The sequence below is a fragment of the Protopterus annectens genome, chromosome 17.part0 (assembly GCF_019279795.1).
Source record: "Protopterus annectens isolate FY-2018-M chromosome 17.part0, PAN1.0, whole genome shotgun sequence".
In the NCBI taxonomy this organism is placed as follows: domain Eukaryota; kingdom Metazoa; phylum Chordata; order Ceratodontiformes; family Protopteridae; genus Protopterus; species Protopterus annectens.
This window is the reverse complement of record NC_056751.1, coordinates 405140538-405284716: the sequence shown is the minus strand read 5'-3', so window position 1 is coordinate 405284716 and position 144179 is coordinate 405140538.

The following is a 144179-nucleotide window of genomic DNA, read 5'->3' as shown; positions in this document are numbered from 1 at the left end:
GCTTATGCTTTCTACTTATGTCTGTATTTTTTTTTTTTTTTATTAACTTTGTATTTGGTGCACATGATAAATAAAAAATTGCTAATGGAAAAAAAAAGTCTTGCATGAATGTTCTCTGTTACAAAGATGACTAAATAATATGGTCTCAGACATCTGGTTCATCACTCATACATCTCTAACAGGTACAATTTTCTATAGAAAGGATTTTCTGAATCTACTTGGGGTGTAAAAACGTTTATGTAGACAGCAATGAAAACATTCTGAACTTTCTTAGTTTAGTGGTGTATCTAGATGCCAAGCAAAGTATTCCCATTTACTGCATTCTAATGTTATATTTAATTTATTTTCCTAGTTTCATATCAGTTTCTCTGACTGTGGTTTCCTCTGGCCCTGGAAAAGTTTGTGTACGTTACTGCTTAACGTTTTGGTTGAACCTTCTTATGTTCTAGACCTAGTAAAAAACTAAGCTAATTATGATGAACCCCTTCTTCTATAAGCAGTAATTTATTTTTTTTAGCTTGGAATTTCATGTGTGATAGTCTTTCCATTTCTTTTAAATCAAGTCTATCACACATGAAATTCCAAGCTGGTTTACATTTCCAGACTCCTAATTTGTTTCCCAAAATAATAAATATATCTTGCTTTTCCCATTCTGTTGCCAAACTATGATAACCATTTGTTAAAATCTCACATTTGAAGTGTTATTTTAGTTTTTTCTCCCAGTTTACCCATCCTCAGCTTACCTGTATGCTGTGTGCTTAACGTAGTCTAGAAGTTCAGATTTGGATTCCTAGAAATTGTCTTTCATTGTACTAGAAGTAATTCCTTTTATCTGTTTTTATATTCTAGATGTTGTCTTAATGATATTTGTATACGTTTGGCATTGCTAGCTCCCCCAACTCAAATGGTATCAAGAGGTTTTCCTATGCTGCCCCAAAACTTTTCTCTTCTTGTAAAAAAAAAAAAAAAAAACTCCTGAATTCTTCTGTTTAGGACTTGCCAAATCATAAAGTTCTGCGAATCTAGAGCAGCTTAGTGCATGTGTGTAACTAATACACAGAGACCTTTTTATTGCCTATATAATTTAAGTTCATAGTCATTAAATTCCACCTTTTTAAACTATTGCATTTTTTACCACCTTCCAAGAAATTCTGACAGATTCTGTCAGTATGCTAGTCATCCAAATTTTAGCTATTTAAGTCTAACATGCCTCCCAAAAATACAGATACTCCACCAGGTTAAGTGATGGCTGACAATTTAATGTCATAACCTTTGTTTTGGTTTTGTTTAGATTATATCCCAATAGGCACAGTGGAATATTTTTTTAGTCTGTGACATCTGTGGATAAATCCCCTTCTGGATATTCATTGTACAGAGATCACCATCTGCAAAAAGAGCAGTCTTAAATAATTATTGCCCCACTGTAGCCTACCATCTGAGAAGCTCTAATTTGAGCAGTCTTCCATTCACTATACAGTGCAAAAAAAAAAAAAAAAAAACAGGAGAAAATTGACAACCCTGATGGGTTCCCCATCCCTTTATAAACTTGTCAGAAAGTTCTTCTTTTGATGTTTGCTGTGTTCCCTTATATATGGTGAAGATCGCTGACACTAGCTTATCAGGAAAAGCACATTTCCTCAAAACTTGTTTAAGATATGCCAATCCTCTGTGTTGAAGGCCTACTCTGCATCCATGCACAGAATTACAAGCTTTCTTGCCTTCTCACTAACATCTTCCTGTAACAAAGTAGTTTCATTAATATTATTGAGTGTTTCTCCCCCTGTCAATCCACAATGATCAAGGTCTATAAAATTTGGTAAAGCTTTAGTCAGCCTAGCTGCCAGAATTCCCAGAAATAGCTATTTTAAAATTATCTTTATTAAATCACATTTTCCATAATGGTATAGATACATATATATTAATAGAAAAAACATGCTATAGTGACATTTTTATTATTTTCAGGCAGTGTACACATCTTTTTATTTTAACAATTATCATTCACTCCAGAATGACATATATTTCTCAATTTCCTACTCTTAAATTTCACTGTGCCTCTTGAACATTATTCCACATGTATTGGTTCCAGAAATTTCATTTATTTCTATGTAATTTGCTCCTTCCACTTTCTAAAGATCCCGCATACAGTTCTTTTCTCTAATTTACAATATTGAGTATTTGAATTACAGTTGGTTTTCTTTTTGATTTTCATTTTCTAGTAATTGTTTTTTTGCAGCCAATAACATTAAACCCTCTAGGGATTTAATATGTGCAGGCAATTCAGATCTTGTATCCCATCACAGAAGAATCATTTTCCTTAGTTACAACCATTTGTTCTCACATTTCTGACAAAGTATTCACTCTGTAGGAATTTTTTTTAAATCTGCAAACTCATTAGACTCCTAAAAATCATGTTCTATTTACCTCTATCTTTCCTATCACACTCTCAGCATTTGCTATCTACCTGTGAAGAATTCTCTGAAGTCTGCTTGAGGTATACAAATACCTGTATATACCTATACAAACACTTCTAATCAAAAATGTCAGAATTTCTGGACTTTGCATATGTGGGAGCCATACAGATATCCAGTGGGGTGGTTCAAAGCTTAATAATGCATGCTGTCCCAAGACAACCTCACAAGACTCCAAGACTAGAGAAGGGTGGGTAGATCATGGTGGATCAGACAAGGAAGGAGTGGTACCCATCTCAGAGTGAGAGAAAATCCTTTCTGCAACATTGAATGCTGATGTCGAGGCCAGATGTCTGGCAAGAGGCACCTTCAGATCCGAAAAACCAAACAATGCCCCTGTACCAGTTGTCAGCCTGGTTGAATCTAATATCAAGACTGGAGCTGAGTTATCTAAAGTGGAAGCACTGAAGGGCAGGAATGACCTGAAAATTTCCACATTGAACCAGACCCAGTCCACTGCCTTGACACTGCGTCTCTGTTAAGGACTCAGCTCTGAGAAGATCGGAGTTGAGTACATCAAGTTAGGAGTTGGAACCAACTGTGGCCAGGTTGTTGGCACCAACAAGGAGGTAGTATGTGCAAGTGCCAGAATCAAAGGTACTGGCACCAACAAGTGGGCCAGTGGAGGAACAAATACAATGGGAACCAAGGAGACAGGTTCCTCAACTCTCTCATTGGAAGTGAAGGGAATGATCCTCACGTCCATCTAGGTCTTTAGAAATGTTCTCATGAGCCTGCCTAAGTCTTTTTCCTTAATGCTCGTGGTAGACCTTGATGACCTCAAAAAAGCCAAGGAGAAAGGCTTACTGGATCTAGGTAACAGTAAGAGGACCTCCTTGGTTCAAAGTGGAGAAGCCTGGACCCTGCAGGGAGATAGCTCTAGAGATAGCTCAGGTTTCGGTGTGATGGCCATGATGGGTGAGTGGCCACTAATAAGAAAGAGCTTAACACTTCTGTGCAAGAGAGGTCAGATCTGCGGTAAGCACTGACAAGGAGGGAGATCAGAGCCAGGGTGGCACTGACTCTGACTCTTTAGATGAAGCTGGAAGAGTCAAAGGCTTTGGGGTCTTCAGGTCTGGCTGGATCTCTAATGGTGACAGAGAATGTCTTCTTCTTACATTTTCAGCTTCTGTTTTTCCTCATGCTTTTCATTTTCTTTTCTGTCTCTCTCTTTTATCTCTGTATTTTTCCATCATTCTCTAAACAGTTTTGTAGGGGGGATACAAGAGTAGGAGCATCTGCTGCTGAAGCAGCAAGGGGTATTCCCTTTAGAGACAATTTTGCCTGGTAATCCACTATGGCCTACAACTCAAAGGCTGAACAAGCTTGGCAATTCAGATTAAGATGGTCAGTGGAGAGGAAATAAACACACTTATTGTGGGTGTATTTGGGGGGGGGGGTATGCTTACACATTATCCAAAACCTGTGGTCTTGTCCATGGGTAAAAAATTCACACTAAACACATTGACAATATTAGTTCAAGAAAATTCTTTGAGGAAAAAACATAAAAAGGGATGGCATAAAGATGTAGACTCTCTTTTACAGTGCAATAAAAAAGTATTTGCCCCCTTCCTGATTTCTTATTTTTTTTGCATGTTTGTCATACTTAAATGTTTCAGATCATCAAACAAATATAAATATTAGACAAAGATAACCCAAGTAAACACAAAATGTAGTTTTTAAGTGATGATTTTATTTATTAAGGGAAAAAAAATATCCAAACCTACATGGCCCTATGTGAAAAAGTAATTGCCCCCTAAACCTAATAATTGGTTGTGTCACCCTTAGCAGCAACAACTACAGTCAAGCATTTGCGATAACTGGCAATGAGTCTTTCACATCGCTGTTGAGGAATTGTAGCCCACTCTTCTGTGCAGAATTGTTTTAATTCAGCCATATTGGAGGGTTTATGAGCATGAATCACCTTTTTAAGGTTATGTCACAGCATCTCAATTGGATTCAAGTCTGGACTTTGACTAGGCCACTCCAAAACCTTTTTTTTTTTTAAGCCATTCAGAGGTGGACATGCTGGTGTGTTTTGGATCATTGTCCTGCTGCAGAACCCAAGTGCGTTTCGGCTTGAGGTCACAAACTGATGGCTGGACATTCTCCTTCAGGATTTTTTGGTAGAGAGCAGAATTCATGGTTCTATCAATCATAGCAAGTTGTCCAGGTCCAGAAGCAGCAAAGCAGCCCCAAAGCATCACACTACCACCGCCATGTTTGACTTTTGGCATAATGTTCTTTTTCTGAAATGCTGTGTTACTTTTATGCCAGATGTAACGGGACTCAGAGCTCCCAAAAAGTTCAACTTTTGTTTCGTCAGTCCACAGAATATTTTCCAAAAAGTCTTGGGGATCATCAAGATATTTTTTGGCAAAAGTGAGACAAGCCTTTATGTTCTTTTTGGTCAGCAGTGATTTTCACCTTGGAACTCTCCCATGCATGCCATTTTTGCCCAGTCTCTTTCTTATGGTTGAGTCATGAACACTGACGTTAACTGAGGCAAGTGAGCCCTGCAGTTCTTTAGATGTTGTTCTGGGTTCTTTTGTGACCTCTTGGATGAGTTGTTGCTGCTTTCTTGGGGTACGTTTTGTAGACCGGCCACTCCTGGGAAGGTTCACCACTGTTCCATGTTTTCTCCATTTGGAGATAATGGTTCTCACCATGGTTCGCTGGAGTCCCAAAGCTTTAGAAATGGCTTTGTAACCTTTTCCAGACTGATAGATGTCAATTACTTTGTTTCGCATCTGTTCCAGAATTTCTTTAGATCGCGACATGATGTCTTCCTTTTTGGGATCTTTTTGCCTGCTTCACTTTGTCTGACAGGTTCTATTTAAGTAATATCTTGATTCAACAGGTCTAGCAGTAATCAGGCCTGGGTGTGGCTAGTGAAATTCAACTCAGCTTTCCCAAAAATGTGATTAACCACAGTTACTTCATGATTTAACGGGGGGGGGGGGGGTCAATTACTTTTTCACATGGTGCCGTTTAGGTTTGAATACTTTTTTTTTTCCTTAGTAAATAAAATCATCACTTAAAAACTGCATTTTGTGTTTATTTGGGTTATCTTTGTCTAATATTTACATTTGTTTGATGATCTGAAACATTTAAGTGTGACAAACATGCAAAAAAATTAAGAAATCAGGAAGGGGGCAAATACTTTTTCATTGCACTGTTAAGTAAAACATTACCCAAAATGAGAGCATAGTGATAGAAGAAAATAGGCCCAAGGAAAGCCCTTCAGAAAGCAGAAAATAGTCAGGAAGTAAGGAACTCAAAAGAGAGGTAACACTGCCTACTAGTGGGTACACATAACAGTACTGTTAAAGCTTGAAAGGAGAGGGAGAGGAACAATGCTATAGACAGCAACAATTTTTGAAAATCACATCTTAATTGGACCTTCATTGGAGGGCATCTAACTCTGGAAGGGACAAGTGAGATCTAAGGAGTCTTAGGCAGATAAGGCATTATGGATAGGAGGTGGAGCTTCAGTTCTTGATACCCCAAAGGTTGTGGTGGATGGAAAAGACATCATTGGATACTTACTTTTAAAAACATTTTTTACAAAAGTAAAAAGTCACACTTCAGAATACAAAGTGACTAAAAGTCAAGCGGCAGTCAATAAAAATGCTTTTTCCTAGCTTAAATTATATTTCACAGAAAATGTTTAGATCTGATATTGTTAATCTTCATTCATTCCTTACTGATGGGTGTCGGTTCCTTCCTCGGAACTGAGTTGGCCTTATAATAAGCTCGTGCCAGCCAAAAATCTCTCGAGCTAAGCTTTTACCCATAGTGTCCCTCTCCCTGCTCCTCAGATCTCATTTGCCGCATAGATATCAAGACGTGTCAAGGCAGCTCTCAGCTAAGTACTTTAAAAAGTTGTTATTCTAAAACTTTTTTTTTCAGATTTTTTTCCTTTGTGAAATTTGTAAAGGGTTCAGTTTTCGTACCCTAAACAAGAGAAAAAACAAACTAATTTTAAAAGGCCTTCTAAAAACTCCTTTTTCAGAGGCTATTTCTGGGTTGGAGGGCTCACACCCTCCTGAGAAACACCATAAGAAAAGAAGTTACTTAGTCCATTTTTTACCTCATTCTGGTGACAAAAAAATCTACGGAACCAAAACTGAAAATACCTAAAATGGCATCAATGATTTCGGCTTTCAGGCCTCAACTGCCCTGTACTGTGCCGACCTCAGTAACGACACCAGAATCATCTACCTCGGTGCCGTCTTTAGTTACACTACCTCCGGCACCAGCCACGGTACCAATAATGCCCACTGCACTAACTAAGGCTTCAACTAGTGCTACAGCCCCATCCTATTCGGCACCAACAATAGTACATCCAACACCAGTCACTTCCCGCCCCTCCCTATACATCTTACTGGTCCTGAGACCACAGTGCCGATAGGAGAAACTGTAGCTCGGACCTGATATTCCCCTACAGCAGATCCATTCTTTGGGCAGCAATACAGCCCTTTTTTGGAATGGCCCAATTCTCTGTCGGAGATACCTACTCAGTCCTCCAGGAGCCTCTCCAAATTGGACCTGGTGCGACTTGTAGATCAGGTGCTGACGGCCAGAGGGATTTCAACACCTTCCAGGACTCCCCTCCCAATTGGAGTTGGGAGTTTTTCTCCATGGACTCTTGCAAAGTCTCCTCCTTTGGCCTCCTTGCGGGTATCAAAGCAACTGGTACTGCCTCCTGTTCTGATTCCCACTACTTTGGTTCCACTGGTGGACCTCACCATGGATCAGGAGCTGACCCTTTGATCATCGACTCACTCGCAGCCGAGGTATGCCAGGGATCGTGACTGGGATGCCGGCACCTTGACCCCTAGTATGGTGCCGATTTTTTCTATGGCACCGTCTGCCACAGTTCTGGGACTCTTGGCAGTACTAAGTTCTTTGGGGCTCCTTCCTTGGGAATGGTGTGACCTCGGTTCCGAGGTTGTCCTTCTCAGTTCCAGGCTCCCACCCCTCTTTACGCGGGCTAGCTTTCCAAGCAATGGAGAGGGCCCTTGCCCATGTAGGCAAACCATCAGCATCAAAATACCAGATATGTCCTCCCTCTGAACTGCAGCTGACTCAGGCCACCACATCGGGACTTCGAGCACAAGAACCTCAAGATACCCTAACGCAGAGTGCCCTCTCTTCAGAGTCCTCATCAGAAGAGGAAGCATGTGGACTCCCCTGAAGAGTCCATCGCCGAAGATATGGACCACAATGAAGGGGAGGGGTCCCCACGGTCATCCCTTGAGGATGTCTTCTTTGTAGACATACTGTAAATTTTAAAGCAGCGGGGAGACTGGAAGCTCACCAACCCTTCCTCTGAGGAGTCTGTATTCTTCCAGGCTTTTTGTGCTCAGCTCTGTACTTCTTCGATGACCCCGCCTGCAGATGAACTTGTCCAACTCGTTGTGCAGCGCACATGGAAGAGTCCTGATATGGTTGAACCAATCCCGTGGAGACCAGACGAAATTTTGTCCCCGCCTGAAGAAAGTACACACTGGTCCAAAGGCCTACCAGTAGATGCTATGGTGTTGGCGGCCACTAGGAAAAAGCTTGCCGAGGAGAGTCAAACTGTCCACCCCTCAAACAGGAAGTCTTGGGCGGCAGACAGGTTAGAGAAGCGAGTGTTTACCTCATTGACCTTTGCCATTCAGTCCTTGAATTACTTGGCAGACTTTACTAGGCTTCAGAGTGACTTAATTTTGGAACTCTCCACAATCTTAACAGGAGCAGTCTCTGATGAGGTACATGACAAAGTTGCCTCACAGCTTGCGACCCTGGAATCTATATCCAACTTGTCCATGTGGTTAATCTCTCATGCTACCAAAAGGGCGGCTACAGCTGCAGGTTCAGGCATTGTTGTCATGAGACATCATGCCTGGATGACTTTGCGGACCCTTTCAAGTCTTCCTTTCTTAATGCTCCAGTGGAAGCTTCTTCCCTTTTTGGCCCAAAACTGACAGACGTTAGCCAGGTGTGAAAAGGATGGCAAGACCCTGTCTTCTGTAGGCATAGATTTTTCCACCTCCCAATGATCCTACTGTAGGAATCAGAGGAGTGGAAAGATGTGGCACAAGAAATCCTAGGGTCCTTTCCGTGACACACATGGCAAGTTTACTCCTCAGGCAGAGGGGGAAACTCATTGGGGAGATGCCCGTACAGAGGCAGAGTAGGTCCACATAATCTGGGGTCCAGAGATTCTTTCTCTGGACAGCCCTACCAGCGCTCCTGAAGAGCAGCCTGATTGCTTTCTTCTGGAAGCAGTTGGGGGGAACGTTTTTCTCTGCAGCACCCTGCCTGGCAAACAATAACCACAGATTCTTGGGTGCAGAATATCATAGCCAGAGGTTATTGCATACCTTTCAGCATTTACCCAAAGCCATCAAGACAAATTCCTGACATTCCACCCAGTCAAAGGGAAGCAGCAGCAGCTCAAGAGATAAGAAAGCTGTCTCAAAAAAGAGTCAGCCAAGCAGTCCCACCAGACCAAATAGGATCCAGAGTTTACTCAAGGTTTTTTTTACTGCCAGAAAAGACAGGGGACTGGAGACCAGTTTTGGATCTCAGCATTTTGAACAAATTTGTCAACCAAACAAAATTCCAGATGGTCAGGGTTCAGTCTATCCTATCATTCCTGGAGAAAGATGATTGTATGTGCTCAGTAGATCTTCAGGATGCGTATTATCACATCAAAATGGACAAATGCTCAAGAAGATTTCTTCGCTTCTGGCTGGGATCCAATCATTGCCAATTCCCGGCACTGCCCTTTGGGCTCTCTACAGTCCCCAGAGTGTTCACCAGATGCATGGCAGTGGTAACAGCTCACTTGAGACTGCAAAGATTCTGAGTGTTTCTATACTTAGATGATTGGCTCCTTACTTCCCCCACCAAGCATCTACTCTTTACAGCCTTAAACTACACTCTAAAACTAGCAAAATACCTTGGAATCTCTATAAACAGGGAGAAAGGCAAGTTGACTCCTTCTCAAATGTTGGAATTTATAGGAGCAACGTTCGATACCCAATCTTGCCTAGTCTCCCTGCCAGATCACAGATTAGAAAGACTGAGGTCCCATCTCCGGGTGATATTCTTTCAGGACAAGGCCCCAGCTCAGGCTGTCCTTCAACTTTTAGGATCAATGGCAGCATCAGTTACAACAGTTCCCCTAGCAAGACTACATAGAAGACTTCTTCAATGACTCCTGCTAACACAGTGGTCCCCCTCGCACCATCCTATGTCCTTTCAGATCCGCATAACAAAGCGATGCAAACAAGATTTAACTTGGTGGATGAAGCCAGAAAAAGACCTATGGAGTCACCCTTTCTCCCCATCTCAGCACAAACCCACAGTTGCCACAGATGCTTCCCTGATAGGGTGGAGGGGCATTTACAAGGAAAGACAGTCCAAGGCACTTGGTCAACCATGGAGGCCAACCTACGTATCAGTGTTCTAGAACTGAGGGCAGTGCTTCTAGCATTGCAGGCATTCCAATCTGCCCTCCTGTCAGGGATGATTGCTATCCAGTCCAACAACATGTCAGTGGTCTGGTACATCTACAAACAAGGGGGAACCAAGTCCTACCCGTTGCATCGAGAGGCCATGAGAATTTGGCAGTGGGCGTAGTTTCTAACCGCTTTCTGATAGCAATGCACATTCCCAGTAATTCCAACATGATTGTAGACTAACTAAGCAGATGTATCCTTCTGCCTTACGAGTGGTCCCTCAACTCAACCGTAGAGGTGAAGATCTTCAGCCACTGGGGCCAGCCTTGCTGCGACCTATTCATTCTCCAGCAAATCACAAGTGCAGCAACTACTTTGCCCTAATTTACCCACAGGGGTAGTCCCCGAGGGACGCTCTGATACACAATTGGCCCATGGGACTTCTGTATGCTTTCTGTCCCCTTCCCCTGATCCCACAATTTCTAAAGAAGGCCCTTCGGTTGAGAATCAGAGTAATCCTCATTGCATCCTACTGGCCCTGACATGTTTGGTTTCCCTTTCTTTGGCCTCACCTAGTACACCAACCATGGATTCTGGATTCATCTCCGGAATTAATCCCGCACCCGCAGGGGTTGATACATCCAAACATATCCAGACTCAAGCTGACAGCTTGGTTTCTCCACTTTCAGTAATTGCCAGGCAGAATAACTTTACCTCCCCAGTTTGTAACATTCTTCTGGTTCACACAAACCATCCACCGGGAAAATCTATCTTAGCAAGTGGAGAAGATTCCTTATTTGGTCCCGACAGAAAGAACTAGACCTCTGCTCAGCCCCTGTTAGTGCAGTATTGAATTATTTGTAAAGCCTTCTTCATTCAGGAGCATCAGCTTCCATCATTTGAGTACATTTGGCTGCTATCTCAAAATTCCACAGTAGATTCCAAGACTCATTATTAATTTCCCGTCGTCTCTGTAAAATCTTCTAGAAAGGGCTCTCGCACATCAGACCACTGTTCAAAGAACCGATCGAACCTTGGAGTTTAACACTAGTACTGCAATCCCTGACAAGATCACCTTTCGAACCTGCTGCCACTTGCGATATAAAGTTCTTATCCTGGAAATCCCTATTTTTAGTAGCCATTACCTCAGCAAGATGCATATCCAAGCTTCAGGCCTTGTGCATAAGACGCCCTTACATGGTCTTTCATAAGGATAGAGTATCACTCAGGACTAACCCTTCCTTTCTGCCCAAAGTTATTTCGGAATTGACTATTAATCAGACAATTGACCTACCAATCTTTTTTCCAAACTTTTCAAATAAAGGTGAATACTGCCTTCATTTACTGGATGTGCATAGACAATTAAGATTGTACCTAGACAGAACTAAAACAGTATGTAAATCTGACCAGTTATTTATTTCCTATTCAGGGCCAAAATTGGGAAACTCTGTTTCTAAAGTAACTTTATCTAAGTGGTTGAGAAATTGTATATGCTTTGTCTACCAACATAATAAAATTTGTCTACCGAGCAAGGTCAAAGCACACTCAACCAGATCAGTGGCGACTTCTGTTGCTTTTCATTCAAGGGCTTTAATGGATGATATCTGTGCAGCTGCAACATGGGCTAGCCCTCATACTTTTATCACTCATTACAAATTGGATTTGGTCTCCAGGGAGAACATCCTTTGGTTCAATGGTACTCAGGAACATCCTTCCATAGGGCCTCCCAGGACATAAAGTAGCTAGGGACTCTGTCCCATTGGTAAGGAATTAATGAAGATTAACAACATCAGATAAAGAAGTTATGTTCTTACCATAACATTCCATCTGTGTTGTTCATATTCATTCATTACGTCCCACCCTCCTTCCCCCTCCAAGGGGCTCCCAGAGGTTCAGATTTGGTTCAAATCCCATATTAGGGAACCTACTCAGAAAAAGCCTCTGCTTTCTTTATCACGGGCAAACTCAATCTGAGGTAACAGGAAGAGGGGCACTATGGGTAAAAACTTAGCTTGAGAGTTTTTTGGCTGGCTCGAGTTTATTATAAGGCCGACTCGGTTCTGAGGACGGAACTGACACCCATCAATAATGAATGAATGAAGATGAACAACACAGATGGAATGTTATGGTAAGAACATAACTTCTTTTTTTTTGTAACAAAAAATAAACTGTGAAAATTTTATTTCCCAAAGGGAGCTTATCTGCCCAGCAATGTAAGACTGTTGCGTGACTACTGCTCCTCAAAAGCCTGTAAGAGGAATGCCTCTTCATTGGCAGGAAAGCTCTGATGGACTTGGAACCCAAATCACTGGTTTTCTTCAGCTGTCCTTGAGCCGATAATGAAGGATTTGTTCTCAAAGATACTATATCTTTTTGAAAAATGAGAAAAGGCTGACCCACCATAAAAGCTTGTAGCACATATACTCTTCTTGCAGGGGTCAGAGGAATAAGTAACACTCTTTTCCAAGTTGAGAACCTCAAAGCAGCCAAATGAGATGGTGCAAATGGAAAAAGTTTTAATTTTTTTCAAAACAAAATTAAGATCCCATTGAGGAGTTAGCTGTTTTATATATGGATGGATATGCAAAACCATTTTCAGAAACTGACTCACTTGAGACTGTTTTGAAGGGGGGGGGGGTCTGTGGACAGGCAAGCAGAAATGGCTGAAAAATGAAACTTGACGGAAGACTAAGAAAGTTAGAAGATAGTAACTCACACAAATATTGTTGAACCAGAGGCAACTTGGCTTTGAAGAGGCACTGGTTGTAACCCATGTATGCTTTTCTAGAATCAGATTTCTTTGCACTCAATACCTGTTGCACATTCTCTGAAAACATGTGCTTAAAAGGTGTAAAAAATAATAAAGCACAAAATCCATCTTGCAGGAACAGACTGCACTTTAATATGAGCGCTCTCGTCGGCGTAAAACCATCTGACTTCTTCACTGAAGAAGTCAGATGGTTTTACGCCGACGAAAGCGCTTATATTAAAGTGTAGTCTGTTCCTGCGAGCTAGTCTTTATGCTTTATTATTTTTTACAAGTTTTATTCGTGTTTTGTGCTTCTAAGTCCATGTGCTTAAAACGTGTTAAAAGTATATCACCCAGGCAGTCAACTGAAAAAATTTCAGGTTGGGGTGTACAACCCGTGTCAGTTGTGAATAAGTCCAGTCTGTGAGCAAGCCTGTGGTAGCTGCTATTGTCCATTTTCAAAGGAAGGGAGAATCAGTGCTGCCTGGGCCAAAATGTTACTTATCTCAATTATCTTTGAGAAGTTTTTCTGAATCTTTAGAATGATTCTGGATATTAGTAGGAGGGTAGAGAGGTATACAAGAACATCCTTATCTAAAGGAATGAAAAAGCTGTGGTCTTCCATACCAGATTGCAAGGTATCATGGAGCAGAGTATCTTTAGTTGTCTGTTGTGACTTTTGACAAATGGATCTATTTGAGGAGCTCCCCCATTTGGATCTATTCCTGGAAGATCCCCTAGTTCAGTTTCCATTTATGAAAGACTCTCCTGGTCCTGCTCAGCTTATCTATCTGCAGTAGTGTTTTGCTCTGATGAATCCTGAAGGGTAAGATTTTACTTAGTTGCTACCTTCCAGGCTACTATGGGTAGTCTGCCGAGAGGGTAGGATCTGGTAGTCCTCTTCTGTTTATGTATTTCATCACTGTGTTGTTGTCTGGGATCAGTTGTAGAGGCTCTGGAGACCAAAAATGACTTAGAGACTTGAGCATGTTTATTACTACTGACAGCTCTTTGACATTTATTTGTCCTGGACTCTCTTGTTTGTTCCACAGACCCTGAACTTTCACCAACATGAATACAGCGCTCAAAGCAAAGTCTGAGGCATCTGTTGTTACAGACTGAGTAGGAGCTGGAAGTGAGAAGGTTGGACCAGGGATGAAGATAGCTGGTCCCTCTACCACTGTAACTCCATTTTTTACAACTCTCAGAACAGGAATCTGAAAAAGCTATGGAGTGCTAATGCAAGGGCCAGACTGAGTTGAGAAACCATTGTATTTTCCTCATGTGAAGTCTGGTGAGAGGAGTCATGAGAGTCATAGATGCCATGAAACCTAGAATCCTGAGAAATTGCCTGGCTGAAGTTAGTTACTTCACACAGAAAAACATCAAGACCTGTTCTATGTAGAGGTATACTTTATCGTAAGGCAGAAAAGCCCTCGTGGATGTATCCAGAAGAGAAAGAATGAGAGAAGATTTCTGAATTTTCACCAAAATCCCAAATTGTGAAGGAGATCTCTTACCTAGACAAGAAATTCCTGACATTTTCAATAAAATAACCACAGCACTGAACACAAATTACACTCAAAAAACAAAAACTGCAGATTCCCATACACTTACAAAATGAAATTTATTTTATAAGCACTTTCATCTTCAAAATTATACTGGACTTCCTTGGATACATGTGATCTCCAGTTACAAATGTTTATATACTAAAAACATTGCTAATATCTAGTGGATAATGGTGTAAAAGACAGCTTACAATAAAAACAACTAGCAACACATAAAAATCTAATATTGCTATTTAGGACACTGTAGAAAAAATACAATATCAAACTTAGACATTTTGTACATTAATAAACTGTTAATGGAAACTCTATCATTAATACCGGTGTGGGGGGGGGGGACTACTTGCATTTAACATAATCTGCTAATACAATTCTTGTCTTTTGAGGTATGTTTCCCAATCACCACCCCTCTCAAAGGGGGCAACCTTTAACACTATTTGGAACACATTTTTTTTTAAATTTGCACAACTGTTGTAATGTTTAACTAGAATATTATTGGTGTCCCTTTTCCTAATTGCATAGTAATAAAATCTCTCCTATTATAAATAACCTTTCTACATATGTTTTCTTTTGGTATTGTATTTAAATTCCTGATACCATGTATGTAACTAAATTTTTTCACTAGTTTCTTTAAACTGTACCACTGCAATTACTGTTTTTTGATGTGGAGCTTTTCTCCCCGGGCTTCTGCTGAAAATGGACATATATCCAGTTGGACTAGCCCCGTCAACAAATGTAAAATAAAATAAAATAAAATGTTGGTAAATCCTTTGTCTTAGTGCATTTACTATCTTCTCAATATCAAGTGCTGAATAGGTGGAGCATTGGGCCAGGTGCACCACACTTAGGGTATTACAATTACATTTTCCTTTAGGGTAAATGGTATGAATCTACATTGCCTGGAAACAAGACCTGTCAATGTCCAACCCATACTTTAATACTGGTTTATATCAACTTTTTCTTTCTTTGACAACATCAGCCACCAGTCCTTCTATGAAGCTCTGTGGGTAATCCCTCTCACTAAACATGTCAGTTAAAGTCCTAACGTCATAATCAAATATGTTAGCTGTAGATACTGGGATAACCTTCTAAACTGTGTTTTGATCACATTTTCCTTCTGCCAAATGGGATCATTGCTGTTAAAAAGGAATAATCTGTTAGAGTATGTTGATTTTCTAAAAATGGTGGACATAAAACATCCTTGTTCAAAATTCTTCAAAACTGTTGTGTGTAAAAAATCAATGGTTTCCCTATTGTACCGACCTTTGAATGTTAAAAATGAGGTAGCTGTGTTTAAATACTCTAATAATTCAGCAGGTTCAGTGGTGTTGCCAGACAAAATAGTAAAAACATCATCCAAAAAACATAAATAGGTCTTAATACTGGTACTGTATGTGGAGGGAAATACAAAATTCTTCTCCCATCACCACAAAATAATGTTAGCAAATACAGGGCCTGCCAATGCCTCCATGGCTATACCCCTTATCTGCTTGAAATATTCTGCTTCAAAATATATGAAATTGTTACTCAAAACCAAGTCCATAGCTTCAACAACCATATTGATATTTGTGTGGTTAATTTCAAGCCACTAATTAGAGCGTCCATAATCAATGTAACTCTGATTGTGGGGGATGACCAAGAAGGTCTTTAACATCCACAGTCAAAAATGTTACTTCGTTGTTGAAAGGGACCTGGTGCAATGTATCTAAAAAATGCCAAGTGTCTTTCAAAACATTTTTTGTCATCAGAAAAATATGTCAGGACATGATCTACAGATTTCACTAGGGGTTCAATTTTTGACCCTTGTGCTGCTACTATAGGATGGTGCGGTGAATTGGCAACTGATTTATGCACTTTTAGTATGCTGAATATGTTTGGAATTGCTGGCTTCACCACTCTAAGGTACTCAAAAATGGTGGGGGTCTATACCAGAATTGGTAACAAGATCCTCTAACCAATAATCAATCTGCCTGTATGCCCACTTCATCTCATTCATGCTAACATTAAGAAAAAAAAATCTCTGTCATGCAGGAATTGTAACATTTTTGTGACTATAGATGAAAATCCATCTCCACTTTCCCCCCACTCTTGTGTGGTTTCATAATCCTGATTGACTGGTCAGAAGAATGTTCCTTGACCAATTTCAATTCATCTTTCAATAGAGTAAGATAACCTGACTGTCCATACAAAGCTCGCATCTCATTCTCACAAGCGGCTTTGAAGGATGCCAAAACTGGAATCAGTGGTGGTGTAAAAGTACTAGATCTATAAAATTTCTGCTTAAATTCACCCCTGTGACCACAGTCATTAAAAAAGGGGCAAATTTAACTTATGTACAAACAGTTTCAGTTCAAGAATGCCATCCACCATGTCAAATTTCCTTGCAGGAACAAAAGTAAACCCCTGTCTATCATCTTGACCTTTTGTTGTCCCCATATAGAATCTTTATATACTTGAGGCCAATCCCATCAAAAAAAAAACCCTGGATTAATAAACTCCATGTAGGAATAGTGTTATTCCTACACGGAGTGAATAGTGTCTGTGTCCACATCTCTCTCTTGACAGCACACCTTGCATATTAATGAAGGTGCGCTACTGAGGGGGAGCCGTATACATGGATACTGAATCAGTGTGCTAAATGTGTTTTACAGTGCTCGCAAATCTGTAACATGCACCCTGCACTTGCAAAGTGGTGTACGGCACTTTACAATAAAGCAAGTGTCCTCAGACACTTAAATGAATAAATGTGATGTGAATGTCATGTAGGAGGTGTGTTACAGTATCCGTAACACATCCCCTGCACTCTCAAAGAGCCGTATGGCACTTTACAATAAAGCAAGTGTCCTCGGTATCCATAACACACGCCCCTGCACTCTCAAAGTGCCGTTCGGCACTTTACAATAAAGCAAGTGTCCTCGGACCCTTAAATGGATAAATGTAAAGTGAATGTCATGTAGGGGGTGTTTTACAGTGTCTGTAACACACCCCCTGCATTGTAAAAGTGCTGTATGGCACTAAATAAATGAAGAAAGTGTTCAAGGACACTTAAGTAGTACTGTGAACTGTAATGTCATGTAGGGGCTGTGTTACAGAATCTGTAACACACCCCCTGCATTGGAAAAGTGTTGTACGGCACTAAAAGAAGAAATAAAGTGTCCTCGGACACTTATTTAATGATTGTTAGTGTAAAGTTTAATTTCTAATAAATGATTATTTTTTTTTATTTCATTTTCTTTTAAGTTTAAGATTAGCTGAGTGGGTTTGTGTGGCTTGGTGCTTTGCTCATCACTGCTTAAACTTATGAAGAAGCTATATAGAAATGTATAGGTGAAATCTTCACAGCCAGGTTAGCTGAGTGTTTAGAGTCACGTCTTCATGAGCAGTAGGTGCATGGTTTGAATACCAAGACAGGTCATTCAGCTTTTACATGGGAAGAATGAAAAAAACTCAAGACCAGTGAAACAAACACCAAACCTTGAAAAAAAACTGGTGCCTCAAAAAGAACAAGCCAAGAAATTTCTTGGCTTGTTCTTTTTGAAGCACCAGTGTTTTTTTTCAAAGTTTTACATGGGAAGGCATTTTTATATTAATTTTTATTTTATTTATTGATGTAGTTAGTGATATTTTTTAACCAGGGTAGTGTAGTTGGTCCAAAATCCCAGTGTCAGTGAAGATATGATGTGAAAAGCACCATTTAAACACTAGTCCAATACAGTACAGTCACACCACAAGATAATGTAATGAAAGCACATAGGGGGAGGTCATGTAAAGTAAAATATATACACGTAATAATAATGTATCAATAATGAGTAATTAATAGCCAATTCCTATTTTTTTAAATGAAAAATCTTGTTTGCCCTTAGTTCAGTTTTGCTAAGCCAAGCTAAGTAATGATTAAAATGAACCTGTCTGAGCAATACTTAGCAGTGCTTAGCTCCACTCAGCTGGTTTGAGCATTGCTATGAAGTCCCATTCTAAGCAGTATTCAGCTCAACTAAGTGGATTTGCACACTGCTAAGCACTGCTCAACTCAGCTTAGTGGGTTTTCACACTGCTGAGCTTTGCTCTGCATTTTTAAAAATGGTCCAGTGACAGCAAAGGGTGGGAATATGGCCTTATTTAAGCTGGACAGGCGGGAATACAGGCAGAACCTGTTAGAGTTTGATCTCTGTAGGAACTATGGCAGGTGCAAGAGAGGCAGCATGCTTTTGGGTGCAGTGCTGGGGCATGTTGGAGTCCAGGGTCATGGCTGGGCTCCATGTAAAGAACCATGATGACAGACTGCTGCAGGACCAGTACCAGCACTCAGAATATATGTCTGAGGCCTGGGACCGTCTTGCATGTGAGCTGACCAATGCCACTGGCATCCCCCGCACTGGTGAGCAGGTCCATCATCATTATGACAACCTGAAACAGAGGAAGGGGATGCTCTTGGCCCAGTGGATCCAAGATGCTTGGCCCCAGAATGCCCCAGAAGTTTGTAAGTATATAAAGTGTTGCTTTATCAGATTGTAGCATGAATATCTGATAGACAGGTATGCATAACGGGTGTGTATTCCCTCCACAGCTGTAGATGAGAGGACTCATAATGTTGAGGCCCATGCAGGATGACTGGTGAGGCTGTGCCAACAGTGTGGTGAGTACAGATATAACTTGCAATATATATAGTCCAGTAAATAAAAAAGTGTAATTGTTTACTGTCATTAGGTATAGTGTGTGTTCTGAGTGTACTGAATAATGTGTTGTTAGACCAACACTGATATAAGTGACTAATGCCAGGTACTATGTAATACAGATGAAGGCTGCAAACAAGCCCCTACTGATGAAAAAAGCTAGTATTGTAGTAATACTGTTTAGGAATGAATGTGATAATAAAGTATACTGTGCTTGCTACTATGAAAGTAATAACTGACATACATTCATCATGTACAGGATATGCAGTACAACTGAATTTAGAATTTTGAATGTAATAAACCACTGTGTCATGTCACCCTTAATAAAGCTTATTCCCACAAACTGTTGTGTTTAATCTGGTCTGTTGTTGAAGAAATACACTTGTCCAGGTGCTACACAGCAAATTTGGCTATGAGAGCATGATTTCACTGAGGTTTGTCTGCTAAGCAGCTGTTATGCCAAACTGTAGTTGTGGAGCTGTAAAACAAGATACAATGAAAATTGATATATGTTCTGCACTAAGATCTAAACCTTGAATAGTAATGTGTAATGTATTATAGTGTGTTCCCTGCAGCTTTGTCTTGTGTTAACCTTTGCATTTCAGCTACATGTATTCCTGAATGTAGGTATGCTGATGCAGGCAAGTATGAGACTGTAATATGTGGAGACTGCAAATATATGATGTGCAAATGTATATGGGTCGGATATGCAACCAAGCAGCCTGCTATGGTCAGTACATATCACACATAGTCACATTTACTAGGGGTTAATTGTGTACACCTGCATTTGAAGTATTAATACACAGTTCACTAACTATCATGCATGACACTATGACACTCCACTTTCCACTTATATGAAAAGGTCAAACTTTGTGACCAAGTGAGTTTTAAGCACAAATCAGTCAAGCAGCACACAGCAGTGCCAAAGTAGCTCAGTGTGATAAGAAATAGATATGTTGTTCATTTTTGCATACATAGACCATGGTTTGAATCCAGGGACTGGTATGAATATGTGTTTATTGTAACACATAAGTAATCCTGAGTATGTGTAGAAACAGTCAGGTAGTGTTAACAGATATTTTCTCCACAGGGCTCACAGGTAAAGAAATGTTTGTATTAGCTGTATGAAGGGTATACTAATAAACTGTGTGCAAATATTCCAGTGTCCAACCCCATGCCTACAAATGACAGCAGGATAGCTATATACACCATGCACTCTTCACGATACATGTCTCTCAAGTGTCAAGCTGTCATGGCTAGTTATCACTGTTACCAATAACCTTACACACAAATATAAATTCAGTAGACATATGCCATTAGTACATTCACACATCAGTGCAGGGTACACCTTGTTAGACATATATGTAACCCTGATATGTACGAGTCCCGTCTAGTCATGTACCTAGAGTTGTCACAGCTTGGCCCATAGCATTCTAGGTTGACAGATTAATAAGTATGTACATGCTGCAGTAGCTATAGGCCTCAGGTAGATGTAAAGTGAGGGCAGACCTGTAGAGTATTGAGCAGTACTGTTGTGAAAAATATAGCCTATACAGTTGGTAATGGACTGTTTTTTTCTCTCCCACCCCTTATCTATATCAATAATTATTATTCCTGTACTACGGGTATGTTGTTCTGAAAGGGTTCATATTACGTTATCGAAAGATAACGTAATTGAACGGCCAAAACATCGAAACGGCCGCATTTCGAAACTTTTATTGTTGGGGACTGCACCCCCCACACCCTCTCGTTAAATATATATTCCAACTCCGAGATCATACTACAGTGAGGAAAGGGCAAATATCCCAATCTTCACTATACTGCAATCTCACAATTCAAACTTCAAAATGCAGCCGTTTCAATGTTTTGGCCATTCTATTACATTATTTTTCAATAACGTAATAGGAGCCCATACTGAACACCTAATGTTGGGACTTGTGTTCTATTATTGTTCATATATTTAAATGGTTGCATACTAACATATCTTGCTGAAATTCCATTGTTGGTGGACTGTTGCCGTAACTATTATTGGTATGCTATTACAGTAATGACTGTTATGCCATTTATGCTTGTGTTCTGTTTGCGATACCATTTTTCCAGTTCTGTTGTTCTGGGTTAATTAGAACACCCATGCATGCTATTATAACTAATGTTGAAATGTTTTGTTCATGACTAACCAATACAGTTTGAAAAACCTCAACACCGTAGCACGTTTGGGTAGGCAGATCCCAGTAGCTCCACTGTCCCGCCTGATCTGGCCGCGGCAACGGGTCCCAGCACATCTGGGACCCAACCTCGAGCTGCCTCCTCCACTGGTCCTGCACCACCCTTGGGTGGAACAGCCTCAGGGGATGGGCCCCCCCCCCGGATGTGGGTGCGGAGAGGACTCTGTCACCTGACACCAGTTCAGAGGTATAATGCACAGGGTTATCCAGCAGAACTTGAATGACCACCTGCGCCAGACTGAGGGCAGACTGGCTCACCTCGAGGGGCAGACTGGCCCCATTGTCCATCCCCCAGCACAGCCACCTTTGAGGCTGTGAAGAGGCAGTGGTGACTGCCCATGGGTGGGACCTCAGTCCCACTGTTTCCATCTAGGGGCACATGGCCCTCTGATTCCCAGCCACCCCATCCAAGGTTTTTATCCCCTCATGTGTCATACACCGCCCATGTCTGCTGTCTTATCTGTCTGCAAAAGCAACCTCTCCTACCCAACTTACCTCCCCAAACTTACCTATAACCCTTCCCCAACATCCCACTCTCACCTTAAAAAAAAACAAAAAGGGGCATCTCTCCCCAAACAACAAATCTCGTTCCATACATAGCTTTCCATTTCACCTCACGTACAATGACATTAATCAGTTTACCCATGAATCAGTCAACAAATGTATGTCGCTCACACCCCTCCATGTGGGGTGTGAGGCTCTAAATTCCAAATTGTCCACATCATTCACAGCTGTTGCTGCACAAGAAATGGGGAGCTATGATCCTTTCCTACACCAGTCCTGCACATCCCTAGCTGCCTTTCATAATGTTTTTCCCTCTGCTTGTCCCCCATTTCACCACTTTCCTATCATCCCATTTTTCTTCTTTTTTTTTTTTTTTAGAATTAGCACGGATTTAAGTGGGTGTAAGCACCGCTAAGGGAACCTAAGAATTTCTTGGCATCACTTAGCATCATGCAAAACCACCCAAACTTGCTTAAAACTGCTTTAATCACTCTATCTCGATCAGCCACTGTTCTGTCCAGATACAAAATAACCAGCCCTGGCATGTCTCAAACCCAGCCACCTGTGCACTAGAGTCAGAGCAATGCACCACTACACAAAATCAGCTGTGAGAATTAGTAATGCTTTTGTAAATATATCATGAATTACAGTCATTTAACATTAGGGGAAAAAAAGACGTCCATGCCAAGTCTCAAACCCAGGATGCTGAGCACAACATACCACTAAGCCAAATCAGCTGTGAGGAATTAGTACTGCTGTTGTAAATATATCATGCAGTGCAGTCATGTAATATTAGGAAACAAAAACAAAGCTGCCAAGTATTGAACCCAGGACCTTCTGAACTACAGTCAGAGCAACACACTACTATATCAAATCAACTCTGGGGAATTACTGATGCTTTTGTAAATATATCATGCACTACAGTGATGTAGTGATGCACTGTGTACATATTGCATGTGGTACGGAGATAATATGCCAGGGACATAACTCACAACCCCTTACAGCATTTATTACAGCATTTAATCTTAGAATGCCTTCATGAATGGTGGGATAAACCACCCAAAATAGGGACTGTTCTCACATATTGTCTTACAAACATAGACAAGTGATAGGGTAACAGATTTTGCATCAGCATGATGTTTCAGATGGGTATGACATCTGTAGATGAAATGTCTGTCACTACGGCGACTGTCACATATTTGCCAGTGATTTGTCATAATACGTCATTGTTATGAGACACGGACCACATATATGTTGCAAACATCTGGACATTCTGGATACATCTGTACAGATGACTGGTATGGCCTGTAGAGTTTGACATGGTGAATCTAAGGTGGATGACATCAACAGGCTCTTTAAAGTAATGTCATCGTGAAGGGGTCAACAGGCCTTAAAATGGTATATCCAATGCACACAACAGCCACAGGGGATATGCTTAACACACAAACACACACACACACACACACACACACACACACACACACATACACATTCAGTAGTATAGTTGTCTGTATTGAGATTCAAACCCCTACCTACCTAGTTGTATGTACTGTAGTGCTGTTTACTTATTGCATGTGCTATGGAGCTTATATGCCTAGACAGTGTCCAACAGTGGCTTTAAGGTAGATGACATGAACAGGCCCTGTAAAGTAATGCAACGGGGGTGGTTATCAGGGTGAAACAGGCCTCAAAATGGAACACACACACACACACACAAACACAGGGGATATGGTTCACACACACACACACAATCACAGTTGCCAGTTTTGAGATCACAACCCCTACCTATCTAGTTTTCTGTACTATAGTGTTATGTAGTTATCTCATGCACCACAGAGCTTATATGGCTGAAGCATGTCCAGAGGTACTTCTAAGGTGACTGACATCAGCAGGCCTTGTAAAGTAGGACAATAGGAAGTTTACTGGGTGGGAAAGGCCTCAAAATACTTTAACCTACAAACACAGCTGTCAGTACTGAGATTAGAACCCTACCTATCTAGTTATGTGTTCTATAGTACTACATACTTATCGCATGAGCCACAGAGCTTATAGGGCTGAAAAGTGTTCAAAGGTACTTCTAAGGTGAATGACATCAGCAGGCCTTGTACAGTAGGGCAATAGGAAGTGTACTGGGTGTAGAAGGCCTCAAAGTACTTTAACTTATAAACACACGTGCGTGAGCACACACACACACACACACACACACACACACACACACACACACACACACACACACACACACACACACACACACACACACACACACACACACTTGCCAGTGCTGAGATTAGAACCCCTACCTATCTAGTTATACGTACTATAGTGCTATGTACTTATCGCATGCACCACGGAGCTTATAGGGCTGAAGAGTGTCAAAAGGTATTTCTAAGGTGACTGACATTAACAGGCCTTGTAAAGTAGGGCAATGGGAGGTTTACTGGGTGAAAACAACTCAAAATGCTTTAACCTAGACACACACACACACACACACACACACACACACACACACACACACACACACATACACACACACACACACACACACACACACACACACACACACACACACACACACACACACACACACACCAAGTGATGTGAGATTACAACTAGTACCTCACTACTATTACACAATGGAGCTCACCGTCATACTGGCACATGTCAGTGGTTACAATTGGTATGCAAATATCTGCATCAGGACATCACTCTATGCCTTTCAGGTTGTCTGTCTCTCTATGCCTCTCTCTCTCTCTCTCTGTCTCTCTCTCTCTTTTTCTCTCTCTCTGTCTGTCTCTCTCTCCCTGTCCCTGCCTGTCTATCATTGATATATTTGTGTATATATATATATATATATATATATATATATATATATACACACACACACACACACACACACACACACACACACACACACACACACACACACATCTGTCACACTCAACAGATACAGATATATCACATATGTGCCTCCTCCAGATAGCGGCGGGTAATCTTGTCTGATAGGGGTGGGAAGAGCCATTAAGGTGTAAATAGCTGTCTGTATGCAAAGACATATCTGGACAACAGAGTTGTATAGTCAGATGTGGGTTTAGACATGGGCTGTAATTCATTAAGTGTTGGAGCATGCCCAGTATGACCTTCAATAGTAAGAGTTTGACTCCATTCCAGAGCTAGCTGTACTCCTGTCCAGAATTTTGTGTGCTACAACTGATTGGCTGATGAACCTGTGTAAACAGTCCAGCACCTCATTGATATACTGTGTGAGGAATGTCCTGGCTGTATGCTATCCTTATTAATTGAGTCATATCCTGGTGTCGGTACAGAGTGCATTGGACTGAGCTGAGTTTTCCATAATATGTGTGGTATATTCTACATATCACTGTGATTTCCTGGTATGTGAGTGGCAGATCAGTATAGAGTAATGTGAGGAAGCACTTACAGACATTTGTTTACTGACCCCATGCATTGCAGGGAAGTACTGTATGTTACAGCAGAAATTGTTCTACTGTGCACATTCTATGTTTGTCTGGCCAGTGGTTCCCCTTCACCTTATATGTGTCTGTTTGTCCTTCTGTAGTCCAGTCACAGGCTTTGTCCACAGTTGCTGCTGTTATGTATTTGTAGTTATGGTGTGAGTGGGGTAGAAGTTGTAACATCACACACAGGGTTACAGCCTTCACACCTCTGACTGTACCTGTTTAGCAGGCTGTCCATCATTGTGCCCTATAAGTCTGCTGTTGTCCTTAGACAGTTTGTGTTGCACTGTTATGATAAGGCTACTGGTTGGCCATAGCTCTCAAACTCTTACAGACAGGCATCTGGACAGACCCATATATAACAGTCAGACACAGGCCCAGACATGGGGGCAGTCTCTTAATATTGCTCTTCCAAATGTACACAGTTGATAGAACAGTTTTTTATTAGCTTGCATATACTTATTGGTATGGCATCTGCATCTCAACTGTTTGTCATTGCTGTTTTCACATCAGCCTTTCTTGGTTTGCCAATACTTTGGCAGGCAAATGCAATGTTATGACAAGCAGAACAGATACATGAGGTATACGTGTGGATATTCTGTGACACCCTGTCATTCTAGGGGTATGGATGTTGCCCACTGATTTATTGTCAGTACTGACACAGTGACGTGGCAGCCGTTATATCCTGGCACTCAACTGACTTGTCACAACCTGCTGTTGTACTAGGCACTGGTAAATTACTCAGACATGTGTACTGTTCATATGTGTGGCCCCCTGTCCCTCCATTGCCCAGCTTTCCTGCAGTAACAAATATTGAGTTCTGGCCAGTGTGTACAACTCCTACCATTGGTGTAGCTGACATGCAAAATAGTTGCCTCGCCCAGTCTTGAACCATGATCCCTGACAACAACAGTACTATACTTAGAACACTAAGCCACAACAGCCACCAGTAAGTGCTGTCTACTTGCTGACACTAGTAACCACAAACATACATAGCACATTGACCCCTGCATATTGTAGAAATGGAACAAGTTATGAAGTTGATTGTGACAACCCTGGGAATATGTGGCCTGCTACTATCACCTTACAGACATAAATGTTACTGCAGTTCTATGTGAACATAGATGTGTTGAGGGGAGGGGGCATACCTTTCAACTGTACAGATTGATTGCCTTTTCTCAGCTATTTCCTTTTATTTTTTTTCAATTTCCTCTACTTCTAAGCCCTGCAGCACTCCACTCAAACCCATGGAGCTAGTGTATACACTGATGAGCAGAAAGGGTCATCCCTGTACACGAGCATGCTCAGCATTTCTTTAACCAGCTAAGCACAGCTTAGCAGCCTCAGACACACACACCCCTGCTTAGCTGTGCTTAGTTGAGTGCAAACAGGAGCCACTGAGTGCCAGTGTGCTTACACAAACCATGACACACACCCTTTTCATGTCAGCGGCCTCTTCTGCCTACACTACCACATTGTAGCCCTTACACGGTTAGGTACCTGTGAACATGGTGGCCCATTTTTCTATTCAATAAACTTAGTTCATTTACATACACCAAATCGTGTATACCCTAGTAACTGCACTACACCAGAGCCTATGTTCTTAACAACCACTATAACCTGTCATTGTATGACTGCCTACTAGCCAGTATAGTGGGAAAATTCAGTATACCTTTATATTTCATATTGTACTATTTTAACTTTTATTTTACTATCTATTATGTTTGTGTGTTGCTGTGTATCACTTAAACATGTCATATGTGTTAAAAAACATTTGATTTTTCATTAATTGCATCACTTTTAAATGTCATTGGCCATAGTTTTGGCCATTGGCATGCCTACTGCACTTAATACATGCTTTTATTTGAGTTGTCACAGCCCCGTTTTTATTTTTACTTTCCGGTACACGGTTAGTAACCACATACATTTTTCCTGCAGACACGGCTCCTACATGGATGCCTGTCTGCTTCCTGGATTGCAAATTTGCCTCATTTGCATGGTTTTCACCAGCAAATGAGGTGATTTGCATTATGCTATTTCCTCCATGCTGGAACAGTGCTGGAAGGCTTGTGCACACCCCCACCCTTGTTTCCTGGATCACTCAACCTCCTGACTTCGTGTTCGGTCCACGTCACTATTCCTACATGGAAAATCCCTCTGTGTAGGGCTTATTGAATTACTCCCAAAGTAAATGCTCTTATAAAGGTATTTCTTACTGCACCCTGTTGGGAAAATTGTATAAACATAGCCCCATCAGGATTCTTTTTACTAAAATACTGTCTCTGAAATGTAAATTGTCCAACTTGAGCCTCCTGTACTTAGACATAAGTTTCTCAAACTCATTCATTTTCACTTTTAAAGCAATGTTCTTATCTGGGACTACAGTGCGTGGCTGACCAGGCAGGTGCAGTGGTTGCTTAACCCATTAATTAAAAGTAAAATTAACTGCAGTAATAATGTTGTTACGCGGTACCTTTGGTCTGGCTCCTTCCAATGTAAAGCTATCATTTGTTGAATTTAGAATGACACCAGGCTCCCCATTCACATCATCCAGGTGCCTAGACATTCGTAGTGAAGTGTTATGACCTGTAGAAAATGCTCCCTATTGTGAGTAAACACCCTTAACTCCTTGCATAACTCTTACCTTTGTTCATTAGAACGTACCGATTGCATGTCCAAAATACAATCCAGTTTGTTGGAAAGTTGTGGTATCAGGTTAATCAAAGCCGTTGAGTTGAAAGGAGAACCACTTCCACTTGCTACTTCATCAGGAACTGTTAATCCTGAGGCTCCAGTGTGTTCACACAATTCCTGTGACATTGTGTTGCACAGCGAATGGGCCATGGGACACAAATCAATAAAACAACCATGACACTGAACTGCAGACACAAATTACACTCAAAAAACAAACACTGTTGATGCCCATACACTTACAACATGACATTTATTGTACACTGCCTTTTAAACCTTCATCCACTGGATGGCAGCATTGTTTTTAGTATATAAACATTTTAAATGGAGATCACGTGCATCTGAGGAAGCCCAGTATAATTTAAAGGACTTAAGTGCTTATACAATAAATTTCATGTTGTAAGTGTATGGGCATCTACAGTTTTTGTTTTTTAGTGTAATTCCTGACATTTTGAAAAATACTTTGAAAATATAAGGGAATCATCTAAATATAAGTATGGAAAATGTATATTCCTTTGCAACCTGCAATGAACTATTACAGGTGAAAAACACTTTGTAAAAACACTTGGTACTAGAGAAAAGCCATAAGATAGTGCAGAGAACTGAAAATGTAAGCTAACTAGCTAGCTACAGAAACTCGTAAACAATGTCTGAAATCTGTGAGAACTGGTAGGTATTGATAAGTGTCTTTTAGATCCAATGTTACCAGAAAACTGAGACGAGGTATGAGAAGTAACAGGGGTTGCAGGAATAGCATTTGTTTTGAACTTTGGTACTCTGGCATAAAGGTTGAGACATTAAAAATCTAGAACTGGTCTCCAAGTTCTTTCTTTCTTTACCATGAGAAATTGTCTTCAATAAAATCCTTTTCCTTTTTGATCTGTGGGCACTGGGTCTGTAGCTCCTTGGGGTAGCATATGCTGGATGACTAGTGGAGACAGGAAAGTCTGGTTTGGGGGCTGTGGATGAATCCTCTGATATGGTGGAAGGGACTCCTGTTCCAACCTGTATCCTCTCTGAATGAGTCTCAGAACTAATTTATCTGTGACTATGTAATGCTACAAAGGAAATGCAGAGCTAGACTTTGAGGAATATTTAAAGGATTGCCATGGTGGGTATTTCTATTAGGGGTGGATAGTCGATCTGACTTTTTGACTGTCCTTGGTTCTGAAAGTTTCCTTCCTTCTTTTTAGAGCATTTTTGTCATTTGTTTTTAAAAGTCTGTTTTTGTCTAATGCGTTGAAACTGTTTATTTTTTTTCCTGTAAAAAGAACATTGAATTGGGGGAAAACTCTTAACAAACTTCCAAAAGAAGGGTTGAAAAATCTGTGCACCCCCTGAATTAATTTCCCTATTTTATCAAAACTTTTCAGGATCTCAGCAGTAGGTGGCCCAAGTAATACCTATTTGTCAAAGGAAGAATTTAGGATCTCAGCTTTGATATCTTTAGGCAAATTTTGTAAATGTAATCATGCAAATCCTTACATGACTGAACCAGCAGCAGCTTGATACAGCATCAACGGAGTCATAAGAAGACTGAAATGTTGGCCACCAAAGAAAGAGAAGCAATTAAACAATTATGAGTTTTATTCTCTAAAAAAGAAAATTAGCAGTTAATTTCTTCATATTCTCAAAAGAACCCAGTAAAAACTTTAACATGTGGCTAGGGAGTTTTAGAATTCTGAAGGTTAAGGTAGCAGAAGAATAAGCACTCTTCCCAAATCTATCAATGGCTTTCCCATCCATATGAGAAGGTATAGGATTACAATTCAGAAAATGTTGGGCAGATGATGGCTTTGTTAACAAAGTCAGTGCAGGGTAAGATTTGCAATATGAAAATAGATTTATAAGACTTAGGAACCTTATTTAACCTGTATTTTTAGGGGTTTTGAGGTTGAGTGTCAAACTTATTTCAGGCTATTAAGAAAACCTATGCTGGTTTCAACAGGTGAAAGAGCTACAGGCTGTTGAAATTCATTTGATATAAATCTTAATAATTTTGCTGATTAAGTGAAATTTGACTATGTCCCCACCGAAATAGTTATTCTATTTTAGAAATGGTTTTAGAAAAAGATTTCTTGGGGGGGGGGGATTCATCAGACTAATCTGCCTGAGGAGAATAAACACATTGGGATCCCCTCCCAGTCCAGTTGTTCTAACTGGAATCAAAGCCAGAGGGAATTATTTTTTATTAGTGTCTCAGTGCAGAATCAGAGTTAAAGGAATTAAGGGCTTGGAACAAACTCTCTTAGCAAAGCCTAATAAGTTCTCCTTGTCCAAAATCATAGAGACAAGGAAAGCCGAGCCTTTAACTTTGTTTCTTTTTTCTAGGAAACTTCCTAGAAATAGGCTGACTTAAAGCAGGAGCACGTGCCAAGAATCAGACATCCTAGCCCGGCTATTGGTAAGGTATCCACTGCTCCTTCTTCTGAGACAGACAATAATGGTTCCCTCATGCCTACAGAGGATGCGCCTGACCCCTAGTCCTTAATTGATTCTCAAGGAGCTACACCAGAAGGATCCATGGAAATATATGTGTGGTTTGAGGAACTAGATATGGCCACAGCAGAGTCAATCATCAGTGGCTGAGGCAGAGATGAAGCCTGCTGAACAGATGAAGGCTCTCTGGAATTTTAATTTTTTTTTGTGGGGGGTGAAGAGAAAAACTGAAGAGTACATAGCCGGCTCCATGGTTTAGCCAATAAAAGAGCCTGAATTGCAGTTATAGAGCCTGGGCGAGTTGGTAAACAACATGACAGAAACAAACACAGTTTTAAGAAAAATTACAAGTGACACCCCCCCCCAAAAAAAAGCACTTGCCCCAGCCCATATCACAACTGACTAAAATTACTTTACAAATATGATTTTTTTAGCAATTTTCCTCAGAAAAAAATATTAAGGAAGGAAACTGAGTTTTCTGATAAACTTGTCCTTAAACTAAGAATCTTTATTAAAATAAAGAATTTCTTTCAAAAATATATATTTGCTTTTCTTAAAACCAACATTTTTGTGGAATGTTTTCCTCAGAAGGGTATTTAGCTATCCAACCTTTAGAAAGCAATATTTGGGGAAGTAATAATGGAAATAGAAAAGTTGCTAGCAAGCCAAGTTATCGAATAGGTCCCACCAGGCCAGATAGAATTTGGGGTCTAGTCAAAATTCTTTTTGGTGCCAAATAAAACAGAGGACCTCAGGCCCATATTGGGCCTAAGCAAGTTTAATTTATTTGTCAAGCAGACCAAATTCTAGATGGTAACTGTGCTTTCCATTTTGCCTGTACTGAGGAAGGATGATTAGATGTGCTTCGTGGGCCTCAAAGATACCTACTATCACATAAAAGTAAAGAGCTTCTCCATAAGTTTCCTGTGTTTCAGGCTTGGAGCCAGTCATTTCCAGTTTTAGGAAATGACATTTGGTCTCACCATAGCTCCCTGAGTGTTCACCAAATGCATGGCAGTTTTAGCAGCCTGATTCATATTGCAGGGTTTTTGAGTATTCCCATACCTGGACGACTGACTTCTCACAGCAACTTTAGGACCATCATTGAGGCAGGCAAGGGACTCTAATTCAGTTGTGCTTGTCCTTGGGCATCAGAGTCAACCTTGAGAAATCCAAGTTGGGACCTGTGCAGAGTCTAGAGTTTGCTGAATGCCATCAAGACACCACCAAGCAAATTGAAAAGCTACCTCCCACAAAGTTGTCATCTTTACAAATATAAACCGATCAAGTTTTGTTGCAACCCAGGCCAACTGCTCGTCCCATCTTACAGATTCTCAGTTTTATGACTGCTGCCATTTGCCTTGTTCCTCTAGCCAGATACTTCAAGAGAGTTCTACAATGGACACTGTTCAGTGGTCCATTTACTCCCATCAGATAAACTTTCCAAGCATGTATGTCATCACCTTCCCTCAAGTCTCTTTACATTGTCCCTTTTTTCTTCCCATGCTCATATACACAGTGACCACAGACTCTTCCCTCCTAGGGTTGAGAGGGCACTACAAAGGGGAAGAATGTCCTAGGCACAAGGTCCCAATCTATGACCCAATTAGACACTCCATGTTTTAGAGATAAGGGCAGTTCTGCTAGTGTTGCAGACTTTTCAGGAGTGCCCAAAGGTGTGCTGATGATTCAGTCTGACAATACTGTGATGGTGTGGTGCTTCAACAAACAGGGGGGGATCCCCGATTATACTCCCATGTCAAGAAGCTATGAATGTTAGGTAGTGGGTGATATCAAAGTAACCTCTTGATGCAGAATATGCTATGGAGGACATAAACAAATTTGTCCAAAAAAAGTGAGATATCAAACAGAAGGGGATTCTGCTTCTTATACATCTGATAATAAAGCTAATAGAGAAACTATGCCAGTGAATTCCTTTCCAATGTTCCAAAGAAAAATGTTTGAGAGAGAGAGAGAGAAAAGCACAGGAGTTGACTAGAAGAACCAGAAGTACATACATTGGAAATGAACCAGAGACTAGAGTTGGAAGATATATATTAACAGGAGGAAATCCAGCAACTCAGAAATTAATGAATAAATGAGGGATTACAAAGCATCAGTCATATTTGTGAAATATGGCCGAACAAGAATACCTGAAAATATGGGACTTTTTTGATTTCGTTAAACTTGTAGGACTCCACAGCATATGGCTTACTTCATGTAATTAATGTTTGGAAGAACTTTGAGTGGGGGAGGAGGAAGGAAAGAGGTAAATGTAAGTAAAACAAATTTTCTTCTTAACAGGTAGGGAATAAAATTGTATTATTATAATGGCAACACTTTCTGTATTATCTTTGAACGTGAACATTCTCACAGCTATACACATAAAAGAAAGAGTAGTGAACTATATTAAGATATGCAGAGTGCAAATAGCTATGCTACAAGATTCACATTTGGAAATAACTGAGCATGTGAATTTGATAAAGGATTTCAGGGTGATTATTCAACAGAATACCTGGGACAAGGGAAAAGGGGAGTACTCATATTAATTGCTAGAGGAGCTCCAATAATGATAGAAGAGGAAAAAAAGATAAGGGTAGATTTGTAGTAGTATGGAGTTACCGGCAAGGGAGGATGATTACACGGGCATGCATTTATATTCCACCTAAAACTGCTACATTGGGGTTTAAGAAAATTCTGGGACGAATAATCAGCTTTCAGCTGAGAATATTACTTAGAAGTTAGGACTGGAATTTGGTTTGCAGCAGTGAGGATGTATCAGGGAGGGGGGCCTAGAAGGGTAAAATAACAAAAGAGGGTAGATTTTTGAAGAAAGTTATGAAAATATTTGGTATGGAAGATGTGAACTCAATAGTAGGAGCTTGGAAAGAATTTATATATTATTCCCCAAGATACAAGACTGGGTTAGACTAGACAGAAATTAAATTTCACAGGAACATGCATTTAATTGAAAGTTTTGATACACATTCAATAACAATTTCAGATCATGTGCCAGTAATGACTAAAATAAAAACGCAGGGTGATGAAATAAAAATGAGACGCTGGTGCTTCCCCACCTATCTGTTAAACACAGAGGAGTTGAAAGAATGGGAAGTGAATATTATTCTGGAGTTATTAGGGAAGATAGAAATTTCTTCAGAAAATAGAGGTAGGCACTAAGATAAAATGAAAGTGGGCAGTTAAAAATAGGGTAGAAATTAAAAAAAAGAGGTATGTTTAAGAAGTAACAAGAATTATTTAGAGGGACAAACAAAGGTTAAAGTATTGCAGAATAGGGTGAAATATCACAGAACAAGAAGAAGTGCAACTGCAGAGTACTAAAGGGAAAATAAGGGACTACCTGGATAATATACATGTGTTTAGAAGCTTGCTGTTAAGCAGCTGTTTTTTTTTTTTTTATTTTTTTTTTTTTTTTTTTTTTTTTTTTGGTAGTAACTCCAGAGCACAAAAAACTTAGCACAACAGTTCAGGCAAAAGAAAGTAGAAAGGGTTGTTGCCAAGCTTAGGGAGCCTATAACAAGGAAAATAAGGAGAGATCCTCTAGAGCTATTAGAAATATTTCGGAAATGTTATGAAAATCTGTGTAAAGCAGAGAAGTATGTAAACCAAGAAAAATACAAATGGAAATGTTAATGGAAGAATTAAATATGCCAAGGTTAGAGGTAGATGAGCTCAATTATTAACAGGATAGGAGGAGGTGAGATAAAAATGGTGATGTATAATCAATCTAAGAGAAATTCTCTAGGAATAGATGGTATTCCTGTGGAAGTTTGGAAGCTAGGAGGGAAGAAAGTGATAAAGATCTGGAAGGTTTCATTAAACAGTATTTTAAAAGGATGAGAAGCACCAAACTCCTGGAAGAAAGCTGAGGTGGATGTAATACCTAAAGTTGGAGAATACCCATCAGATTCAGCTTCCTATTGGTCCATTTTGATTCCAAACCATGATGATTAAGTATTTGTCTGTAATGGCTAAAAGAATGGGAAAGGGGTTGCCAAAACTGATAGACATGGATCAGTATGGTTTTGTGGAGGGGAGGCAATCATTTGACAACATTAATAGAACAGTGGTGATCCAGAGGGAAGCAGAATGTAAGAAAATACCACTGTTGTTGGTAGTCTTGATGTAGAGAAAGCATTTAACAGAGTAAGCAGTGATTTTATGAGTAGGACAATGGAAGCAGTGTCTTTCCCTGACACAATAATAAGGTTATTTAGAAGGATATATGAGGGACTGGAGGCAAAAATTAAAGTGTGTGGGGGTTCTTCTGTGGTAAGTTCTGTTTGAACAGCGGAACCAGGCAGGGGTGTCCTCTTTCTTCTTTAGTAGTTTTGTTATATTTATGAACCTTTGGCAAAGAAAATAAGGGACTCAGAAATTCAAGGATACATTTTGTTTGGTAATCAAGAAAAGTTGGCTTTATTTGCAAGTGATATTATTTTGTACCTGAGAAAACCAGAAAGTGACATTTCTGTGTTGTGAAACATTCTGAGACATTTTCAAGTTTTTTTCAGTGCAGAAACTTAATGAAGATGAAGCAAAGGCAATAGCTGTAAACTATGTACCCACAATTGAATTGGTTTCAGCAATACCCATATTTCATGAGGACTTGATAAAATGAAGTACTTAAGAGTATGTGTTAAAAATGATTATGCTATGGCAGCGAAGGATATGTGAGAAGAGACTAAAGAAAAGATAATACAAAAAAAACTGCAACCTCTGCTATATAGATATGGACAGCAAGATACAAACAGTGAAAATAGTTTTAGTCCCTTTAGTTTTATGAATGGGTCAGGCATATTTTTATCAAGTAGAAGAGAAGTTGTGGGTAGCAATAAAAAAAGCACTGAAGGATGTTATCTGGGAGAAGAGGGCAAGAGTCAAGAGGGATAATTGATCCTTCCAATAAAACTAGGTGGTTTGGGATTACCTGATTTGAAGGGTTTTTTTCAGAGCTACATGGTTACGACCCCTATACATAGCACAGGCAGAAATCTATAATTCAGAGCAGAAAGGAATGATGATGAAATGAGGGAAGCTCAAGAAATAAGGAGAGACTGGGATTTTGGATGCAAATTCTTAAGGAGAATAACAATAACCATACAGAATATTGTATTTGTACAGTAGCAGAAAGTATTCTAAGAACTAAGTCAATACAGGAATGGAGAAAAGAGATTCTGCCAATAGGGATGATTGCAATTAGGGGGTACAGAGAATAGGTAAGAGGGTCTGGAATTTTGTGGAGAAAGCTGGCAGAAGACTCAACGTACTGGGAGCAAATTATTAGAGAGGAAGAGGGGATAAAATTGAAGAAGAAGCCAATAAAACAGTTCAACTGCAGGCTAGAGATTGCCTTCCCTATCAAGGATTGATATCAGAGTATAGGCAAAGAGAAAGGAATAGGGGGATCCTAAGTGAGAGACGAGCACTGGTAGATCTTTTAGTAGAACCTAGAACAGAACCAGCTGTTAAAAGTGGATAATTAGTAGGGTATATAAAATATCGCTTGATAATTATACGAATCAATCAGAGGAGATTAGAAAGGCTTGAGAAGAGAGACTGGACGAGCAGTCCACAAAGAAACAATGGGGGGATATATGTATGGCTTCCAAGTATGCAACAAGGTCTAAAAGATACAGCATTTTTTGCCTGCCTGAAAGTGTTTGCATAAGTACTTTTATACTGCAAGCAGACTCCAAATATTTTTTTCCTCAGATAGAATGCAAATGTTGGAGGTGTGATGGGGAAGAAAGAGGTAATTGGGAACATATTTTTGGGACTATAATGAATTGGCAGACTCTATGCACTATTAGATGTTATGTGATCCTATCTCGCCTACATTCTGACTGATGGGTTCGGAGCCGATCCCTCGGCTCCGACTCGGCACGCTTATGCCAAAGAGCGAAGTCTCTTATTGGCTGAGCTTACTATATCCCAGGATGCACCACTACCAGTCCCCCAGATCTCGTTTGCCGCTAACTAGCGAAGACGTGGTCTCGAGCTGGCTGAGCTGAGTAGTATTTTACTTACTTTTTTCTGTCAGAAATTTGCTGTTCCTATCATAAAAAGCTGTTTTAACGGCTACTCTGTGCTTTGTGTAGTGATTGGAGTTTTTTTTGTGAAAACTTGTAGTGTGATTGGGCGTTGGTTCTGATTTCAGGCCTCCTTCATCTGTAGGGCCTTTCCCGGTCAGTCAACCCCTCTCAAACCTTTGGGGTTTAAGATCCCCTTGAGTTTATTGTTGTTACCGGAGGCAGAGGACGGGGAAATTTTTCTGGGAGACGCCGTCCCAGAGGCGGCAGAGGGCCCCGCAATTCTGGAGACCGCGAGTCCTTTCGTGGCTCTTCAGCCTCCCACACCTCATGAGGGATTGCCCGGCTGTGCTGCTCCGGAGCCAGTCGGGTGCCGTTTTGCCAAGCACCTAAAAGCCTGGGAGTCAATCACTCAGGACAGATGGGTGCTTCGGATCATTGCCGGAGGTTACACCATCCCATTCACATGCTCACCCCACCGTCCAAAAATCCCGGACCCACCACCCAGTAAAGGGGAAATTGCAGCCGCAGAAGCTTTAAAGCTGCTAGAAAAAGGAGTCATCCAACCGGTCCCCACAGACCAGATCGGATCCGGAAATTACTCGAGGTTCTTTTTAGTGCCAAAAAAGACAGGGGACCTGAGACCAATATTGGATCTCAGCAGACTAAACCAATCCGTCACGAAATCCAAATTCCGAATGGTCACGTTACAATCCATTCTCCCATTGTTGGAGAAGGATGTTTGGATGTGCTCCATAGACCTCAAGGACGCCTATTATCACGTACTGATACATCAGGCGTCCAGGAGGTATCTGCGCTTCAGCCTGGGAGACAGTCATTTCCAATTTTGTGCACTGCCCTTTGGTCTCACCACAGCCCCCAGGGTGTTCACCAAGTGTTTGGCAGTAGTGACTGCTCACCTGAGGAGTCTTGGATTCCAAGTGTTTCCCTATCTGGACGACTGGCTCCTGACTGCCACCACCAGGCATCTACTAATGGACAACCTCAAAGCCACCATCTCCCTGGGTGCTACCCTGGGAATTACATTCAATTGGTCAAAGTCTGTCTTGCTGCCCTCTCAGCGCATAAGGTTCATAGGAGCAGAGATAGACTCAAGATTGATGCGCGTTTTTCTTCCTACCGAAAGGATCCAAACTTTACAAGGCCAGGTTCAAGCCCTGATTTCAAGATCCAAAGCCCCAGCCAGGATGGTCCTACAAGTTTTAGGTTCGATGTCTGCCACGGTTCTTCTAGTTCCTCTGGCAAGATTGCACATGAGGATTCTTCAGTGGCTATTGTCAACTCAATGGTCCTTTCAGGACCTTCCCCTCAATCATCCCATTATGGTTACAGAAACATGCAAACGGGACCTTCGCTGGTGGCTTCAGACATCCAATCTAAATCAAGGAAGTCCTTTTGTTATTCCCTCTCCAGTGGTCACCCTGACGACAGATGCCTCCCAGACAGGGTGGGGGGGGCATTGTCTGGGCAGGTTAGTTCAGGGCTCCTGGCTTCCAGGCGAAACTCTTCTCCACATCAATGTATTGGAGATGAGGGCTGTACTTCTGTCCCTACAGGCCTTACACAGGTTTCTCCCTCAGGGCATAATCGCCATCCACACAGACAACATGTCGGTGGTCTGGTATCTAAACAAACAAGGAGGGACCAGATCTTACCCCTTTGCAGAGAGGCCATGAGGGTGTGGGAATGGGCTGTAGCTACCAGCCGTTTCTTGGTAGCGACCCACATTCCGGGGAAATCAAATATATTGGCAGACAGATTAAGCAGAACAATTCTCTCTCCTCACGAGTGGTCCCTAAACAAAACAGTAGCAGCTCAGGTTTTCAGGAGATGGGGGACGCCGTGCTGCGACCTATTTGCAACACCACTAAACACGAAGTGCAAAAGGTTCTTCTCCTTGACTCCACATCAAGGAGAAGCAGCTATGGATGCTCTAGCACAACCTTGGCCAACAGGGCTACTTTATGCCTTTCCTCCGATTCCACTTCTCTCTAAAGTCATTCAAAAAGCTTCTCAATTGGGGTCCACAATGATACTGATTGCTCCATACTGGCCTCGTCAGGTATGGTTTCCCTACCTGAAGAAACATGCGGTGGACGATCCTTGGACTTTAGACCTAACGCCGGATCTGTTAATTCATCAGTCGGGACGACAGCACCAGTCCCTTCACTCCTTGAAGTTGACAGCTTGGCTCCTCCACTTCCGACTTTAGTCAGAAGTCACACTTTAGACCCGGAAGTTATTCACATTTTATCTTCAGCCCACAAACCCACCACTAAGAAATTGTACCTCAGTAAGTGGAAGAGGTTTGCTATCTGGGCTCAACTCAGGGGCTTAGACCCTATCACTGCTCCAATCCCAGAGGTTTTGAAATTCTTAACATCCCTGTTTAATCAAGGATCTTCTGTCTCTACTATTAAAGTCCAACTAGCGGCTATCTCTAAATTCCACGAATCCATGGATCCTCCATTGATGAGCAGCAGACTATGCAAAACTTTCATTAAAGGTGCGGGCCTGTTAAGACCCCCAGTTTTTCATCCTGCGCCTCCGTGGGATCTTGATTTGGTGCTTCGTGCATTAACATCTTCCCCTTTTGAACCGGCTGCTACATGTGAGTTAAAATTTCTGTCTTGGAAAACTGCCTTCTTAGTTGCAATTACTTCTGCAAGAAGAGTTTCAGAGCTTCAAGCCCTGTCTATTAAACCACTGTACTTGATTTTCCACAAGGATAGAGTATCACTTAGGCCTAATCCATCCTTTGTCCCAAAGGTCTGTTCTAATCTCTGTCTCCAACAATCTCTAGAGCTACCAGTTTTCTTCCCAAAATTCTCCAATGAAGCAGAATACACTCTCCATAAATTGGATGTTCACAGGCAATTGCGCTTCTATTTGGACAGGACTCAGCAATTTCGTAAGTCAGACCAGCTGTTTGTGTCCTTCTCAGACAATAAATTGGGTAAAACCATCACAAAAGCTACTATCTCCAAATGGATTAGAGATTGTATAACTCAGGCTTATTCTTCTTGAATAAGCAGCTTACAACATCTATCAAAGCTCACTCTACCAGAGCTATGGCGACTTCTATAGCTTTTCATTCCAAGCTCGCTATATCGGAGATTTGTGCTATGCTACTTGGTCCAATCCGCACACTTTCATTTCCCACTATAAATTGGATGTGGCATCTAAAGGGCGAGCATCATTTGGTTCCACGGTACTCAGGAGTGTTTTCCAGTGAGCCACCCAGGATTCAGGTGCTAGGGACGCTGTCCCATCAGTCAGAATGTAGGCGAGATAGGATCACATAACATCTTTTAGTTATGTACTCACCATAACTTCAGATGTTTGGGATCCATCTCGCCTACATTCCTAATACCCACCCTCCTTCCCCCTGCCTTGGAGATCAGAAGAGATTGAACGGTTTTGACTTCTACTGTTTTATCTTGTTTCATCTGACGATGTTATATAAGCAGTGCGTGCATGTGTGCATGTATGCGGACAAACTAGATCTGGGGGACTGGTAGTGGTGCATCCTGGGATATAGTAAGCTCAGCCAATAAGAGACTTCGCTCTTTGGCATAAGCGTGCCGAGTCGGAGCCGAGGGATCGGCTCCGAACCCATCAGTCAGAATGTAGGCGAGATGGATCCCAAACATCTGAAGTTATGGTGAGTACATAACTAAAAGTTCTCTGCACTTCCCTTTGGCTTATCTACTGCGCCCAGGATATTCAAAAAGTACTTGGCTCCAGCAGGCAGAGAAATATTCAAATTTACCCATATTTGGATGATTGCCTGATTTAGGTGGACAGTCTGGAATTGCTACTTCAGCACCTGGCATTTGTAAATAGACTTCTAACTTCTCTGGGATACACCATCAACAAAAAGAAATCACAACTGGTGCCCAACCAAAAGATTGTATTCCTGGGAGCAAGCTTGAACACAACTTCCCAGATGGCATTCCTCACTCCAGAAAAACAGGCTTATTTCACAAACTACTTCAATCTAATGGCCACCAACACCCAGCTATCTGCAAGAAAAATACTGTAAGCCCTACGGTCCATGGCCTCATGCATTCTACTAATTCCATATCCAAGACTGTATATGAGGAAACTTCAATGGTACTTAAAAAGACTCTGGTATGAACATTCTCAGGACCTGGAAACACTGATTCCTATCATTCCTTGTCTAAGAGCAGAGTTTCTTTGGTGGGCAGAGGCATGCAACCACAACAAGGGACTTCCTTTCACTCAACCGCTCGCCGCCCAAACCCTGACAACAGATGCATCAGACTATTCGTGGGGGGTTCATATGGCAGGCAAATGCATTCAAGGCAATTGGAGCCCAGAACAAATTCCCCTGCATATCAATCAAAAAGAAATGTTAGCTGTACAGAATGCTTTGACAGCCTTCAAATACCTTATCCTTCCAGGACAACTCCTGATAAAGACAGATAACACCACAGTTACGTGGTACATAAATAAGCAGGGGGGCACTAATTCCTACCCTCTCTGCAGGTTAGCCATGGCCCTGTGGAACACAGCCCTGAGCAACCAAGTGCACCTGCAAGCTCATTTCCTGCCAGGCAAACAGAATTCACTCGCAGACGACTTAAGCAAAAATCTACTGGACCCACATGAGTGGAAGCTGGAACCCAATTCATTCAAACTTCTAATCCACAGGTGGGGGACTTCAGAGGTGGACCTCTTTGCCTCCCCCCAAAACCATCAATTGAACAAATTTTGCACCAGAAATCCCCACAGCCAAGTGTGGAAAGTGAATGCCCTATCCTTTCAATGGGAAAACCTCTAAATGTATGCCTTTCCCCCTCTGCCCCTCCTCTCAAAAGTACTACTCAAGATCAAACAGGACAGACCAAGGACAATCCTTATTGCACCAGACTGGCCACATCAGCACTGGCACCCACTCCTACACAGTCTGAGAGCAGTGCCACCCTGGCACCTACATCAGACCCCCTCCCTGCTGTCCTAGCAGAAGAGACAGATTTTGCACCCACAGCTGCAAACCCTGAACCTTGCAGCCTGGCTTATACCCTGCATACACCACCAGCAACCCTCAGCAAACAGGTGCTGGACATCATCCTTGAGGCCAGAAGGCCTAGTACTAAGAAATCCTATTCAGAAAAGTGGAAAAGATATTGTTCTTGGAGCCAGTCTCAAGGAAGGGACACAGCTGTGCCCACCTTACCTCAAATCCTAGATTACCTAGCAGAGCTACTCCACAAAGGCCTATCCTTCTCATCAATAAAAAATCATGCCTCTGCCATCTCAGCTCACTACAATATTGAGCCACCTCTATTTTCTCACCCACTCATCAAACAGTTCCTGAGAGGAGCTAGCAATTTAAGGCCCCTGAGGAGAGCTTCCACCCCTGCCTGGGACCTTAACTTTGTACTAGAGAAGTTCATGCTTCCCCTTTTTGAGCCTGCTGCTACAGCAGAGTTAAAATTCCTCTCTTGGAAAACAGCCTAACTTCTAGCCATCACTTCAGCAAGAAGAGTGTCTAAGTTACCGGCACTAATGGTTGTGGAACCCTTCATTATTTTCCATCCAAACAGGGTTTCCCTCAGGACTAACCCATCATTTATGCCCAAGTTGGTGTCCAGTGTGGCTTTAAACCAATCCACTTACCAACCTTTTTCCCTAATCCTCAGAATAAATGGGAAAGGATCCTGTACTCCTTGGATGTGCACAGACAGCTCAGGTTCTACCTTGACAGAACTAAACCTTTCAGAAAATCTGACCAACTGCTAGTCAGCTTCACTGCAGGGACAGATTGCAAGGCCATTTCAAAGCAAAACATTTCCAAATGGATAGCACACTGCATCCATTTCTGCTACAAACACCATGGAAAACCTACCCCACAGGGGATCAGAACTCATTCCACTAGGGCTACCTCAACCTCTACAGCATTCCTCAGGGGAGTCCCTCCCAGGGACATCCTGGAAGCTGCACACACCTACACCAAGCATTACCACTTACCTATATTTTCAAAATCCAGAGCTGGATTTGCCACAGCAGTCTTACAAGGCCTGCTAGCCAGCCCCAATACTTCTTGACTGCCTCCACCCTTCCTCAGCTTTGGGAATCAACCCAAGTGTGATGACTGCAACAGTGAAGCATGAAGAACATAGTACAGTTGTGTACACTTACCATAAATTTAGATGCTCGAGTGTATTCACTGTTGCAGTCCTGGTTACCCTCCCTCCAGCCCCCTGACTTTTCTAGTCTTTCCACCTATCCTTTTTTTGGCCATATCTTATGGCAATGGTATTTACTTTTTACTGGAGGTGTTCCACACCATGTAATTGCTTCCTATTTTGGGGGCTCCTGACATCTGGGGCAAGAAAACTGATGTAATGGCATCGGCTGCATGTTTTATACCCCTGATGACCTGACGTCATGGAAGAGGCGATAGCATCCGATGCAGGAGTCCCAAGACTCTGGTATTCTGGCCGACTGAGGGCTACCTGCAGGCAGATAACCCAAGTGTGATGACTGCAACAGTGAATACACTCAAACATCTACATTTATGGAAAGTGTACACAACTGTACTTTATTCTTCTGCCTCAGTTATTTGTAGAATTCTTAATTGCAAATCTTACATATTAAAGTTTATGCTTAGGTTCATAGGTTGGTACTAGGCTATCGGCCCTAGGGCCTATACAAGCCTAGCCATAACAATTCCCTGGCTATTTCTTCCCACACTGTTTATTTCCCTGGACCCCTGTCTAGCAGGATGACTCCGGGGTGAATTTCCTTTTTCCCATCCAATCGTCAAGGCACTTTGCTTGACATGTATGGGAGGTTTATTCCAGAGTCTGGGGAGTCTCTGGGTCAGGAACCTATCCCTCCAGCATGTTTTGTTTATTGTGATGACAAGGTTTAGATCCCTGGAGTGGGTGGCTCTGAGGGATTGGGATTTCTTTAAGTGTAGCATGTCCAACAGCTCTGGGTTTGACATGGCCTTGTATGTTAAGCAGAGATCGCCTCTGAGTAGACGATATGCGACAGAGTATAGCTGGTGTTTTTTAAGGCGGTCAGCGTAGGACATCTGCTTTAGGCCTGTGATTCTTCTAGTGCTTACTTTTTGGAGGATATTAAGGGCATTATAGGTTCTTTTTCCTCTTCTGAGGAAAAATCAACTTTATGCAGTCATATTGCTTCTATGTCTCAAGCCACTTGACACTCTTTAAAGTGTACTTATGTTCAGCTGATGTCACTTCCACAGTTACTGCTACTGGAACTGTTATGTACCTGAGGATGGTAAAGCTGAAATTTTGAATTTTCCTTTGAGTAGAGAAATTGTTTTTGGACCATCTGCTGTGGAGGACCCAAACAGGTACTTATTATTTTTTATTTAACGTTTGATCTGATGTTGTCAATTTTCATTTTATCCTTGACATATGGTTTTGGTTCCGACATCGGAACCGACTCAGCCGTTACTACAGCTCGTGCCAACCAAAAACTCTTGAGTTTCACCTCTTCCCATAATGCCTGTCTCCCTGTTATCTCAGATCTCGTTTGCCGCTTTTACAGAGAGCTGTATTCACTAGAGCTGTTGAGCTTTGTTCAATTTTATTAGGTAAATTTCATTATTTTTTTTTCAAGTTTTTCTAGTTTCTCTAGTTTTTTCACTGTTTATTCCCTTTCTCTGTTCCTTTATCCTCTATCTACTGTTTGCTGTTCCCTTTCCGTATACTCCAGTGTATAGCTCTGCTGTCATCGTTCATAGCCTCTTTTTTGTACACTTTGGTGTACTTCTTAAACTATCATTGCTGATAGTTTTCTTTCCCTGTCTTTGTCCTATGCAAAAAAATATATAAGAATCAATCTTTGGCCAGTTTTTGTTGTGTGAGAGTGCTTTCTATCTCCCTTTGAGTGAGTGATTTTCGTGAGAGTGAGCGAGTGTGTGTGTGCCTTTTAGCCATTTTTTTTCTATCATGGCTGAGAATTCTAAGGCTTCTTCTGGCTTTAAAAAATGCCAGAAATGCGGCCATAAGATACCTTTATCCGACTTTATTTATTTCCAGTTTGATGACCGGGGAAGTCCACTGGGCTCAAAGAGCCCGTTTTCAGTGGAGGCCCAGGGAGAAAAGCTCCAATAATACATAGTACAAGCTCCATAATATGAAGTACAATACATAGTGGAAACAGAAACAAACTAAGCAAAATTTACATACAAAATAGCAAAAACTAAACAAAAGTTAAACAGCAGCTTGGAGAAGGATGTAAAGCATATTTACATGTTTAGTGGTTGAGAACAGTAGTACAAGGTTAAATTAATACAGAGGCTTAAATCATCTGAGAATGATATAGAAGTAACATTAGCATGGATGAGTTCTTTATGCATTAATATTAGCATGAGTTAAATTAATACAGAGGTTTAATTCCTCTGAGAGTGGTATAGAGGTAGCATTAGCATGAAGGCAGTACATAGTGTGTAAGGAAGAACAAACTTTGTGTGTAATAAAGTATTTATGTGTTAAGCAGGTTAGGTAGGTGGAGTGCAATTGCATTTCCATTTTTGAGAGAGGTAAGAAAGCAGCTGGGTTTTGAAGTGTTCAGAGTTCTCAGAAATTCTTAGAGATGGAGGGAGAGAATTCCATTTTTGGCGACGGAAAAGGATAGGAGAAGCTAACCAGCGGGATGGTTTGGTTTATAAACAGAGATTAGATTTTGGTGGGTAGATCTTAGAGTTCTGTTTGTGATGTACAATGTTAAGATGTTTGTTAGTGCTGGGCATACAGTTGGTTTGAAAATAAGCTTGTGAGTGATGATGAGTTGGAGGTAGTCAAGGTAGTTTGGGAGTTCTAGCCATTGCAGCTGGTGGAGAGGTTTACAGTGGTGAGTGGAGTATTTGGAAGTGGTGGCGAACTTTGAGATTTTATTGTAACAGGATTCTAGTTTAGAAGAGATGGAGGAAGATAGGTTGGTTAGTAGGGGAGCACCATACATTAGTGAAGGTAGTAAGAAGGTAGTGGCGAGGGTCTGTCTTGTTGAGGGGGAGAGGAGGTGGGAGTTTCTGTACAGCATGCCAAGTTTCTGATGGGTTTTCTTTATATTTAGCTGAATATATGTATCGAATTTTAGGTGTTCGTCAATAGTAACTCCAAGAAGTTTAGCAAAAGGAACAACTTCTATAGTGGAGTTGGTAAGGCTTGTAATCTTGAAAGAGGTTGTGTCTAGGTGGATAGATTTTGAGGGAGAGAATAGAAGGATCTTTGATTTGTTGGCATTTAAAGAGAAGTGATTTTGGAGCATCCAGTTCTCAGAAGTTAAGAAGGCAGTTTGAGTTTTTGTTTGGAGCTCAGGGAGATTTGATGCAGAGCAAACTAAAGTTGAGTCATCTGCATATTGTACTATCTTAGTGTTAGGAATGGCTGCATGGAAATTATTAATGAAGATATTGAAGAGCATAGGGCTAAGAATGGATCCCTGGGATACCCTGGTTGGGGTGGGAAGGAAGGCTGAGGTGCCAGTCTTCCATTTTACTGCCTGAGATCTGTCAGAGAGGTAGCTGCTGAACCAGGTAATGGTATTTTGTGAGAGGTTAAGATTGGAAAGGTGGTGAAGAAGGTGGGTATGGGAGACTGTGTTAAAAGCCTTGGAGAGGTCAAGGGGGACTATGGATACAAGTTCAACGGAGTCACAGGCATGGTTTATGATGTCTAGAAAAGAGAGAAGATCTGTTATTGTGCTATGGCCAGGACAGAACCCATGTTGTGTTGGGGTGAGGAGTTGGTTATGTGTAATGAATGGCACGAGCTGGAGGTGGATGCATTTCTCAAGAATTTTTGAAATAGGGGAGAGAATCGCTATGGGTCAGAAGTTGGAGATGTTATTATTTTTGCCTCCTTTATGGAGGGGTAGGATAAAGGCTGCATGCCACAGTTTGGGGACATATGATTCTTGTATTGATCTGTTGATGAGTATGCTAATGGGGATGACAATGCTGTCTGTTGCAATTCTTAAATAGAGTGAGGGGATATTGTCCGGGGCATTGGAGCAAGGCTTAAGCTTAGAGAGAAGTTTCTTTATATATGAGGTGGGGATGGGTTTGAGGTGGAATATGGGAGGTGAGTTTGGGGTGGAAGGTTGAGCAGAGGGTTTGATTTGGGGGGAGGTGTTGTTGTCTGGGAATGTTTTAGTGAGGTCTGCTATAGAGTTAGTAAAGAAGGAGTTGAACAGAGTAGCTATTTCTGGGTCAGATTTACTAGTGTCAGGGCAAGGGTTGTTTTTGGTGCCTGGGTTGAGAAGTGAGTTGATGGATTTCCAGAATTGTTTGGGGTTAGAGGAGTGGTTAGACTGGAATTTGATATAGTATGCTTTTTTGTCTTGTATGATACATTTTTTGGCTATGTTGTGGAGTTGTTTATGTTTAAGAAGGGTGTCAGGGTGCCAATTATGATGGTAGAGTTTCCAGGTCTTGTCCCTTTGTTGCTTGAGTGTTGTGGTATCTTTACTAAGCCAAGGGGTGGAATTGGTTTTTATATGTTTTATTCTTGGAGGGGCTTGGGAGTTAAGAGTGTCTAAGAAGGTTGAGTTGAAGAATTCCAGAGCACTGTCCAGAGGTAGAGTTTTTAGAGTGTCCCAATTTATCAGTTTGAGAGAACTGGAAAAAGTTGTAGGGTTAAATTTGTTGAGATTCTGAGTATGGATATATTGGTGTAGATGAGGAGAGGAGGGGGGTTGCTCTATGGATGAAGGCTGGTAAGTGATCACTGATAGAGTCTGGTAAGGTGCCAGTGTAGGAGATTTTGTTTGGGTGGGAGACAAGGATCCAGTCAGGTATGGAGCCTGGGGGGGGGGGGTATTTTTATTAAGTCTGGTTATAGCATTTGTGAGTTGAGCGAAATTAAACAGATTGATTGAAATGGTGGGGTTATTGGCAGTAATTTTGTTCCAGTCAATGTTCACATCTCCTAGGATGTATGTCTCAAGCTTGATATTATATGAGGCCCATAGAAGAATTTCCTCAAGTGTGTTAATGTTGTTTCCAGGTGGCTATAGAGGGCTATAATACAAATGCTTTTCTGGTTATTTAGTTTGAGATTTCCTATCACTGGTTCAGCATTGTTGAACTGTGGAATAGGATTTTGGTAGGGAGTGATGGAGAGTAGGCTAGAGTAGATAAAGGCTACTCCTCCACCCTTCTTTTTTAGGCGGTCTTGTCTAAGTGCTCGAAACTCAGGGGGTAGTATTTCAGAGTCTGAAATGTTGGGTTTTAGCCATGTCTCAGAGACAGCTGCTATGTCAGGAGACTTGCATCTCCTATGTGTTTATTGTTTGGGTCCTGTACATTTACAGGAGGACTGCAGTATTTGTCATGGCTTTAGCCATAGAGCACTTGTTGGAAGAAGAAACAAATTGATTTTGAAAGGCTTGATCCCATCTGCCTTTGCAGAGGCCATACCTGATGTAGACTAAAGTAAGATGGATATTTCTTTGCCTTCTTTTTCTTTGGAGAGGGGTAAAGAGTTTTTTGGTCCTAACTTCTAAGAAACATAAATCCAAAAATTTCCTCGGAAACAAAGGATTCAGGCTTGGAGACTTTGGTACTGGAAAAATTGCCGGCACCGACCAACACCCCAGTGACAAAACCCTTGACGCTGAAAGCGTTGGCACACAAAAATTTACCTTCTGCTTCTTCATCAGCACTGGTGCCCACCTTGGATATTGGACAACAGGAAGTTTTATCCAGGGTTAGCTACTTTCCATCTATCGACCCCTTTGTGGGTGAGTTAACAGAAGTATTTATTCAAAGGCCAAAATCTCCCTGTATGTCGTCAGTCTGTTCCACCAAAAGCCTTGGAGAACTTCATGTGGAGAGACTGGTGAATAAAATATTGTGAGCGAGAGGTTTTACAGGTTTCCCTTTGGCTCCAACCCTGATAGGTCCAGGACCTAAACGTTCATTCACTCCTTTAACCACTCCTCCTCTGAGGCTTCAGAGTTTACAGCTCTGAGTCACCCGGCACTGACTGTAGTTCAAGAGAACTATTCAGTTGTTTCAGAACCAAGGACCTCTAGGGGGCTGTATTTGTCCTATCAGCTGCGAGGGGCAGGAGTCAACTCCAGTTTTTTCAGAGCCATCCCTGCACCTTGGAGCATCAGCATGGTTCAGTTCAGCTCCTGCTTCTGTCTCAGGAGTGGTTTCTTTGGTGTGGGAGTGACCCAGTTCTGAGGCAGTCTATCTCAGTTCTAGGCTCCTTCCCCTATTCAGGGTGGCCAGCCTTAGAGGCAGTGGAGAGAGCCTTGTCTCTTACAGGACTCAGTTGGCCCCTTCCTCCTTAGAGCAGAAACCCTCCTCATGCCTAGTTATTTGATCTGTCTCTCCACTGGCCAATGAGTACAGAAACCTCAGGGTTCTCAGATACAGGTTCTGTCATCTTTTGATACCTCCCCAGATTATCCCCTTGAGGAGGTTCCTCAGAAGAAGAAGAAGTGCAAGAGGAAGCACGTAGATTCCCCACAGGAATCGATTATGGAAGACACTGATTTTGATGAAGGAAAAGGGTCCCCAAGGTCTCCCCCTAAAAATGTCTCCTTTGGAGGCATCATAGAAATTAAAAAAAAAGGGGTGACTGGAAGTCCCAAACCCCTTCCTTGGAGGAATCAGTTTATCTGCAAGCTTTTGTACCTCTTGGGTGACTCTGCCCACTGATGAACTCATCCAGTTGCTTTCTCAGTGGGTGTGGAAGGTTCCAGACACTATTAAACCCATCCCCAAGAGACCAGACAAACTTTTATCTACACCAGAGGATAAGCAATTCTGGGCTAAAGGTAGATGCCATGGTCATAGCGGCCACCATGAAAAAGGAACTCGCTGAGGAGAGTTCCTCTATCCATCCATTCAGCAGAGAGTCTCGGGTAATGGATAGATTTTGGAAGTGAGTTTACACTACATCAATCTTCATCTTAAGGTCTGGCACATTTCATGACACTTCAAAGCGATATGATCAAGGAGTTGTCAGATACCCTGGCTAGAGCTGTTACTGAGGGAATCCAAGAGAAGGTTCCTTCCCAGATGGCCATCCTGTACTCTGTGTCAAACTCGTCCATGAGGCTCATTGCAAATGCTGCTATGGGACCTCTAGAGAGGTGGGTTCATGGGTAACCATAAGGAGACACATCTGGATGCACCTGTGTGACTTTGCAGAACCATTTAAGTCCTCATTCATCAATGCACCCTTTGATGGATCATCTTTGTTTGGCCCAAAAGTAAGAGAGACTTTATCCAGGTGTGAGAAGGATGGTAAGACCCTTTCTACTATGGGCGTATGTTTTCCATCCCCTAAAGATCCTTTTCTAGGAATCAGAGGAGTGGTGGAAAGATGTGGTTCAAAAAATCCCAAGGGCCTTTCCAGGACACATGTGGAGGCAGTTCCCTCAGAGGCAGAGGAGGGAACTACAATGGAAGATACCACCCACATGGCAGAGGTGGTCTGCAGAACCAGGGCTTCAGGATATCCTTCCCGAGTAAACCCTTTTAGCGTTCCTGAAAGGAGGCCTGATTGTCTTCCTCTGGACGCAGTCAGGGGATGCTTATCCTTGCACCAAAATGCCTGGCTGAATATAAAAACAGATTCTTGGGTGCAACACATCATATCCAGAGGTTATATCATAACCTTTTCTCATCTTCCAACCGTATGCAAAAAAATCCTCAATGTTCCACCCAGTCAGAGGGAACCAGCAGTTCTAGAAATTCAAAAACTGCTAGACAAAAGAGTCATCCAAGGAGTCCCACCAGACCAGAGAGGATCCAGAATATACTCAAGATTATTTTTAGTGCCAAAAAAGGCAGGGAACTTGAGACCAATTCTGGATCTCAATGTGTTGGAAAAATCAGTTTGACAAACAAAATTCTGGATGGTTACGGTACAGTCCATTCTTCAGTTTTTAGGAAAGAACAACTGGATGTGCTCAATAGATCTTCAGGATGCGTATTACCATATAAAAATTGACAAGCTCTCCAGAAAGTTCCTTTGCTTCCAGCTGGGAGCCAGTCTTTTCCAATTCAGGGTACTACCATTTGGTCTCACCACAGCCTCCAGAGTGCTCACTACATGTATGGCAGCAGTAGCAGCTCACTTGAGACTGCAAGGATTCTGGGTGTTTCCATACTTGGATGACTGGCTCATTAATGCTTCGACCAGGCATCAGCTAATAGAACCAAGAAATTATGTTCTCCAGACCTGTGCATACTTAGGAATAACTATCAACCAAGAAAAATCACAACTGTCTCCAACCCAGAGTTTGGAGTTTATAGGGGCATTGCAGAACATGACAACAACCATAGCATCCCTTTCCCCCAGTAAAACTTAAAAAACTTATCACTCAAGTGAAAAAAATTATAAACAGGAAGAAAGTTTCCGCTTGTCTAGTTTTACAGGCCCTAGGTTCCGTGGCAGTGACAATTACTCTAGTTACCCTAGGCAGATGTCACATGAGAATTCTACAATGGCTGTTGGCTTCTCGATGGTCTATACTATATCAGCCCATGATGGACCAGATTCTGATCACCAATCATTGCAGAAAGGATCTAGTTTGGTGTAATCACTCCAAAGAAATTTTCCTGTGTCGTCCCTTCATCCTTCCAGAGCCCAAGTACACAGTGACCACAGATGCCTCCCAGATGGGGTGGAGTGCATTTTCTGGGCATGAATGTCCAAGCATTTGGTCCCCTACAGAGGTAAACTTGCATGTCAGTGTTCTGGAGCTAAAAGCAGTACTTTTAGTGTTGCAAGCCTTTCAGACTGCTCTTCCTCTGGGAACAGTTGTGATTCAAACAGACAATATGTCAGTGGTTTGGTACATCAACAAACAGGGAGGGACCAAATCTTATCCCCTTTGTTGAGAAGCACTTAGAGTGTGGCAATGGGCAATCTCTTACAATTGCTTTCTGATAGCAATGCACATTCCAGGAAGTTCCATTATGATAGCAGACAAGCTGAGCAGATGTATTCACCAGCCTCACAAGTGGTCTGTTAATCCAAAAGTGATGAAAGAGATTTTCCGTCATTGCGGCCAGCCTTGCTGTGACCTGTTTGCTTCTCCTCTAAACAACAAGTGTAGAAACTACTTTGCCGTGATTCTTCCTGCAGGAAAGTTACCAAGGGACACACTTTTCCACACTTGGCCCACTGGTCTCCTGTATGCTCCCCCCCCCCAATACCTCCAATACCTCTAATCCCGAAATTCTTGCAGAAAGCACTCATGTTAAAGATCAAAGTAATCCTCATTGCTCCATTTTGGTCTCAACAGATATGGCTCCCCTTTCTTTGGCCTTATCTGATTCCACCTCCTTGGATTCTGGACCCAGCTCCAGACCTTCTGTTCCATTCAGATGGACTAGTTCACTCAGATATTCTGAACCTCAAGCTGACAGCATGGTTCCTCCAGTTCCACTAGTGGCCAGCCATCTTAACCTTTCTTTCCCAGTACACCAAATTCTCTCATAGACCTTCCACACGGAAACTGTATAACAGCAAATGGAAAAGATTTACCATTTGGGCATGTGAAAGGGATATTGATCCCTTTTCTGCCTCTGTTGATATTATTTTAGTTATTGGCTTCTCTTTTCAATGCAGGAGCTTCTCCTTCTACAATCAGAATACAGCTAGCAGCAATTTCAAATGTCCATGATGGTTTGGAAGAACGTTCCTTGGTTTCTCATAGACTGCATAAAGCATTTATAAAAGTGACACTTTTGCTGAAACCTCCTTTCAAAGATCCTACCCCACCTTGGGACCTAAACCTAGTGCTGCAAACTATTGTACATTCTCCCTTCGAACCATCTGCAGACTGATCTGAAATTTTTGTCATGGAAAGCATTATTTTTGGTGGCAGTAACCTCTGCTAGAAAGATTTCAGAAATTCAGGTTTTATCATTTAAACCACCTTAACTGATCTTTCATAAAGACAGAGTCTCCTTACGAACAAATCCCACCTTTCTACCTAAAGTAGTGTCAGAGCCTAATATCAGTCAGCCGATTAATTTGCCGGCATTTTTTCCCAATTTTTCAAACAGAGGCGAATACTGTCTGCATATGCTAAATGTTCAGACAATTGCACTTTTATGTTCACAGGGCAAAAGGCATGAGGAAATCTGACCAACTATTTATTTCCTTTTCAAGTGCTAGGTTTGGTAAATCACTCAGCAAGGTAACCTTAACCAGATGGCTCAAGGATTGTATTTCCTTTATCTAAGACAAAAGAAAAATTGCCTTACCTAGGCCTGTAAAAACACATTCCACAAGATCTGTCACTACTTCAGCAGTTTTCCAATCTAGAGCTTCAATGGATGATATCTGTGCAGCAGCTACTTGGGCTTTTTCCCATACCTTTATTAGTCATTACAAATTTGATTAGGTCTCTAGGGGAAGAACATCCTTTGGTTCAATGGTGCTCATGAATATCCTTCCATGAGTCCTCCCAAGGTCTAAAATACCTGGGGACTCTGCCCCATATGTCAAGGATAAAATGAAAATTGACAACATCAAATAAAAAAGTTATCCACCCACCATAATGTTCCATCTGTGTTGTCCATTTTCATTTATCCTTGACTCCCCTCCCTTCATCCCCGGCCTTTGAAGATTCTTTGGTGGAACAGATAATACACTTATCTCTTATGGCATTCTTTAAGGCTTAGCAGATATGGCTTCCATTAAGGCTTCTTTATCTATTATATATATATATATATATATATATATATATATATATATATATATATATATATATATAAAATCTGCAAGCTCGATCTGAGGTAATTGGGAGACAGACATTATGTGTAGAAGTGAAGCTCTGAAGCTCGAGAGTTTTTGGTTGGCACTAGCTGTAGTAATGGCTGAGTTGATTCCAATGTTGGAACCGAACCCATATGTCAAAGATAAATGAAAATGGACAACACAGATGGAGTGTTATGGTGAGTACATAACTTCTTTTATACTGGGAAAGTCCACCTGCGACAGAGCCCATTTTCAACAGAGGCCCAAGGAGAAATGCTCCAAATGCATGTCTTTGGAATGTGGGAGGAAACTGGAGCACCCAGAGGAAATCCACACAAATGCAAGGAGGACATGCAGACTCCACACAGAAGACACCCAAACTGACAATCAAACAGGAGAACATCTTGCTGTGAGGTGACAATGCTAACCACTGCACTGCCCAATGATGAGAAAGGGAAGCTGGGTCAGTTCTCAGATTCCTCAGTCTTCCTTCCCCAAATTTATCAAGGGTTTTACAGCTACCTGTACAGATTTTTATAAGGTAAAATAAGCAGACAGAGCAAGTTGCTAACAATCAGACAAAAAAAAAATGGCAAGGTGCTCCAAAAAAGAAAGTAGGTACTTCCCAGAGACAAGGACAATTTAACAAGTCTAAATAACTATTTTCAGAATACCCCTCTTTCTACTCTGGCAAGCCTTTAAATCTTCCATAAAGCCTGACTCTTCATTTCTCTCTTTGGCACCAGATAGTCTCAGAAAAATAGGTTCTGAGAGTGATTCATTAAGAATACAAATAGCAGTGGTAATCTTCCTTCCTTTTCAGAGGCTCCTCATCCATAAGATCAAACTTCTTTTTTCCCTCCTATCATTTAGCATTTGCTATCTCAGGGGTGAACAAAAGCGGTCCCTGCTACTTGGAAAGATAAAGATTCTAATTTAAGAATCTTTCTGGTATTAAAAAAAGAAGCTACGTGGAGACCAGTTTTAGATCTTTCTTTTCTAAACCAGTCTGCAAAAGTTCTAGAGTTCAAAATGTTATCCCTTCATGACCTGTTACTCTTACCCCCCCCTTAAATTTCTTTAGTGACCCTAGGTTTAAAGGATGCTTATAATCAGATTCCTGTAGCACCAGATTTCACACATTATTTAAGGTGTTCTGTGTCTGGATTACACTTTCAGTTCTCTGCATTACTCTTTGGGTATCCATTGGCCCAAGGGTATTAACAAAGTATTTATTTCCATTGATAGTCTACTTCAAGTTATTCACAATTTTTTCTTAATTAGATAACTTGTTTATCTTTTCAGAGTAATTTTCAAAGTGCCAGGAATCTCTTACTTGGACAATAGATCTCTTTCCAAGGTTAGAGTTTCAGGGGAACATGCAAAAGTCTTAATTGGCTCCTTCCCACATGATTGCTTTTCTGGGGTGTCTCCTGGATTCTTCAGTTCAAACAGCTTCCCTTCCACAAGAAAAAGTAGAGCCAGTTTTTCCACTCAGACCAAGGCTTCACTAAAGACATTTCTCAGGATACTACATTTTAAGACATATATGGTTTTTATGATTCCTCTAACCAGACTCCATATGAGATAGATTTAATGATGCCTAAAATCATTATGATTCCAGCATCACCATCCATTAACATGCCAGATTTGTGTGTTGGGATTTGTAAAAAGGAAACTTCTTTGGTAGAGAGACCGGTTTTATCTGAATCCAGGGATCCCATTTTCTCTTCCAGCTCCAACACAGTCTATAACCACAGAAGGCTCAGACTTGGTTTGGGGAGCAGTATGTGTAGGAATAAAAGTGCAGGGTCTGTAGAACAAAAAGGACAGATGAAAATACATACATGTAAAAGAGATCTTGGCAGTAATAAATGTTGCCAAATTCTCTTAATCATATGCGGTCCCAAGGACCATTACATGTTGTTTCATTCAATACCATAGTAATGTGGTATATAAGCAAAAGGGAAGGGTGGGGGTAATCACATCTTATCCTCTGTGCAGACTAACTGTGGTAGCCTGGGATATAGCTTTTCAGCACAGTCTCACTCCATAGACATCTTACTTCCTGTAAGAGCAAAATTTTGTGGCAGACAAGACAATCTCGGAATTTATCCAGCGGTGGGAAAAATCTCAGATAGATCTACTTTCCTCCATGCCCAACCATTAACTGGCAAAATTCTGCCCAAGGACTCCATGTAAGAAGACCTGGAAAACAGATACATTTTAATTTCCTAAGACAGGAATATTCCTGTATATTTTTCCACCCTTTCCATTGATATAAACGGTTATTCTGAAGATTCAGAAGATCTCTCCAAAGATCACTGTGATGACTACCTTCTGGCCTAGGCAACAGTGAAAGTTCTTCATTTGATTACTTCTGCAGTAGTCCTAACTATATGGGTTGCATCCTTTAAAGTATACAACAGGTGGCCAGATTAGAACTTTCGAGGCACATTCCATGCACCCCAATTGAGCTAACTACATCTGATATTCAGAGAATAGTTCTTAAGTTGCAGGTTTCTTTTGATCTATATTCCATCATTAATTAAGATTGTACCATCTGCTTCTCCTTCTGTCCTGCCTTCTACATACTACAAAAACTGGTAAAAGAGATTGTCCTAGATTCCACTGAAAAATCTGCGGGACCAGTGCTAGTCCCTTTCACTGAACAATTTAGAGAAGAATTCAGGCTTACATTTGACACCTCTCCTCAGTTGAGGCTGTATTCTTTTGCACCTCAACGTTTCTCCTCTCAGTATAACTTCTGATTGTGGGGCCTCTTTGTGGTGTTCTGTGCTCCCACTTCAGGGCATACATTTTAATGATACCATAACTACAACAACAGTTGTCTTATGTCATATATTTTCTTCACCAAAGGGAAGACTTTCACAAACATTAAACGTTTCATAGCTGTAGATAGGCTTCTTCATTTATTTAAAACATTCAAGGACTTAAGGAATAAGAATATGAAGTGATGTCCTTCTGTTCTTATGTTGCAGTATTCATAACAGTAGGAGTTACTGCCTACAGCGCAACTGTCCAGCCAGTATACCAAAGTCTTTTTCACAGGAGGGTACGTGTGATGTCCCTTACCAGGGTCATAAACCGACGTTGGGTATAAAAGTGACATCTGCACATACCCTCATCAGAATTTTTCTACTGCAGTGAACGTCGGACTCCTGTTTGCCAGTTCCAAAAGCATTTTTTCAGACGACCGAATACGATTCCGTTCAAGACCAGATGACCACTTCTTTGACTGATACAGATAAGTGCCCTTTTGTTTTTTTTCCTTACTTTGATTACAGTTTAGACTTACATGTCCGCTAGAAAGTGGAAGTGTGCTTGTGAGAGACAAATTCCTCACTAGGACATGCACGAGAAGTGCATATTTTGCTTAGGGGAGGCCCATGACCATATGTCCTGCCCTATTTGCAAATTTTTCATCCCCAAAATTCTCTGAAGCCACTTGGCAGCACTGAAGTTGTATTTAGAGAACCAAAGGCTACGTCGCTAAGCACTTGGTATGGAAGGAGGGGTAGGCCCATCCGACGAGCCACCAAGGAGGAAGGCCAAGAAAATCAGGCCGGAATCCCACACTGCGCCTCAGGCATCCGAGTAAGTTCTAGAGGAGCTTGAAAGCCAAGAATCAGCTCAGATGATGATTACCAAAGCAGGCCCGGGAATCTTAATGGAAGCTGGGATGCTGGAAACCGCGTGCAAGTCCGCTGAGGCAATTCGGCCATCAGAGACTGATGGTGGAGGGGAACCATGACTCACTCAGTCAGAATGCCCTGCTTCTTTTCTTCCTACTAAGCAGACGTCCACTTCTATGCTTTCTCTACTGCAACTCCCTTGAAGTGGAAACAAAAAAACCAAACACCCTGAACCTCAACTGGTGCCTGGATGGGAAGTGTTCTCACAAAATCTGTTTAAGGCTTTTCAGGCCTTGCAGATACAACAGCTCCCCTGTACACTCCCACCTCAGCCGCCCGTACAGGTATCTAAGGAAGATTACTCCTCTTCTGAGGAATCTTTCTCTTATGAAACCCAGATAGACTCCCCTAAAGATTTAATTACCCCAGAGGAGGAGGATTCTATTTCTCCTGAATCCCCAGGAGAAGAATTTACCTTTGGGGACACTGTCTCCCTCATGAGGGAACATTTTAAGTGTCAGGCTTCAGAGATATCTGAGTCCAAAAAAAGGTATTTTGACCTCTTACAAATGGAGTAAACATCTCCTTCTGCTGTCCCTCCCTTACTTCCTGCTTATCAGGATGCTTTTTTGGCTGCTTCTCAGTCTCCTGACTCACAACCTCCAGCATGTAAACCACCAGACTGTTTCTATAAGGTCCCCCAGGACACCCAGTTTCTCTTTAGAAGTCCACCAGCAGATCCAGCTGTTATAGATGTCTCTGCAGACAAAACTTCTAGGCAACTACCTTCTGCTGCCCTTTAACCAACAGATAAAGACAGCAAATTTATGGAAAGACCGGGGAAAAAGGTTTATACCTCCTCTACTTTAGCCATAAGGACCTTGAACTACCAGACACACATGGCTAGGTATGTTTTAGATACCATTTCCAAAGCCTCTACCCCTCTGTCTGAGGTACAGGACTCCCTATAAAAGCCAAGTTAATTCCCTACTTTCCACAGCATCCCAAGTGACTAGGCACTCCATTAAGTGCAGTTACGATGCTGTCGAAACCTCATCTAAATCAGCTGCTTCAGTATTGGTATTAAGGAGATATTCCTGGGTAAGGCTTCAACCTCTCCCTATGGATGTTCAGACCAAATTACTGGATGCACCCTTGGACAATAAGGCCCTCTTTGGACAGGCTTCTGCTGAACTCCTTAATTCCCTTCAAGAAAAGGGGAAAGAATTACAGAATTTCAAACATCTTCTGGTATCCCCTATTCCTAGATACCACAGGAATTACCCACAGAAGCCTTCCTTTGTTAGAAGGCAGTCCTTTCACTCATCCCCTCCATCTAAGGGATGTAGACAGCCCAGAAAAAGTTCTACTCCCAGGTTTCCCACCAGCTCCTCCACTACATCCTTTCAGAGTTATTCTGACCAATCCGGACCACCTCCACTGTGACTCACCCCAGTTGCATCCAGAAACACCCTTATCTCTTCGCCTCACCCTCTCCCTACCCTCCTGGTGGAGAATAACAGCAAAACAATGGGTCCTCTCCATTATTCAGAGAGGATATTTCATGACCTGGAGGATGCTCCCACCTTTTCAAGGTATCCCTCAATCACCAAGAAACCAAATCCACCTATTCCTAACCATCATTCAACAACTCCTAACTCCTTACGCAGGGTACCATAGAACAGGTGCCTACCCCACAAAGAAACACAGGCTTTTACACCAGAATGTTTCTTGTACCGAGAAAAGACAGCCCTTGGGAGGCCAGTCCTAGACCTATCCTTCTTTAACCTCTTCCTCCACGTTCCCAGCTTTAAAATGATCACCTTACCCCTTCTCTTACCACTAATTCCCCCCAGGCATTCATGGTAGCCTTGGACCTAAAGGATGCCTATCTCCACATTCCTATCCATCCAAATTACAGGAAATTCCTCAGATTTGCAATAGGCTCCTGTCATTTTCAATTCTCTGCCTTGCCCTTTGGTCCCACCATTACTCGTCAATTGTTTATAAAGTGCCTAGCCCCCTTCATTGCTCACTGCAGGACCCAGGGTATAGAGATATACCTGTACCCAGATGATCTGCTCATCCTCCATCAAGATTACCAAGTCCTACTACTTTACCTACAACAGGTGTCTTCCACCCTAACTCAATTAGAGTTCACCCTAAATCTACAAAAATCACACCTGACCCCCTCACAAGATTTGGTTTTCTTGAGATGCAGGATCAAAACAGACAGTATGAAAGCCTTCATTCCAGACCAAAGGACCAAGAACCTTTGCATGTACTTGAGTCAGATCCTTACCCACTCCTCCTTGATGACAAGGGAATTCCTGAGAATGCTAGGCCACATGGCATCCCTCATTCCCATGTTACCTCTGGCAAGACTCCACATGCGCAAAATCCAGTGGGTCTTGTAAAACCTATGGAGCCAACACTCCCAATCCATGGACTCACCTCTTCCACTGTTCCTGTGCTTAAAAAAAAGGAAATTCAGTGGTGGATCTCAGCACTGCAACTCACCCTAGGAACCCATCTTCAACTTCCAGCCCCACAACAACAGATCTCCACAGATGTGTCAGACCTGGGTGGGGTGCAGTGCACTTAACAAACCAACAACAATTCTCAGTTCAAGGCAAATGGTCCACTCAAAGGCAAAAGGATCACATCAACATCAAGGAAATGAGGGCATTGCTATTAGCCCTTCTAACATTCAAACCCACTGTCCTGCCAGGAACCCTGAAAGTAATCACAGACAATATGACTGTCCTGTGGTATGTCAACAAGCAAGTGGGGACCAGGTCCTACCCCCTATGCAGCCTGGCCATCCAGATTTAGAACTTAGCAGCTTCCCTCCAGGTCCATCTGGTGGCAAGGTATATCCCCTCAACAGAGAATGTTATGGCAGACAAACTCAGCAGAACTGTGGCTCCCTCTCACAAATGGCTGCTTCAGACAGGGGTATTCCACAAGCAGATCTCTTTGCCTCCCCCCAGAACAAGCAGATGCACAAGATATCCACATCCACAAGCTTGGAAAGTGGGCGCATTCTCCTTTTCTTGGGAGGGAATGTACCTTTACGCCTTCTCTCCTTTCACACTAATTCAGAAAGTCCTCCTGAAAATTCAGAAGGACAAACCCAAAATCCTACTGGTGACCCCCATTTTGGCCAAGATAACATTGGTTCCCCCTCCTACACTTACTAGCCAAGGGGAATCAGCACAGGTTACCCCACTGATTAGACCTGCTCACACAGGACAAGGGATCCCTACTCCACCCACAGGTGAACAACTGAAATTGACCTTATGGGTGATAGGATTCTAATCCCTTACAGACACGTATATTCAGAGGATGTACACAATGTTCTGCAGGAGGCCAGAAAACCTGGTACTAGGAGAAATTATGTATTAAAGTGGAACAGATTCTCCAAGTGGTGTCAAAGGAATAATCAAGACCCTCTTACTACTTTGATACCAGTGGTCCTATCCTATTTGTGTGAGCTACTCCACTCAGGACTAACTTATTCTTCAGTCAAAGTCCACTTGTCTGCCATTTCTTCCTGTCTGCCCATTACAACCCCTCTGGCATCCAGACTGGAAGCCAAGCTTTTTCTGAAAGGAGTTCTCCACATCAGACCCCCCAGGAGACTCATTCCCCCTCCTTGGGACTTAAATTTTGTTCTAGAAAAACTAACCTTACCTCCTTTTGAACCAGCTCACTCAGTTTCCCTGAAGCTCTGCACCCTGAAAACAGTTCTGCTAGTGGCCCTTACCTCTACCAGGAGGGTCTCAGAGATACAAGCCCTTATGGCCACCTCTTCTTACCTTGTTTTCCACAAGGACAGAGTGGCTCTCAGGACCAACCCTTCCTTCATGCCCAAGGTAGTAAATGAACTTTCATTTTCTACCCTCATCCACAAAACTCCTCAGAGAGGACTCTACATTCCCTAGATGTACACAGACAACTCAGATATTACTTTGACAAAACAAAGTCTATTAGGAAATCTGACCAATTATTCATTTCCTTCCATCCAAGAGCCCTAGGGAAGGCTGTCTCAAAACAGACCATTTCCTCATGGATCTCCAAATCCATTTCTTTGTGTGGGAAGTCCATGCAAGGCCATGTTAAACCTCACTCTACAAGGGCAGCTGCCTCCTGTACTGCCATTTTCAAAGGCATGGACTTCACTTCCATTTTAGAAGCAGCCACTTGGACCTCAGTACACACCTTCACCAAGCATTACAAGCTGGATAAGGCCTCTTGTGCAAGAGCAGGCTTTGCCGGGTCTATCCTCCAGGGCTTGGTTGATCAAGGAAACCTTTCCTCCACCCAGGTTCATACTTAAAGTTCTGGTACTCTCCCTATTGTTATGAATACTGCAACATGAGAATAGAAGGACATAGAATAGTTGTGTAAGAACTTACCATAACCTTAGATGCCCTTCTCTTCCATGTTGCAGTATTCAGTCGTACCCACCTACCCCTGTTTCTTCCTAACCAGAACTCCGTGGCCTACCTGTGGGGACATAGTCATTATTGTCCCCAGTCTCAACTCTCCTCTACACAACCAACCTACTGCCCTGGGCCTGGCCTACATGTAAGTCTAAGGGCCTCCCACTAGGACCCTCCTTTGCAATCCACAGGAGCACTACTGTATGCAGCAAAACAATTCCGATGAGGGTACATGCAGACGTCACTTTTATACCCAACGTCGGTTTATGGCCCTGGTAAGGGATGTCACACATACCCTTCTGTGAAAAAGACTTTGGTATACTGGCCGGACGGTGGAGCTGCAGGCAGCAACTCCCTACTGTGATGAATACTGCAACATGGAAGAGAAGGACATCTAAGGTAATGGTAAGTTCTTAAACAACTATTCTTTCTTACTGCACCATCAGCCCATACATCAACCAAGCTGCTGTAGAAATTTGATAAGGATAACACTTTCCCTTACTTTACAATCTTATCCTTCTATTTTGGCAGTTCTGACAACTTCCATACATCCAGGTACTTTGACTTTTTTTTCCAGAGAAGGGAGATTGATGAACTGGTGTAGCAAGAGAATTTATACCTCCAGTACCTTGGCACTGATAGCTTATAATTATTTAGCTCATATGTTATCCATTCAAAGTTATGTTTTAATCAGAAAACTGAAGGTAAATAAAAAAATAGATGCTAAAGAGAAGATGGTTTGAAAATTTTATTTTAAAAACGCTGTTTCAGTAGATGTTCAGTCTTATGATGTACTTAGTGCTGTTTCTAGAGGTGTCATGACTGATACAGCTATGCATATAAATGGCTTGCTGACTTCTGAAAAGCTGTTAGAAGACATAAAAGCTCTAATCCTTGACACTCCAGTTGCAGGAAACTTTCTGTTTAGCCTTTCTACATTAAGTCTTTGGAGGGAAAATAAAGGCGCAACACCAACAATTCTTTCCAGCTGTCCAGTAACCTGCTTTTCTAAAAACCTCATGTCAAAACATTGTAAATTTTCACACTCAAAGGTTGAATAAAGTGGTTAAGATTTTTATTAGCCTGTCAAATGCTTGTATTAACATATTTGTTTTAAGTAACCAAAAAATCTTCAGAAACTGAAGATAATATGAATATTTTGTGCAGGACTGATTATTGTTTTACAATAGTCTTGCAAAATGGATAAAAGGAGTTGTATTTAATGTTCTAGTTATTTGGACGCACTGCCACTTTCTTTAACCCTTAGTATAGTATCCTGAAGTTTTTTAAACCAGAACTTGTAAGAGATTTGGGATTCATGGCTAGGCTTAAAAAGGCCCTTGTGGTTGGTAGCCTAGTAAACACTTATGAACTTATGAACCAGGAAACAATGTGGCTCTTATCAGCTTTTTTTCCAAAATTCTCTGTTGAAAACACTCTTCATATTATTTGCAGTATCATAAACAATATTATCTACAAAAATGTAAAATACCTAAGCTTTTTCTAGACACTGATTTTATATTGTGGATTTTTGAAAGAAAATGGTATTTGACAAAATGACTAGTATTACAATTAAACAAAGGCATTTGATAGTGTCAATTTTCATTCATTCCTCAATTGTTGGGTTTGGATCCAATCCTTGGATCCGACTTGGCCACTACAATAGCTCTTGGCCACCAAAAAGGTCTTGGGCTCCTCCCTTACCCATAATGCACCAACCCTTAACATACCTCAGATGTCATTTGCTGCTTTCACAAATCAAACACGGTCACCTTCAGCTCTTGAGCAAATCTTCTGATAAGATATTTTTTCTGTATTTTAACTTTTTCAATAATTAAAAAAAAAAAAAAAAAAAAATATATATATATATATATATATATATATATATATATATATATATATAAATAAAATATACTCCCTTTTCTTGCACTAGGTGTAATCTTGTTACCATCGTTAGTAATTATTCTTACCCTTTTTCAAATTTCTACACAGTTTTGTATATTTTAAGTACCATTGTTGTTAGGTACTTCTTTCCCTTTTATTTTCCCTCACTATCTTTAAGAAAAAAAAGTGATTTTCTTCTCTTTTTTCTATAAATCTAGATATTTCAGGATGTCAACAAAAGTCCCTTTGGGGTTTAAGATATATCACAGGTGTGGGCATATGTTGCTGTTATCAGATGCGCATACTTTATGCATTTATTGTTTGGGCCCAGATCATCTTAAAGATGACTGCCAGATATGTCAAAAATTTAATCCATAGGCTATTGCTGATTGAAAGAATAAGCTGATATTAAAAGGGTTATTCCCTACATCATTTTCTGAAGCTAGTGCTGGAGCTTAACCCTCCAAATCCAAGACTAAGGAGACTTTTACAAAATCTCCTAAACCATCAAGTTTGTCAACTCCTTCCTTGGAGCCACCTAAGAAAATCACAAATCGGATCTGATGATTTCTTCCACACTTTCAGTGCTAGATCTGACACCTTCTTCTTCGTATCAGAGTGCTTTGGATCCAATACCCTTACCTAGGACTAGGTACTCTTCTACTGTTGATCCAGTACCTTCCAGAGTTCCATATCGTTTCTTGGAATTTCGACCTTCAAAGCCACCATCCTTAGCTTTATCTCGATCTTTCAGAAGTCTAACCAAAGCTGATATGGACAGAATGATGAGAAGATCTCTCTCAGTGCAGATTCATATGGGAGATCTTTCGACTCCTATCTCTTGTGGTCAGGAAGCTGGTCCTTTTACTACTCCACCATTAACAGCTCCTTCTCTAATCCAACTGATCATTTCGGAGCCCCTATCTTTGGGTCTGAAGCTGTCTCTGAGTGAGCCGGCTTCGATGTTGTTGGAGCTAGATGATTCTCAAAGCCAAAGTGCCCCTGTCAGATCCGAGGTGTTGGAGTTAACTCTGAAGGTTTTGGAGCCATCTCTGCCCCTTGGAGCCTCAGCATTGGCCAGCTCGGCTCTCACTTCCAGCTTGGGTAGATTGCCTTTGGGGCAGAGGGAAGCAATGGGCCAAAAACCTAGCTTCTTGGCTCCATTGTCTTCCTTCTCCCCAAACTGTTCTGCCTTTGAAGTAGTGAAAAGAGTGTCCTGTGCTCTGGCAGAATGGACAGATTCCCACTGGTTCTCAGATGTCTCAGCACCTTGAACCACATCATTCTGCACAGCTGGGACAGCCAGCTCAAAGTCTCCAGGTCACCCAGCAGGGGTTTATAATCTCTTCCGATACTTTACTGGAACATCCCACCAAGGAAGTCCCTAGGAAGTGGAAGAGGAGGAACTTGGACTCTCTTCAGGAGTTAGTTACTGAAGATATTGATTTTGATGAAGGTGAAAGGTCCCCAAGATCACCTCCAGAAGATGTTTCATTTGGAGACATCCTTGAGATCTGTAGGGGGGTGAGACTTGATCTGTAGGTGGGTGTGGAAGGAACCTGACTTAGTTGAACCAATACCCAAGAGACCAGATCTGATTCTGGCTCCACCTGTAGGTAGGAAGTTCTGGAGTAAGAAGGCACCTGTAGATGATATGGTTGTGGCAGCAGCCACCAAGAAGGAACTTGCTGAGCAAAGTTTCTTTATCCATCCCCCTAAGAGGGAGTCTAGGGAGTTGGACAGATTTGAGAAGTGTGTGTATGCTTCAGCAACCTTTGCCCTTAGGTCACTGAACTACTTGGCACACTTTACGAGACTACAGAGGGACTTGAACAAGGAGCTTTCAAAATCCCTTTCAAGGGCCACTACTGCCGAGGCTCAATCTTCTGTAGCTTTGTAGTTGGCTACCCTTCAATCTATTTCAAATTCGTCCATGAAGCTTATCTTGCATGCGGCTGAAGGTGCCTCAATGGCTGTGGGTTTAGGCATTTCCATCACAAGACATGCTTGGATGTGCTTGAGTGATTTTGCGGAGCCCTTCAGGTCATCATTCATCAATGCACCCTTTGCCGGCAGTTCATTGTTTGGCCCAAAAGTGAAGGACACATTCTCCAGGTGTGAAAAAAGATGGAAAGACCCTTTTTGCAGTGGGCATACATTTTTCAACCTCTCAAAGGTCCTTTTCTAGGAATCAATGAGGTGGTTGGAAAGTGTGGTTCAAGAAGTCCCAGGGTCCTTTCCAATATCCACATGGAGATAGTTCCCCCAGGGTCAGAGGAGAATTGAGATGGACGACGATGCCAACATGGCAGAGGAGGCCAGCAGAACTAAGGGTCCAGAGATTCTTTTTCTGATCGACCATATCAGTGCTTCTGAAAGGAGGCTTGATTGTTACTCTGTGGAGGCGATCGGGGGTCAATTATCCTTGCACCAGAGAGCCTGGCTAGATATAACAGAAGTTACTTGGGTGCAGAGAATCATTTCCAGAGGTTATATAATTCCCTTTTCCCTCCCACCTCATTCTGCATGCAAATTTCCCTGTGTTCCACCCAGTTAGAGGAAAGCAGCAGCACTAGAAATACTAAAGCTGCTAGAAAAAAAGAGTCATCCAACAGGTCCCGCCAGACCAGATAGAATCCAGAACTTACTTGAGATTCCTTTTAGTGCCAAAGAAAATGGGACTGGAGACCAGTTTTAGATGTCAGTGACTTGAACAAGTTAATTCAACACACAAAGTTTTGGATCGTCACAGTTCAGTCCATTCTGCCCTTTTTGGGCAAGGATGACTGGATATGCTTGATAGACCTTCAGGATGTGTACTATCACATAAAAATGAACAGACAATCCAGAAGATATTTATGCTTCCAGCTGGGAGACATTCACAATCAATTCAGAGCACTGCCCTTTGGCCTCACCACAGCCCCCAGGGTGCTCACCAAATGAATGGCAGTGGTAGCAGCTCACTTGAGACTGCAGGGATTCCAAGTATTTCCATACTTAGACGACTGGCTCATTACCTCCCCGATCAAGCATCTTCTAAGAGCAAGAGATCAGGTAATACAGACTTGTTCTCATCTGGGGATAACCATAAATTACAAGTCTCAGTTACAACTGACTCAAACATTGGAATTCATGACAGCGGTGTTCAACACGGTATCAGTGACAGTTTCTCTTTCTCTTTCAAGAGTACAGACTCTCAGATTCCAGATCAGTAAAATAATTTGTAGCACCAAAATTTCAGCTCGGATGATTTTGGGGTCATTATCAGTAGCAATACTTTTAGTTCCTCTAGCAAGATTTCATATGAGAATTCTTCAATGGATGCTAGCACTGCAGTGGTTGATTCTTTATCAGTGCATGTCACATACATAAGAATTACTGAGGCATGCAAGAGATACCTTTTGTGGTGGATTTAATTAGATCTGTTTTTTTCAAGGCTGCCCTTTCATCCTCCCTCAGCCCAAGGCTATAGTGACCAAGGACACTTCCCAGATTGGGTGGGGGGAACATCCTGGGGAAAACAGTCCAAGGCAGTTGTTCCCCAGAAGAGGCAAACATGGATATCAGTGTCTTGGAAATGAGAGCAGTGCTCTTACCTTGCAGGCATTCCAATACTCTCTCCCTTTTGGGACAGTTGCGATCCAGACAGAAAACACGTCAGTAGCTTGGTACATCAACTAACTAGGGGGAACCAGGTCTTATCCCTTGTGTTGAGAAGCCCTCAGAGTGTGGCAGTGGGCAATTTCTTCCAGCTGCTTTTTGATAGCAGCCCACATTCCAGAGAAGACCAACATGATAGCAGAAAAACTGAGCAGGTCCATTCTACTACCTCACGAGTGGTCTCTCAACAAGAGAGTGACAGATATGATTTTTCATTAATGGGGCCAACCTTTCTGTGATCTTTTTGCATATCTCCTAAACAACAAGTGCAGCAGTTTCTTTGCCCTGATCCCCCCACCAGAGGAATCACCAAGGGACACTCTACTTTACGGTTGGCACTGGGTCTTCTCTTTGCCTACCCAACTCCCTTATTCCCAAATTCCTACAAAAAGCTGCCCAGTTGAAGGGCAAAGTCATCCTCACTGCACCTTACTGGCCTCAACAGATTTGATTCCCCTTCCTTTGGCCTCACCTGCTTTACCCACCTTGGATTCTGTATCTGATTCCAGACCTCCTGTCTCACTCAGCAAACATGATTCATCCAGATGTCTCAAATCCCAAGCTAACAGCATAGTTTCTCCAATTCTTTTGATAGCCAGACAACTGATGCTGTCTTCCCCTGTCCTTCACATATTTTATCTTCCCATAAGGCTTCTACAAGAAATGTTTACAGAAGTAAATGGAAAAAGGTTTATTTTTTGGGCACAGCAGAAACACATTGACCCCTACTCATTCCCTGTACAAAGTGTACTTGAACTTTTGGCAACAATTTTTAATGAAGGAGCTAGCTTCTCCACAGTTAGAGTTCAGTTAGCAGCAATCTCTAATGTTCATACTGGATTTGAGAATTCTTCTTTTTTTGGCTTCATTTAAGCGTTGTAAAGCCTTTTTGAGAGGTACCCTCCTGCTGAGACCTCCATTTGAAGATCCTACTCCACAGTGGGATTTACGTTTGGTACTGCAAGCCTTAATTCATTCTACCTTTGAACCAGCAGATAAATATGATCTTAAATTCCTGACTTGCAAAACTATCTGTCTGTTGGCTATTACCTCTGCTAGAAGAATTTCAGAACTTCAAGCATTGTCCTCTAAACCTCCCTACTTGATCAGCACTTCTTTCCTTCCTAAGGTGGTGTCAGAATCCAATATCAACCAGTCCGTTAATTTGCCAGTTTTCTTTCCTAAATTTGCAAACAAAGGTGAATATATGTTGCATGTATTATATGTTCACAGACAATTATGTTTTTACTTGCATAGAACTAAAGAAATTAGGAAGACAGATTAGTTACTTGCGTCCTTCACAGATTCCAAATTGGGCAAGTCAGTTGCAATGGTAACTTTAGCCAGGTGGCTGATGGATTGCATATAATTTGTCTACAGCAATTTGGGTCTAACATTACCAAAACCTGTAAAAGCCCATTCAGCTAGGTCCATGACAACTTTTTCAGTGTTTCCATCTATGGCTTTCATGGACCAAATATGTGCAGCTACAACCTGGGCCAGTCCTCATACCTTTATCACTCATTACAAACTGGATCTGGTCTCGAGGGGAAGAGCAGCCTTTGGCTCAACTATGTTCAGGAATATCCTTCCTTGGAGTCCACCTGAGATTTTAGGTAGCTGGGGACTCTGTCCCAACAGTTGAAAAACGAGTGAAAATTGACAACATCAGATAAGGAAGTTATATACTTACCATAACGTTCCATCTGTGTTCTCCATTCTCATTCTTCCTCAACTTCCCACCCACCACCCCCCAACATTTTTCACAGTGGATTTCTGGAAGAATGAGAGATTATAAGGACACCACTGTCCTTCATGTTGAGCTCCAGATATGGCTTATTCTGTTAGTACTTTTATAGTAGTTCTTTCTACTTTATGTAAAACAGCAAACAAGAGCTGAGGTATATTAGGGGTTGGTGCATTATGGGTAAGGGAGGAGCTTGAGAGCTTTTTGGTGGCCACGAGCTATAGTAATGGCTGAGTCAGTTCTGAGGATCAGATCCAAACCCAACAGTTGAGGAAGAATGAAAATGGACAACACAGATGGAACATTATGGTAAGTACATAACTTCTTTTTTATATTGTCGTAAGCATTCATAATAGACATGAAGTATTGGTCATCTGTTTTAGTGTGGTCTAATTACTTGTGAAAAAATTAGGTAGGAAGATGTTGTTTTCTGATTTTGCACACTCGATATAATATTTTCATGATATAGCGTCATAGCTAAGTACTAGGCTAGTTGCCATTGCAGGTCATTTTAAACCTAACCAGTTTCCCTTTTTGTACTCAGAATGACCTATCCCATTTAGTTATAGATTGGCCTTACCCATCCCAGGGTGGATAATTATATATTATCTCTAATGAGAATAGCTGGGATCATACCATAAATAATTTGAGGGGACCCATGCATAGAATATAGCATTTGAAAGCTCCCTCTGTCCATTACTTGTACTGCAGGCAGTCCTGGGATAAATTTTCTGTTTCCCACTCACAGATCTAAATTGCACTTGAATATGGACATGGATGAACTTTGTTTTATGTGGATGGGGAGTCTCTTCGAGGGCAGCGGTATCCACTACAATATATACCTGTCCCTCTAAACTGTTCTTTGATATTGCAAAAGAGGTTTATATCACTAGACAGGGTATTTCTGATGCCATTTGACTTGCTGTTGTGTATTAAATCCATCAGTAATGGATCGAAGGATGCCTTGTATACCAGACACAGGTCATATCTTAGCAGTCTGTAGCATATAGAGTCTAGTGACAGGGCTTTGAGTCAGTCCATTTAGGACATGTTGTTTAGACCATGTATCCTTTTAGTAAGATGTCTCTGTGGGTGTTCCAGTTGTTGCATGTGTCTGGACAAATACATGCCAAAGGAGGCATTATATTCAATGATCAGCCTAATGAGGGCTGGGTAAAGGGGGACAATGATATCCCAAGATCTAGACACAATCCCTTTGTTTATAAGCTGTGCAGTATAGAAGGACTTTCTTATAACAGTAGGCACATGTTGGTCAAAAGTTAGGTCACTGTCCATTAAGTTCCCAAATCCCGATAAAGTTAGGTCACTGTCCACATAAGTTCACAAATCCCAAACAAGTGGGTCAACTGTTAGGGGCGTATTGTCAATGTGGTAGTTCCCTGGGGTAGATGACTTTCCAAAGGCTACAGTAATGCATTTTTTGTCATTTAGTTTCAGTCCATGATTTTTGCACCTGTTAGATGGCTAAGTCATTTCAGGATTCAGTGACTGCTCCTAGCTTGCAGTCACCTGCAAACTTAGTCAGCTTTAGCCTTTTGGTATTTCAGAAATGTAGATGCCAAACAGGAAAGATCCCAGCACTGTTTTGATTTCCTGCATACCCTACAACTCTCTTTTTGCGCGGTTTTGCGCACTGAGCAGCGTCGGGCAGCGCCGCCTAAACAGGTTTAAACTATTCCAGGCTCCACAAAGTCTGCTCTTCACTTTTTCCCGTAGAACTGTTCAAACTCTCAAAGTAATCACTCCATTCTCTTTCTAAAGCCCTGCACTTGCTCAGCTCTTATAAGGAAACACTAACTAACTAAAGCACTACACCCTCCTTGACTTCTCATAAGTATTAGACTCCCGATTGGTCCTTCCTGATCAAGTGAAAAATCAGTTCCCTTTCCTAATCATCTGATCAGTAAAAAAACAGTTCCCTATACGAATCTGGTATGTCCAAGGGTCAGTTTCAATGCTACTCTCCAGTCCAGCTGGTGAATCTGGGAATTTTGAGGCAATGTTACAATTGCCTTATGTACACAGACAACCCTCTCCTCTTTTCAACAAACTCAGATACATGTGAGAGATGCAGTTACACAGCCAAACTGGAGGCAGAGCTCTCTCAACCCAAGACTGGCACAGTTAGTCAGGAGGAAAGGTTAACCACCCACACCACAAATCCAGTCTCACACAGACCTATTGCATCTGCATACCCAACACATAAACACACAAAAACATACTCGGAGGCTCTAAATAAAAATCTGCCTAAACAGCAAAGACCTCCTAAGCAGATATCCAAGCAACAGCCACCCCCTCAACAATACCCATGAATCACATATCTCACAAAATCAGTGTGCCACACAACCACAGCCCTTAAGGCCAAACAACACACCAAATACACTTGTTATAGGGGACTCTATTGTCCGGCACACTGACGTCCCGCTCACCTGACTGAACAAGGAGAAGGTCACTGTAAGCTGCCTGTCAGGTGCCAGGATCCGCCACATAACGCAAGCACTCAGGTCACTCCAAAGCAAGTACAAGTATGACTCCGTCATTGTCCATGCTGGAGTGAATGACCTGAGACGTACCTCCCTGGACTACATGAAAAGAGACATAGAGGAGCTCTCTGACCATGTAGCCCAGGCTGGTATGACCCTGACCTTGAGTAGCATCTTGCCCTCACCAAGAATGATGCCACAGTATAAAGACAAAATGATCAGTTTCAACAATTGGCTAAAGTATTGGTGTCATTCAAAGGGGATCCAGTGTCTGTCGGCCTGGGATGACATGCTCAACAAGCCACGTTGCTTCGCTAGGGACGGCTTGCACCTGTCACCCTTGGGCTTTCCTATACTGGCCAAGACTCTTGACACCCCCATAGTGCCTTTTTTAGGCAAGGCTCAAAGGACAAACCCACCTCCATAGACAACCCAAGGATAAAAAAACTAAAGGTAATGCTACTCAATGCCAGAAGTCTAAACCTCAAGATGCACGCACTCGAGGCTCTCCTCAATATGGAGAAAATGGATGTCTGTGCAGTAACAGAAACCTGGTTCAAGGCTCCTGAGAGCACCCCAGCACTACCAGGTTATAACTCATACCATGCGTTTCGGCCCCAAAACTCGGACTGAAGCACAAAAGGAGGTGGAGTATCTATATTCATCAAAGATACCTACACCTCCAGGTTAGTGGCACTGCACGAAGCATCAGAAACCATCCATGTGCAACTAACAGTGGGCAAAACTGCCTTTCAGTTTGTAGCCTGCTACAGAACACCCTCCCTATTACAGGAACCCCACTTGGCATTCGTGAGAACACTGGAGAATATGAAGGTCTCTCCAAACACTATGTTATTGGGTGACTTCAACTACCCAAACATTGACTGGGAAAACTACTCAAGCCCAAACACCCTCACCCAACGGTTCCTTGAATTTATAAACTCTAACGCAATGGAACTAACTGGTCACCACTCCCACAAGAGGGAAAAACATATTGGACCTGGTCATCACCAACATGGGGACTCTATGTTCCACACCAGAGGTAAACCCCTCATTGGTAAGATCAGACCATAAACAAATTTCCCTGGACATCCATATTCCGTCCCCACCCCCAGCCAAGGAAATCACTGTAAAGAATTTCTCAAAAGCCAACTTTGCACTTCTCAAGACTGAGGCAGAATCCTTCAAAGCCCCTGGGCCAGAGGATAATACAGCCCAATCCGCAGAATCCTTTACAAATGCATTCTATGAGCACCTGCAGGAATGCATGGATCGTGCTATCCCAAATAAAACCAAAACTCACTCCTCCAAAAACAGGAGACCGGTCTGGTGGACTCCGGCCATAAATAAGCTATACAACAGAAGGAGGAAGCTACTACATGACAGAGCAAAATCCCAAAAAGGGAAGGCATCTCTGATCAGTATTAGCAAGAAACTTTAATCCCTCATAAAATCATCAAAGGCCAGTTTCGAAAGAAAAATTGCCCTAGACACTAAAGATAATCACAAGGCCTTCTTTAGTTATGTCAGGAACATGGGCGGAAACTCCCAGATATGCTCTGAATTGTTGCATAACGGTACAAAATATACCGAACCTACAGACATAGCCAACATCCTGGCAGACAGATTCAGCGCAAACCCCCCCCACAAAGGAGCAAATGCCTATTCCAACTGAATGTAACCTCCCTGACATCACAGATGCACAGGTGAAAGCTGCCCTCTCCAAAGCAAAAAAACACAGCATCTATGGGACCGGACGGTGTCGCAGGCTGTGTCTTACACGAGCTCCAAGAAGAACTGAACCCTCACATTAAGTCACTGTTCAAACTTAGCCTTACTACAGGATATGTACCCAAAGAATGGCGTACAGCTACAGTGGACCCACTCCACAAAGGTGGTGCCACAACGGACCCCGGAAACTATCGCCCCATAAGCCTGACTAGTCTGGTCTGTAAAGCTATGGAGCGTATTATCATGGAACTCATAAACAAAGACATTGGGAGCCTCCAGACACTGGACCCTACCCAATTTGGCTTTGTTAAGGGCAGATCTTGCCTCTTAAACCTAGTTGATTTCTTTGAAACAGTTACCAAAGCCATAGATGAGGCCAAGGTAGTCCACACAGCCTACCTGGACCTCGCAAAAGCCTTCGACACAATACCCCACTCGGGTATCATAAATAAGCTTACCAGCTTAAATATCAACCCCTATATCACAAGATGGGTTGCAAACTGGCTCAGAGATAGAACCCACATGGTCAGAATCGCAGATGCCATGTCCGAATCCAAACCAGTTACAAGTGGCGTCCCACAGGGCTCAGTTCTGGGACCTCTCTTGTTCGGTATATACTTCTCTGAGGTTCAGGCTAACACAGGGGATTATGGCTGACAAAGTTCGCAGATGACTGCAAACTGGGGGCCATAATCGAATCTCCAGCTGACACAAGCATCCTCCAAAAGGGTCTCACAGAGATGGATGCTTGGTGCCAGAGCCACGGCCTCAAGCTAAATGCTAAAAAGTGCATAGTCATCCCCTTTGGGAAAAACAAGGTGCCCACAAATTACCACATAGGTGGTAATCCATTAAGTACGGAAGAAGTAATTAGAGATTTGGGGACCAATGTAGATAGTAATCTCTCCTTTGATAATCACGTTGCCAAAGTGGTTAGAAAGACCTTCTATATAGCCCACCTTATCATGAAAGGGCTCACATCTAGATTAAGAGAGGTCATTGTGCCTCTCTACTTGTCACTCATCAGGCCCATAATTTAATACAATGCCCCTTTTGGTATGTACCTTACCCGACACCTGCAGCAACTGGAGAGACCCCAAAAGTACCTCACCAAGAGGATCATGGCTACAAACAGATGCCCTATGCAGCTCGACTAAAGAAACTCCAGCTCTACTCAGTTGCTTACCGCTTACTCAGAGGAGATCTGTGCCTGACGTACAAAGCCATGTCAAACCCAGAATTAATGGACATGCTCCACCTCAAAAAATCCAAGTCCCTTAGATCTACACGCCCCAGGGACCTAAACCTCAGCACAAAAATAAATAGGACATGCTGGAGGGACAGATTCATTTCCCAGAGGCTCCCCTCACTCTGGAATAGAATCCCAATTCATGTTAGATATAGCCCCTCGCTGACCCTCTTCAAGCGAAATTTGGACGCGTGGATGGGAAATCGCAAATTCACCCCTGGGATCTCCCCAGTGTCCCTGCTAGACAGAGGCACAGTAAACTAATCTTAAAAGGGTACCTTCTGTGACCTACTTTACAGAGGCACAGTAGGCTAATCTAATAGGGAGGCAGAAGCCAAATACACTCTGGCTAGGCTTATAAATGCCCTAGGGCAGATAGCCTAGTATCTACCTATGAACCTAATCTGTGAGCCAGTTGGCAATCCAGTAGGTGACATAGGGGTTTATTCCAAGTTTATTTAGCTTTTCTGTTATGGCTGAGTGGGTAATTATGTCAAAAGCTTTGGCCAGATCGAGGTATGTGGTGTGTACCTTTTGCGTTTATCCATCATTTTGGTGACATTTTCAAAAAAATCCATCAGGTTGAGAAAGCATGACCTGCTTTTGACAAATACAAACTGAGACAGGTCCAGTGTTTGAAGGTTCCCACTGTTCTGATAGATTAGTTCCATGATGAGTCTTTCCATGGCTTTGCATATGAGGCTGGTCAGACTCATGGGTCTGTAGTTGCCTGGGTCTGTGGATGATCCTCCCTGATGCAGTGGAATGACTGTTGCTGTTCTCCATTCACTTAGTACAAAACCTGTATGGAGGTTGAGAGTGAACAGTGTTGTTATTTTTTATTTTTAGTTTCTATTTTCTGTTTTTTTTTATTTATTTTTTTTTTTATTTTTGTTGTAGCTTTATTTTTAAAAACAGTATTGCATACAATATTCATAATGTTCAAAACTATGTTTCATAGATGGCAACAACCAATAATAACATCACGTATCTTAATGTGTAAAAGATGGCATCATTTTTCTTCTCTTTTTTCCTGTTGCAGGTCGTACAGTTTTTATAATATTAATACAAATATGAAATATTGCTAATACTGATCACAGCTTTACCAAACTTTTATAATGTCTGCACATTACCCACTATGCTTTAATGTCATTTTTAATAACACCAGCTGCTTGCATTCACTGCTCCAACATGACAGTATCACACTCCATTTTTGCTGGTCATTTATCTGTGCATGTTTAGCCAGTCATGTGAGCCTGTAGATGTTACCTTGCTCCTTTAGTTTTTAGATATGTATTTGTACTAGATCTTCAGACATTAGACTTTGAAAACCCTGACCAGTACTCTTATCTAGGGAGAAAAGGGAAGTGTCCTGTTAAGACAAGTATACTCTTTCAGCATACGCAGGAATTCTTTTTCTCTCTCAAAAATCTTTATTTTCTTTTAATGCAAAGCAAAACATCTGATAGATAAACATATTGATTCATATATTAATGGTATACATTGCATGTTCATAGAACACAAACATAAACTATTTACAAAATGTACAAAAGTGCCATTCGATCCTCTTTTAAATTTAACACAATACGCTTACATTGTTATAGAATCTTGCCAAGGTTTGGCTAAATGTGGGGTTAGATATGTAGCCCTATATTCTGTTTGGAGTGTCAGTGTGTCTTCTGAGTTTGACTAGGCTAGGATTATGTTGAAGACCTGTTCCCAGATTTCTAACTTCCTATAATTTTTAATTCTTACGTCAATTATCAGTTTATGAGCTAACAAATGTTTGATGGCCATCTTTTTGAATTCTTCCCGTGTGATAGTCAGGTGATCCAGCCATTTGCATATGCAGAAATTCTACTTTCCTAGCAACTATGATACTCTAGGAAGCAACAAGTTCAACCTGATTGAAATAGCTAAAAGAGTATGGCTGACTTAGTGACTGTAAGTTGCCCTTCAGTGTCTTGTAATGTTTTATTATATTTTATAATATTTTTAACAGTGATCATTTGAACATCTACTGTTATGGTAAGTTTATTTACACAACTGTACTGTTTTTCTTGTGCTCATTATTCACACTGCCTCCATAGCATATAGCTTCTGTGCCTGCCCAAGCCTAAATTGTCAGCTTTCCAGAGCTCAGAATTTCCTCCTCTGACTCCCTGTGGTAGGGATTGGCTAAGCCCTTCCCATCAGTGAAAGCCTAACCCCTGTCATAGGAAGTCAGTTGTTCAGTTTTTTAGTGCCATCTGTAGGAATCACAGTTGAATCTCCTCAGCAGCCTAGGTTGGTGGATTACAACTTCCAAACTCAGATAAGATCCTTTTGGGAACTTCCCTTACTTTTTATTATTATCTATCTTTGATTTCTTTCTGGTTTTTTTTAATATTTTGTCTGTTAACTTTTTATTTTAATACTTGCTATTTGCTCTGGGAAGTCTAACTTACTACTGTGTTGCTTGTCTGATAGGAAAATGTTGCATTTTTTTCACGTTTTTCTTTCTTTATATGATAGTACTAGTGATTTAACACTGCTATAGCCATTTTATCATTAAATTATGATTTTTCTGTGAATTACTTTATTTGCATTTTCTGTAGAGATTTTTTTTTTTCATTTCTGATAAGGGAATTTCTATGTAAATGTTTACTTATGCTGTTTCTAGTTGATTTAAGGACATTGATTTTTGGCACTATTTGGACAAGTGAATTTTACTTGCTACTGTGATTGTGCTGTTCATTACTACACTGTGCAGGTTATAGAACAAGGCTTATATTTGAAACTGTTTCTTCTATATTTCATGCATTTTAGCCCTATTTCCTTTGTGGGGGCATAGTTTATATTTTTTATTATTGTTGCCCTTAGTCAGCCCTTAATAGTGTCAGTGTATTCTGGTTGGTGTTTTTCCCTGACGTGATGGATCCTGATATGGCTGCCCCATCAAATCCATTTGCACCAAAAAAAATAAAAAGTCTAAGATTATGGTTTGTGAATCTGTTATTGTTGTCTTAAGCCTGCTCGTAGATCACTTACCTTTTTCCCCATCACCCTCTGGTGTGAATCCTCAGTCCTGCATGGTTCAGGGGTCAGAGACATCCTCTGGGGCTGTTCCCATTCCTGGTTCACATAAGGGAGAACCAAACCCTTTAGGTGCCAGAGATGTATGGGGTAAGAGACCCCTTGACAGATGTAAAACTCTGTCCCCAGATATTTTACCCACTAGTGTAGTTCACAGTAAAAAGAAACAAAAACTTCATCACACTGCAAACAATCAGGTTATTACCATTTATAGGGCTGATGTGGTTTCTTAGCTAAGAGTGTTTTACATTCATCTAATCTTGGAGACTGTGTGCCTATTCTGAATGACTATGGGGGCTACCTTCTCTGGATATGACTATGACTGAAGATTTTGATGAGAACTATCAAGCAGACAGTTGTTAACACTCAGAGAGGATACTCTCAGCAGTGGACAGAAAATCCTCCTACCTCCAGGGGAATCCCCCACTTCAGCCACCCCAGATGCATCTGTTCTTTCCAGTATTCCTTCACATGTTGCAAACAGGGGTATAGTTCCTGCACAACAAAAAGGAAAATAGTTTTACTGCAGAATTCTCTTAGTCCCCACAAAAGGAGGTAGCATGAAGACCAGTGTTAGATTTGTCTTACCGAAATATGTTTCTTAATGTATTCAAATTCAAAATGCTTTCCCAGCAGACTGTCCTAACCCTTCTTCCGGACTACTGTTTCATGGTGACTTTAGAGCTGAAAGATGCTTATTTTTACATTTCAGTTATTCCTGACTTCAGGAAATATCTGAGATTTTCTGTGTCTGGCTCACATCAGTTTTTTTGCATTACCCTTTGGACTATCTATTGTGCTTGGGTATTTATGAAGTGCCTGGCTCCATTGGTTGCTTACTCCAGGACCCTGGGCATCCACATTTTCCTTTATTTATATAGGTTCATAGGTATGTACTAGGCTATCGGCCCAAGGGCCTAAGCAAGCCTAGCCAACAAGGTTCCCTGGCTTATGCCACCCAAGAAAGTTAATTTCCTGTGCCCCTGTCGAGCAGAGCCACAGAAGTGATCCCTGGGGTGTATTTCCTATTTCCCATCCACTCATCAAGAATTTTCTTGAAGAGTGCTAATGAGGAACTTTGCTCGACATAGATGGGTAGCTTGTTCCAGAGTATAGGAAGTCTCTGGGACAGGAATCTATCCCTCCAGCATGTCCTGTTTATTGTGGTGACAAGGTTTAGGTCCCTAGAGCATGTAGCTCAGAGGAATTGGGATTTCTTTAGGTGTAGCACGTCGAACAGCTCTGGGTTTAACATAGCTTTATATGTTAGGCAGAGATCTCCTCGGAGTAGGCGATATGCTACAGAGTAAAGCTGGAATTTTTTGAGACGGTCAGTGTAGGGCATCTAAGGCCAGTAATCCTCTTTGTGAGGTATTTCTGTGGCCTTTCCAACTGCTGCAGATGTCTTCTGAGGTACATTCCAAAGGGGGCATTGACCTCTATAATGGGTCTAATGAGTGCCGAGTAGAGAGCAACAATGACATCTTTTTTCCTGAATGAGAACCCTTTTGTGATGAGGTGTGCCACATAGAAGGATTTCCTGACTACTGTGGCGATGTGATTATCAAAGGAGAGACTACTTTCCACCTGGGCCCCAAGGTCTCTTATCACACACTCTGCATTAAGTAGACTGCCGTTTATGTGGTAGCTCATGGGCACAGATTTCTTACCAAAGGGAATGACAGTGCACTTTTTGGCATTGAGCTTGAGGCCATGTCTCTGACACCAGGCATCTGTCTCAGTGAGGCCCTTCTGTAGGATGTCCACATCATTTGGGGACTCGACTATGGCTCCTAGTTTGCAGTCATCTGCTAATATGACTTGCTGATTTGTGAAGAATCTTTTTTCCAGGTGTTTAGAATAATTATAAAAGATCTTGACCATTCTGTCTCACCAGGGCTTCAAGTTAAGCCTACATAAATCCTATTTCATACTCTCTCGAAGAACTGTCTTCCTGCACAGTATGATAAACAGAGAAAAAAGAATGGATTTTCTATCTGAAGACAAAGTCTTAACTTATCAGAATATTTTCAGGGATTTCTCCCTTCAAGAAGCTGACTCCTCAAGACAGTTTGTCAAATTTCTAGGCCTCTTGGCATCACTGATCTTCATAATACCATTGGCCAGACTCCACATGAGAAAGATTCAATTGTACTTAAAAAAAAAGTTGTTCCCAGCACCTGCATCCCTTAGAGTTCCAGGTACCAGTGCTGGAATTTGTGACATGAGAGTTACAGTGTTGGAGGGATCATATGTTTCTCAATCCAGGCCTTCCCTTCTCCCTCTAGACCCCACTTCAATCAGTCCAGATGGAGTCGCCAGATTTTGCATGGGAGCAGTATCCAGGAAAGTTCAAATGCAAGGCAAATGGGGTCCTTCAGCACTTAAGTGTTAAAGAAATGCTAGCAGTGATTTCGGCTTTAAATGTGCTTCTCCCCTTATGGTCTCCAGGTCCCTTTTTAGTTGCAACAGACAACACCACAGTCATGTGATACCTGAACAAACAAGGGGTACAAGGTCCTGCCCTCTTCTGGTTGGCAGTGATGGCCTGGAAGCTAGCCTTACAGTATTTTCTGATGCTTCAGGCCTCATACATCCTGTCAGAGCAAAACATAGTGGCAGACAGATTAAACAGATCCAGAAGGACCTTCATGAGTGGAACCCCAGGACAGAGGTATTCCAGGATTTTGTCCAGTTATGGGGAACACCTGAAATAGATCTAGTCACCACCTTTCAAAACAGACAGTTGAATAACTTCTGTTCAAGACATCCTTGAAGCCATGATTGGAGGACAGATGCATTCTCATTCCATTAGACGTAAATGTTCCTTTATGCATTTCCACCCTTTCCACAGATAACAAAGGAAATTCTGAAGATTCAAAAAGAATTGCTGAAGATCATTCCACTGACCGTCTTTTGGCCCAGGCAGAATTGATTCTCCCTTTTAATGGAATTGGCCAAGGGCAATTACCATAAACTTCCACAAACTCTGGATCTACTCAAAGTGTCAGGAGATACTAGTGCATTCCAAGTTAGGGCAATTACAACTGACAGCCTTGATGATTCTACCTTGATACCTTTTAGGCACTTGTTCCATGAGGATGTACAGCAGATATTAAGGAGACAAGAAAACCTGCAACTAGAAAATCTTATGCTTACAAGTGGAAGAGGCTTTCTAGGTGTTGCCTAACCGATAACGGAGCACCAAGTATGGTGCGTACCCTTTGGTTTTGAATTATTTTTGAGAGCATTTTATGCATCTATCAAGGTACATGTAGTCATCTCACTTGTCTGCCCATAGATCCCCCTCGTTTGTCTCTTTTTGTGGTCATCAAACAGTCTATGAAAGAACTATTGCACTTGAGACCCCCTTGAAAGCAAAGTTCTCCTTCTTGGAATCTCAACTCTGTTCTTGAAAAATTTGATCTTATCTCCTTTTGAATCTGCCTTTCTGGCTGATTTAAAGTTCATCACTTGGAAAACTGTTTTGCTTACTGTAAGGCAAGTCTCTGAGCTGCAAGCTGTCACTGTGGAGCAACCTTTTTTGAGTTTCCACAAGGTCATGGTTGTCTTATGCACAAATTCATCATTTGTGCCAAAAGTTGTTTTTGAATGTTGTAGTAGATATAAAGTTTGTTAAAGCAGATTTTAATTTGTCTGATGAAGTGACAGTTGGTTGTGAAAGCGCTTACTTCTGCATTTGTTTTTACATATTAAAAGTCTTTGGTTGTGTAAGTTTGGTGCAGTTTATTTTTTATTTTTTTATTTTTTATTTTGTTTCTGAATTTACCCTGAATGAAGCCATCACTCTCTCAGTTTTCTGTCCAGAACCTAAGAAAGTGGGAGTGAAGATTATGCTTACCTTGGATGTGCTTAGGCAGTGAGGTACTACCTTGACAGAACTAAGCTCTTCAGGAAGGCTGAACAGCTGTATCTGATGCTGTCCTTTTCATTCTTCCTCATGACTGGGTTATGGATCTGACCCTCAGATCTAACATGGCCACATTTTTACAGACATAGGTTCCAACCTTGAGTTCCTCTCACTACCCACAATGCTGCACACTGTACTCAACCTCTTCAAATCTCATTTGCCACCATCACTGATAGACGTGGTTCTCCAGTCTTGAGTCTTCAGTAGTGTTTTTTTCTTGGTGTGACAGCTAAGTAAAGTTTATTAAGTCTGTCTTTTCTTTATTCTCCTTTTTTCCTTCTTACCTCCCCTCCCACTAATTTTTTCAGGTCTTAGGGCTTTATTTTCTTGTGGTGTCTTAGCTGCTGTGCCTTCTGCTGTCTTCTTAGTCTGAGTCGAACATCTCCGTTTAACTTCCTTTCTGTGAATTAAAAAAAAAAAGTAAAAAATAGTATAAATAGTTAAATAGTATATCAGAGTTTTCTCTTTCTTGGTTTTTCCTTGGTTCTTCTTCTTATTATTATTTCTGACAGGCCTGCTGGGTTTAAGCACTGTTTGGAATGTGGGCACAAAATCCCACATTCTGACAGACATAGTAAATGTGTTTCTTGTTTAGGTGCTGAGCAATTGTGGTCTGTCTGTGACATATGTGAGAGCTTTAACCGCAAGGCCATAGGTGACCACAGAAACAAGCTGATTCTTCGAGGGCTGTTGCCTTCTTCTTCCTTTTCTTCACCAGGGGCTCAAACCCACTCAAAGTCCACTCATGTCTCTTCTGATCCTACCAAGCACCTTCATAGGACTTTGAGGGCTGCTTCGGAGCTGCCTACAAAATTATCCAAACCTTCAGATCCAAAGTTGTTGGACCTGAGGCCTACTTTGGCTCCTGTGGATCCAGAATATCATCTTTCAGAGCCAGCAGGAAGTACAGTGACAGTTACTTCTCCCAAACCTTCTGCTTCTTCTTCGGATCCTAGTTCCTTGGATCTGAGAGTCTAGAGCCAAACTCCTAATGTGTCCATTAGGTCAATATCCCTGACCTTACTGCCAAAAATTCTGCAAACTCCCACCAGACGTTCAAGACCAGAGTCAGTGTGGCTTGCTCCAGATCCTCCAGGAGCCTTTCTGAGATAGATATGGACAGGTTGATGCAGGGGTTCCTCAGAGCCCAGATTCAGATGGGGGTTTTACCTACTGCATCCAATCTCAGATCTGTGAGTGCTGCAGTGTCCCCAACCAGATCTCCTTTTGTGATCCAACCTCCCATTTCAGAGCCCCAGGATTGCGGACACCAGAGAGAGTTGGCCTCAGATCTGAGGAAATTGTTTTCCTTGACCCCGATGATTACCCTGACTGGCTCTGCTCTGAGATCCTTGGATCAGAGTGGGTCTCAGATCCCTGGTGTCAGCTTTGGATCCGGGGATAGGGGTTCAGCTCCATCCTTATCAGAATTGTGTATTCTCCTTGGGACCTCAGCTCTTGACAGTTCGGGTCCAATTCTCCCTGGAGACTTCGGATCTGTGGGTGTCCCTCCTCTTTCCTCCTCAGCTGCTGCAGCTCCAGGGGGGTTGGAGAGGGTGGGTCCAGGTCCGTCCGCCTTCCAGGTTGTGGAAAGGGTCTTTTCATCTCACAGAGACAAGACCTCTCAGATCTACAATCCTTCCTGTTGTCCCTCACTGGATCTGACTTCTGAGCCTGTAATACCTGTCCAGGGTCAGCCTGCCTTGACAAGCCTCTAAGACATTCCCCTATTGGGAGCCCCCTCATCTTCAAATACCTTCCCTGATCATCCAATAGAGGAGGTTCTTCAAAAGAAAACATGCAAAATGAGGCACATAGACTCCCCTCTGGAGTCTGTCACTGAGGACACAGACTTTGATGAGGGAGAGGGATCCCCAAGATCACCACAAGAAGATGTCTCCTTTGCAGATATACTAGAAATTCTTTGACAAACAGGTGGTTGGTCAGCCCAAAATCCCTCTTCTGAAGAGTCTGTGTTTTTGGAAGTTTTCGAGACAGGCCCATCTACATCTTGGGTGACCCCCCCCCCAAGTGGATGACCTTAAAGATTTAGTCTTCCACTGGGCCCGGAAGGAGCCGGACATAATTTAACTAATACCAAAACGTCCAGACAATTTTCTCTCTCTTTCCAAGGGCCGCCTTCGCTGGATCAAGGGCATACCTGTAGATGCTATGGTTGTGGCAGCAGCTACCAAAAAAGAGCTAGACGAACAGAGGTCAACTGTCCATCCTCCATACAGGGAGTCCAGAGCATTGGACAGATTTGGTAAGTGCTTATACACCTCAGCTACTTTCTTGCTGAGAGTGTTAAATTATTTGGCTCATTTTATTAGATTGCAGAGAGATCTGGTTAAGGAACTGTCTGACTCTCTAGCAAAGACCATGTCGGTGGAGGACTTAAAGAAAGTATCTCTCTAGTTGGCTACTCTCTTTTCATTGTCTAACTCCTGTATAAGGCTCATCTCCCACTCAGCGGAGGGTTCCTCACGGGCATTCAGCTCAGGCAATGCTATCAGGGAACATGCCTTGATGAGGCATTGGGACTTTGCAGAACCTTTCAAGGTGTCCTTTGTCAATACTCCCTTTGCTAGCTCATCTTTGTTTGGGCCTTCAGTCAAGATACTCTGACCCACAGCGAGAAGGAAGGAAAGACCCTATTCTGCCATAGGGATCAAGTTTTCTACCCTCAACGGACTTTCTCAAGAAACCAATGAGGAGGTAAGAAAACCTGGTTCAGAAAATCCTAAGGGTCTTTTCAAGAGCAACATGGGGATTCTTCCTCCAGGGGCATAGGAGGAGGTTTCAGTGGGAGATGCTGCCCCAGAGGCAGAGGGGGGGGCTGCAGAATGAGGGCTTCAGGGAACCCTTCTCTGATTAACCCTACCAGCGCACCTGAAGCGCTGCCCAACTGCTCTACTTTGGAGGCAGTCTGGCATCGATTTTTGCTACACCCAAACACCTGGACCAAAATAACTACAAATACATGGGTGTTAAGCATAATCTCCAGAGGTTACTATATTCCCTTTTCCCTTTCACCTCCAGAGAAATGGAGGAGACTCCCCAATGTTTCACCCAGTCAGAGGGAGCACTCAGTATGAGAAATCCAAAAACTTCTGCAAAAGAGTCATCCAGAAGGTCCTGACCGGACAAAGAGGATTCAGAACTTACTCCTGCTTCTATTTAGAGCCAAAGAAAAGCGGGGACCTGAGAGCAATCCTGGATTTAAGCAATTTAAATCAGTACTTGAAAAAGTCAAAGTTCCGGATGGTCACTGTCCTATCCATACTACTGCTGCTGCGGAAGGATGATTGGATGTGCTCAATAGACTTGAAGGATATATACTACCACATCAAGATGGACAGGCATTCCACAAGTCATCTGCGCTTTTGGCTGGGAGACATTCACTTCCAATTCAGAGTGCTGCCCTTTGGACTCACCACAGCCCCAGGGTGTTTATCAAATGTATGGCAGTAGTCGCAGCTCACCTGAGACTGCAAGGATTCCGAGTGTCTCTGTACTTAGACGACTGACTTCTAACTGCCCTAACCAAGCAGCAACTTATACAGGCAAGAGATTATTTGTTTCAGATTTCCAACTCCTCGGCATCATTATAAATCTCTTCTATCTCCAGTTCAAAAGCTGGAATTTATTGGGGTTCTCCAGGATACAACTATTCAAGTAGCATCTTTGTCCCCATTGCATTCAAATGCTGAGAGACTAAGTTTAGACTATTGTAGATCTATTGTCACCACCAGTGAGGTGAATTCTTCAAGCTCTTGGTTCTATGGCAGATGCCATCATTCTTGTTTTGTTGGACTTAGTTTTATGTGAGTTCTCCAGTGGACACTGGCTATTCAGTGGTCTGTTCTTTACCAGCCTTTATCTGTTCCTGTCAAATTGACACCAATTTGCAAGAAGCACTACTATGGTGGATTCTATCAAATGATCTGCTCCTCGGCAGACCATTTATACTTCCCTCCCCCACAGCCACTATGACCACAGACACTTCCCAACTGGCGGGAGGATGACATTTCAAGGGGAAGATGGTCCAATACACATGGACTTCAATAGAGACCAGATTGCATATCAGTGTTCTGGAGATGAGAGTGGTCCTCATAATGTTGCAAGCCTTTCAGAAAGTTCTCCATTTAGGAACTATTGCAATTCACACAGACAACATGTCAGGAGTCTGGTATGTCAACAGACAAGGAGGAACCCAATCATATCCTCTTTGAAGATAGGCCATGAGGGTCTGGAAATGGGTGATATCTTCAGACCAATTTCTGATTGCAACTCATGTACCGGGGAAGTCCAAAGTTTTGGCAGACAAACTCAGCAGGTCCATTTTGACCCCACACATGAGTGGTCCCTCAATCCATCAGTAGCAAATCTGATTTTCAGCTGATGGGGCTATCCAACCTGTGATCTTTTTGTGCCCCCTTAGAACAATAAGTGCAGCAGGTACTTCACTCTTATCACGATTGGCCATCAGTGCCGGCTGGTGACTTCAGATCAAAGGGAGGCTGCAGGAGACAGCTGAATGGGTGGGGCCAATAGGAAGGGGTGGGGCCAACTAGAAAGGGGCAGAGCTATGCTCAAAACCACAAAAACCGGGACTTTAATTAAATACGCTGCTCTGGATGCCAACCCGTCATCATGAGAGTCCAATTAAGACAAAACGATGTGGAGAAGAAAAAAAATATTTCACTGCATTGGCTACATGACAGCATACTTAATATCTAGATGGAAACAAAAAGGTTGCGAGGCATGAAAAAATAAGTTACTTTTTAAATACATTACTGGAATGCCAGTCAAAATCAAGTATAAAAAAACAAGCAGCACTCAGCTCAAACCACGTATCCTTGCACTGCAGTTCTAATTATAATTTATATTCAGAAATCAGCTTTATAAAAGTACCAAGTAACATGCTGAAAGTAGTAATCTCTGTGATACTCCCACTTGGGAAAATGTTTCTTATCCAAAAAAGACCTGCTGCCTGAACTATCTACTTGTTTCATGGGGAAAACATGATCAAAGTAAAAAATGAACAGCAAACAAGAAAAAAGTTCAAGATACATTGCTTAAAGGATTACTGCACAGGTTATTGACCACACATAATAGATTAGCATTCTGTTTAGTTTATGGTAAAGCCTGAAAAGATGACTTCTTCAAGTCTCCAACAAATGCATTGAGCTTCTGAAAATGCTGTAATCCTGTCCTTTATTACAAATACTGTCATATGCATTTCAGTACCTAAGGCTTATACGTTATCTAGTTACATAAATATTCTCTGCATGGTAACAACAAAAAGGCTTTCAATGCTGATAATTCCTTAACAGTATGCTTATTAAAGCTTACTTGCATCATACAATCTCAGACAAGCTTACCTGATGGTCATTAAAGCATTGCTACTTAAACACAGAGCAACAGGCACTGCAACAACATGCATTTTCTGAATAATAAGAAGCATAAATCAACAGTATAAAAAATATGACAGAAAACCAGAACATTCTGCAAAAATCAAGGGCAGATGAAAAGCCACTGTACTACTTGTGTCTACTTTGGATGGGGGATACTCTGCACACTTACACTGCATAACTGCTCCTTGCTTTTCTTGGACACATTCAGAGTCACTACATGGGGCAGTGGGGTACAAGTATGTCACAATTTGAAATGTCTCTGGCCAACAGTGATGGCCCTGACACATTTGTCATAACTGTCAACCTCAGAGCAATAAATCTGGACAAAGCCATAAGTAGAAGTGGGACAAAGGCCCCAAAATAAGGAAAATTTTAAATATTCCTCTTATAAACTTAGAAAGATGATAGAATAGTAGGTCTTGCATTAGTATGAATTTTCAGAAGGGCATGAAATCTGAAACTCAAATGTCTGTCATTATTTTCTAACTTCAGTCTTTAATTATTTGCCACTAATTTGCCAGAAAACCACAATTTTGTGAGAAACGGACCAAAAATGTAATGCAAAAATATAAAATAGCAACACAATACAGCTGGGAACCAATATTTACACACACACCACACACACACACACACACACACACACACACACACAGAGAGAGAAAGATCTGGACATCACCAATTTAGAACTTTGCTTTGCCATCTTAACACTCAAGAGAGTTTTAATCTATTAATTTCTATAATAATGTAAGCAAGCCACCAAGTACAACTAAGAATTATATTATTGCAACAAAGCCAACAATACAAAAATCTTATTTTACAACTCTTTTTTATCCCCTTTACCTTCACTAACCTGCTATTTACTAAGTACAACTAATAATTATTGCAACAAAGCCAACAATAAAAAAATTATTCTACAACTTTTTTGTATCCCCCTTCACCTTCACTAACCTGCTATTTACCAGTTACAACAACTAAAAATTAATAAAGCCAACAATTAAAAAAATCTTATTCTACAAATTACTTTTTTTGTATCCCTTCACCTTCACTAACCTGATATTTACCAAGTACAACTACTAAGAATTAATAAAGCCAACAAAAAAAAATCTTATTCTACAAGTTGCAACTTTTTTATACCCCCCCCCTTCACCTTCACTAACCTGCTATTTGCCAAATACTTTACAACAATGAAGAGTTAATAAATCCAAAAAAAAATCTTATTCTACAAGTTACATGTTACATCCCCCTTCACTAACCTACTATTTCAGTTGCTTTCCTCCTTCTGTTCTTTGAAGTGCTGGCCTCTTCTTCTACACCAGCCAGGTCAAGGTGCACTGCTCTGCTGCCTGTGTCCACTGTCCTCAGAGACTCCTCACTCCTCCTATTAAATGAACTCCAGGCCTCCAATAAAACAAAAGTATACTGCTGCTGTTTCTCAGCTCACTCTCTTTTTCCCAGCATGCAAAGCACTGGAAGAGAGCGAGAGCCGAGAACCAATCAGTACCCATCCAGCCAGCCCCATCACTTACGTGACTGTGGACGTGGCAGTCCGAGCCTCTTCTACTCACTGCAGTTAAAAAATGGATAGAATTGTGGGCATGTGTATAGTAAACCTTCATTTATTAATCTGGACTGGTTTAACTGCAGTCCAGATTGAGAGAGACTATTTATTTTTAAAAACCCTGAACTTGCTGAGCACGGATGCGCAGTTCAAGTTCCGGGACTTAGTGAGTCAGTTGGACTAGCATGCATCTAAGGTAGCCTGTAGCCAAGCCAGTGAAGCCACTAAGCCCGTCAGTATTTTTTTTAAATAAATATATATTTTTATTGTTTTTCTTTACTTTTAGCTGGAGGGGCTGCTGTCCTGCAGTCCAATAGCATGAGCGGCCACTGTTGGCCATCCAGTCTCCTTTATGCTTATCCCCCATTACCTCTGATCCCAAAGTTTCTACAGAAAGCAAAATGGTTGAAGACTTCAGTAATCCTCATTGCCCCCTACTGGCCTCATCAGATATGGTTCCCCTTCCTCTGGTCTCACCTAAAATATCCTCCATGGATTCTGGAACAAAGACAGGATCTCCTTTTCACCCATTAGAATGCCTACATCAGAATCTAGCCACCCTCAAACTGACCACTTGGTTTCTCCAATTCCAGTGATTATTAAAATGTCCAAGCACTCTTCTCCTCTTCATGATATAGTTTTGGCTTCTCAGAAAGCTTCAACTAAGAAGGTATACAAAAGCAAATGGAAAAGGTTTGACATTTGGACCTCTAAAGAGAATATTGACCCTTTGTCAGCTTCAATTTCAACCATCCTTCTTTATCTTACTTCCCTTTTCAAGGAAGGGGCTAGTTGTTCCATAATCAGGCTTCAGCTGGCAGCCATATCCAATTTTCATGCTGAAGATTCTTCTGGACCCCTGCCCATGTCTTGATTATGCAAAGCATTTATGAAGGGAGTTTTCCTCCTTAGAACTCCGATTAAAGACCTGTCTCCCCTTTGGGATCTCACCATTATACTCAATGGTTTAACTCAAAAGCCTTCTGAACCAGCTAGTGACTGTGGCATGAAGTACCTTTCTTGGAAAACTGTCTTTTTGGTGGCTATTACATCAGATAAAAGAATCTCAGAGATTCAGGCCTTTTCTTCCAAGCCACTATATATCATTTTTCAGAAAGATAGGGTTTCTCTTTGTACTAATCCTTCCTTCATTTCCAAAGTAGCTATGAAATTTAACATTAATCAACTGATACAACTGCCAGTCTTCTTTCCGAATTTTGCCAACAAAGGCGAGTACTTGCTACATCTTCTTGATGTTCACAGGCAGTTACATTTTTATATTCACAGAACAAAACAATGTAGAAAATCAGATCAGTTCTTTGTGTCCTTTTTCCCTAACCATCTAGGCCTCGCAGCATTCAAAGTTACACTAGCTAAATCGATTACAGACTACATATCTTTCATTTATTCCAACTGTGGCCTGAAATTGTATTGTTCCTCAAAAGAGATGTTAGATCTGTGGCTGCTTCAACTGCTTTTTCCTGCAGAGCTTTCATTGACAATATTTTTGCAGCAGCCGCTTCGTCAAAATCTCATACATTTGTGAACATTACAAATTGGACATTGTTTCCTGAAGCATAGTTTCCATTGGTTCGACGGTGCTCCGGCATATCCTTCCTTGAGGCCACCTGAGAATTATGTAGCTGGGGACACTGACCCAGTCGTGAGGAAGAATGAAAAGGATATCAGATTTAGAAGCTATGTCCTTACCATAACTTGGTATCTGTATTGTCCATTCATTCTTCCTCAGTTTCCCTCCCACCCATCCCCTAACCTAGGGTTTCCTAGAGGATCTATGGAGGTTTTTTTTTTTTTTTTAAATAGGGACACTGCATTCCTTTGTTTGAGCTTCTGATTTCCCTTTTATTTCCTTATCTTTTATTCGGCGTCTTTAGCAAATAAGGAAAATGTCATCAGCAAACTCGATCTGAGGAGGCTGAGTACAGTGTGGAGCATTGTGGGTAGTGGGAGGAGCTTGAGGCTGGAACCTAAGTCTGTAAAAATACGGCCAATTCAGATCCGAGGGTTGGATCTGTAACTCAGTTGTGAGGAAGAATGAATGGACAACACAGATACCAAGTTATGGTAACTACGTAACTTCTAATTATTTCCTATTTTGGGGCTAAGAATGGTCAGTCTGCCTCTAAGCAAACACATGCTTATTGGTTGTCCTCTGCTATTATTTTTTTTTAATCCCAACATTGTAAATCTATTCCATGTAAGAGGTTAAGGTATATTCCACCAGATCCTTATCCTCTTTGGTGGCATATTGGAAAGGAGTGGACTCTAGAAGCATTCTAGTAGAAAGTGTAGGCTACCTATTATGGAGTAGACCCCATTATAGGCTCTCCAGTCCTGGTGGAGTGTCTTGTTCTTCATGGGACCAACAAGAAAAAAACAAAAGGAAAAAACTGTTTGTTTAAAGTAACCCACTGTTGTTTTCCTAGGTATTTTGCAGGCAGACAGCTAATCAGAGTAGACTATACATATTCTCAAAATCAACCAGTAAAAACATGAAGCAATTCTGCTTTGAGCTTTAAGTTGTCTGGTTTATTCAAAGTAATAAGCACTTTCATTTAAAAGACGTCATCAGAAACAATTGTAAATTTTTTAACTTAAGGATCAAACAACATTTTTTATTTAAATACCATTTATTGAACCAGTTGGTTTTAAATGTCCTATAAAAGGACATATACCTATGCACTATACTGAGAATGACGATAGTACTATGCTTGCAAAACGGTTACTGCTAGTTCTCAGTCTGCTTGAGAGTATTTCAGTGGTGTGATAACACTGAATATTTAACTGTTAGAAGTATATAGTCTTGTGAAATGTATTGTAGTAGAAGGAAAATAATTACTAGGAATACTGGATTTAGGGAGCATGATTACAGTTGTGAACTCGCAATGTATTTGCAAACATACAAATTTTAAAAAGTATATGTACATGGAGGCAGGAGAGGACATCCTGTGACATAAGCAGAAATGCGGGCAAAGTGTTAAACCCTATAACACTAGTGTTTAATTTGTCTCATGATATAATCATTAGTCAGTATTATCACCAGTATAAAAGTCCATGGAATTTATGGGAGAAATGGTTGTCAAATATACTTCCCCACTTGCATAGCCCCAACAAAGAGCAAATTTCATGACAAGAAGGACAAGATAAATCTCCTACTAACGTTTGCCAAAAGACTTTTTTTAAAATACTGAAGGAGAACAGTATAGGAAATGACAGAGTCTAAACTTTTCCAAAGAACTCTAGCAGTTAAAATGATAAAAGTAGCCAGTGTAGAGACTGACAGAGAGAGGTCCGTAGTTAAGAATGCATTAAGGAAAATAGGAATAGAAAGTAGGTAAGAGACAGGGATTTATATTATGTCCTCGAAAAGACAGTTCAGTAAACGGCATTTACATTGAAAATGCCGGTCAGCAAACTCGCTCTTCCCCCACTAATTATATATATCAATTCTGAGATTACACTACAGTGAGGAAAGGGCAAATTTACCGATCTTCACTGTACCGTGATCTCACTATGAACAGTTCACTGACTGGCATTTACGAACTGCCTTTTCGAGGACATATTATAGACCCAAGAGACAGATGGGTCACATAGTGACAGAAAAAGAAAAAGAAGAATCTGAACAGAGTCCTAAACATCTCTCCACTATCCCAAAATCAGAAAGCCTTCCAGGAAAAATGAAGCTAAACTCTAAGGGAAAAGCAAGTAAAATCATCTCTGAAGGAAAGAAAGAAATACAGCCAGTACCCCTGGTCAAAGAAAAATATTTTCATTAATTGCCTCTCATAGGGAAGTGCCTACATGCCTGCACCTATATTTGTAGAAGTGGCCACCATTGTCACTTTACTTAATACTGATGAGAATACTAACTTAGCTGACCTACAGATAAGTCATGTTCATTTCACAAAAGCTCAGTGAGAGAATGATATCCTGAGTAGAACTTGAGAGAAAAATATCCACAAAGAACTGGGCAGTCTGTATAAAAATAAACCATTTCTAACACAGCCGGCTAGGAAAACAGTTGCTCAAATTCACCTCCTTTCCACCCTATTCTATGCCTCACCCATTCTCACCAACTTATCCAAAACCAAAATTGCCAAACTCAACACCTCTTACAATCAAATTGCAAAATTTCCTGCTGGTGTCCCCTACCGTGCCTACCACTGCCATTCCCTAAAACAACTTGACTGGCTTGAATTCCCTAATCTCCTAAACTATCATCAACTTTCTTTTGCCCACAATTTCCTACTATTCCCAGACAAAACTCCAGCACTGATCAGTCTACTGGAACTACAAGCTAAAAATAGACAACTTCACTCTAGCAACAAAAAACTAATCAAGGTCACCAAGACCAACAACACAACAGTAGACTTCCTATTCCCTAACTACATATGCAAATTTTAGAACTCCCTACCTACTGCTATTACCTCAGCAGTCTCAAAGGTTACATTTAAAAGACTACTGAAAGAACACCTAAAACACACATGGATATGCACATGTTCCCCACCAGGCTGACCTTCCCATCTTCCCCCTTCCTCCTGCCCCACAGACTTCAGCTCCATCATCAAAGAATGCAGCTTTCCTAGCTTCCTCCCAGTTCCAACTCTAATTCTACCCCTTGGTTTAATACCCATATATCACTGCTAGGACACTCTGTTATCTATCCACTAAACTTTAATTTGCTCTCTACACTTCTACTCTTGCTGCATACTTAAGTTACTACACTTTCCTGCTTTTCAGACTTAACCTGCTATCCAACTACCGAACTCTGTCTCTTTTCCTGCTACTATACTCCCTACTTGGTTAACATGCTTGCAATTCTACTTATAAAGCAATAATGCTACCCCTACCCACAATGTTCACCATTATGTAATGCCTCAACCTAAAACTGTCAAAGAAAATCAGTCTATGTAAATATGTTAAATCGTTAGCTTCAATGCTATGTTACTAGTCTATGTTAAGTTTGGTACTATGTTAATTTGAACTAAGCTTGAATACTATGTTACTTGTCAGTGCTATGTCTGGTACTGTCTATGTAAATGTGAATGCTTCGGTATACACCTTATAATTTTCTTAAATTTAACTGTGGTGCTTTTCTCCCCGGGCCTCTGCTGAAAATGGACATGCATCCAGTCGGACTTTCCTGGTCAACAAATGTAAAATAAAATAAATAAATGGGTATCTAAAAGAAAAGAACAGGATGACTATGTACCCCAACTCTGAGCTAAGAAATTAACTGCTATATAGAGTAAAGACACAGATAATAAGCCAATTATGAATTTCAAAAAAGTTTTGAACACCTGTAATGAACTTAGGACAGGCCAGTTTTGGGTGATCATTTAGTAAAGAACAAAACAAAGGTTAAAGTTTTGACTTGATTCTATTGGCCTAATATTGTGAAGGGCATGGAGAACCTTTGTGTGGCCTGTCATGAGTAGCAAAAGATAGAACAGAACCCAGGATTTTAGAGTTATGTCATACCTTTACCTACTGTAGTGGTCCCTTTTGAATGCATAGCAGTGGGCATTGAGGGTCCATGTTTGAAAATGAATGATGGTCATCAGTATATCTTGGCAATTATTGATTATGCAACACAATTTCCTGAGGCAGTATCCATGTGAAGAGTCATTGCAAAGTCCACAGCAAAAGAACATAGTAATGCTGTTCTCTAGGTTTGGAAGTCCCCAAGAAATTCTTACTGGTAAATGCATCTCATTCATTATCAGCATGATGTGCTTTGCCAGTGTTTTAAAGTGAAACAGCTAAGGATATCTGTATGTCACTCTCAAACAGATTGGCTAGTTGAGCCTTTAACAGAACTTTAAAATCTATGTAACAGAAGAGTATAGAGATAGATGGGAAAAACTGGGGCCAGTTGCTGCAATGTCATCTCTTTACTTCAGTCTTGGAGAGACAGTAAACTTTAAGCTACACTGAATACCATAGTCCCAACATTAAGCAGTTAGTGAAAAAGTATGAAAGAAACATAATCCTTGGGTTATAAAAGAATCCTAGAGTGACTGGAATGGTCCCATTGTGTTGGTGTTCTGATGGGTCTATAAGGTTTTGCAGTGATTCTGGGAAACTAAACAGCATATCTAAATTTGATTCATATCCTATGCCTTGAGTGAAAGAACTGATTGAGAAAATGTGCAAATGCTGGATTTTTGTACATTTCAGACTTACATAAAGACTATTGGTAAATTCCACTATCCCCCGATACTAAGGGAAATGGTATTTTCCACACCTTATGGTCTCTTCACTTTTAAAGTGTTACCTTTCGGTTTACATAGAGCACCTGCAACATTCCAAATACTGATGGACAAAATCCTTAGACCACACACACACACACACACACACACACACACACACACACACACACACACACACACACACACTCACTGGTTCTCCCAGTCTTCACAGAATATTACAATATCATCCAGGTAGGCTACTAGTGGCAGAGGTGCAGCATGTAGTGTATAGGGGTTGGGAGGGTGGCCTAATAGTTAAGGTGTTTGCCTTACAAACACAAGGTGCAGGGTTTGAGTCTCACAAGGGATAATTGGCTAGGCTTAAAGTGGTTTGCAAGGGCAGTTAGCCTAGTAGTAATCTATAAACCTATGAACCACACAGACCAAAGATGCAGTAGCCTACCTGGATCATCCATCCACAACTCTTTTCTCCCATTTTTGCACATGGGGTTGGGGTGTCACTTCAACAGTGACAATTATTTAGAGCCAAGGTTTACACTGCCAGATGGCTAGCACTGTTATAGTAGTTCTTCCACACCACATACTCGCACGCACACTCACACCTATGGCCAATTTAGAGTTTCCAGTCCACCTACTGCATGTCTTTGGATTGTGGGAGAAAACCACGTGAACACAGAGAGGACATGCAGACTTAGCACAGAAGACACCCCAGCCGAGAATCGAATCGGGGAACCTCTTGCTCTGAGGCAACAACACTATATGCTGCACTTCTGCCACTAGTAGCCTACCTGGATGATATTGTAATATTCTATGAAGACTGGGAGAACCATTGCCCAAAATTTAATTTGTTTTAAACTCACTGCATAAGACTGGATAAATCACTAATCCATCTGAGTGTAAATCAAGGATGGCAGATATCCTTGCTGTATGGCATATGTAATAGAGCAAGGGCTTGTGAAACCACAAGTTGACAGAGTGGAAGCAATGCAAAATTGGCCCTTGCCAACCACTAAAAAACAAGTGAAAGCTTTTAATTATTTATTTTTTGCTTGAATAGCTGTTATTGAAATTTGTTCCTGATTTTGGCAGTATTGCTTATCCAGTGACTGGCCTGACTAAAGGTAATGCTCCATTGAAGGTGAAGTAGACAAATGCAGTATAATAAGCTTTTAGACAGACGAAAGAGTGGGGTCTTTATTATGAAGGCGAAAGCTCTAAAGAGTGAATACAAGTACATTGACACATAAAGAGCAATGTACAAAAATAGCGAAACACGTATTGAGCGAAAATCAAAACACTGAACGTGTTTCTTTAAATAACAGCGCCATGCAGGTATACGTAAATTATCTAAATAAAACTAAAATAATACACTTTTCATAGGTTCATAGGTTCATACTAGGCTATCTGCCCAAGGGCATTTATAAGTCTAGCCCATAGTTATGTGGCTTTCGCCACCCCTTTAGTTTGAATAAAAACTATGCCTATCATTTTTCTGTGCCTCTGTCAAGCAGTGACACTGAAGTAATCCCTGGGGTATATCTGCGATCTCCCATCCATTGGTCAAGATTCCTCTTGAACAAGGCCAGCGAGGTGCTCTGCCTCACATGTACCGGGATTTTGTTCCACAGCATAGGGAGTCTCTGGGTGATGAATCTGTCCCTCCAGCACGTTCTATTTATAACCGTGTCAAGGTTTAAGTCTCCCGCCCTTGTGGTTCTGAGGGATCTAGATTTTTTGAGGTGAAGCATATTCATCAAATCTGGGTTTGACATGGCCTTATATGTCAGGCACAGGTCACCTCTGAGCAAGCGGTATGAGACTGAATAAAGCTGGAGTTCTTTCAGTCGGGCAGCATAAGACATATTTTTGAGACCCTTTATCCTTTTGGTGAGGAACTTTTGGGGCCTTTCAAGCTGCATCAGGTGTCTGGTAAGATACATTCCGAACGGGGCATTGTACTCAATCATAGGTCTAATGAGTGATGAGTACAGGGGGACGATGACCTCCCTTGATCTAGATGTGAATCCCTTCATGATCAGGTGGGCGATATAGAAGGTTTTCCTAACTACTTTAGCAACATGAGTGTCAAACGAAAGACTACTGTCAACTTGGGTCCCCAGATCCCTGATGACTTTTTCTGTGCTCAGTGGATTGTCACCTATATGGTAGCTAGGGCTAACCTTGTTTTTCCCGAAGGGTATGACTATGCATTTTTGGCGTTTAACTTCCGGACATGGGTGTGGCACCAGTTATCGGTTTCTGTGAGGCCCTCCTGGAGGATGTCTGTCTCAGATGTGGTCTCGACTATGGCGGACAGTTTGCAGTCATCTGCAAACTTTGTCAGCCATAACCCTCCTGTGTTTGCTTGTACTTCAGAAAAGTAGATGCCGAACAAGAGTGGACCCAGGACTGAGCCCTGTGGGACACCACTTGTGACAGGCTTTGAGTCTGACATGGCTCCAGCAACTCTGACCCTGTGGGTTCTGTCGCTTAGCCAGTTTGCAACCCATCTTGTGATGTATGGGTTTACATTCAAGCTGATGAGTTTTTCGATGATACCTGAGTGAGGTATTGTGTCGAAGGCCTTTGCCAGGTCGAGGTAGGCTGTATGGACTGCCTTTCCCTCATCAATGGCCTTGGTAACTGTCTCAAAAAAGTCAACCAAGTTTAAGAGGCAGGATCTGCCTTTGACAAAGCCAAACTGGGTTGGATCCAAAGTCTGCAAGTTCCCTATGTCTTTATTTATGAGTTCCATTATGATCCTCTCCATGGCTTTGCAGATAAGGCTTGTCAAGCTAATGGGGCGGTAATTTCCAGGGTCTGTGGAGGCACCGCCCTTATGAAGTGGGACCACAGTCGCTGTGCGCCACTCCTTGGGTACGTATCCTGAGGTGAGGCTAAGATTAAACAGCTGTCCTAAGTGTGGGTTTAATTCCTCGTTGAGTTCATGAAGCACACAGCCGGGGACACCATCCAGTCCCATGGATGCTGTGTTTTTTGCCTTAGTGAGGGCAGTTCTCACCTGGGCGTTGGAGATGTTTGGGGGGGCTACAATCCTCTGGAATAGTTATCTCTCCTTTTGTTGGGGAGGCCTGGAGAAGTTTGCACTGAACCTGTCAGCCAGTATGTTAGCAATGTGTGTAGGTTCAGTAATTTTCACATCATTTTGAACTAATTCTGATTATATCTGGGAGTTTCCTCCTAGGTTTCTAACATAGCTAAAGAAGGCCTTATGATTGTCTTTAGAGTCCTTGGCGATTTTTCTCTCAAAATTTGCCTTTGATGATTTTATGAGAGCTCTTAGTTTTTTACTTATAATGATCAAAGGTGTCTTACCTTTCAAGGATTTTGCTCTATCTTGTAGTAGCTTCCTCCTTTTGTTGTAGAGCTTGTTTATGGCTGGGGTCCACCAGACTGGACGCTTGCCTTTGGTACAGAGAGTCTTAGTTTTGTTTGGGATTGCCTGATCCATGCAGTCCTGTAGGTGCTGGTAGAAGGCATTTGTAAGTGATTCAGCGGTTTGAGTAATGTTTACCACTGGCTCAGGGGCCTTAAAGGAGACCACACTAGTTTTAGAAGTGTGAAATCGGCTTTTGAGAAGTTTTTCACTGTGGTCTTTTTTGTTTCAGGTGGGGCGGGATGAGGACCTCCAGCGAGATTAGTTTATGATCTGATCTCACCAGTGAGGGTATACTTCCGGTGTTGAACATTTTGATCCCATGTTCGTGATGATGAGATCAAGTATGTTTTCACCTCTTGTGGGGATGGTGACTAGTTGTTCCATGGCATTTGAGTTTATGAACTCCAGGAATCTTTGGGTTAGAGTGTTCGGGCTTGAGTAGTGTTCCCAGTCTATATTAGGGTAGTTGAAGTCACCTAGTATGATGGTGTTTGGAGATACATTTATCCCTCCAATGTTTTCAGGAAGGCCATGTGAGGTTCCTGAGTTTGAGAGGGTGGCCTGTAACATGCTACAAATTGCAGAGCAGTCTTGCCTATGGTTAATTGCACCTGGATGGTCTCCGATGCATCGTGCATTGCCACCAACCTTGAGGTGTGGGTGTCCTTTATGAATATGGACACCCCCCCTCCTTTCTTGGTGTTGTCCGGATTTTGGGGCCGGAACGCATGATATGAGGTGAAACCTGTTAGTGCTGGGGTGCTCTCAGGAGCCTTGAACCAGGTTTCTGTCACAGCACAGACATCGATGTTCTCCATATTGAGAAAGGCCTCGAGTGCGTGCATCTTGAGATTGAGACTTCTGGCATTGAGCAGCATTACCCTTAGTTTTTTCCTTTTTGGTGTTCTAGGGTGGTAGGTTTAGAATTTGAGCCTTGCCTAAAAAAGGCACTATGGGGGTGGCAAGAGCCTTTGCCAATATCTGGAAGCCCAGGGGTGACAGGTGCAAGCCGTCCCTCATGGCAGCGTGGCTTGTCCAGCATGTCATCCCAGGCAGACAGACATTGGATCCCCTTTGAATGACACCAGAATTTAAGCCAATTATTAAAGCTGATCATCTTATCACTGTATTGTGGCATCGTTCTAGGTGAAGGTAGGATACTGCTCAAGGTCAGGGTCATACCTGCCTGGGCTACATAATCAGAGAGCTCATCGACGTCCCTTTTCATGTAGTCCAAGGAGGTACATCTCAGGTCGTTGACACCAGCGTGGACAATGACTGAGTCGTACTTGTACCTGCTGTTGAGAGACCTGAGTGCTTGCGTTATGTGGCGGATTCTAGCGCCCGACAGGCAGCTTACTGTGACCTTCTCCTTACTCAGTCTGGTGAGCGGGACGTCAGTGTGTCTGACTATGGAATCACCAATGACAAGTGTGTCTGGCATTTTGTTTGGCCTTAAGGGCTGTGACTGTTTGACACTCTGACTGTGTGGTCTATGTGTTGCATGTGTTGGGTTGTGAGGTGGTAGTTGTTTGGGTGTCTGCTTTGGTGGCCTCTGCTGTTTTGGTACATTTTTGATCAGAGCCTCCGAGTATGTCTTTGTGTGAGTATGTGTATGATTTGAAGTTGTGATGGTACCATGTGTGACTGGGTATGTATTGTGTGTGGTTACCTTCTCCTCCTGTCTGGTCTTGCCAGTCCTATGTTGAGAGAGCTCAGCCTCCAGTTTGGCCGTATAGTTGCATCTCTCGCATGTATTTGTGTTTTGTGGGAGAAGGAGAGGATTGTCTGTGTACATGAGGCAATTGTAACATTGCCTCAATATTCCCAGGTTCACCAGTTGAGCTGGAGAGGACACTAGCAACTGATCCCTCGACATACTAGAAGTAGTAGATAAAGAACTTTTTGCAGGGGGGCAAACCCTCCCTGCACCCCTCCACCCCCCTACTTAAATATACCAACTCTGAGACCACACTACAGTGGGGAAAGGGATGTATTTCCTTATCCCCAGGGTCGCTCTGCTGGCCAAAGAAATACATCTGATGTTCTGATTTTCACTCAGTATGTGTTTCGCTATTTTTGTACATCGTTTTTTATGTGTCAATGTACTTGTATTCGCTCTTTAGAGCTTTCGGCTTTATAATATAGACCCAAAGAGTGTCCTATGTTTATAGCTCATAATTATAGCTTTATATTGTAAGTAGATATCTAAGAATTAAACATAGGTGCAGTTTTGTCTTCGGTTGTACAGAGGGAGAACACCCCAACTACTAAATTAGTAGCAATCAGTGATATATAGAGAGTATTTATCCATTAAGTGAGTCCAGACCACCATGAAATATTATCCCATGGGAAGAGACACTGCTATGATCACAGATCATTCCCCCTCGAATGGCTGTTCCAACGCAGGAATAGCAAACAAAAATTATCTCAGTAAGCAGTGACCCTCCAGCCTTTCAACTTCAATATCGTTTATAAGCTGAATACAACCACATTAATGCAGATGGGTTGTCCTGGCTGTCATCTCATCTGCAGAGACCCAACCAATGGTTCTAACCTGGGAGGGCTCATGTAGCATAATGGTGGGTAGGTGTTTTAAATTTGCTAGCTTAGAAAGGTTAGGGTATTGGTGGAATGTCCCTTTAAGGACACTAGTCAAGAAACAAGCAAAGAGGTTAGAGTAAATGATGGACAGCTGGACTTCAGGGTTAGGGTACATGAGTAAATATAGACAGAGAGGTACAGCTCCCCTGCACCACCTTATTAAAGACTGCTAACCCTAACTGTAAACCCACTTTGCATCTTACCTTAGCAAAAACCCCTTTCCGTAATGCTATAATTACACAAGACATGCAGACATACATCACTTACAGCAGTATGCATGCACAACACTTAGCAGTCTAGCCTTTGAGCATCATGTATCTACTGAAGTGAGGAAATTATTCTACGCTGTGAAACTTATAAACAAAGGTGTGGCATCTCGGTCCAAGGAAGTCATTGCTCCACTGTATTTGGTGTTCATCAGACTTGCCATTGAGTACATGGCCCCCTCTGGTATGTACCTAACCAGGCACATCTAACAGCTGGAATATCCACAGAGTTTACTCTCTAAAATAATACTGGGTGTAAATAACATGTCCAAAGATCTTAGTTATATGATCTGAACCATGAACATAAATTATGGCTAGATTTGTAGGGTCAATACACTAAAAGTAAAATGATAGAAATGTTAGCTGTTGATAGATGTAAAATGTCTTTGCCTGCTTCTGTACAAAAGTGTGTGTGTGTATATATGTGTGTGTGTGTGTGTGTGTGTGTGTGTGTGTGTGTGTGTTTTAGAGTGACCATAATGATGCTAAAAATGTTGTACTAGTAGAGAGATTGGTATGCATTGAAACTATTTTTAAGGATGAGATATTTAGATCTTTATTAAAACATGTCAAATTCCTGCAGCTAACACATGAGTATTAACTGTTGATATACTCTGTTTTAAATTTGGGAAAAATGGACCATAGAGCTAGACTCTGAATTAGTAATGGTAACATTGATGATCCTGTATTCAGGGTTTGTGAACCTATATGGACAAAGAACTGTCCTTTGATCACGATGTTCCTACTATTGTAAGGAAGTCCTTTTTCATTGTACAGCTGATATCTGAAGGTATGGCATTCAGATCCAGAGATGTAATCATTCCACTGTACTCACCTCTCATTAGGCTGATCATTGCCTCTTTTGGTATGTACCTGTCTAAACACTTGTCACAACTGGAACGACCGTAATGCTTTTTCACTAAAATAATCAAGGGCCTAAATCATAAAAAACTATGCAGACTATCTCAAAGCCTTGTACCTCTTCTCGGTATCATGCAGGCTGATAAAAGGCATCCTCTGCCTTGATTATAGAGCTTCAACAGACCCTATCCTCTCAGATTTATTATACATTTAAATGTCCAGTGGTACAGTGAACACTTTCCTCAAGGAATCTCGGTCTCTTTTGCAACATAAATAGAAAACGTTGGAGGGATAGGCATGTGTTAAAGAGAATACCCCTTCTACGGGACAGTCTTCCACTCCGTATAAAGCAATGTACTTTTCTTACTGTATTTAAATGTAATGTGCATGAATAGATAGGAAACCACAAATTCACCCCGATTTAGTACCCTTGTCCATCATGGATAGGGTAACAAATAAATGTCTCAACATATCGTTGTTCTGCCCACCTCTGGGTGTTTTGTATGCAAAAGTTAAGGGATAAAAACTACCACAGCAATGTAAGCTAGGCATCTTAAGATCTTCACAGATCAACAGATCAATAACCTAATAAGCACCTATGAACTTAATAGTTGCAGGTCATGTTCTCCTATATTCTGTTTTGAAGAACTGCTTCAGTTAAGTTATGATAACAGTAGTAAATGTTACTGTTTTATGTCTCTTGTTACAATGTTTATGCATCCTAGATAGTACAGAGCTGTTGTTACAGCCTTAAAATGCAGCATTTGTTCTTTTAGAGCAATTCCTTTCTCAAGATTTTTACAGTATTTCCATCTGCATTCTCTGATGAAGCACTGTTGGTTGGATGTCACTATACCTGCAATTCTTTAATTTTGTTTTGATGCGCTTTAAGATGGTGAATGTTATTCTTTTATATTTTGCATATGTTGGAAATTATGTTAGAACCAGAACTCTATAAAATATGTAGATCTGATGTTGTCCTTTTCATTCTTCCTCACTGATGGGTCCTGGGCCCCACACCCACTGCTAACTATATATACCAACTCCAAAATCGCACAACAGTGGAGAAGGGGCAAATTCCATTATTCACTATTTTGAACTTTCAAACTTTTGTACTGTTGAATTTACAAGAATATCTTAACCCTTTTGTTCTCTCTCACCAGCTCTTTTAACTTAGAGAGCAGTTTTCTAGCCTGTTTAAGTTAGAGGCCCCCCCCCTGTTTTTTCTGTGTGCTGTGCTTTAAAAAATAAATAAATAAATAATAACAGATATAGTATAAGTTGTGTGGTGTTGCTTAGTTCATTATTGTAGTTACTGTCTAAACAATTGAAAGAGACAAAACCTTCTAGCTTCAAAAATGTTGCAAATGTTCCCAAAACATTTTCTTGACAGATGGTCTTTCAGAATGTGCGTACTGCCTTGGTGCAGTACACTTACAAGAGTCGTGCTCTATATGCCACTCTTTCAGTTCAAGGGTTCTCCTTGAGAGAAAAAATAAACTTATTATAAGAGGATTACTAAAAACTTCTTTTTTGGAAGCATTAGTAGACCAGAGTACATCTAAGAAAAGCTCTGCCTCACCTTCTAAATCTGGTAAGTCATCAAAAACATATTCATCCTCTTCAGAATCAGGACCTTCACAAAACGTTTCAGAAATGTCACCCGATCCGAAGGCTTTCAGACCCAAGAAACCATATACCTCGGCTCCATCTACTTCGCCATTGGTATTACACAGTCAGAGCCGGTCCTCTGTTTTGGAACCAGTGTCTCCCAACTTTGAGGTCACCAGTTTTGCAGAAATCAATATCTCCTGCCCCCTGCTCCCGATCCTACAGGACCTTGTCAGATGAGGATGTGGATCATGTGGTGCGGAGGCTCTTGAGTACACTGGCACTGGCTAAATTATTATCGGAACCGACCCAGCGGGCTTCGGAGCCAAGTAGACCTACCCCTTCACTTTTGATTCCTCCTCTGATCCACCTTGGGGCCTTGGAGCCAGAAGGCATGGACCTGGTAGTAGTGGAACTGTCAGAGCCGAGACCTGCCCCAGGATTTACAGCTCTGACATCTGCTATGACTTCCTCGGTGCCATCTGAGCTGGAGGAGTCTAGGAGCCAACACTCCCTGATTGGGTCCGGGGGGACAGTCAGATCGGACAGTTGTCGGATCTGACCTTGCCTCTAGGGGCCTCGGCACAGGTGAGCTTGGCTCCTACATTAGCTTCAAAGCCAACCCCCTTGGCTCTGGGGAGACCTTCTGGTTCTTTGGAGCCAGAGGCTTCCTCAAGTCATGGGTGGGGGGCTTTTGAGACAATGAGAAGCGTGCTGACCCCATGAGCAGCTCCACTCTCAGATCCTGTCATTTCTTCCCAGAAAGCACCAGTGTCAGTCTCAGCACATCTGATTCCACACAAACGTGGAGACCCAAGGCCTCAGAATCCCCCAGTGGGTGAACCCATCTCTTCCGAAACCTCTCCAGAATGTCTTTCTGAAGAGGTACCTTTAGAAAAGATTATGTTAGAGGAAGCATTTTGACTCCCCAGAGGAATCTATCACATCAGACATAGACCTGGATGAGTCAGAAGGGTCCCCACGGTCACCCTCTGAAGATGTCTCCTTTACAGACATATTAGAAATCTTTAAACAGAGAGGTAGCTGGAAGCCCATTGACCCTATCTACCGGAAGGCCTTTGGGTTTCGTTCAGCCACTTGTGTGTGTCCACCTTTCGACAAACTTATGGATTTAGTTTGCTGAAAGGAGTGGGAGTCTCCAGATTCAGTGGAGCATGTTCCCCGGAGGCCAAACAAATTCATCATGTCCCCTGAGGATACTCCTTACTAAAGGTGTCCCGGTAGATCCTATGGGGGTGATGGTGGCCATCAAAAAGGAGTTGTCAGAAATGTCCACTTCTGTCCATCCTCTGAACAAAGAGTCTTGTGCAATGGACAGATATGGAAAGCCCATGTTTTCTTCAGCAACCTTTACAGTCTTGGTCCCTGAATTATCTTACTCATTTCACCAGATTGCAGAGAGATATCCTGAAGGAGCCAGAGAGATCTCCTGAAGGAGCTTGGAGATGCTCTCCAGGGTTCACTAGCTGCGAGGGTATCAGTCAAAGTGTCCTTCCAGCTCTCCACCTTAAATTCAGTAGTTACCTCATCCATGAGCCTCGTTTCTTATGCAGCTGATGGAGAGAGTAGGTCAGTGGGTTCAGGAATTGCCTTAGGAGACATTCCTGGATGCACCTGTGTAACTTTGCAGAACCTTTCAAGTCATCCTTTGTTAATGCCCCCTTTGATGGCTCATCCTTGTTCAGGCCTAAAGTGAAAGAGACACTAATCAGGTGTGAGCAGGAAGGAAAAACTCTCTCTGCCATCGGAGTCTGCTTTTCCACACCTTCTAGACCTTATCCTAACGGTCAAAAGGGAGGAAAAATGTGGTTTTGAAAATCCCAGAGAGCTTTTCAAGACACATGTTGTGAGCCTTCCCCTAGGGGCAGAGGGGGAAGCAATAATGGAAGATGCCGGCCACGTAGCCGGGGGGGGGGGTCCACAGAACCTGGGCGACAGAGAGTCTTTCTTTGGTAAGCCTTTTCAGCGCTCCTGAAAGAAAGCCCATCCGTCCCTCTCTGGAGGCAGTCAGGAGTCGATTATATTTGTACCCACACACCTGGCTAAAAATAACAAAAAACAAGTGGGTACAAAGCATCCTATCCAGCGGTTACTCCATACCCTTTTCTATTCCAGCCCCATGCGTAAAAGCATTCCAGATGTTCCACCAAGTCACAGGAAGCAAGCAACCCTAGAAATATAGACATTGCTAGAAAAAAGATTCATCAGACCAGACCAGTAGCAGACCAGATAGGATCCGGGACTTACTCAAGGTTCTTTTTAGTTCCAAAGAAAACAGGGGACTGGAAGCCCAGACTGTATTTCAGCAGACTAAACAAATCTGTAAAAAAGACAAAGTTCTGGATGGTTACACTGCAGTCGATACTTCCCTTTCTGGGAAAAGAGAATTGGATATGCTCTGTAGACCTCCAGGATGCATATTACCACATAAAAATGGACAGGCCATCCAGGGGTTATCTATGCTTTCGGCTGGGAGCCAGTCACTACCATTTCGAGCTCTGTTCTTTGGCCTCACTACAGCCCCCAGAGTGTTCACCAAATTTATAGCAGTAGTTAAGACTCACCTGAGACATTTAGGATTCCGAGTGTTTTTATATCTAGACGACTGGCTTCTAACCGCCATTACCAAGCATCTACTAAAGGAATCAAGAGACACCACTCTGACTCTGTGTTCTCATCTAGAATCAAAATAAACTATGAAAAATCTGCCTTATTGCCATCTCAACATATCATTTTTATAGGCACAGATTTAGACACCACAACAATGAAGGTAAAGCTTCCACCAGAGAGAGAGAGTACAGGACCTTCGAGTACAGATTCTAGACCTTCTTTTCAAAAGGAAGACTCAAGCAAGGAGGATTCTAAAAGTGCTAGGCACCATGGCAGCAGCAATAAATGTAATTCCCTTGGCATTGCTGCATATGAGAATTCTACAGTGGCTACTGTTCACAGAGTGGTCCATGCAGGAACTTCTGATGTTGCACCAGATTATGTTGACAGAATCTTGCAGAAGGGACCTTCGTTGATGGCTTCATTCCGACCAATTGACTTTAGGTCGACCTTTTGTTCTTCCACAACTGCTCGCCACAGTGACCATGGATGCTTCCCATATAGGCGAGGGGGGGGACATTATCAAAGAAGAACAGTCCAAGGCACTTGGCAGGATTATGAGGCCCACTGTCACATCAGTATTCTAGAGATGAGAGTGATGTTTTTGCATTGCAGGCATTCCAAGACTCTCTTCCACTAGGAACGATTGCAATCCAGATGGACAATATGTTAGTGGTATGGCACATAAACAAGGAGGAACCATTTCTTATCCCCTTTGTCAAGAGGCCCTAAGAGTATGGCAGTGGGCAATCTCCTCCCAGCGGTTTCTGATAGCAATGCATATCCTAGGGAAATCCAGCGTGATAGCAGACAAACTCAGCAGAGCCTGATGCCTCATGAGTGGTCCCTGAAACAAGACACATTGGAAATGATTTTCTGAAAATGGGGCCAGTCTTGCTGCAGTCTTTTTGCCACATCCATGAACACCAAATGCAGAAGCTACCTTGCCCTAATCCCCCCTCTGGGGGAATCCCCAAGGGATGCACTTGTTCATGATTGGCCCCCGGGTCTCCTCTACGCCTTCCCTCCCTTCCCATTGATACCCACATTTCTTCAGAAAGCCAGCACATTGGGAACGATCTTAATACGTATAGCCCCTTACTGGCCTCATCACCTTTGGTTCCCCTTGTTGCGACCTCATCTTCAGGAGGAGCCTTGCATTCTGGACCCAGTGCTAGATCTTCTGACCCATCCATCAGGAATGCTCCATCCATCTCTTCAAACCCTCAAGTTGACAGCGTGGCTGGTTCAATTCCAAACATAGCCAGGCTACCTAACCTTTCAACCTTAGTACAACATAGATTCATAGGTAGGTACTAGGCTATTGGCCCTAGGGCCTATACAAGGCTAGCCAAAAGGGTACCCTGATATTCGCCACCCAAGGAAATTATTTTCCTGTGCCCCTGTCGAGCAGAGCCACAGAGGTGATCCCCAGGGTGAATTTCCTATTCCCATCCTTTTGAAGAGTACTAATGAGGAGCTTTGTTTGATATAGATAGGTAATTTATTCCAGAGTATGGGAAGTCTCTGGGACAGGACTCTGTCCCTCCAGTATGTTCTGTTTATTGTGGTGACAAGGTTTAGGTCCCTAGAGCGTGTAGCTCGGAGGGATTGGGATTTTTTTAAGTGGAGCATGTCCAACAGCTCTGGGTTTGACATAGCTTTGTATGTTAGGCAGAGATCACTTCTGAGTAGGTGATATGAGACGTAGTAAAGCTGGAGTTTTTTGAGACAGTCTGCGTAGGGCATCTGTTTGAGGCTGGTAATCCTTTTTGTGAGGTATTTCTGCGGCCTTTCCAGTTGTTGTTGTAGATGTCTTGTGAGGTACATACCAAAAGGGGTGTTGTACTCTATAATGGGTCTAATGAGCAATGAGTAGAGGGGAACAATGACCTCTTTTTTCCTGGATGAGAAACCTTTTGTGATGAGGTGTGCCACATAGAAGGATTTCCTGACTACTGTGGCAATGTGATTATCAAAGGAGAGACTACTGTCCACCTGTGTCCCAAGGTCTCTTATCACACTTTCGGTGTTAAGTAGACAACCACGTATGCGGTAGCTCATGGGTACAGAGTTTTTACCAAAGGGAATGACAATGCACTTTTTAGCACTGAGCTTGAGGCCATGGCTTTGACACCATGCACCTGTCTCAGTGAGGCCTTTTTGTAGGATGTCCATATCCTGATTTCTTCTCACAAAGCTTCTACAAGAAGGTTATATCTCAGCAAATGGAAAATAATTTCCTTCTGGGCCATAAAAAGTCATATTGACCCATTCTTTGCATCTATAGCTTAAATACTGGAATTTTTGGCTGAACCATTTAATGAGGGAGCAGCTGCAGCTACTATTCGGGTACAGTTAGCAGCAATTTCTAATTTTCACTTTGGAGAAGCAGGACCCAATGTTATGTCACACAGATTTTTAAAACTTTCCTGAGAGATACCACCTGTTAAGACCACCCATTAAACCACTTCTACCTCCATGGAACCTAAATTTCATATTATCTCGTATAATTCTTCTCCCTTTTGAATCTGCATCATCCTGTGACTTTAAATTCTTAACCTGGAAGACAATTTTCTTAGTGGCTATCACTTCAGCCAGAAGGGTTTCGGAATTACAAGCATTATCCATCAAGCCCCATATATGCTGTTTCATAATGACAGAGTCTCACTTTGCACAAACCCATCCTTTCTACCAAAAGTATGCTCAGAATCTAACTTAAATCAATCTATAGACTTACCAGTTTTTCCCCCAAGTATGGCAATAAGGCAGAATACCTGTTACACCAACTTGATGTACATAGACAATGATGTTTCTGCTTACACAGAACAAAGGATTTTAGAAAAACTGATAAATTGTTTTGTGTCTTTTTCAGACTCCAAGAAAGGCGCTTCAGTAGCAAAAACCACTGTATCCAGGTGGTTGTCAGATTGCCTCTCATATACCTATCAATCAGTAAATAAACAACTTCCAGACAAAATAAGAGCTCATTCTACAAGAGCTATCTCTACCTCTTCTGTCTTCTGATGTGGAAGTGATAATGCTTTGGGATCTAAGTGTTTGTCTACAAGGCCCTTCAGGTGTTGTTTTATTTCTTCCATAGGGACTACTTACAAGAAGATGATGGAGACTTTTACCAAGGTGCAGCAAGAGATGTCTCTTACCCTTAGATAAAGGCACATCTTCTTTGCCTCCCTTTTCACTGCAGTCACCTCAGGTCTTTTCACCAACCCTTGTTTAGGCACTGGTCTTGAGAAGGCTCAAGTTAAGCCTGCAAGGACAATGAAGATTTTGCTAGCCTTGGGTGATTTCAATCTCATGATCACAGTCTTTAGGTCAACCCTTTGTGTGTTAAACATGCCCTTGGTTTTGACTGCCTTAATGGCAATGCTTATGATGGCATGAACCATAGGGATGGGGATCAGTTTTTCCATAGTTAACATTCACACCCATCCCACTGATGTCAGTAGACTTGATCTTCTAACTGTCAGGGTTAAAACTGTTAGTTTTGGATATGGGGTCTATAGATATGTTTGCCCTGTTAATAGGGTCAGGCTTAACACCGTTGCTTTAAGCATTGGTACTGATTAAATAACCTTTGATCTCAAGCAGCAGATTTCAGTGCAGGTGGTCTCAAGCAATGCATTGTTAATGATGTTGACATTGTCAGTGCAGACTGATCTGCTTGTGCCAGCCTCTGTGCCTGTCACATCTTTGACATCAGTCTCATCTGGATACATTGTTTTACTACACATTTATTGTTCAACTCTTCTCTCAGCACAGCAGAGGGTTCAAAAGTCTTGTGCAAGATCCACCTCAGATATTTAATCACAGTTAGCTTCCTCATTATCCTTGGACTCTTTCCCAACAAAGGACTGCTGAGAAGTGCAAGTACAAGAGGAAGTGCTTTGACTGTGCAGGAGAGTCCTCCACCCCAGATGTCAAGGAAGAAATTGGAGGAGATTCCTCCATTCCACAATGCCCCCAAAGTTGGATTTGTAAAAATCCTTGAGATGATGAGGCAAAAAGGGAAATGGCCCACACATCCCACTGCCTTTCCACCCAGGATCATGCGGAATGTTTTTGGATCTATAGCCTTCCTCTTTTGTAATTTCTCCAAATCCTTTGGGTTTCTAATACCATGATGGGAATGAACCCCATTCCTAAGTCAAAGTACAGTTAAAGTTTATGAAATTAGTATTGTTTCAATCTTTAATGTCAGCCAAAAGTACTCTTCGCATTACCCGCAATGTGCCCAATAATGACTCCTTCTGCAGTTCATATGGAGTTACATGTATTCGTAACATATCTAAATACGATTGTAGATTCTTTTTTATAAGATCCTACTACTATTGGAACTGTCTGGGTATCTTTCTTCCACATTGCTCTTGTTTCTGCCTGCAGATCCTGAAATTTGATAACTTTGTCTCTCTCTGTACACAAAACATTGTAGTCACTGGGTGTGGCGATTTCAATGATCAATGCTACTTTTGTCTTCTTTTCATGGACCACTATATCTGGTTTTCTAGCATGTATCTTTTGAACTTTTGGTAATGGGTGAGCCCATTTAATGTAAACGTCATAATTTTCTGTAATGCTTTGTGGCTCATATTTCCAGTGTTTTTCAGCCACTTTCAGTACCATAATGTTTGCACAATCCCCAGTGCAACAGTCTTGCCACATTGTAATGCATTTCAGTATACAGTCCTTCTGCTATTAGTACGTCACAACCAGCAATGAGGTGTGTGACTGTTTCCAGTTTGGTTTTACAAAACCTACATTTGTCTGTTTCTCCCACATGTTCAATGGACTTTGTAGACCAGCGTGTATGTAGCCTACTATCTTGGGCCACCAGTATTAACCTTTCATCTCTTGGTTTGAATTTGCCTCTCCTTAGCCATTCCTGTGTTCATTCCTGATCCACATGAGGTTCTTCCAGAAGTTTTCTATACTTGCAACTATATTTATGCATTTTCCACATTTCTTGCCTTCTCATGTGGTCCTTCACCTTATGTTCTTTCTTTTGTTTTTTGGCACATTCAGTCGCTGCCTGATTTTTATCTACTTCTGGTTTGATTTGCATTCTTGCTTGATGCCAATATACTTCCTCCTGTGTGTTTTCACTCATGGATAAAATGGTTTAGCTCAAGGTTAAGACTGCATGAGACAACCTTGAAATGATAACACGTAATGTTCATCATATTGATCGCTGCTGGAGTAACCTGCCAAGGATATAACAGCTGGTCAACTTCCTAAGCCTCAGGGTACCCTCCACTTACCCACACTGTCAGGCAGCTTGAACTTAGCCAACTAAAATTCAAGTTTGGGTGCCAAGCCCTTCACAGCTTTACTGACGCCGAAGAGTACACTCCTCTAAGACTTTTGAGGATTGATGGTCAGCTTGGTGCTGTTCCTCTGTTAAGCAAATAGGTTCCCTTTGTGGAAAAAGCTTAAATTTTCTAAATATTGTTTGATGTTAAGTTGTCTATCTCGCCTTCATTCTTGATGGATGGGGTTCGGAGCCAATCCTCGGCTCCAACTCGGCCTTCTACTAAAGCTCGAGAGCTATTTACTGGCTCGAGGCCTCCCCATATCCCACAATGCTTGGCACTAGATACCCAGATCTCATTTGCCGCTTCAGCTACGAGGTTGCATTTTTACTGGCTCAGATCGTATTGATCCTTTTTTTCTATTTTCAGCTAATATTTAACTGTATTTTTTCTTAGAGATAGATTGTCTTACCTTGTAGTATAGTTATACTGTGTATCCCCTAGTTTGTCCCACTTAGGAAACGCGTTTTCTGTTAGAGAGTTTCTCCCCTCCCCCCCCTTGTTTCTTCTCTAATAGTGGCTAACCCCCCCTTGTTGTACCTATAGGAGTAGTGTTTAGCTTTCTAGTTTTTTTGTATATTTTTATTGAGGTTGTTGTTATTATTATTAAGTGTGGGTGATAGTGATAGTTTTTTTCTGCTTATTATTGTTAGCTTATCTAGTGCAGGCATGTGAGTGTGTCTGTGTGCCTTGTTTTGAGCACTAGTGTAAGTTTTCTCTCTTTGGTATCCCTGGGCCAGTATGTCCAAGGATACCAAAGTTTCAGGCTTCAAGAAGTGTGACTCGTGCTGTCAGAAGATGTCTCTGACAGACGGTCACACTTCTTGCGTTTATTGCTTGGGTTCCCTACACCTGCAGGACTCCTGCTCGGTCTGTCATGCCTTCAGCCCGAGAGTCCTGCAGGAGCATAGGAACAAGCTTATTTTGAGAAGCCTACTCAAGCCAGAGGCATCCCCGGCAAAGCCTCAGTCGGGGAAATCCTCAAAGCCCGCCAAGCCGTCGGCTCCCAGTTCGGAGCCGTCGCCAGGAGGAGCATCTGCCTCCTCTTCGGCTCCATCTGGAGCCGACACCTCCAGACCTCAATCGGCTCCGACTTTACTGTCGGAACCGTCATTGGGCCGAAAACGTTCTAGGTCCCCTTCCCTAGAATCAGTTCGCTCAGCTCCGAGGTCACCGTTGCTTCAGTCGGAACAAAGCCATAGGTCCCACTCCTCTCGGTCTTCCAGGTTATCTGACCATGACTTGGAGAGGGTGGTCAGTAGACTACTTAAATCGTAGGCCCTGGCCAAGATGTTAACCAGCCCTTCTCAATAGACTGTGGCTGTCCCGGTGTCTTCAGCAGTTCCTCCTCCGACTCCCGTTTTGTGTTCAGAGCCGGAGCTGGTTGGGGCTCGAATCTTGGAAACGTCAGAGCCGATACCACACCTTTTGGCTACGTCGTCGGCTCCGATCTCTTCATTGGTTCCTTCCTTGGAGGGATCTGGGTGCCGGGACTCCCTCATCGGCTCCGGGGGGGGGGGGGGGGGCGAGTGGCATCGGACCCTTGTCCGACCCCGTTCTCCCTCTTGGGGCTTCGGCGCAGGTGAGCTCGGCCCCGACATTGGCCTCGGAGCCGTCCCTCTCGGTGCCGGGGGGGGGTTCACGTCTCTTTGGAGCGGAGACCCTCTGCTCTGCCTGACAGGGGTGCCTTCTAGGTCATGAGGAGCGTGCTGACTCCTGAGTTGGCTCCTCGATCGGCCCTTTTGGCTCCTCCCCCCATGGTGCCTGCATCGGCCTCTGGCCACCCTCCTGATGCCAAGCATGGAGAATAGATGCTCCAGGCCGCCCCATTGGGCGTATCCTCCTCTTCCGAGGCCTCCCCTGATCATTCAGAGGAGCCCCCTCGGAAGAGAAAATGTAAGAGGAAACATGTTGACTCCCCCGAGTCAGTCACATCTGATACCGACTAGGAGGATTCGGAAGGGTCCCCAAGATCCCCCTCTGAGGATGTCTCTTTTTCAGACATCCTAGAGATCCTTAAGCAGAGGGGGAACTGGACTGCCCTTAACCCTTCCGAGGACGAGTCGGTGTACCTGGAAACATTCGGTTCTCGCCCTTCCACCTCCTGGGTGTCTCCACCCTTCGACCCGCTCATGGAACTGGTGGCTCGAAGGGCGTGGTCAGCCACGGACACAGTGGAACCAACTCCCCGCAGGCCCACTAAGTTCATTACAGCCTCACCCGACAAACAATTTCTGACAAAAGGTGTCCCTGTTGATGCCATGGTGGTGGCAGCAGCCACTAAGAAGGAGTTGGTTGAACCTTCGGTGCCTGTCCATCCACCTAATAAAGAGTCTAGGACAATGGACAGGTACGGGAAGCGGATGTTTTCTTCAGTGACTTTTTCTATGTGGTCGCTGAATTATCTGTGCCATTTCACCCGCCTTCAAAGGGATCTTCTCAAGGAACTGGGTGATACCCTTCAGGATCCATCAGCTGCGGGGGCTCAGGATAAGATTAACTCCCAGCTGGCGGCCCTTAACTCTATCGTCAACTCCTCCATGCGGCTCATTTCTTATGCAGCCGATGGGGCGAGTAGCGCCGCAGGTACAGGCGTGGCTTTGAGAAGACATGCCTGGATGCAGTTATGTAACTTTGCTGACCCCTTTAAGGCGTCCTTCACCAATACCCCCTTCGATGGTTCCGCTCTGTTTGGACCACAGGTAAAGGATACCCTTACCAGGTGTGAGCAGGAAGGCAAGACTCTCTCTGCTGTGGGAGTCCATTTTTCTACTCCCTCTAGACCATACCCTAAAGGTCAGAAGAGTGGAAAAATGTGGTTTCGGAAACCCCAGGGAGTCGTGCCTGACACACGTGTCGAGTTTCCCTCCAGGGGCAGAGGAGGGAACAATAATAGACACCACCTGAGGGGCAGAGGGGGTCCGCAAAATTAGGGTAGCAGAGAGTCTTTCTCTGACAAACCCTTTCAGCACCCCTGAGGGGCTGCCCGACTGTCCACCTTTGGAGGCAGTCTGGGGAAGATTGTCACTGTACCCAGAAGCCTGGCAACTCCTCACACAAGACAAATGGGTACGGTCCATCATATCCGAGGGTTACAAAATCCCCTTTGTCCACATCCCTGTACAAACAACCAGGTCCCTTCCAGATGGTCTATCCGGTCTAAGGGAACAAGCAGTGCTAGAAATTTCAAAACTGCTAAAAAAAGGGCCATCCAGCCAGTCCCAGCAGACCAGCAAGGATCTGGGATTTACTCCCAAGTTCTTTTTAGTACCAAAAAAGACAGGGGACTGGAGACCTATTTTGGATCTCAGCAGGTTAAACAAATCTGTTCAAAGAATGAAGTTCCGGATGGTCACGCTTCAGTCCATTCTACCCTTTTTGGGTCAGGACAATTGGATGTGCTCCATAGACCTTCAGGATGCAAACTACCATATCAAAATGGACAGACGCTCCAGAAGGTTTCTCCACTTCCGGCTGGGAGCCAGTCACTATCAATTCAGAGCCCTGCCCTTTAGTCTCACCACAGCCCCCACGGTGTTCACCAAATGCATGGCAGTGGTTATGGCTCACCTGAGACGGCGAGGATTCCAGGTGTTTCCATATCTAGACGACTGGCTCCTTACTGCTTCCACCAGGCATCAGGTACTGCGAGCCAGGGATTATACCATCCAGACTTGCTCCGAGCTAGGTATCTCAATAAATTTCGAAAAGTCTGCATTGTCGCCTTGTGAATCTATAACCTTTATAGGCGCAAGATTAAATACAAAAGAGCTGTCTGCAAAACTTCCTTTAGACAGAGTATCAGACATTCGCCGACATGTGCAGGTCTTACTACAGTGCAAATGGATTCAGGCCAGATTTGTACTGAAAACTTTGGGTCTCATGGCAGCAGCAATCACATTACTTCCCCTGGCTCGTTTTCACATGTGGATTCTTCAGTGGATGCTTTTTACCCAATGGTCCTTTCAACAGCTTCCGATGTCTCACAACATAATAATCACTCAATCATGGAAAGACCACCTGGCTTGGTGGAGGGTCTCCCCTCTAGTTCTTCAGGGCAGACCATTTGTTCTTCCTCCTCCTGTTGCCACGGTGACCACGGATGCCTCCCTGATCGGGTGGGGGATGCATTTTCAGGGCAGGACTGTCCAGGGCACTTGGCAACCTCTAGAGTACCACTTGCACATAAACGTCTTGGAGATGAGAATGGTGCTTTTAGCGTTGCAAGCTCTTCAGGACTCTCTACCCACCGGGACTATTGCAATTCAAACAGACAATATGTCTGTAGTGTGGTACATCAACAAGCAGGGCGGAACCAAGTCCTATCCCTTATGTCGAGAAGCACTCAGACTCTGGCAGTGGGCGATCTCCTCTCAACGGTTTCCGATAGCAACGCACATCCCTGGGAAGTCCAATGTCATAGCGGACAGGCTAAGCAGAGCTATTCTCATGCCTCACGAGTGGTCTCTCAATCAGTCAGTAACGGACAAAATCTTCCGCAGATGGGGTCAACCTTGGTGCAACCTTTTCGCAACTCCTCTCAACAGCAAGTGCGACGATTTCTTCACTCTCTTCCCCCTCCCCGGCCACTCCCCCAGAGACGCTCTAATTCCCGATTGGCCCCGGGGTCTTCTGTATGCTTTCCCACCTTTTCTCCTAATTCCCAAACTAATTCAGAAGGCGACCGCATTGGGATCCAGGATGATCCTCATTGCATCTTACTGGCCTCGACAAATTTGGTTCCCATTCCTGCATCGTCACCTGCTGGAGCAGCCTTGGAATCTGGACCCAGTGCCAGACCTCTTGGTCCATCAGTCGGGCGGGCTGCACCAATCCCTTCAGTCTCTCAGCCTCACAGCTTGGTTGCTCCACTTCCAACCTCAGTCAGGCTTCCACATATTTCTCAGCCGGTGCATGAAATCATCCTTTCTTCGCACAAATCTACTACCAGGAAGACTTATGCTAGTAAGTGGAAACGTTTCTCTTTCTAGGCAGAGGCTAGAAATATAGACCCCTTTACAGCCCCTGTCCATCATGTTCTAGATTTTTTAGCAGAACTATTTCGAGCTGGTTCCTCATCTGCCACCATTAGGGTCCAATTGGCTGCTATCGCAAATTTCCATGCTGGCCTGTCAGAAACCAGCATCACGTCCCACAAACTTTGCAAGGCCTTTCTTAAAGGGACTATTTTACTTAGGCCCCTGGTCAGAGATCCCCCGCCTCCGTGAGATTTAAACCTGATATTAGCTTCCTTGATTCTCCCTCCTTTGAACCTGCGGCCTCCTGTTCCTTAAAATTACTCTCCTGGGAGACTCTCTTTTTAGTAGCCATCACCTCAGCTAGGAGAGTTTCGGAATTTCAAGCCCTCTGTATTCACCCTCCTTATCTTGTTTTTCACAAGGATAGAGTTTCACTCAGGACTAATCCTTCTTTTCTGCCCAAGATACCTTCTGAAACAAACCTGAATCAGGCTATTGATCTACCTGTCTTTTTTCCTAACTATTCAAACAAAGCTGAACAAAAGTTACACCAATTGGACATTCATAGGCAATTAAGTTTTTATTTGGATAGGACTAAGCAAACAAGAAAATCGGACCAACTCTTCCTGTCCTATGCTGAGGGCAAACAGGGCCTGCCAGTTTCTAAAGTAACCTTATCCAGGTGTTTGGCCTCTATTATTACTTTGATTTATCAACTGAGACATAAAGAACTCCCTACAAAACCAAAAGCTCATTCCACTAGAGCGTTAGCTACTTCGGTAGCTTTTCAAGCAAGACTACCAATGGAATCTATTTGTGCTGCAGCCACATAGGCCACTCCTCATACTTTCATTTCACATTATAAGTTGGAAATGGCCTCTAGGAGTCGAGCTGATTTTGGTTCCACTGTGCTCAAGAGTCTGTTCCGATGAGCCACCCAGGACTAAGGTGCTAGGGACGCTGTCCCATCCAGCAAGAATGAAGGCGAGATAGACAACTTAACAGTAAGAAGTTATGTACCTACCATAACGTTCCATGTTAGTTGTCTTCTTCTCACCTTCTTTCTTGTGTCCCACCCTCCATCCCCCTAGCCTGGACAGACCGAGAAGAGTCCCTTTTTGAGGCCTTCTTCCTCTGGCTGAGTCTTATCTGGTTACGTCCTTCTCTGTTTTAGTACTGTAGGTAAACCTTGTAGTTTGGACAGGTGTCCTTGAAATTTTCTTCTATGGTGTTAGCTCTGCCAAACGAGATCTGGGTATCTAGCACCAAGCATTGTGGGATGTGGGGAGGCCTTAAGCCAGTAAATAGCTCTTGAGCTTTAGTAGAAGGCCGAGTCGGAGCCGAGGATCGGCTCCGAACCCCATCCAGCAAGAACGAAGGTGAGAAGAAGACAACTAACATGGAACGTTATGGTAGGTACATAACTTCTTATTTTGTCATTTTCCTCTTCAGAAAAGCCAATTTAAAGCTAGAAGTTTTGTGTTTTAATGGACTGTCACAAGACTATATCATACAGTACTTTTAAACAGGAGTGCTCTTTTTCTTGTCAGTTTAAAAGTTGTGTAAATTAACTGAAAAGCTTTTTTCTGTGGAGATATTGTGTTTATTGTACTTTTTGTGGCTGACAAAGTGTTTTAAAGTGCTTTTTACTGTGCTTTTCTGTGAAAAAGTGAATTTTAAAGACTTGTAGATTTTACTGGCCTTTACTGCTTGTCTTCACTAGGAAAGAGGCAGCACCCTTGGCTTGACCATGGAACAGACTACCGGTCCCATGGTCAGTCCTTCTTCCAGCCACAAAAAGAAAAAGTTAAGCAAACAGCCTTTGCCACCATGGCAGGCTAGACATTTAGGTTCATAGGTTCATAGGTTCATACTAGGCTATCTGCCCGAGGGCATTTACAAGCCTAGCCCATAGTTTTGTGGCTTACGCCACCCCTTTAGTATGGGGAACTATACCCATTATTTTGCTGTGCCTCTGTCGAGCAGTGACACTGAGGTAATCCCTGGGGTATATCTGCGATCTCCCATCCATTGGTCAAGATTTCTCTTGAACAAGGCCAGCGAGGTGCTCTGCCTCACATATACCGGGATTTTATTCCACAGCATAGGGAGTCTTTGGGTGATGAATCTATCCCTCCAGTACGTCCTATTAATAGCCGTGTCGAGGTTTAAGTTTCTCGCCCTTGTGGCTCTGATGGATCTAGATTTTTTGAGGTGAAGCATATTCATCAAATCTGGGTTTGACATGGCCTTGTATGTTAGGCAAAGGTCACCTCTGAGCAAGCGGTAAGCGACTGAATAGAGCTGGAGTTCTTTCAGTCGGGCAGCATAGGACAGATGTTTGAGACCCTTTATCCTTTTGGTGAGGAACTTTTGTGGCCTCTCCAGCTGCTGCAAGTGTCGGGTCAGATACATTCCGAATGGGGCATTGTACTCAATCATTGGTCTGATGAGTGATGAGTATAGGAGACTATGACCTCCCTTGATCTAGATGAGAATCCCTTCATGATAAGGTGGGCAATGTAGAAGGTCTTCCTAACTACTTTAGCTACATGGGTGTCGAATGACAGACTACTATCAACCTGGGTCCCCAGGTCCCTGATAACTTCTTCTGTGCTCAGTGGATTGCCACCTATTTGGTAGCTAGGGGTAACCTTGTTTTTCCCGAAGGGTATGACTATGCATTTTTGGCATTTAACTTTAGGCCATGGCTCTGGCACCAGTTATCCGTTTCTGTGAGACCCTTCTGAAGGATATCTGTGTCAGATGTGTTTTCTACTATGGCCCAGTTTGCAGTCATCTGCAAACTTTGTCAGCCATAACCCTCCTGTGTTTGCTTGTACTTGGAAAAGTAGATGCCAAACAAGAGTGGGCCCAGGACTGAGCCCTGTGGTACACCACTTGTGACAGGCTTTGAGTCTGACATGGCGCCAGCAACTCTGACCCTGTGGGTTCTGTCACTCAGCCAGTTTGCAACCCATCTTGTGATGTATGGGTTAACATTTAAGCTGATGAGTTTTTCAATGATACCCAAGTGGGGTATTGTATCGAAGGCCTTCGCCAGATCGAGGTAGGCTGTATGGACTGCCTTTCCCTCATCAATGGCTTTGGTGACTGTTTGAAAAAGTCAACCAAGTTTAGAAGGCATGATCTGCCTTTGACAAAGCCAAACTGGGATGGATCCAAAGTCTGCAAATTTCCTATGTCTTTATTTATGAGGTCCATTATGATCCTCTCCATGGCTTTGCAGATAAGGCTTGTCAAGCTAATGGGCGGTAATTTCCAGGGTCGGTGGAGGCACCGCCTTTGTGAAGTGGGACCACAGTTGCAGTGCGCCACTCCTGGTGCGTATCCAGAGGTAAGACTATGATTAAACAACTGTCCTAGCTGTGGGTTTAATTCCTCGTTGAGTTCGTGGAGCACACAGCCGGGGACACCATCAGGTCCCATGGATGCTGTGTTTTTTGCTTTAGAGAGAGCAGTTCTCACTTGGGCGTTGGAGATGTTTGGGGGGCTGCAATCGCTTGGTATAGATATCTCTCCTTTTGGGGGGGGAGAAGTTTGCACTGAACCTGTCAGCCAGTATGTTGGCAATGTCTGTAGGACATCATCCGGACCTCATCCGCAGGTGGGTGACTCTGCTGTGGCCATTTGTTGTACCTCAGACCACTTACCTTTTACCCAGATCTATGGACTGGAGGTTAACCACATCCTCTGTGGCTGTTAGGGTCCCCCTCAGTGGGAAAGAGAGAGCCACTGTTGTCCATCCTGGGAAATGGGGTCAGGGAAGTCTTCCCTTTGTGTCAGAATGCTTTGCCGTTCCCTGGTGAAGCTGTCGCTGACATTAGTAACATGATTGACCCTATTATCCTGCAAAAAGAAACAGAAAACTAAGTATGTGTCTAGTCCTCCTCAAATTTCCTTAGAGAGAAGTAGTTTACTTGGTCTGGCTCAGGGTTTAATTCAGGCTGTTGATCCTTCTTTAAAGTAGTTTCTTGTAAAATAAAAGGATAACTCTTTTCCTGAAGAGGTTCAAGGTTCTGAATCTGAGCAGGAAGATAAGGGGTTAGATACATGGTTTTCTCCTCAGATTTCGGATTTAAACTCAGAGGAGAGCTACGTTTCTGATTCTGCCTGTGAGGGTTTCTCTTTCTGTGAAATTATTGCTAGAATTTGTCATTGTTTTCAGTGGGCAAACAACGAGGTTTCTCAGTTCCTCAGAAAATATTATGAGTTGTTACAGAAGGAATTTCCAGAGCCTACGCCCACCATCCTGTTCTTTTAGAGGATGTGTCTGTGTTACTGCCTGCAATCTTCCTGATAGTCAGCCAGCTGCTCCTAAAAAGGCAAATAGTATGTATAAGGTTCCTCAGTCTTTTAAATTGCATACACAATTCCCAAACTTGACCTAGCCATTATAACTTTAGTTGATCCCACTGCTGCTAAACATGCAGTTAATTCCAATTCGGTGCTTTCTAATGAAGATGAAAAAATGATTGATAAGTATGGGAAAAAGATGTATACTTCTCCATACTTCTGCAACTTTGATTTTCAGAATTTTGAATTGTCAGGCTTGTATGGTAAAATTTGCTCTAATTGTGAAATTATGAGGAATGTTTTATCTGTAGTTTCTTCTTGTGAGGAAAAAGTTTCTCACTACTCGTTGTTTCAGTGTGTGTGTATATGACTCTGTTGATACTTCTTCCAATGATGTGGCCACTGGTATTGTTTTGAGCAGGTTTGCACAGCTGCATTCTCAGACCCCCCCCCCTGATGATTTTAAACATGACACTTTAAATTCCCCTTTGGACAACAGTTATCTTTTGAACCCTGTGCTGCAGAGGTGATCAGGAAGTGTAATAAATGAGGTAAGGTGATCCAGGGAATCTTTAAAAATTTTCAGTCCTCCTTTTCCAAACTTTCTAAGGGATTTTCTAACTCCTCGTCCAGTTTTGTCAAAAAGCAGAATAAATAAGCTCGATAAACTATGGCTAAACAGACTTTTAATAAGAAATGGCAAAGGGATTCCAAACAGAAGCCTAGAACCTCACAAAACTAAGGGTAGTCCAACAAGTCTAAATGACCGTTGAAGAGATCCTTAGACCCCATCCCACCCTAATCCCTTTTTTTTCTTCCAGAAGGTGTGAATCTTCATTTTTCTCTTAACATTTAGTTTCAATCAAATGGGTTCTGAAGATCATTCATCAAGGTTACAGACTGCAGTGGGAAGAAATTATTAATTTCCACGGGGTTATTCCGCATCCTCCAGACTAGACTCTTTTGTGTCCACTGGTTCTTCATCACATGCTGTTCCATGAAGTGATAGAACCTGTTCCTTCTTCCCAGATGGGGAAGAGTTTTATTGAAGGATGTTCTTTGTGCCAGAGAAACAAAAGGCTTGGAGACCAGTTCTGGATCTTTCTTTCCTAAACTTGCTTGTGATCCTGCTCATATTAAAAACTATGCGACTTCATAACCTGTTACCTCTTCTTCCTCTTTCAAGTTTGCTGGTAACACTAGACCTAAAGGATGCTTATCATCACATCCCTATTCAACTAGAATTCAGATATTTCTTTATCCACTGTACCAATAGTGTTTACAAAATATCTAGCTGCAGCTATAGCACATTGCAAGCTACAGGGTATCCACATTTTTCCATATTTAGATGACTTGCAAAGTATTTTTCAAAAGTGTCAAGAATCTCTCTCTCTCTCTTTCTTTCTTTCTGTTGGGTGAGAGATCTCTTACACAAACTGGGATTCCTAGAGAACATTCAAAAGTCTTACTTGACTTCTTCACACAGAATTGTGTTCCTGAGATGTCAATTAGACACTTCAGCTCAAAGAGTTTCTCTTCCATAGGAAAAGAAAAATAGATCTATATCTAGATTTGTTTCTTTGGTTTTCCATTAAAACTTCTGTCACTGTGAGGGAATACCTCAGGATTTTGGGTTTCATGGTTTTTACAATTCTCATGATACCCCCTGGAAAGATTCCATGTGAGAAAGATACAGTGTTATCTGAAGTCTCTTTGGTCCCATCACCAGTATCCAATGTCTTTTTCCAGTCCCAGTGCTGGGGTTTGTTAGAAAAGACATCTTTTGGTGGAGAAAACAGATATCTTTGAATCTAGGTGCCTCTTCTCCCTCCTTGTTCCAAAGCAGTCAGTCACCATAGATGCCTTGAATTTTGCTTAAGGAGCAGTTTCAGGAGGGATAAAAGTGCATGGTGTATGGGACACCATGGACAGATGCAAGCACATATGTATCAAAGAGATGATTATCCTGATCAAGGCAATTAACTATGTGAATCATCTTTGTTCCCTGGGACCTTTTCAAGTTGTTACAGACAACACCACAGTCATGGTACATCAATAAGCATGGGGAACCAGATTGTACCTCCTTTGCAGACTAACCTCGTTAGCTTGGGGTATAGCTTCACAGCATGATCTCACTCTACGGGCCTCCTGCATTCCATCAAAGCAATATTTTGTGGCAGACAAGCTGAGCAGGACCAGGCCAGGCCATCAAGAATGGAAACTAAATCAGGGGGTCTTCCAAGATTTGATTAATCTGTGGTAGTTTTTATCTCTTTGCCTGCTGTCTGAACAATCAACTGGCAAGATTCTCTTCCAGGACTAAATGGTAACTGGCAAAATTCTCTTCAAGGACTACATGGAAAAAAAAAGCCTGGAAGACAGATGCCTTTTCTTTATCCTGGACAGGAATGCTGCATGCTTTTCTGCTCTTTTTAACTAATATCTACTTCTGAAGGTTCAGAAGGAATCTCCCAAGATCATTGTGGTGACTTCCTTCTGACCCAGGCAATTGCTGTTCTCCCTTCTTTTGGAAGTGGTCAGGGGCAATTACCACAAGCTTCCTGTCAGACTGGATCTACTCACACAAGAACAGGGGTGTTTGATACACCTAAACATCAGTCAACTTCAATAGACTGCCTGGATGATAAGCGGGGGAATTTAATTAAAGCTTACATTGTTTTTTTCTGTGTAGGCATCGCAAAGTGATGCTTACATGGACACAGACATTTTGAGATTCAGTAAATGCTGCTGAGCGGCATGCATGCACTCCCAAACACGGAAACGTCTGTGGCATTCAAATTGCCTCATAAGCAGGTGAATCTCATGAAAATGAGGCAGGTAGAGCAATCCAGCAAACAGAAAAGCATCTGTTCAGACCCCATGTCAGTGTCTGTAGTGCACGTGGAAAAATTCCATGTACAGAAGTGTAGACAGACAAAAGGGGGTGTAAAACTGTAGATATGTGGACATAAATCTCCTGAAAATGTAATACCAGATACATATATGAGCAAAACTATTATCCTGTATGTTAGAAAGAGTAAAGAACATAAGTTAAATTCATTTTTTTTAATGATCTCGGCATGTTTGTGCTGCACACCGCAGTGCGCAAACATGTTTTGTAGAAAAATTAAAAAATAAATAAATAATTGGGAAAAAAAATTAGCATGATGTGACAGAAATGTATTACAGGACCTTGCATAGGGTTCCTACAATGGTGCATTGTTGCTTTTGCTAACGTGATAGGGCTATGAAGTGTGAAGTTTCCAGGCTGTGAGCACAGATATGTATGCAAATGAGGTGGAGTTACTGAATAGCAGAAAGGAGTAATCATGTCCACATATCCCGTTCGTGTAGGCTTAGACCCTTGTTGATGTTTACACAGGATGTACCTATCATGGGAGGTGTCCACTGACTTCTAAGCTGTTTTAAGCTTTGGTGCATGTGTTTGTGTGTCCCGCCACTTTGCCGAGTGTGTTTGAAACTGGATATATGCAATTAGAGATTTTCTGTGCTGCATGCCACAGCACTGTGAGCGGCCCGTGCTCTGAAATAGGGCCATTAAATGATGTTAGTTATATTGTAGGCAGGTGGAATGCATCATAGTTAGCTAATGACACATTCCGTACCTACAGCAGAGCTGTATAAAGTATGCATACACCCTACATTCTGATTTTCCTCCAATACTCTGCACCATTGGCATACAGACGTGGGAATTTTAACTGAGATAATGCTAGGGGCTGCTGCAGGTCTGCTATAGCTATATGTGTTAGGTGCTGAAGTCAGTCCTGCTGGTGCTGCTGACAGTAGGCCTACACAGAGAAGGAGAAGAGTGTTCAAGCCCAGGGTAACCTAGCAGGAAATACATGAACTGGAGATTGTAGAGCACTACAGGGTAAACAGGGACATACTACAGGAACTCACTGAGCTCTGCCACCCTCAACTCAGTCCCAGAGCCAACAGAGAGGAACACATCCAGTGAAAACAAAGGTATGTGTAGCACTTAGGATACTAGCTACAGGCACTTTCCAAAGACCAACTGGTGACATGATGGGGGGGGGGGTTCACAAGCATCTGCATCCAGGGTACTACACCAGTTCCTGGATGCAATGCTACCACATTCCAGTGAGCACATTTCTTTTCCCCTCACCGCTGAGGCAAGGGACAGCAATGTGAAACACTTCTGCCGTGTAGCACACTACCCTGAAATACTGGGTGCCGTAGACTGCACTCATGTACACATCAGTGCACCACCTGGTGAGGAGGGTAGAATCTATGTCAACCACAATGGGTATCACTCCATCATCTGGCAGGTTGTGTGCAGTGCCCAGAGGATTATCCTGAATGTGTGTGCTGGCAGACCTGGCAGTTATCATGACTCCCATATCTGGCATACATCACAGCTGTACCAGATGTTTGCTAGGGGGGATATTCCACATGGCCATTTACTGGGGGATGCTGGCTATACCCTGGAACCACGGATGATGACACCCATCAGAAATGCACACACACCACAGAAGAATGCATAATGACACACACACACAAACTAAGAATATCATAGAGCGTGGGTTTCAGCTTCTGAAGTCATGGTTTTGTTGCCTAGATATATCTGGTGGATTCCTGCAGTACTCTCCAGCCACATGTACACAAATGTTCACAGTATGCGCAATGCTACACTATATGATCCTGAAGAAACAGCTGCAGCAGGATCAGCAAAGAGAAGGGATACACAGTTCCCCACCAGTGCCTATGTCACCACAGCCATAGTCACAGGAGGACTCAGAGGAGGAACTGCCTGCTGATGTCCCTGTAGGCAGATGTAGGTGTGCTCAGTATGCCCTGATGTTGGCTAAGAAACAATGCATAGCACATTCACTGACAACCTAGGGACCTAGGAGCTGACACCTTACTCCTACTCACATACATATATTAAAATTGATGCCAAGCAACCCACACAATCTGTTCCTATCTATGTATTGGCTGTATACTGCTTACATCAGACAAAGTCAGCCCTGACATACAGTTTTGTCAACTACTACATTCAGAAGGTAAGTCTCTAACCTACACAATACTTGAAAGGATTACTATGAAATGGTATTGTATGTATGGATTTGCTGCATTAATGCAAGTAAATATAGTGGGTATTTGGACAGAAGTAACATCCACATGGGACTGCATATACACAGTCCACAAGTATGTGTACCTTAACATTTACTAGGCTTCATGGTTTGAATATTAACTACATCAGTCATGGGAAATGTTAAACAGTGAGGTCACATGATATTTGGACTTCTTTGTATCCTAGCAGAACATGTGGTGTTGTTCTCCCACCCCCAACACAGCAGTGTTTCCATATAACTACTTTAATCATAACTCATCAATGGTATATCAGCAGACCAGGCAATCTCAGGGCAGTAACACATAAATTGATTTGTATGTCTCACTTAATGCAGGAATAACAACATACATATGTATGTTGTTCATTGTGTCATGAATGAACCCTCTCTGTCTGGCAGCAACTTGTGTGGCTCTGTGACTAGGGGAATTAGCACTGGTGATGGGATTGATGGTTCTAATCCGGAAGTACCCACTTCCCTTTGATGTGAGGTATTATTATATGTTTTTTTTTACAGACTGTCAGTCTGTGTATGGTGCAACATTATTACTCTCTGTCACATATTAATTACATCAGGCAGCTGGAGAATGCCATGAACATTCTGAGTGAAGTGCTGTACTGCAGAAATAGTGACAGATGTCATTGTCTGTAACACAAAAAATCCTGGATTGCAGTACAGGTAGGTACTGGCTGGAGTCACTTCTGATGTCACTGAGTGCAGTTCTGTTGCCCCTTGATCAGAATGACTTGTTATGTATAGGTATGTGTATACATACATATATATATATATATATATATATATATATATATATATATATCCATCTGTCACTATCTGTCTCTCACCACAGTTAGTATATCTATCTCTATGTATTTACAAATACATATATATCTATATATATATATACCGTGGCACATGTGATAAGCACTATGATCTGTAATGTGTAACACTAGATAGGTAGGCGTGTATCCTCCTGCAAAACAACTGAGAATCCCTCATTGGCTATCAGACTGCAATTGTTACACACTTTATGGCCCTGTAAGTTGTTGCTGGCTTCCAAACTGCCCTCTTCTACAAGGCCTGATGATGTCATCTACGTTAAGACTACAACCTGCCATTGTAATATCAGACTTAAGCCGTGGCACATGCGATAAATACTGTGATCTACAGTGTGTAACACTAGATAGGAAGGGGTTCTAATCTCACACTTGGCCACTTGGTATATGTCTGTGTGTGTGTGTGTGTGTGTGTATTCCCCTGCAAAACAACTGATAATCCCTTATTGGCTATCAAACTGCAATGGTTATGCATATTTTGGGCCAGTAAGTTGCTGCTGGCTTTCAAACTGCCCTCTTCTATAAGGCCTGATGATGTCATCTACCTTAAGACTACCTGGTGCCGTTGTAATATCAGACTAGTCATGGCCCATGTGATAAGTACAGTGTGTAACATTAGATAGGTAAGGGTTCTAATCTCACTCCAGGCCAAGTGTGTGTGTGTGTGTGTGTGTGTGTGTGTGTGTGTGTGTGTGTGTGTGTGTGTGTGTGTGTGTGTGTGTGTGTGTGTGTGTGTGTGTGCACTCATGCGTGCATGCATGTGTGCACGTGCATGTATCTCCATGCAAAACTACTGAAAATCCCTCAGTGGCTATCAAACTGCAATGGTTATGCTTTTTTTGACTCTGTATGTTGCTTCTGATTTCCAAACTGCCCTCTTCTACAAGGCCTGATGATGTCATCTACCTGAAGACTACTAGCTGCCATTGTAATATCAGACTAAAGCCATGGCATGTGCGATAAGTTCTGTGAACTACAGTATGTAACACTAGATAGGTAGGGGTACCAATCTCACTCCAGGCCACTTGGTGTGCATGTGTGTATGGCTGAACAGCATAAATATGATCACCTCAGTAACTTAGAAAGAGGTAGGGTTCTGCAGTATTTTATTTGTAGCAGGAGATGTGATCCTCCAAATGCCTGACCACAACTAGGCCTGCTGATGTCATCAATCATAATATGTCCTAAAGAGATAGTAACAGCAGACATGAGGTGTGTTGTGTGCATCACATACTGTGATCTGTAGTGTGCACCATTAGATAGGTAAGTGTTCTAATCTACATACAGCCAACTTGCACTAGGTGTGTGTCGTGCCCTATAAAGCGGTAATTGGAAGTGGTGCTATCCTCAGTGTAGCCAGGTTTGTGTGTGTGGCTGTTAGAGTATTTTACATCAGCTTATGGAACCATAGGACTTTGAACTTCCCTAGCATAATGGCCATACAGCCCTCACAATCTTAGACAACTGTATACCCTTATTTGCAATGATCAGCACATATTGCACCTGTCCAAGAGGGACATAAACAGAATCCCTGTGGTGAAAAAAAAAAAAAAAAAAAAAAAAAAACAAGAAAAATATCTCTTGTTTTCCCGCCTTACTAAGCTAGAATAGTCCAGTTTCAGAGCTTGCTGATCCCTGGGCTTTGTTTGCAGTTCCTGTTACTGAATCTTTACCTAATTTGGAACAGAGGAAGTTCCCTTGCTTACCAGTGGGAGTGGGAAGCATTGAGCTGCCTGTTGGTCCAGTTTTGTGAGGTTTCAGCCAGCAACTTGTAGTTTATTGGTCGTTTTGGGCCAGTTCCTAGCTTCTTTCAGCCCCCTGATATAAAAATGCTAAACGAGCGTTTTTTGGCTTGTACCTACTCAGCACAGATCCTCGTGGTGGCCAGCAGAGTAATCCAAGCTTCAGAGAGCTAAAAAAGCGACTTTACCTGATTTAAGTATAATTTTTGCGGCTTTCCACTTCTATTTATCTAGCAACTGTATTTTCCTGCTTGCTGATACATTGTTACTGTTTTTCTGCATTTATTCTGTTTTTGCACTTGTTTCTCAATTTGTTACTTTTAAAATCTGTAACTGTTGCAAATTGTTTGTGTAGGCTGTGATAGCCGATTTATAGCATTTATAAGTGTTTACTGTATCTGTTTCTGCTTGTTTTCTGAAAAAAAAAAACCAAAAAAAATATCTCTTGTTTTCCCGCCTTACTAAGCTAGAATAGTCCAGTTTCAGAGCTTGCTGATCCCTGGGCTTTGTTTGCAGTTCCTGTTACTGAATCTTTACCTAATTTGGAACAGAGGAAGTTCCCTTGCTTACCAGTGGGAGTGGGAAGCATTGAGCTGCCTGTTGGTCCAGTTTTGTGAGGTTTCAGCCAGCAACTTGTAGTTTATTGGTCGTTTTGGGCCAGTTCCTAGCTTCTTTCAGCCCCCTGATATAAAAAACGCTAAACAGCTTTGCGTGGTTTAGCGATTTAGCTGAGCTGCTACCGTTGCACACTAGGGCAGCGCCGGTTAAGCAGATTTAAACTATTAGGGATACCTAAATTCCACTCTTCAAATTTTCCCTTAAAGCTACCTTCCTCGAACTATACTACTGATCTAATCAGCGTATCCTATAACTAAAAAGATCATCTCTACTTGACTCCAAGTAGACTATTCTCTATCTGTTAAGCCTAGCACTTGCTCCTACAGTACTTATTACCTTGATACGGTGCTCTTGTCATAGATAGTACCCCAAAAAGGCAACCCCCCATTTCTCGGTCATCCACGTCCCCCAGAATCCTCTTTAAAGTTTTTTTTTGTCTATTCCTTCTAGCATGTCGAGGGATCAGTTGCTAGTGTCCTCTCCTGCTCAGCTGGTGAACCTGGGAATATTGAGGCAATGTTACAATTGCCTCATGTACACAGACAACCCTCTCCTCCTCCCACAAAACACAAATACATGCGAGAGATGCAACTATACAGCCAAACTGGAGGCTGAGCTCTCTCAACATAGGACTGGCAAGACCAGTCAGGAGGAGAAGGTTACCACACACACTATAGACCCAGTCTCACATAGTACCATCACAACCTCAAATCATACACATAAACACACAAAGACATACTCGGAGGCTCTGATCAAAAATCTACCAAAACAGCAGAGGCCACCAAAGCAGACACCCAAACAACCACCACCTCAGAACACATCACCTGCAACACATAGACCTCACAGTCAGAGTGTCAAACAGTCACAGCCCTTAAGGCCAAACAAAATGCCAGACACACTAGTCATTGGTGACTCCATAGTCAGACACACTGACGTCCCGCTCACCAGACTGAGTAAGGAGAAGGTCACAGTAAGCTGCCTGTCGGGCGCTAGAATCCGCCACATAACGCAAGCACTCAGGTCTCTCAACAGCAGGTACAAATACGACTCAGTCATTGTCCACGCTGGTGTAAACGACCTGAGACGTACCTCCTTGGACTACATGAAAAGAGACATCGAGGAGCTCTCTGATTATGTAGCCCAGGCAGGTATGACCCTGACCTTGAGCAGTATCCTACCTTCACCAAGAATGATGCCACAATACAGATATAAGATGATCAGCTTTAACAATTGGCTTAAACACTGGTGTCATTCAAAGGGGATCCAGTGTCTGTCTGCCTGGGATGACATGCTGGACAAGCCACGCTGCTTCATGAGGACGGCTTGCACCTGTCACCCTGGGATTCCGGATATTGGCAAAGGCTCTTGCCACCCCATAGTGCCTTTTTAGGCAAGGCTCAAATTCTAAACCTACCACCCTAGAACACAAAAAGGAAAAAACTAAGGGTAATGCTGCCCAATGCCAGAAGTCTGAATCTCAAAATGCATGCACTCGAGGCCCTTCTCAGTATGGAGAACATCGATGTCTGTGCTGTGACAGAAACCTGGTTCAAGGCTCCTGAGAGCACCCCAGCACTATCAGGTTTTACCTCATATCATGCGTTCCGCCCCAAAATCCGGACAATACCAAGAAAGGAGGGGGTGTATCCATATTCATCAAGGACTCCCACACCTCAAGACTGGTTGCAACGCATGATGCATCGGAGACCATCCAGGTGCAATTAACCATAGGCAAGACTGCTCTGCAAATTGTAGCATGTTACAGACCACCCTCACAAACTCAGGAACCTCACATGGCCTTCCTGAAAACACTAGAGGGGATAAATGTATCACCAAACACCATCATACTAGGTGACTTCAACTACCCTAATATAGACTGGGAACACTCCTCAAGCCCAAACACCCTAGCCCAAAAGTTCCTGGAATTCATAAACTCAAATGCCATGGAACAACTAGTTACCATCCCCACAAGAGGAGATAACATACTTGACCTCATCATCACGAACATGGGAGCACAATGTTCAACACCGCAAGTATCCCCCTCACTGGTGAGATCAGATCACAAACTAATCTCGCTGGAGGTCCTCATCCCACCCCACCTGAAATAAAAAGACCACAGTAAAGAACTTCTCGAAGCCGACTTCACACTTCTAAAGACTAGTGTGGTCTCCTTTAAGGCCCCGAGCGGCGGAAAACAGTACACATGCCGCTGAATCACTTACAAATGCCTTCTACCAGCACCTGCAGGACTGCATGGATAAGGCAATCCCAAGCAAAACAAAGACTCTTTGTACCAAAGGCAAGCGTCCAGTCTGGTGGACCCCAGCCATAAACAAACTCTACAACAAAAGGAGGAAGCTACTACAAGATAGAGCAAAATCCTTAAAAGGTAAGACACCCTTAATCACTATAAGTAAAAACTAAGAGCTCTCATAAAATCATCCAAAGCAAATTTTGAGAGAAAATAGCTAAAGACTCAAAAGACAATCATAAGGCCTTCTTTAGCTATGTTAGAAACCTGGGAGGAAACTCCCAGATATGCTCAGAACTAGTTCAAAATGATGTGAAGATAACTGATCCTACGGACATTGCCAACATACTGGCTGACAGGTTCAGTGCAAACTTCTCCTCCCCAAAGGAGAGATATCTATACCAAATGATTGCAGCCCGCCAAACATCTCCAACGCCCAAGTGAGAACTGCTCTCTCCAAAGCAAAAAACACAGCATCAATGGGACCTGATGGTGTCCCCGGCTGTGTGCTCCACGAACTCAATGAGGAATTAAACCCACAGCTAGGACAGCTGTTTAATCAGAGCCTTACCTCTGGATACGCACTCCAGGAGTGGCGCACTGCAACTGTGGTCCCACTTCACAAAGGCGGTGCCTCCACCGACCCTGGAAATTACCGCCCATTAGCTTGACAAGCCTTATCTGCAAAGCCATGGAGAGGATCATAATGGACCTCATAAATAAAGACATAGGGAATTTGCAGACTTTGGATCCAACCCAGTTTGGCTTTGTCAAAGGCAGATCATGCCTTTTAAACTTGGTTGACTTTTTGAAACAGTCACCAAAGCCATTGATGAGGAAAGGCAGTCCATACAGCCTACCTCGATCTGGCGAAGGCCTTTGATACAATACCCCACTCGGGTATCATTGAAAAACTCATCAGCTTAAATATTAACCCATACATCACAAGATGGGTTGCAAACTGGCTGAGTGACAGAACCCACAGGGTCAGAGTTGCTGGCGCCATGTCAGACTCAAAGCCTGTCACAAGTGGTGTCCCACAGGGCTCAGTCCTAGGCCACACTTGTTTGGCATCTACTTCTCAAGTACAAGCAAACACAGGAGGGTTATGGCTGACAAAGTTTGCAGATGACTGCAAACTGGGCCATAGTAGAAAACACATCTGACACAGATATCCTTCAGAAGGGTCTCACAGAAACGGATAACTGGTGCCAGAGCCATGGCCTAAAGTTAAATGCCAAAAATGCATAGTCATACCCTTCGGGAAAAACAAGGTTACCCCTAGCTACCAAATAGGTGGCAATCCACTGAGCACAGAAGAAGTTATCAGGGACCTGGGGACCCAGGTTGATAGTAGTCTGTCATTCGACACCCATGTAGCTAAAGTAGTTAGGAAGACCTTCTACATTGCCCACCTTATCATGAAGGGATTCTCATCTAGATCAAGGGAGGTCATTGTCTCCTGTACTCATCACTCATCAGACCAATGATTGAGTACAATGCCCCATTCGAATGTATCTGACCCGACACTTGCAGCAGCTGGAGAGGCCACAAAAGTTCCTCACCAAAAGGATAAAGGGTCTCAAAAATCTGTCCTATGCTGCCCGACTGAAAGAACTCCAGCTCTATTCAGTCGCTTACGCTTGCTCAGAGGTGACCTTTGCCTAACATACAAGGCCATGTCAAACCCAGATTTGATGAATATGCTTCACCTCAAAAATCTAGATCCATCAGAGCCACAAGGGCGGGAGACTTAAACCTCGACACGGCTATTAATAGGACGTGCTGGAGGGATAGATTCATCACCCAAAGACTCCCTATGCTGTGGAACAAAATCCCGGTATATGTGAGGCAGAGCACCTCGCTGGCCTTGTTCAAGAGAAATCTTGACCAATGGATGGGAGATCGCAGATATACCCCAGGGATTACCTCAGTGTCACTGCTCGACAGAGGCACAGCAAAATAATGGGTATAGTTCCCCATACTAAAGGGGTGGCGTAAGCCACAAAACTATGGGCTAGGCTTGTAAATGCCCTCGGGCAGATAGCCTAGTATGAACCTATGAACCTATGAACCTATGAAATGATGTCTGTATGCCACAGGCTACAATGACATTGATTTCAGATGATCCCCATTAAACAGATACTGAAGACATGAAATTCCCTTGTGAGGGATCCTACTGGTTTGTACAACTGCCAGTAGTGCTTGGAAAGCTATATTACCAAATGGCCATTGCAATCAGATACTAGCATGCTGAGGGAAGAGTACATGGAGGTTATGAGTATGTCAGTTACGGGTGACTGTGTCCTCAGTTATGACATATGATTCCCGTCATACCACTGGGGAGACATGGTGATCTCAGGCACATTAGGTGTAAATGTGTGTGGCTAGGCTTGTGTGCCCAGTTGTATCACTCCTGAGTATGTACATCACATGTTGCAACTGATGTGCTACTTACCAGATACATAGGTGTTAGTGATAGAAGTGATACTGCATATATATTTGCATGAAGTGTATGATCATTGGTATGTCAACAGGCATTCAACACCCTCTTGTAGGATACTGACATAACTCACATACTCTATTATGAGTGCTCACAGTTTACAGGCATTAGTCAACACTGTTAGCCACAGACATTCATTATTCGCTTGTGTCATGGTTAAATGGATTCCAAGCAGTAGAGGACTCAAGACTGAGCCCTGCTGAACACTGCTCCTTACAAATCCGCTATTGGAGGCAGATGTCCCTATGTTGTAGTATGTGTGCCATCAGTGGGCCACTTAGTGACTCCTACAAGGATATTACACTGGATGCCTAAATGGCTGCTTTTGTAAATGATGCCTGAGTGGAGGGATATAGTCAGATAGATTAGCTAAGTCCAGGGGGTTGCATGCCCTGATGTCCCCTCACCCACATTCTTAGTGACTGCCTCAGACATGTCCACCATGTTTAACTATCATGATCTCCCTGTTAGACATCCAGACTGTGTATAGTCAGCTGTGTGTAGATGACATATATGTGTGCTGATCAGCTCCATGATGATTTGCCTGACAGGCATACAAATATGGATACTCAGGCAAAGAGGTGTATAGCTCTGGTGGTCAGTGGATGTACCACCTCTATGCAAGGGTATAACAGTTGCAGTTGTCCAGTCAGCTGGGGTGCAGCAAGTGGTTTCAGTATGATTGCAAGCTGTTCCCAATGGTCTTAGTAATCTTTGTCAGATCCCATCTAGGATGCAGCCTGGGATGTTAGCATGTCCTGTAGATGCTGTGTATCCCCCATAGAAAGGGCAGTTACGACCTGCTCTGTAGATATGGAAGGTATGGGACAGGTTGTAGGAATGTTATGTGGCACATGTGGTGGGGACAAGGGAGTGAAGTTGATGCAGAACCTGTGGGATTACAGGTTAGCTATGATTACACACCCATTATATGTGTTATCATTATGAACCAGTTCACTGAAAATCTGGGCCTGTCCTGTGAGGTTACATATGTAACTACACTGTGCGTTGTGGTTCTGCTTTGTGTGGGTGGCTAATTTTGTCAGTTACTGTGTCTACATGATGTCACAACAGCACTCGGTGCTTGTTGTAGCTAAGGAGGTTGTGCTTCCATTTTAGGGGGTAGCCTCACCCCAACTGTTACACAGCAAAGTCCACCACTTATTGTACAGCCTGCTAATGGCAACTGTTCACCAGACAGCTGTGCTGTGCATTGAGAAGCCTGTGTTCCTCTTGTCAGGTACAGCCGAGTCCATGCAGTTGTACTGCTTCTTGCATTATGCTTGGGTGTAGAGCTCGGCATACTTGCCTTTCCCATCTGAGGGGGGAGTTGCAGTCAGGCTATGTAAACCATCCCACAGGAGGTAATAAATTGCTTTGTTGAAATGAATGTCTGTATTGTTTGAAAGGGGGTTAGTTCTGGTAGTTTTAATGAAACTGATCTGTGGTCAGATCCCACCAGGGAGGACCTCACAGTGGTGGGCTGCAGTGGTCACCCATATTGGTACACACATAATGCAATACATTGGCTCCCTTTGTGGGGATATCATGGCACCGGTCCAGGGCATTGTAGTTAAGGATGTGGACTAACCTTTGGGCAAGTGAGCTTCAGTACGACTAAGCAACACAGTTGGTGGTCACTTAATGCCACCCCAAACCATGGTATAATGATACATCTTGACAGACACATGTACATACAAATAAGCACAACGGGTGTCTGGATTCACGGAGCTGCTCCTGTAGCCAGCAATTTATTGATTATGTGCCCTTCCAATAGTGAATGGCACCTGCAGTGTCTCTGGGAAATCACAGTGTTTCAGAAAATCTGGATGGGTATCTGTCCTTAATGAGTATGTATACACCCCCTACATGGTGGGGACACCTTCCACAGAGTGGGATTCAGTGTTGCCATTCCCAGCATGTAGCAGCATAACCATGATGATGTACAAAGATGGTGTTCACATTGCAAAGTTATCCCTCCAGACAGTGCACATAAGATGCATTGTGGAGGTGTCAGCTGCCTTGGCCAGTACTCCAGATCTCAGGGAGTGAGAGATGAAGACCATCACTGGTGAAGCAATGAGCAAGGCATCTCAGGCAGACATGTAGTAGATCCCCTTACAATGACATCACATGCTAAGGCAGTTATTGACTTCCATCAGTTTCCGTGTGTATGCAGCCATCATCCTAGGTGAGGGTCATCTGCAGCTGAAAGCTATGCACATACCCACGAGCAACATAGACTAAGCTTAGTCATGTGTCTGCATACAGTCTGGTGATGTATGTCCCTAGTCATACACACGTGCAGGAACTATGATGTTAACATTATGTTAACTGATATTCCTTGATTTATGGCAGTGTGTGGTATGGCGTATTGTGTCAACCCACAAACAGCTGTGATCTTTCCCATATGTAGCCTGCTGAGATAGTGTGTCTCACGATGCGGTCTATATTACATGAACAAAAGTTCATCTTAGCGAATGCTCACATGAGCGAATATCCATGTACTCAAAACTGCAATTGTGGGGGGCTGCGCCCTCCACACCCCCCATAAATATATATTCCAACTCTGAGATCGCACTAAGTGAGGAAAGGGAAAATATTCCCATCTTCACTGTACTGCGATCTCACAATTGCGGTTTTGAGTTCCACAGTATTCGCTCATGTGAACGTTCGCTAAGATGAACTTTTGTTCATCTAATACAGACCCTCATGATGTCATCACATATGAATAAAAGGTGTGATTTTGTGTTTTGCCTCAGGTGTTTGACTGGTGAGAGTGTGGTGTATGCGGTATTATGAGTACTGTTCTCTCCAGAGGCAGGAATTTCTGAGGTGTCTGTTGTTTGGGAATGTGTCTGGTAAGGTGCTGCACACATGCAGGTGTGTGGGATGTGGGTGTAGGTGATGCAGGACGTGAGCCATGCATGTTGGCAAAATGCTCATGGCCATATGTAATGACTGCTGTTGGAGACACCATGGAAGCAAGGTTTGAAATGCAGTGACATCTGTTACACATTGTGTTTGTGTGTCATAGGAGTAGAGGGATGGCAACACTTTCCACATCTCATCAGCAGGTCCTGCAAAGTTAGGGTCATGCTGCCACACCCATGGGGTTGACAGCCTGATATACAGTGTTTGTAGGCACTCAGTGCAGTGAAGATGTGGATGTCCTTGCATGCACAGAGGACTTGTTCAACTTTGCTGACATTACATTGGCCTCGCAAGTGTACAATGCCTGTCAAACAACCAGACAGCACATTGGTTGTTGTGTGACATGTGGGAACACAGACATGTGTTTCGGGTACATAACTGTGCAGTATGCAGTATGACATGCCTAGGATATGTGGCAGGTGGAGACACATTGGTCAAAGGTGGCCAGTCCGCTGCAGTAGGCCTCACATCCATGTCATGCAGATATCCACCATTAATCTGTTGAAGGGCATCATGCATGACTTGCTGTGAAATTGTCACCTACGATGGATCACCACCACTGTGCTGCTTGTTTAGCAAGCCTTGATATCTGTGTCACTGGACAGTGGACATTATATTATGACAGTAGCAATGCTCCTAATCACCATCTGGTCATTTCCCTAGTGACATACCACCAACCTTTGAACAAAAGGCATAATACATGCAAAAGCTAACTGAGTGCCCAGGATGCTAATCAAGGCATCTACCTGGAGAAGGGTATGTGAAGCCTACAGAGCCTTTCATGATGTGGGACAGCTATGCGGATGAACAGACAGGCTGTTTCCTGCTTCTAATCATGGGCCTTGTAGTAACGTTTTGTGTGCAATGACAGACAATGTATCGGAACATGGTATCCTATGTGAGAGTGGTTTTGGTGAGACCAGCATTAGTAGTTGCCAGGCACAAGCAATTCCATGGACTCCCCGTGCTTTCCACAATCTTCACAAAGTAATTGTGTCCTTCCAGTGCACACTACTTGGGTAGTGTCCAACTATAGAATACCTGTGTAAAACTCCCACCTTACCTTCACAGGGTGTACATATTACACTTCCAAAACATGTTTGTTTGTGCTCTGTGCAGACACCTTAGATGACTGTCTTCTTGGAACATGATGGGAGTAACTGCAATACTTAGTTGCACAAAGGACAGCTAGCATGCAGTGCCAAGCAGTGTCCCCAGATCTCTGAGTCTTGTGATATGAAATGCTGTGAAAGGAGTTGGTATGGATACCAGCAGTAACAATGCTGTACACCTACTGACACTGGACCAAACACCATTTGTTTTGCTCAGGGCCAGATCATGCCTACCTACCCTAACTGGTGGACCTTATTGAGTATTAAACTATGCAATGGATAAGGGGAATATCACTCACTCCACCTACCATGGCCTGATAAGCTGTTTGACAATATTAGACCAGCAGGCCTTGCTGAAAACTGTGTAGGTTATTTACAGAGTGGTGTGTCAGCTGGAGGATAGGCAAGTGTCTGGCAGTCATAGTCTGGGAAGATAGCATTGGGAGACCTACTCTACAATGACGCCAGTCACCAGTGAATTTCCCCAGACATCATTAATGGTGTACTCCTTCTAGCCATTCCCTTCTCTGCAGTCACGGCCACTGTCAGTGACCTCTGATTTGACTACATTAGGAGGTGATTGCATATTAGGAGCTGTCACTGAATCCACACAGAACCAACAGTTATCCAGGATGGCCTGAGACACACATTCAGTTGTTGTCAGAACTACTGACAAATATTAAATGTCAATGACTGCACAATACTGTCCTTTGGGAAATCATCCACCCCTTGCAAATATGGTAGTGTCTGCACACCGCACACAGTTGAGCCTTTACTCATGGAGTTATGGACACAGAGAGTAATGTAGCCTTTGACTTTCACTGGTTGGTAAGATGTGGGGATTCATTCAGTTTTGTACAACCTACACAGAAGGGTATGGCATGTAAATCCCAGACTGTCATTGTTATACTGAATTTGGCACTCAACACACCTATCATTCAGTGCAATGGCACCTTTGCTATGTCACTACACAGGCATATCTTACAACTGTAGCAGTCACATAGCTTCCATGGTAAACCAGTACACATTGTAGATAACATGTCCTGTACAGTCCGTGTTAAGACGGTACATGTGTACTCTATGTCCTACATGCTTTGGAGGGGATGTGTATGGCTGCCGTACAGGGAGGTGTCAGATCCCACTGTGTACCTACCATATATCCAAGACAGGACTAATGCATGTCTTATGTGTTCTACACACCTACACCATCACTGCGGTATGAATAGTACATGCTGGAGAGACAGGTGTTTAACACAGACAATACATCCTATATGTAACAGGCCCCCCTTGCATGTGAAGCACACATCTGCTGCAACACACATCATGTGCAAGTTACACAATGGGATGTAGAACAAGACAATCATAACTGGTGTAAGACAAATGTCTGTAATGGACACAGGAAATTTGTAGATGTATCATCTCCATCACCACAGGTTGTAGAAGTGTTAGCTCCTGAAACCCTGGTGACACTTATCAAGGGTGTCAGACCATTTCATAGATTAAGGATGCATGAGTAGGCTGAATGACGCCGTTGAACTTGTTAGCCTGTTATACGCATATGAACCTATGGAGATATGCATCTATAGTGCTGTACCTTGCTGAAGACAGATTTCTTCTGTGCTGACATTCCATCCTGTGCTGTGATGTCTATGGGTTTATTGCCACTGTGTAATCATAGGTGTCCTCTACAGACTTTTGAAAGTGGTCTGTGATACACCTTTCATTGTGCAAGTATACAGCTATTACATCATACAGCATAAGGTGCACGAAATTATGTGGCTTACTCATTACAAATGCCAGCATGCAGTATCTGTTAGTAACCAGTACACGTGGCATGGCAAAGCAACACTGCATTACACAAGTACATATTAATTTATGTAGTCACCCTGTGCATCAGACACATAGCTTCATTTCCCTGCATTAATGACAAGGATGACAGGGATGTGGCACAGGTATAATCACCTACACAGCATGCTGTATGGGGCTGTAGGAGGCCTAGGCTGACCCAATAGGTTGAAAGCATGTGTGTGAGTCAGGAAGGGAAGCAGGCAAGATGGACCATGGAAATGTGCCATGTGTGTCTGTACGTGACCTGAATTTGACAGTGGTGTGTGAGTGTGTGCATTAACACAGTCAAGCTTAGTGCTAGCTCTACATGTGTGTATGTTGAACAGCTTTGAACCATGCATGGTAGAGCTGACAGTTCACCATCTCTGCTCCCAAGCATGAGAACTGGCTCTGTTAGGAGTTGCACTGGCACCTCCATGCCCAAGGTCAGAAGTGGTGTTAGTACCTGATGGTGACTGCTGTCTACTGGGACCATGTCCTCCACTGGAATTCCCAGGACCATGAGCCCATGGCCTGCCAAGTCTTGATGTGGACAGCACACTCCCCTCTGGAACGCTGGATGTACTGCCACTATGGGACCGTGTTTGCGCATGGCCACGATGACTCCCAGTAGATGGGGTTGCTGACCTATGTCCATGAGTCCGATGCTCAACTCCATACAGACAGTCCAGCACAGACAATGTTTGTTCCAAGAAAGATATTCTGCGATCTGTCTCAGACCACCTTCTTTTCATTGCATCAGTGAACTGATCCAAGGTGTCACCAATGTGGTGGAGACAGTCATGGATGTCAGATGGTGCTACATTCATAACCCTGAGCACATGTCTGGAGTTCCTTTCAGAATGTGCCTGTTACTCCATGATGGCCCAAAACATATGCCAAGTGACCCGTGATGTGACATCTGCAAAAGGTGGTGTAAGGAGAGCAGGCTTCCTACAAGCATCCCTATCAACCTGCCTGTGTGGAACCTTGCCAGCTGTCTGGCTATGGCTAGTGTCTACACTCACTGGAGTCATAGTTGACACATTTTCCTGTTCAATGTCTCCACCTTCTGACCGTCCAATATCTGTGGCGTACAGGGACTGGGTATGTGTAGGTATACTGACTGTGTGCGGTGACAAAGAGGGATGTCAACCTCTGGGACAGATTCAGCTCCTGAACCCCCCATCTGTGCCTCACTCTGGCCACCATCATCATCAGAGTCAGAAGAGACCAACCCCCCTGATTACCTGTGATAAGAAAGGGAAAAGCATTACAGTAATACCTGTGCTATTATGCTCTGCAGTACTATATTGCAATATATGTAAAGCTCTATATACTGTTGTTACTAATACAGATTAAAACCCAACCTGATATAGTAGGACATGAGGACATTACCTTTTCCACAAACAGCTGTAGTTACTTGTAAATAAAACCTCTTTAGACAGCAATCTCATCAGCAACGAGGTACACTGTTCACATTTGTGAAGACATTGCTCAGTTGATACATATGACAATCTGTAATGTCATGACAATACTGTCACATCTATCAGTGTGGTCACAACTACAAGGCATAGGTATGACTCTAAAGTGTGTACAGTCAGAAAATATCTGTGCAGCTGGCAATCATGCTGATGGTACAACAATAGAGGCAGGAGGCCTGAGATGACACTTCAGGAAATACATTGCTGTAAATCTACATCTGTACAAACAAGTGTTGTGCTTACCAGGAGCAGGACCACAGCCTTGTCTGATACCTGATGGACCTGTGAAAAGTTGAGGGGGAGGTAATGTAAGTACCACTGCTTGTTGTACTATAACAAGGTAATACATCCATATATCTTACATGTACAGTAATTACTACGTTATTTGTTGTGTTGTTCAAAATCTGAGCATGAGATTAAAACTGCAGTTAAACCCCTTGCCCCAAAGAACAAAGACTTGACACCCATGTAAAAGTATGTACACCCTTGCAGAATGAATGCTACTGTATTCCAATGCTGATCAAACTAAGCTTACCTACATGCTCCTCTGCAGTGTCAACTGTGGCATTCACATCCACGGTGTACAGTGTGATAGATGCCTGTGAGCTGTCATGTGTTTCTAAGTTCACAAGGAATTCTTCAGTGGCTGAGAGTGGATGTTCTGCTGCAGACCCTCTACCAGTGACACAATGATTCTTGGCTACATCTGCTGCTCTTCTGTGTGAAGCATTAATCACATCTGTTGCACAATGTCAAACCTGCTCATATATCTTGCTCTGATGACCTATGGCATTCATGTCACTGACAAAGTCAGCCCGCAATGCTGCCCACTGTTCCCTGTTTTGCCTTCCCCTGGACAGTAGGAGTTCATGGTGTTGACGGAGGCCTTCCAGTATTATATCATTCTCTGCATCCATGAAAGGGGCACAGCATCTGAAATACATGTTTCCTGAGAGACAGCAAAATGGGAACACATGTCAGGATCACATACATAGAAGTACACAATGTAGAGATACAGCAAGAACATAATGTCTGGCAGTATCCACTGCTTGATCACATATGTCATGTTCCATAATGTGAAAACATACTAAGCATGTGGTTACAACTAAGATACTAGCGATAGTCAGCTATTCCAGTGTGTGCCATGACAGATACTGCTGTATGATCATGCACCCAACACTGGAGTCCGTTGTAGTTTGTCCCCTAGGGGCAACCCCCTGATAATATGTCAAAACAACAGTGCCAAACAAATAGCAATGTGCTGTTGCAACCACTATAAAGGGGCAGTCCCACAAGACCAGTGTGCCACATTGACAAAAGACATTCCACCCTTGATGTATTGTATGTCCTCTGTAGGTGTAACAAATCTGGAGATCAATGACATGTCATTATCACAGTTCTAAGAAAGGCTTAGTGCTGTAATCCCCATTCCCCCTAAATATATTCACACATATGCATCATGTTGTAAACAAAAAGGTTACATTCCTGATGGAGTACAGTACTCCTTTGTTGATATATGTAGATATTTAAAGTTTTTGGCAACGCGTTTGCTGTTTGAAGAAAGTCTCATACCAGACTGGTTCCCCATAGACATCTGTTTGTCTTTTTAACATGCTTCTCATTACCAGGTAATTGCCCTTAACCAATCTGTGGTTCTGAAATGCTAATTATGGCCAACACAGCCAATTTGCAGTATCATCAGCCGATGACATGCAACCACTGAACAAGATATAAAGCATTCGTGTAGATTAGATGCCCTTTCTGATATATTGTGCTGGACATTACTGGGGTCAAGAGACTATGTCATTACAGAGGGTAGTTCTGTAGCAGCTACTTTTACGTACAGATATGTGTGCTACAGGCTTCAGCTGCTGCTGCAGGCAATAGGCATAGGCAGAGAGTGTGAACACTTTGTAGAACAACAAGCTGTAAGAGTAACTGTGGGAGCAGTGTCAGTCTTGTTGTAGAGGCAGAGCCAGAGTTAGGGTACCCCTTCCACTCATATTAAGTCATGTGTTTAAGCTAAGTATGTTAGGCAGTTGTATCACTAGCAGTACTAGGCAACATGGTTGTGGTGTCCTTGAGCAACATAGGGATAAATATAACATTAAGTCAACCATTTGAGCAACTGTCAGGCCATGTGTTAAAGTGTGGTACTTATTTGGAACATGTATGCTAGCAGTCCATGTTACTAGGAAGAGCTTCATATGTGTATGTTAGTTCTGCAGCTGTGCTAATCTGTAATGTGATTATGAAAGAATTGTGTGCGGCACTCTGATATTAGTGGGCCTCATTTGCATTACCGAAGTTAACATCCTATGTGAGTGCATAATAATGCATGACCTGACACTTTATGCACTTACGGTGTTGCTATAGGGATATATGAAGTGTGTTCCTATCTGCAGGCCTGTGACTTCCATCAGTGAAAAGCAGACATTTCATTTGGAAAGCAGTGTGTGGATAAAGAGTGCATGTCTCAGTCATTAATTGCTGGCTTCACAATAATGTAATTTAAATGCTAAACACCAATGGATTTGAACCCAGGACTGTTGTGCAAAACTTACTGTTTGCACAGCATTTAACAGACTGAGGTACTGAGTTACTATTCCAGCAGGTCTTTGTCAGGAAGTGCACACATATATGCTGTGACATACTTTTTGTACATCCATCATTATTTGAATGGCTTTATATGGATGTATTTCTCCACCAGAGTCCCAGTTGAATATGTATATTGCCATTAATGTTTTAGCAGGTGAATTTCTAAATGTTGCTGGTAAACGTGCACATTTGCAAGAAACACATCCAATTCTGGAAATAAGGTTGAAAAAAAGGCGAAAAACACATTGAGGTGGAATAAAAACTCTTTACTGGTGTTTTCCCGGTACCTCGGCTCAATAGCCTTTCAAGGAAGTCATTTTACACCCAAAAACATAAATATGCATCAATTAAGCTTAATAGGACACATTCAATTAGGGAATGCCAAACAGCAGATTAAAACTCAGTTTAACCCTTAACTTGTCCTTCTCAAGACTTATTACATATTACATCACTGACATTTGTATAATAATGAATGAACCAATATTACATGGTGAAGCATGCATAAAATACATCTTTTTATCATAACTTTCTTTACATCTTGTTAACACCTATCTAAGATGATATCTTTTAGGTGTCTAATTTAATAACTTCTTTTCAATATATAAATAAATCCAGAAGTTATGTGATGCTTGGGGATGCATATGAGTGTGCATGCATAATATGCCTGAAAAATAGCTTACAAAAACACATTGACTTCTTGTTGATGTAATGACTTTACATACATTAGAATAACAACCAAACCTAAAAAAGAACATTTTGTGACCCAAGTGACACATAAATAAAAATAAATAAAATTCCTTATGAAAGAGGAACAATTCTTTTCAATGCCAACTGGAAACATCACATGTTGCCCTAGAATGAACCAGAAGTCAACCTCTAATAACATTAACACACCCCAACTTAATTAACAAATATTGGTATTAAATTCTTGATTCAATCCTCTGAGGAATAATGTACCATAATTAATAATAAATTTGGTCTCTAATCTCAATAGTTCAGTCA